The sequence below is a fragment of the Phyllobates terribilis genome, unplaced genomic scaffold, assembly GCF_046119375.1.
Source record: "Phyllobates terribilis strain yellow unplaced genomic scaffold, ASM4611937v1 Scaffold_5__5_contigs__length_657084704, whole genome shotgun sequence".
NCBI classification, from domain to species: Eukaryota; Metazoa; Chordata; class Amphibia; order Anura; family Dendrobatidae; genus Phyllobates; species Phyllobates terribilis.
In genome coordinates, this window is record NW_027362765.1 from 71,183,964 (window position 1) to 71,328,142 (window position 144,179).

At 44.9% G+C, this 144,179-nt stretch overlaps 2 protein-coding genes across 2 annotated transcripts; one reads left to right on the forward strand and one right to left on the reverse strand.

Annotated features, from left to right (window-relative positions):
• Positions 1-3,385: 3,385 nt before the first annotated feature.
• On the forward strand, positions 3,386-92,539 carry LOC141271462 (uncharacterized). The gene is given in 27 exon segments (XM_073681533.1): positions 3,386-3,568; positions 3,698-3,877; positions 3,961-4,084; positions 4,168-4,280; positions 5,387-5,477; positions 10,584-11,183; positions 12,972-13,149; positions 20,187-20,425; positions 22,600-22,955; positions 23,434-23,674; positions 43,008-43,318; positions 54,223-54,253; positions 54,256-54,350; positions 54,478-54,657; positions 54,739-54,862; positions 54,946-55,043; positions 57,777-57,867; positions 66,031-67,453; positions 76,399-76,666; positions 77,103-77,345; positions 77,481-77,703; positions 77,916-78,163; positions 78,955-79,128; positions 79,212-79,335; positions 79,413-79,510; positions 79,640-79,730; positions 89,091-92,539. Coding segments are annotated over 27 exon segments (7,380 nt in total). The 3' UTR covers positions 90,344-92,539.
• On the reverse strand, positions 32,423-53,945 carry LOC141270750 (uncharacterized). Its single transcript, XM_073680858.1, has 7 exons — positions 53,797-53,945; positions 53,440-53,588; positions 53,131-53,310; positions 52,925-53,048; positions 52,744-52,841; positions 51,442-51,532; positions 32,423-37,121 (listed from the first exon to the last, which is right to left on the reverse strand). Exons 2-7 carry the CDS (start codon positions 53,515-53,517, stop codon positions 36,253-36,255), a joined length of 1,440 nt encoding a protein of 479 aa, XP_073536959.1. The 5' UTR covers positions 53,518-53,588; positions 53,797-53,945; the 3' UTR covers positions 32,423-36,252.
• Positions 92,540-144,179: the final 51,640 nt, after the last annotated feature.

Here is a 144,179-nt window from a genome sequence, read left to right on the forward strand (position 1 = left end):
GGCAGCAGAATGTATGGGCTCCTGTCAGGTATATATTATTGGAGGCAGGAGAATGTATGGGCTCCTGTCAGGTATATATTATTGGAGGCAGCAGAATGTATGGGCTCCTGTCAGGTATATATTATTGTTGGCAGGAGAATCTATGGGCTCCTGTCAGGTATATATTATTGGAGGCAGGAGAATCTATGGGCTCCTGTCAGGTATATATTATTGGAGGCAGGAGAATCTTTGGGCTCCTGTCAGGTATATATTATTGGAGGCAGGAGAATGTATGGGCTTCTGTCAGGTATATATTATTGGAGTCAGCAGAATGTATGGGCTCCTGTCAGGTATATATTATTGGAGGCAGGAGAATGTATGGGCTCCTGTCAGGTATATATTATTGGAGGCAGGAGAATGTATGGGCTCCTGTCAGGTATGTATAATTGGAAGCTGCAGAATGTATGGGCTCCTGTCAGGTATATATTATTGGAGGCCGGAGAATGTATGGGCTCCTGTCAGGTATATATTATTGGAGGCAGGAGAATGTATGGGCTCCTGTCAGGTATATATTATTGGAGGCAGGAGAATCTATGGGCTCCTGTCAGGTATATATTATTGGAGGCAGCAGAATGTATGGGCTTCTGTCAGGTATATATTATTGGAGGCAGCAGAATCTATGGGCTACTGTCAGGTATATATTATTGGAGGCAGCAGAATGTATGGGCTCCTGTCAGGTATATATTATTGGCGGCAGCAGAATGTATGGGCTCCTTCCAGGTCCTGACTACAGCCCATACATTCTAGCTGGCTCACTAGTGAAGACGCTAGATTGTATGGGCTGAAGTCAGGACCTGGAAGGAGCCAATACATTCTAGGCTCAGCCCACACTAGATATATGACTGCTCTGTGCTTATAGGACCTGTGATGATGTCATAGTCATGTGATCAGTTACATGGAGGACAGGGCTCAGGGGCCTCAAACTCATCATCATCACAGGTCCTAAGTACAGAACAGCCATATATCCAGTGTGCGGCTCTGCAGGTGGAGGTATGTGGAGATTCCCCATTACTATTAACCCCCTCAGTGCTGAGTCTGTGATAAATCTCTGTATGTGACTATAATGTGATTGTGTGTTATACCGGGGGCAGGAAGGGGCCATGACTGGATGTAGTGATCATGTGAAGCCGGTAACAGCTCCGGAGATTTCTTACATTATTATTATGTATTTATATAGAGCCATTGATTCCATGTTGCTGTACATAAGGCGGGGTTACATACCAAATTTCTCTTACAGTAAACATACTAACAATAATAGACTGGTACAGTGGGAAGAGGACCCTGCCCTTGCGGGCTTACATTATACAGGATGATGGGGAAGGAGACAGTAGGTTGAAGGGTTGCAGTAGCTCTGGTGTTGTTGGGGGTGGCAGCAAGCAAGGTCATGGCAGGCTGTAAGCTTGTTTGAAGTGATGGGTTTTCAGGTTCCGTCTGAAGGATCCAAGTGTGGCGGATAATCGAACGTGTTGAGGTACAGAATTCCATAGGATGGGGGATATTCGGGAGAAGTCTTGGAGGTGATTGGGTGAGGAACGAATAAGTGTGGAGGAGAGAAGGAAGTCTTGGAAGGACCGGAGATTACGTGAGGGAATATATCGGGAGATTAGTTCGGAGATGTACAGAGGAGAGAGGTTATGGATGGCTTTGTAGGTCAGTGTTAGTAGTTTGAAGTGGATACTCTGGGCAATTGGGAGCCAGGGAAGGGATTTGCAAAGGGGTGGTAGCAGTGGAGTAATGAGGCGAGAGATGAGCCAGTCGCGCAGCAGAGTTAAGGATGGACTGGAGGGGTGCGAGAGTGTTAGCAGGTAGACCACAGAGGAGGATGTTGCAGTAGTCGAGGCGGGAGATGATGAGGGCATGCACAAGCAGTTTAGTAGATTGAGGGTTGAGGAAAGGACGGATTCTGGAAATATTTTTGAGCTGGAGGCGACAGGAGGTGGTGAGAGCTTGGATGTGGGGTTTGAAGGACAGGGCAGAGTCAAGGGTCACTCCGAGGCAGCGGATTTCCGGTACTGGAGAAAGTGTTGTCATTTATTGTGATAGAAAAATCAGGTGGGAAAGATGAGCAAGATGAGGGAAAGATGATGAGTTCAGTTTTGTCCACATTAAGCTTGAGAAGAAGGAGGATATGGCTGATAGACATGCTGGAATTCTGGACAGCAGAGAGGTGACATCTGGGCCAGAGAGGTAGATCTGGGTGTCATCAGCGTACAGATGATATTGGAAGCCATGGTATTTTATGAGCTGTCCCAGGCCAAGGGTATAGATTGAGAAGAGTAGGGGTCCTAGGACAGAGCCTTGAGGGACTCCAACAGGGAAGGGGCGGGATGAGGAGGTAGCGTGGGAGTGCGAGACTCTAAATGTGCGGTTTGAAATGTATGAGGTATCCAAGATAGGGCAAGGTCTTTGACGCCAAAGGAAGACAGGATCTGTAGTAGCAGGCAGTGGTCAAATGTGTCGAAGGCCGAGGACAGGTTAAGAAGAAAAAGTACAGAGAATTGTCTGTTAGCTTTTGCTGTAAGTCATTAGTAATTTTGGTAAGGGTAGTTTCGGTGGAATGGTAGGGGCGGAAGCCAGATTGTCGGTTGTCGAAGAGAGAGTTAGATGAGAAGTGAGAGGAAAGTTCAGTGTGAACGTGTTGCTCAAAGAGTTTGGAGGCAAATGGGAGGAGCGATATTTGGGTGGTAGCTGGACAAGGCGGTTGGGTCGAGGGATGGCTTTTTGAGGATGGGCGTGATTGTGGCATGTTTGAAGGCAGCGGGGAAGGTACCTGATGTTAGTGATTGGTTGAAGAGATGGGTTAGGGCTGGGATGAGTGTGGTGGTGAGGTTGTGGAGGAGTTGGGATGGGGTCAAGTGCACAAGTAGTGAGGTGTGATTTGGAGAGGAGATGAGTGAGGTCTCACTCGCGATGTTGGAAAGGGAGGTTATGGGGGAAGGGCAATGGTCTGGGAAACAAAGGGGTTGTGGTGGTCGGAAAGTAAAGACTTGCTGTGTTTGGTCAATTTTGTTTTTGAAGTGTGGCAAACTCCTCAGCAGAGGTGACGGAGGTCGGAGGGGGCAGTGGAGGGCAGAGGAGAGCGATAAAAGTGTTGAATAACTGGGGTTGTAGGATAAGGAAGACTTGAGGGTTGTGAAGTAGGTCTGTTTAACAGAGGGGAGGGCTGATTTGAATGCGAGTGTTGCTTGTTTGAATGCAGTGAAGTCATCTTGCGAATGTGTTTTCTTTCAACGCCGCTCCGCAACCCTGGATGCTTGCCGAAGCTGTTTAGTGTGGTTGTTGTGCCAGGGTTGCCTATTGACTCGTCGCGCTCTGCCATGCATAAGAGGGGTGACATGGGATCTTTATGATGTTATATCATCATCTTCTCCCCATTCAGGTCCCTACAATATCGGATCCTTTCAGTGGAGATATTTTGTTTAAGAGAATTTTCCTGATTGATCCATCAAGGATGGATAGGGACAGGGACAAGATGGTGGAGAGGATAGTACACCTCACTCTAGAGATCCTCTTCCGGCTTACTGGAGAGGTGAGAGATTCTGATGACGTCACATTACATCATTCTTATCTATGGGAATAACAGATGGACAGAACTGGAGAGGTGAGGACTCTGGAAATGTCTGTAGTGAGATTTATTAATGTGTCTCTCCATAACCAGGATTACACAGTAGTGAAGAAGACCTCTAGTGAGCGCTGCCAGGCCCCTGTGCCTGAGGGATGGGGAAAACCCCTGAGCCCAATCACGGGGTCTCCACCTCACCCCCTAATACATGAGGACATCCATGACCAGAAGATCCTAGAACTCACCTACAAGATGATTGAGCTGCTGACTGGAGAGGTGACACTGCTGGGAATGCTGGGACATTATACAGTAACGCTGTGAAGGGATCGGAGGGATGACGGTATCCTTGTATGTGTCAGGTTCCTTTTAGGTGTCAGGATGTCACCGTCTATTTCTCCATGGAAGAGTGGGAGTACTTAGAAGGACACAAAGATCTGTACAAGGACTTCATGATGGAGGTTCCCCAGTCCCTCACATCACCAGGTAATAGACAGGACTAAATACACACGACCTATAATTATCTGTATGTAAAGAATGAATTCAGTCCCTGTATGTGTTTCCTACAGATCTATCCAGTAAGAGGACAACACCAGAGAGATGTCCCCGTCCTCTTCTTCAACAGGACTGTAAACAAGAAGATCCCGATGTTCCTCAGGATGATCAAGTAGATGGAGAGAAGGTGTAATTAGATCTCCCCTATGATGTGTAGAAGGCTGTGAAGGTCTTGTGTTCAGTCTTGTTTTATCCACCAGTATTATGCACTGAAAGGACAATGTTTTAGAGATATGGGCCCTCTCCAAATTGGAGTTTCCATGTGTGAAATTAAGCCAATGACCCCGGAGTGCAGCATAACATCTACTGAATACATTTTTTTATGAATCAGTTTTCAGTGTGAATCAACAATGAATGAATCTATAATCAAGGTCATTGATATTAGAGCAGCCACGATCAGTATTTAAAAACTGTCCACATTGTTCGAGAATTATATGAAGAATCGTTCTAATTAGCAGTTATTTCCTAGTAAAACAAATTACAGCTGATTACAATGCTGGTGAATGACCCATTAAGCTGTCCGAAAGCAAGTATAGCCCATTATAACCCATATATGTTATCCTTTACTAACAGATGGGCTGTAATGGTAGAAGACCAGTTATACTGGCAATGTTTTCTTTGGAAAACAGTAAAGTAAAAACTGAATCATGGAGAAGTGTAAAAACTTTACCTGGTCAGAAAAATCCAGATTTCTGAGGCACCATGTGGAGGAGAGGGGCAGAATTTGTAACAAACCTCATTAATCTATTAACCCTTACTGTCATGTTGGGGGAGGCGGAGTAACAGTCCGAGGAATGTTTTTTTGGGACATCCTGGCCTGTCTGATACCTGTGAATTGATGTTTGGGCACAAGATCTTACTTAATTATTGTTGTCAGCCAGGTTCATCCCTTCATGCCAGATGTTTAACCTGTGGTTGAAGGATAATTCACCATGTTAGAAGGGTCATGTAGCCATGGATTACTTCCTGGAACAAGACAGCAAGTTGTTTTTTGCTTCCTTAATATTCAGTCTCCAGATTGTAATCCTATAGAGCATCTCTTGGACATGGTAGAACATGGAAAATGCTGGTTAGAATTAGCAGCCAACAGGTTGGGTTTATACAGGAGATCTGCAGCTACTGTATGTACTAACTGCTGCTGTGTCTTGTTTGGTCGTCATGTTCGTTTATGATCTTTACTCTTCTTCTTACAACTTCTCCACCTATCTGTGACTATTGCAACATTTGTTTCAGGGTAAAGATCTGCCCCATATTAATACTACAGAGACATATGTGAGGGGTGATGAGTGGTGTAAAGAGGAGATTCCTACAGATAACCAAACAGGTGAGTAGTGACCACTAAATGCCGAGAAATCACAGATTCTACTCAGTCACTGGCTGCTATAATTATGTGGTGAATTTTTTATGGTCTGTTACACTAAGTTTTTGATGTGGATTATACTCTCAGACTAATTTAATTCAGAAATGTAAAAACAAATGTGTCAAAATGAATTGCCACTTTCTTCAACATAGAAAAAAAATGCAGGGTTGATCTCTGTACATTCTGTGCTGAACATGTGATTGCTGCAGAGACGCACTGATCACTACTTAGATTAGATATTGGCTGCAGTGGTTACATGTCTCTCTAACTGGAAAAGAAAGTATGAAGATCAACAGGGTAACTCAGCAGATTTGAAAGAGGAGTGTCAGAGTATCGGTAAGTTGAGATTTCTTTTTTTTAGTACTTGTAACAAACCCAGGTAGTCTAAAGTTAAATCCTAGTTATACAGGTTCTGATTAGATCACCTGGCTAGCCCTGCAAGTAACCAAGCTAGCTGTTCACCTTAGGCAGTCAGCTCAGGGAAGCTGACCAGACTGGACGTGTTTTGGAGTTGAAGAAGCTGAGATAGGACAGAATCCCTCTCTGAGAAGATACTGCACAGGCAGAGTGCAGAGAACTGCAGGTATCAGTGGTTGCTATTTACAATAGCTGTTTTGTTTGACGGAGCTGGGGCTAGCTCTGCTGTGTATGAGTAGCAAGGGTCTGTTCTGTTTAGTTAGTGCCTGGACAAGGCTAGGGATTTATATTCATGAGTTTGTTTTGGTGCTGTGCATCCTATGGAAAGCAGTAAAAACTGTGTGTGTTTGGACTAAAGCTGCATTGCCAATGTGAACGATACCTAAGGCATAATGCCTAATCCCTACAATTGGTAGATATAATGCTGGTGCGAAGTCCCAGAGAGCACAGTAGTGATGAGCGAGCATGCTCTTTACTCGAGATTTACGAGCATGCTCGGGTGTTTTCTGAGTATCTTTGGCGTGCTCGAATGTTATGTTTGAGTCACTCCGTGTGCATGATTTGCGACTGTTTGACAGCTTTAATACGTGAGGAATGCTTGTTTGTTAGGCATTCCTCACATGTATTAAAGATGTCAAACAGTTGAAAATCATGCACACACAGTGACTCAAACATAACATTTAAGCACGCCACAAATTCTCGGCAAGCACCCGAGCAGGGTTAACAGAACACGCTCACTCCTCACTAGTGCACAGGCAATTGCAGTGTAAAAATTGAATGTCATCGGTAAAGGCAGCTACAGCATTGTGAACGCAGTCTGAAAGCAAGGAGGGGCTTGGTAAGCAATTAGTCCAGCAAAGGCAAACCCAACAGGAGACTAATAAGCTCCTGACCCATCAGTTTCAACAGCAGGAGTTGCGGGAGCAGTTACAGCAGGTTCAGCAGCAGCAGATGGCTCTCCTGGCAGATACTGTCCGGGCCAGGGAGATAGCACCACCCGCCAGCCAAAGTGAAGGTATCTGGGTGAGGCAAACGGTACAGGAGGTCTTACAGAAAGTTACTCTGGAGGATGACATCGAGGCTTTACTGACTGTATTTCAGAGGGTGGCAGACAAAGGGAACCTGCCCCCAGAGTAATGGGCAGAGGTCCTAGCTCTGTATTTTACTGGGGAAAGCATAGTACGACCTTGCCCTGCCGGATGCCAAGGATTATGACAAGCAGAGGGGGGAGATTATGGTACACTTGGGTTTCACCCTGGTAGTCCGGGCACAACGGGTGCAACTCTGGTACTACTAAAGGGACAAACCTCCCCCGATCCCAGATGTTCGACCTGTTACATCTGGTGCAAAAATGTCTGCAGCCTGAGACCTACTCTCCAGCACAGATGGTAGAAAGAGTGGTAGTGGACCGATTTATCCACTCACTACCTAAATCCGTGCAAAGCTGGGTTGCCCAAGGAGAGTCCCATAATGTAGATGACCTTGTGAGCCTCGTGGAAAGATACATGGCCATGGAAAACTCTCTAAGCAATCAAGGAAGCCTATGGTCACATTTCAGGGAGACCCAAAGAAGGGACCCCATGCCAGGTCTGTTCGGTGCACAAAGACCAAAGAGGGGTCAGAGCCGGGTTCAAAGGTTACATCTCGTACCATTATCTGTTGGAGCTGTCAGTGTCATGCCTCGGATTTCAATCCGGCAGTCCTGTGCTTTTCTGTCAGTGTCACTGTTCGCTGAGCCACAGGAGATCTTGTGCTGATTACCTTTTACCTTTCTTCCACTCCTTTCTAACAGCAGGTGTTTTCCATTTGCCTACTAGTCTGTCCTATCACACTGCAGGTGCTTCTATTTAAACCTCATTCCTGCTTCTGTTCTCTTGCTGTTTAGGCAGGTTAGGTCTGAACTGCCATCTTCTAGTCTGTGGTTAGGATTATCTCTGCACCCGCAGGCACCACTAGGGACTGTGGATTCAAGATACCTTGTCTGTACAGGAACCAGCAGGGTTAGTTGCAGTTTTTATGGCATAACAGTCGAGTCACGGGTCATATATCAGCCATTTGTCCCTTGACATCAGAGCCGATGGACTGCGGCGTAAGCCGGCGCTCCTCCTATGTCGCCTACCCTGCCTACAGTGCGGTACCTCATCCTAACAAAGGGTCTCAGTAATGTCAGGCGACTGTGAGCGGTTTCCAAGTGACGGGACTTCTTGACTCAGGGAGTTTGGTAACCTTGGCAAGGGCCACACTTCCACATGTTCTAGTTTCTGGGAAGGGGGTGAGGGTAAGGTGTATCCATGGAGATGCCAAGAATTATCCCATTGCCCTGGTCAACATACGCACAGACTGTTGTTCCATGTCGAACCAAGTGGGAGTGCTCAATGAGCTATTGCATGCTATTGTTGTCCGTCAAGATTTTTTTGTGCTGGGACTTATGGGTTAAAGCTGTAGCAGCCAATAGTCCAGAATGTCGTCAGGAATCGGCTACGGTAACAAGGCACATGATGTAAATGGTGAATTTACGTTCACTGTTCTGGTTACAAAGGAGGATGAGGAACCATCCCTTAAAGCTAATATATCTGACCTGGAGGAGTCCCAGGACAGCTTTTGGACTCACCAGCTCAGACAGAGATTTAACAGTAAAAGATACTCTGGAAAATGTAAATGAGGGTCGGGAGCCGATAGTTGGTTTCCACAAGGGGCTGTGCATAATGATTGTTGTGTCGTGGGAGAAAAACTTAAGGACAGGTAAAAGAGCACCCCCTCCAGGTCCAAGAGGAAAAATCCAGGGGGTATAATTGGTCGGCTCGAGTGAGACAATTTAAGCCTGGGGATCGGATACTTGTGTTAGTGTTCACAGTGCAAGTTCCTTACCCAGTGGCAGGGGCCCTATAGGTTTACAATCTATGAGGAAACAGGGAAGACTCAAAAGGTAAATGGTAAAAAGTGCTTGCAAAGTATGGTCCAGCCATCAATATAATAAACAGGGTACTCAAATAACCCTGCATGAACCAGTCACCAGCCAGTATTTGTACAAGTACAGATACAGAGCTCAATTAAATACATGGAGGCTGTGTAAACAGATGCTATGAGGGAACAGATTTAGAAGAAAAGTTTGGAAGGGCAAAATGGGAATAGTTACATAAGTGGGGTGAGGTGATAGGCTAGTCTAAAAAAGTGTGTTTTTAGGGCACACTTAAAACTGTTGGGAATTAATTGAATTGTCCTGTGAAATGCATTCCAGAGACTTGGCGCAGCTCGTGAGAAGTCTTGGAGATGGGAGAGGGGGGTTCAAGTTATTGAGGATATTCTTTTTAGGTCATTAGTGGAATGGAGTGCACCGAAAGGATGGTAGACAAAGATGAGAGAGGAGATGTAGGGTGGTGCAGAACTGTGGAGAGCTTTGTGGGTGAAGGAGAGAAGTTTATATTGGACTCTGTAGCGGATGGGCAACCAGTGCAATGACTGGCATAGGGTAGAGGCATCATTGTAGCAGTTGGAGAGGAATATGATCCTTCTGCTGCATTCAGGATGGATTGGAGAGGGGAGAGTTTAGTGTATTTAGTAAGACGGAGACCACTTAGTAGAGAGTTGCAATAGTACAGACGATAAGGAATAAGAGCATAAGAATTTTTGCAGAGGCAAAAGTATTGAAAGGTCAAATTCTAGAGAGATTTTTGAGGTGTGGGTGACATGAGTGAGCGAGTGATGGGGTGTAGCGAGTAAAGGAAAGATCTGAGTCAAATATAACCCCAAGATAACAGGCATACTGCTGGGGATTAATGGTAGAACCACACACGATTCCATAAAACTATAATAAATTAAATTCCAGATCATATTTTTTAAGATGAAGTCTGAGTTATTGCATTTCTTCACCATTCAATCTCCATAGACCCAATATTTATCTCTAGAGGACAGAGTTTCAACTTTGCTTTGGTAATTAATCAGCTTAGAATATCATTCAGAAGACAGATAATGGACCTGAGTTGTCCAAAGTCTTATGAAACTTTATTGTTAAAATATCTTGAAGGGAATGTATCACTCTTGGACAGGAGTAGACTGCTCCCCTGCCTCCTGACTTCCTGCTTGCAAGGAGGTGGGGCACTACTGCATGATTGACAATTTGGACCATCATCATCATGCCGCTACAGTCCCAAACTGTGAATTTACTGATACTGAATAGATTAGAGAGCTGGAGGCTACTGCCCATGAAGAACAGGCTATGATTATGAAAGCCTAAAGAAGCTAAGGTCTGGCTATGCATTACATTTGCAGAAAACTGATCTAACCCATTCAGGTCAATGGGTTTATGAAAAAATGGACCTTATACAGATGTCATCCACGTGTTATCTGTGTTCTTTCCTTTGGTCCTTTTTTACTGTTTAACGGGTACAAGAGACATTATTTTTTTATACAAGGAAGAAAAATGTCACACTGATGGTAAAAACGAATACTTTGACTAAACACTGATGTAAATGTGATCTAAACCACTGATGAAAATTGGTCTGTTTTTTTTGCATACTAGAAAAATCAAAAATCAATGGCGTGAGAAGAGCTTAGTTGCTTTTTACTACAATTTTAAAAATATTAGAATTTTTATCTATAATATAATTAATAATATCATTTCTAGGCAATGTTAATAAAAAATAATGAAATCAGTTTTATTATTGGCAGGTGACTGTAACAGGAGCACAGAGGGACATCTGATATTTTCAGATTTTGCAGCAGATGATCATGGTATAACACCAGATACTTATGAAGAACATGCTATTGCCGCAGATATACCTCCAGATCTTTTCAGCAAAAATCTATCATCTGATTATTTTCAACAGTTCTTATCTTTTGATTCATCACAGACTGCTAAGCCAAATGAACGTAAGATAAATGATGGTGATCATCAAAGACCTCAGAAATGGGAGAAGCCATTTTCATGTTCCGAATGTGGGAAACGTTTTATACAGAAATCAGATTTTGTTAGACATCAGAGAATTCACACAGGGGAGAAGCCATTTTCATGTTTGGAATGTGGGAAATGTTTTACAGATCAATCAAATTTTGTCAGACATCAAAGAATTCACACAGGAGACAAGCCATTTTTATGTTCCGATTGTGGGAAATGTTTTACACAGAAATCACATCTTCTTAGACATCAAAAAACTCACAAACAGGAGAAGCCATATTCATGTTCAGAATGTGGGAAATGTTTTACAGAGAAATCAGATCTTGTTAAACATCAGAAAAGGCACTTGTTCCGAATGTGAAAAATGTTTTAGAAACAAATAAATCGTTGTACGTCAGAGAATTCATACGGGAGAAGCCACTTCATGTTCCAATTGGTGAAAATGTTTTACACAGAAATCACGTCTTGTTATACATCACAGAACTCACAAATGTGAGAAGTCGTTTACTTGTTCAGAAGGTGGGAAATATTTTAGACAGAAATCACATCTTCTTAAACATCAAAGAAATCACACAAATTATTAGTTGTTTCTTTTTATTTTAACCCCTACCCGTAAAAGCCCGTTTTCACCTTCCTGACCAGGCCATATTTTTTTTTTTAATTCAGATCAGCATCATTTTATGTGGTAATAACTCTGGAATGCATCAACAAATCCCAGTGATTCTGAGAATGTTTTTCGTGACCCATTGCACTTTATGTCATTAGTAAATTTAAGCCAATAAGATTTCAGTTTTTTATGAAAATATAAAAAATTTGCCAAATTTAGAACAATTTACAATTTGAAAACTTTGTCATTTTATGCCCTTAAACCAGATACCTTATTTTTTGGACCATAAGACGCACCCCAAATTTTGGGGTAGAAAATAGGAAAAAAAATATTTTTTATAACATGGGGGTCTGTCTTATAATCTGAATAGGTACGGTATCTTACCTGCGGGTGGTGGAACGGGGGTCACAAGAGGCAGGGTCCTTCAGGAAGCCTGCGGAAGTGGAGGAATGCTGCGGATCCTTGGTGCGAGAAGGCGGTGCTGCAGCAGCGGGGAGTTACGGTGGTGGTGGAGCAGAATCACAGGGCCCTCCGTTCCCTCCCTCAGGAACCCTGCAGCGGAAGAGGTGTGAGGCTGGCTGTGAGGCAAAGAGGCGTGCACTGCTTTCCAGTAGCAGTGGCCATCTTGCTGAAGCTTTGATCTACAGGAAAATGGCCGCAAAGATCCCATTCTGCGCATGCGCCGGCTCAAGCGGCCATTTTCCTGTAGATCGCGACTCAGGAAGATGGCCGCGGCCACCGGAAAGCAGCGCACGCCGCTCTGCCTCACCACCAACAGCCAGACACTGGCCCTGCAGCATCTCTCCTCTTCTGCTGCCACCACCGGGTTCCTGAGGGAGGCAACAGAAGGCCCTGCGATCCCACTCCACCACCACCACAACTATCCAGTAAGCTTACATTCAGACCATAAGACTCACCTCCCAAATTTGGGGGAAAAAAGTGAGTCTTATGGTCCGAAAAATACAGTAGTTTATAAAAATATCAAAAATGTGGCAAATTTTGAATAATTTACAATTTGAAAACTTTGCAATTTTATGCCCTTAAACCAAATAGTTATACCACATAGTTAATAAATAACATTTTTCAAATGTCTACTTTACACCATCTTTATGCTTGAAATTACTTTTTTTTGTTAGATTGTTTGAAGGGTTAAAATTTTACCAGCAATTTTACATTTTTTCAATTAAATTTACGAAACCTATATTTTTAGGAACCAGTTCACTTTTCAAGTCTTTTTGAGGGTCCTGTGTGTCAGAAAACCCACAAACAATACCCCATTTTAAAATCTACACAGTCTATTCAAAAGCGCAATTTGAAAGTTTGTTAACTCTTTATGTGCCTCACAGGAATTAATGCAACCTCGAAGAAAGAAATTCATTATTTTTACTAAAATGACACTTTAGCCCCCAATTTTAAATTTTCTCAAGAATATAAGGACATTACCCTATATGTGGTGTGGTATAGCGACAAGTTCGGCTGTATGCGGAGGTAAAACACGGGATACTGTCTCTTTAAATATTTGGGTTCGTTTATTCAGCAGGCATAAACTGCCCTCAAGTCCATAACGAAAACACAGCCCATTCGGCCAAAGAGACAAAAGAAAATGCAAAACTCGCTGCACAGTCCGTATTTCGGCCAAGGTCTGGCCTCTCTGGATTAGGCACACACAGGTCCAGCACAGAACGTACTAGCTCCTTCCTGGAGCAAAGTTTTCCCAGGTACTGAACACCTCTGAGTGTCAGGGCTTGCTATTTAAAGCCCAGACACTCCCCTTTCGTTATCCACTAAAAACATTCCCTTGTAACTGTGGTTCTATTAGCATTTTCTGCACTGAGTGTGCAGGAGAACTTACATGTTTTCACATCACTGAGCTTAAGAGTCTCAGCGACACATACCTCCCTTCTGACACACTACCAGTGACTTTGTCACATATCCCCCCCCTCTGCCCAAAGCCGGGGGTTTTGGCACCTTCACTCACTAGACAGGGAAGTCTGGACAGGGCATCGGCATTAGCATGCAGTTTCCCGGACTTGTGCTCTACCAAAAAACTAAAGTCCTGGAGGGCCAGGAACCATCCTGTCACCCGGGCATTTTTCCCCATCCGTTCCCTCATCCATCTCAGGGGGGCATGGTCTGAGACCAGTCTGAATTTGCGGCCCAACAGATAGTACCTAAGGGTATCAACCGCCCACTTGACAGCCAGGCACTCCTTTTCCACGATTGCATAATTCTTTTTGCAGGCCGAGAGTTTTCTGCTCAAGCACAGAATGGGATGTTCCTCCCCATTTACCTCCCATTTACTCTTTCTGGAAGTCAGGTGTTATCAAGAGCGGCTGGTTGCAAATGGCGCGTTTCAGCTCCTGGAACGCTGTCTCTGCTTCAGTGGACCACTTTGCCATCGTCGTCTTCGTACGTTGAAGTAGGTCGGTTAGAGGTGCTGCCATTGTGGCGAAATTTGGGATAAACCGCCGATAGTACCGCACAATACCCAGAGAGGCCTGTACCTGTTTCTTGGAGGCCGGTTGTGGGCAATTCTGGATGGCCTCCACCTTGTTCATTTGCGGTTTTATTTCGCCCATTCCAACCACATAGCCCAAGTATTTTGCCTCTTTCTTTCCTATGGCGCATTTTCTTAAGTTTATGGTAAACCCGGCGTTTCTCAATGCATCCAGTACTGCCTGGACCTTCTGCAGGTGGGTTCCCCAATCTGGGCTGAAAATCACGGTCGTCGAAGTAAGCGGCAGCGTATTTTTTATGTGAGCCCAGAATCTGGTCCTTGGCCCTCTGGAAGATAGCTGGGGCTCCCTGTAGCCCGAACGGCATAGTGGTATACTGAAAACACCCATCGGGTGTGGAGAAGGCCGTTTTCTCCTTGGCCCCTGGGGCCAGGTGAATCTGCCAGTATCCTTTTGTTAGGTCCAGGGTAGTGATGTACCTGGCTGGCCCCAGCCTCTCAATAAGCTCATCGACCTGGGGCATTGGGTAGGCATAGTACTTGGACACGTTGTTTAGGTTCCTATAATCATTACAGAACCGCCATTCTCCGTCCGGCTTAGGCACAAGAACAATCGGGCTGGACCAGCCGCTCTTACGTTCCTCGATAACGCCCAGGCTCAACATTGTCCTCACCTCCTTGGACATCACCACACGGCGGGCTTCGGGAATTCGATATGGCCATTGGTTAACCTGTACATGCGGTTCCGTCAGGATCTCATGCTCCACAACTTGCGTACATCCGGGCAACTCTGAGAACAGGTCTCAGTTTCTCTACAAGAGTTCTCGTCACTGTTGTTTCTGGGCCAGTGACAGTGTCTCTGCCACTGTAACGTCCTCGACCCTGGCTTCAGGATTTGCCCCTAGGGATGAAGCTTCCACCGGTTCCCTGTCTGGCCACGGCTTCAGTAAGTTGATGTGGTAGATCTGGTATGGCTTCCTTCTACCCGGCTGGTGGACCTTGTAGTTGACTTCACTCAACTTCTCAACTACTTTGTACAGTCCTTGCCACTTAGCCAGGAACTTACTCTCGACCGTGGGTACCAACACCAACACCCAATCTCCAGGGCTGAATTGTCTCAGCCTTGGGGCCCGATTGTAGACCCTCGCCTGGGCTTCCTGTGACTGTAAAAGACTCTCATTCACGATTGGCATAACCCTTTCGATCCGGTCCTGCATTTGGGCCACATGCTCGATGACACTCCGGTGGGGTGTAACCTCTGCTTCCCAGGTCTCCTTTGCTATGTCCAGAAGTCCCTGAGGGTGTCGTCCGTATAGCAGTTCAAACGATGAGAACCCTGTAGAGCCCTGAGGAACTTCCCTAATGGAGAACAGCAGGTACGGCAGCAGGCAATCCCAGTCTCATCCATCCTTCTAAACAGCTTCCCTTAACATCGACTTTAAGGTCTTGTTGAACCGTTCTGCCAGTCCGTCCGTCTGCGGGTGGTATACCGACGTTCGGAGTTGTGTAATTTGGAGGGCCTTACACAATTCTCTCATCATCTTCGACATGAACAGAGTTCCCTGGTCCGTCAGGATCTCCTTTGACAGACCTGTCCGGGAGAAAATATGAACCAGCTCTCTGGCGATACTTCTGGCGGAGGAATTTCTTAATTGTACTGCCTCCCGATATCGCGTAGCATAGTCCAATATATAATAACCAGAATGTATTGGTGTCCCCGGGCAGACTTCACCAGGGGCCCGACAAGGTCCATGGCGATCTGGTCAAATGGGACCTCTATGAGAGGTAACGGCACTAGGGGTCTCCGGAAATGGGACACGGGAGCCGTTAACTGACAGGTGGGACATGACCGGCAGTAGTTCACAATCTCCCGGTGAAATCCAGGCCAGTAGAACCTTTTAAGGACCCGCTCCCGAGTCTTATCTACACCTAGATGCCCACCCAAGATGTGAGAATGGGCTAATCCTAACACTCTACGCCTATAGGGTCCCAGCACAACCAACTGCTCTATTACCTCCCCTTTTGAGTTAGTGACCCTATAAAGAAGCTCCCCATTGAGTGCAAAATATTTGAACTTGGTGTCAGCCCCTGGCTCCTGAGCAACCCCATCGATCACAGACACATTGTTAAAGGCAAATTTCAAGGTGAGATCCTGCATCTGCGCAGTCCCAAAGTTCCCTTCAGACACCCTCAAGTCTGGTACCTCCTCTTCCGGGGTCACCACCTCGTCTTCGTCCCCCGCAAGGACACACAGGGGAAAGTCATCTGCCTCTGACTGCGATGGTGATGCAACATAGGGTGACCGGCTCTCGGTTGAGACACTTGGCACCCCAGCTTTCCCCCACAAGTCCCAGAACAGACTGAAGTCCCACCCTATTATCACCGGGTGGAGCAGATTCCTAACCACGCCCACCTCATGGGACTCGGCACCACAGTCAGTATGTATTGTCACTCTGGCAATAGGGCAATCCTTTGCGTCTCCGTGAATGCACCGCACAGCCATGTTTTTCCTGGGGATCAACTGGTGTGGGAGCGTGGCCATTATGAGAGTTCCCTGAGTCCAGGAGTCCTGCCACCAGTACCCCATTAACAGTCACCGGACAGGACTGTGGCCCCTCACCGGGCTGATCGTCCACACTGCAGTCGGGGTAGGCAAAGTAGGAACAGTGACATCCCAGGCTACAGTCCATCTGAGCAGAGAGCAGCGGGCAGCTACATGGCCTGAGCCGTGACACTGCCAACAAATAATTTCTCCCGAGGGGACTTTGGGCACCACCTCCCACACCCCTTTGGATCTTGGACGCGCCACCCCATTTTGGACCTCCGCCCCCGACTGGGACCCCCAATATGGAGTGGGCTGCCTTCCCACGGAACCCTCGATCAGTTCATCAGCATTCCGGGGATCGCCCTGGGCAACCCAAGTCTGTACCAGCCTTGGTAAGGAGTGCACGAACCGATCCATCACTACTCGCTCTATGATCTGCGCCGGGGTAGAAGATTCTGGTTGCAGCCGTTTTTGCACAAGGTACAACAGGTCACACATTGGTGGTTTCTCGTGTTGATACACCCAGCGGTGGACGCGCTGTGCCCTGACAGTCATTGTTACCCCCAAGCATGCCAAAATTTCAGTTTTTAATTTTGCATATTCTCTGGCGTCCTGCAAGGCCAAGTCATTATATGCTTTCTGGGGCTCCCCCGTCAAGTATGGCCCCAACATCTCTGCCCATTGCTCTGGCAGCAGCTTCTCCATCTCGGCGACCCTCTCGAACACCATCAGAAAAGCTTCTACGTCATCACCCGGAGTTATTTTCTCCAGCGCTCCCCTCACTGCCTTTTGGACAGAAAAGTGGTCCACTGACCTTGTCGTTGGAGCTGTTGCCGAGCCACGGATCGCCACTGCAAGCAAATCGATCTGCTGCTGCTGTTGTCGGCACTGGTCCTGGTGGGCCTGCTGCTGGAGCTGGAGCTGCTGCATAAGCAGTTTGGTGGTCTCCTGTTGTGCCATCTGCTGTTGCTGTAGCATCTGCTGGTGCTGTGTTTGTTGCTCTTGGTGCTGCGCCTGCTACAAATGTTTAAGGAGGTCCTCCATCTTGTTTGCCGTCACTTGCTGGCTCACAGCCGACTTCATCCAGGACATGCAGGTTTTCCTGTGACAGTCACATGTGTTCACTGGGGCTGTTGCCCGCAATTCTAACACCATTTGTGGTATAGCGACAAGCTCGGCTGTATGCGGAGGTAAAACACGGGATACAGTATCTTTAAATGTTTGGGCTAGTTCATTCAGCATGCATAAACTACCCTCGAGTCCATAACGAAAACACAGCCCATTCGGCTAAAGAGACAAAACAAAACTTGCTGCACAGTCCGTATTTTGGCCAAGGTTTGGCCACTCTGGATTAGGCACACTCAGGTTCAGCACAGCATGTGCTAGCTCCTTCCTGGAGCAAAGGTTCTCCAGGTACTGAACACCTCTGAGTGTTAGGGCTGGCTATTTAAAGCCCAGACAGTCCCCTGATTGGGAGGCAGGGTGGATAACGACCCACCCTGCACTTTCCTTATCCACTAAAAACATTCCCTTGTAACTGTGGTTCTGTTAACTATCTCTGCACCGAGTGTGCAGGAGAACTCGCATGTTTTCACATCACTGAGCTTAAGAGTCTCAGCGACACATACCTCCCTTCTGACACACTACCAGTGACTTTGTCACAGTGGTCAGAAACTATCATTTGAGCACATAGCAGGACTTGGAAGGGAAGGAGCTTTATTTAAGCTAAATTTGGTTGGAGTAGATTGTGGATGCCATGTCAGATTAGAAGAGTCCCAATTGTGCCAAAACAGCAGAAATTCCTCACAAGTGACCCCATTTTGGAAACTGCAACTTTCAAGGAATTTATAAATAGGGCAGATGACCACTGTGAACCTACTGGTGCTTCACAGAATTTTATAATATTGGGTTGTGAAAATTATATATTAATTTATTTTTCACGAAAATGTTGCTTATGTCCAAGATTTCACATTTTCACAAGGGTAACGAGAAATTGCAGACTAGATTGCAGGGTCGATTTTCTCCTGAGTAGACCAATACCCATATTTGGTTGGAAACCACTGTTTTAGAACATGGCATGGCTGGAAAGGAGCACTATTTGACTTTTGGAACGCAATATTTGTAAGAACAGATTGCAGACACCATGTTGCATTTGGAGAGCCAGTGAGATGTCACAACATGAGAAACCTCCTATAAGTGACCTCATTTTGGAATGTTCATGCCTCAAGGAATTTATCTAGGGGTGTAGTGACCAACAGATGATTTGCTGAATTTTGTAACATTGGGCCGTAAAAATGAAAGATTACGATTTTTACACAAAAACTTTGCTTTGACTCAAAATTAACCATTTCTCCCTAGTACGCTGATACCCAATATGTGGTTGGAATCTACTGTTTCGGCAAATAGAGGAGCTCAGAATGGAAGGAGCACTATTTGATTTTTTTGGAATGCAAATTTTGCTGAAATAGATTGTAGATGCCATGTCACATTTGCAGAGCCTCGAAGATGCCAAAACAGAAAAACAAAAAAAGGGACACCATTTTGGAAACTACGCTCTATATAGAATTCATATAAGGATGTGGTGAGCATCTTGAACTTAATGGTGGTTTAAAGAATTTTATTTATTAGCAAAGCAAACCAGAAACAGTGACGATTCGGTCGAAAGAACTTTCTTCAGACAGATTGCAAAAAGTGGAATAAAAAAAGTGGAATAAAATGCGATCAAAAAGATTGCGTTGTAAATGTATTCCTGAATTGTTGGTTTTAGTTTATTCTACCTCCCAAAAATCAAAATAGAAAGCAGTGGGGGAGCGTGGCGATGCTGAGGAGCTGAGAGGACGCAAGAAATCTGATCTCCCGCTGTCTGGCTCATAATCCTATACTCACCGAACCCTGATTTTCATTTCTATGCCCTGCAGCACAGCTCCGAAGAAGCGGGGAGCGGCTGGCCTTCTGAGGAGCTGCTACGGGGAGGGCTCCGGTCCGGTGCACTCTGTGGACATCGGCAGAGTAAACTCTCTGAGGAGCGGCGGCCATCTTGAGGGCTCTGCACATGGCGCAGCTCACAGGCGCCACTGAAAATATATGCTGGCAGTCTGTCTCCCTCTGAAAGGCCTGAGGAGCGACGGACTTCTGGAGAGGTGCAGCGGTTAGTGTACCGGACAACCCAGTCCCGCTGCCTGTCTAGGGGCTATTGGAATATCTGAAGGAGGGAAACACAGCAGCCACATCCTAACTCTGCAAGGGGAAGCATAAGCCCTGGGGCATGAGACACTCAGCCTATATTTAGTTCCTTGCATTTATATATGGGACACAGAGTGACTTAAACAATATACAAAGCAATCAGAAGCCACTATTTCCTTCAACTTTTATTATTGGAACTTAAAGGTTTTCTACTGAAACCGGCATATAATTTATAAAAGATATTACTGAGGCACCGCTGCAGTAAAGACACCAGGTGGCAGCATTGTCCAGACACTAACCTCTACATAATAAATCTGCATAATATCCCACTGGAGTAAACATAATACAATATATTCTGCCTATAACGTTACAAAATGAGCCGAGGGAAAAACTCTAGTATAGCAGATAAATTGAAAGACTTTGCCATAGGGGACCCCCAGGAAAACTCTCGAGGAAAAGGCATGTATCTGATGAGGAGGAGGGGGAGAGAGACACGAAGAAATGACTTTGAAGCAAGTTGCTGACCAACTTTTAGAAGCTATATCCACTTGCAAGAACTCTCTGACCGGAAGGATAGAGGAGGTTCATTCAGATGTGGGCCTACTCCGCCAAGACATGCAAACTATGAAGAAACGTGTCACTGAGGCTGAGACAAGGGTATCAGAACTGGAAGATAAACTGCCACCTATTGTTAATAAGTTGACCAAAGTGGCTGGATCCATAAACGCCTGGTGCCAAAAAGCTGATGACCAAGAAAATCGAATGCAAAGAAATAATATACGAATTATTGGTCTACCAGAACTAACAGAGGGTCAGCATCCTGAAATCTATTTGGAAAATTGGCTTAAATCTACCCTAGGAGATGAATACTCCCCGGTCGTTGCTGTGGAAAGGGCCCACGGAGTTCCAGCAAACCCCCACCCCTCCTGGGGCCCCTCCTAGACCCCTTCTTGCTAGACTGTTGAATTCTAAGGACAGGACAGAGATACTGTCCTGAGATTAGCAAGACATAAAGGCTCTATTAAATATAACAATTCTACAATTTCTATTTTCCCTGATTTTTCTGTGGAACTACAAAAAACAGAGAACCCAGTTTATGGATGTAAAGAAGAAACTTAAAGACAAAGGGATTATGCAATGGTTTATCCTGCTCGTCTCCGAATTGTTTCTGGAAACTCTACTACTTTCTTTGCTACCCCGGAGGAAGCGTTGGAGTGGCCCCAATTGCACCCAGAGCCTGGAAAAGGGTGACCGACACCCTTTGGGCTGCCATTCCTATATTGAATATTGGGTTTGATGTGATTTGATACACCTTTTTCATATGCGGGAGTTCAGACTTTGCATCGTCAAAGACAACATAATACCTCACACTGGGATCAGTGAAGGTATTCCCTGAAAGGAAGCGTCATAAGAAAAGTTTAAGTTTACTTTTTGTTTTGGTTGTGTCTAGGGTTGTTGTTTACAAGTTGAATGCTGTCAAAGTGCTCAGTCCTGTTTGCTTTGTCTCCATGCAATATAATTTGTTGGGACCTATAGGGGCGATAGATCAACCTGGTGAGCCCCACAAATATATAAATTGGGTGGAAATGATTCTATACGTCAAATGGGAAATAATGAATATGAGCAGTAATAGTGTAAAGGCCTTTTGTTTCTACCCCTCATATTTATTCCCATCTTCTTATATTAGGTAAATGGCGTCGCATCTGAAATGTATGTCATGGAATATAAGAGGTCTTAAATCCCCTAAGAAGAGGGTTAAAGTATTCTCGCAAATCAAAAATTACCAGCCACATATCCTGGCTTTAGTCGAAACACACCTCACTAGAGATTCAGCTAGGTGGCTAAATAAACCCTGGGTGCAATGGTCGATACACTCTTACTATTCAAGAGGAGTTTCGTTTTTAATCCACAAGGCCATTAGTTGGGAGGTTAGGGAGGCCCGCAGAGATTCAGAGGGAAGATTTGTTTTTATAAATGCTATAATTGACTCCAGAGAGTATGTAATACTATGTATATATAACCCACCTCCTGCTAATCTAATTATTGTCCAAAAGGCAGTAAGCTTTGCACTAAATCACCCGGATGCTCAGGTCTTGAGTATGGGGGATTTCAACCTGATTATGGACGAAAATTTAGATAGATTGAGAATTGGTGACAACACCAGAACGACAATAACACCATCTCCTAATTTGTTTTCAACTTATATGGAGAGTATTGGTTAGATAGACTTGTGGAGATTACATCACCCCGGAACTAAAGAATACACATGTCACTCCTCAACCAAATCTACGATTAGATTATATTTTCAGTTCTAGTAATACAGCAACTTGGGTAGATAGCATTGAACATGGGGTAAGAGGGATCACAGACCATAGTCCGGTGATACCTGTACTAACACTTAAATTTGACCAGGTATGAGACAGACCCACGTGGAAACTTAATCCCTTTTGGTTAAAATTAATTGGTCCTGATGATAGAATACCGGATCAAATAGACTGTTTCGTGGAAGTACATCCGTTGCCAAGGAACACTAAGATTTTTTGGGATACATTGAAGGCATACCTTAGACGATGCCTCTCCTCCACTATTTCTTACATCAAGAGAAAGACTGCACAGGTTGATACCGAGTTTGAACATAGGTTAAAGGAAACTGAACAGTCTTATGTTTCAGACCCGTCTGATGAGAATAGAGTAAACTGGCTACACTCATATAGATTGTATACACAAAACGTTGACACTAAATCTAAACGTAAACTATTCTTCACTAGACGATCATATTTTGAATTGGGGAACCAATTAAGTAAGTTGTTGGCCTTTATGGTCTGCAAACATAAAGACTCTAGTGCTACTCTTAGGTTTCGAACATTAGGGGGCCAGATAGTCACTGCGGCAGACTATATTCTAAGTGGCTTTCATAACTTTTATAAATTATTATATAAATCCCAAATGCCCATAATAAATTAGAATATCTCTCTTATTTGGCAGATCTTTATTTTCCCAAATTAAGTGTCACACAACAATCCCTTTTAGATGCAGATATCACTTTAGAGGAAATAAATGAGGCCCTGGCAGATATGGCTTTGGGTAAAGCTTCGGGCCCTGATGGCCTACCGCTAGAACTCTACCATAGATACCAAAAGGGCTTGATGCAGCACCTTTTAGAGACTTTCTCAGAGGCGATGCAAAGTGGTTCCTTGCCTGAATCCTTTTATGATGCCAATATTATTGTCCTAAAAAAGGAGGGGAAAGATCCTCTGGAGTGTGGATCATATCGCCCTATTTCACTATTAAATGTGGATTACAAAATTCTTACAAAAATTCTAGCCATGAGACTTAATAAGGTGATACTATCGGTTGTCCACCCAGACCATACAGGCTTTATGCCAGGAAAAAATACTTCTATTAACATTAGAAGGGTACAATCAATAACTCAATATAGCTCTCTGATACCGGGAAATGATTGGGCCTTGGCTTCACTGGATGCGGCCAAGGCTTTTGACTCGCTGGAGTGGCCGTTTTTATTTGCTTGCCTAGAGAAATTTGGTTTTGGCCCTAAATTTCGGGCCTGGATTCAAATATTGTACGCGGCCCCCAAAGCTAAGATGGTGATAAATAATATATCCTCCACATCTTTTTCATTGGAAAGGGGAACCCGTCAGGGATGCCCTTTGCCTCTGGCTCTATTCGCTCTGGCAATTGAAGCATTAGCAATAAGAATATGATCATCTGAGGATATCAGTGGAATTACAATTGCAGACAGAACTGATAAAATTGGTTTATAGTTTATATGTAGATGACATGATAATTTTTATGGACAAGGTTAAAGATACTCTCCCATATGTTATATCTACTGTTGATAAATTTAGTGAATATTCGGGTCTCTTTATAAATTGGGATAAGTCTTCTCTTATGTCTCTGTCGCCTGCGCCGAATGCTGATTTGGGAACGTTATCCCCTTTACCTGTAGTGTCATGTTTAAAATACTTGGGAATTATGATTGTTAGAAATGATAGAGAGGACCTCTCGAGTAATACTCTCACTTTACTAGAATACGCTAAATGTAAATTTTCCTTGTGGGGGAGATTACCGCTATCAGTGTCAGGAAGGATTAACTTAATTAAGATGATCTTACTCCCTAAATTTAACTATATATTACAACATAGTGCAGTACCGGTCCCTAAAAATTCTTAACATCTCTTAACTCTTTGATGTCCACATTTATTTGGGGGACCTCCAGACCTAAACTCAGGTTATCTACCCTTCAAAGGTCTAAAGATATGGGAGGATCAGCTCTGCCTGACTTCCATCTATATTATTTAGCAGGTCAACTAAAAGCGATCCGTAGTTGTATGCCTGACTCCCAGTTACCGAATTCTGAGAACCACTTGGCACACGCTTTAGGCACAGGTTGTTTATTGGGTTTCTTAGAATTGAATAAATCTACTGCCATTAAGTTGTTACCCCTACATAGATTGGCGAGAACGGTAAGGAAACAGGCAAAGAAAAGAATTGACTTTACCCATGTTATAGCTGAAATGCCTATATGGGGGAATACGTATTTTGCGACATTAGTGGAACATCCATCTGCCCCCTTTTGGATAGCTAGTGGGGTCTATTTGTTAAGAGATATTTATGAAAGGTCTATATTGATGTAATTTGAACAGGTGCAAAATAAATTTAGAATTCCAAGATCTCAATTCTTCAGGTACCTCCAACTTAGAAATGGGCTCAGATCTCACTTACAAAATCTAGAAATAAATCAAACTATTTCCTCATTTCCCTTAATAGGAATACTTAAATCTCAAGATCCACAAGGTCTTTTATCTAGCTTGTATACATACTTGCTATCAACAGGCTTACATCGGAACCCTTTACCAGCAAAAAATAAGTGGAGACTTCTAATTCCAAATATGGGGGAGGAGGAATGGGAAGAAGTTTTGTCTCCCCTTCCGTCAATAATACTGTAAGTTGATTCAGCTATATATTATTCATCAGTCATACCTCGCACCCCTCAGACTATATCAAATGGGGCGTTCCTCTAATTCAGAATGTTTACGATGTCATACCATAGATACTGACTTTGTTCATTTAATTTGGGACTGGTCCATTATTAGGTCCTTCTGGCAGGAAGTTACCTCATTACTATCCTCTTTAGTATCCATCCCAATTCCATGTGATCCACTGATTTGCCTTTTTGGGGTAATGGAGGATGATGCCTGGGATCATTATATTAAGATTTTTCTGAGAGAAACCTTATTTTTGGCCAGGAAATTGTTAGCACTGAGATGGATGGGCAATACACAGCCAACATTGTGATCTTGGATCGCATTGATTAACTCTATCATCCCATTCGAAAAGATAGTATACCAAAACAGAGGTTGTCCATTAAAATTCTCTAAAATATGGGACTATTGGAATTCTTTGTGTCTCTACTTAGGCAAAGGGTTTGAGCTGGGAGAGTAAATTTGAAAGGGGTGTGAGAATAAATAGAAAACCACGAGTTATAAGTGACAAATGTTGCTTATAGGGGCAGGCATTTAGGTCCATATACATTACGATGAAAGTCAATCTGAGCATGGAAAGGATAAAGACAGCACAAGTTTGATAAGTTGTGGTTGAGGGTTCAAAGTTTGGATTGTATCCTAATTAGGTAAATACCCTTTTTTTTTCTCCCTTTTAAATAAATCCAGAAGACGACATCCACATGCTCTTAAATGCTTACATGACTATGTCGGCCGATATATGGAAAACTTATAGCTCTCAAAATATGGCGATGCAACTAGTTTTTGGAAAAAGAAAAGCGTTTTTTAGTGTGTGACAGCAGCCAAACATAAAACCCCGATATAAATCTGGTATCGCTGTAGTCGCACCAACCTGAAAATAAAGTCGTCTAATCACTTAGACCACATAAGGAGCGCTTCACCTGCTGTTGATTTGTTCATTCTGCCTCCCAAAGATTGCAGTATGGCTCGGCTCACATTTATCCTGCGCTCTGCGCTGGCATTGGGGTTTCCATGTAAATCTCTGAAATACGTGATTCATACACAACCCCCGGTGTAAGATTCCCTGTAACAACGCAGATGGAGACACCGTTGACACCGTCTCGCCTTTGATCCCACTGTGTCCGTCTTTTTATTAGGCATGCATAAAAGTGCCACAGTTTTGTGAATCTCTGAAAAAAAGGACACCAATAAACAGAGGCCAGACGGAGTCCAGAGTAACTCTGCTGCCACATTATACTGAATGGATCCCTCGTGGGTTTCATCTGAATTACGTCACAGATTTAAATGGAAGCCCCGATATCAGTGCTCAGCGTAGAGCACAGTAAAAATGGGAACATTTTACACAACATTTTGGATCACAATAAAAGCTTTGACTCAATCCATAGAAAAGCAAGTCCCCACTCAGGTCCGTCATCTGTTAATGGAAATATAGGGGATTTCCACGTTACTAGTAGCACAAAGGCTCTGGAAAAGCAAAATGGCCTTTGCCCGCCAAAAGAAATTTAGAAAATTCTGTGCTCACAAGTACAAATGACAAACCTCCGAAATGTGCTAGATAGAGCCGCAGTGTGGAGATACATCTAGGTGTCAGAGGTCTGTTTTAGTGACGATGGGTCCCGCACAACTTTCAAAGAGAGTATAAGGTAATACACCCCTGTTGGATGATCTATATGTAAGGAAAGTACCTGTTTTGGGCATTCTCTTCCCCACCCCCCTCCCCCCCTAGTTCTTGTTTTTTTTTTACTTTATGTAACTATGCTTGGAATGTACATTCTGCTATTTACCATCTTATAACAACCTTGTCATGTATATTTCAAGCCACATTCGCATTTATCAATGTATAAAAGCATTATTTTCGATAAAAACGAAGTTTTAAAAAAAAAGACAAACTTCCCTTTTGATCCCCACAGTGTACATAAACCGCAGTTAGCGTCCACATGTTTGGCATTTCTGTAGCGATGAAAGCCTGCCTAATTTATGGGTGCATGTCTCCAGAAGCACGAGCTGGGCACAACATACTGGTCACTACAACGGCAGTTTGCAATTTTCACTCAGCCACATCCGTTGCTGCTTGTTTCTGGAAAACACCCATGTAGTTAAAATCCTCAACACACCTGTAGATAAATTTCCAAAGGGGTATAATTTACAAAATGGTGAGGGATTCTGCTCTTCTAGAACTTAGGGTCTCTGTACAGTATATAGAGTCTACGTACCATTCTAGGAAAATCTGTGCGCCAGGAGGCAAATAGCGCTCCGTACCCCCCGAGTCTCACCGTGTGGCTAAGCAGTACTGTACAGCCACATATGGGGTATTTCTAGATTCAGCAAAAATTGTATGACAAATTTTGGTGCCATTTTTACCCATTTCCCAGTGTGAGAATGTACAATCTGAGGCTACCACAAAACTTTGGTGGTAAAAATGTATATATTATTCACCGCCCAATGGTGTCAAATTCTGTGAGGCACATGTGGTGTTAACATGCTCACTGCACCCCTAGATTAATTCATTGAGATGTGTAGTTTCTAAAATGGGTCTCTTATGGGGAGTTCTGCTGTTCTGGCACCCTAAGGGCTCTGCCAATGTGACATGGCACCATCAAACCAGCCCAGCAAAATTTAGAACTCCAATATGGCGCTTCTTCCTTTCTGATATTTGCACTGTGCCTTAAAAGTAGTTTTTGACCACATATGGGTTATCGGCGTACTCAGGAGAAATTGCACAACAAATTTTGGGGTCCATTTTCTCATGCTATCCTTGTGAAAATTAAAATATTGGAGGCTAAAACAACATTATTGTGGGAAAAATATATTTTTTCATTTTTACAGATCCACGTTGTAAGATTCTGTGAAGCACCTGTGTCTTCAAGTTTCTCACCACACATCTAAATAAATTCCTTGAGGGGTCTAGTTTACAAAATGGGGTCACTTGTGGGGGTGTTCAACTGTTTAGGCACATCAGGGGCTCTCCAAACGTGATATGACACCCACAGACCATTCCATCGAAGTCTGCGTTCCAAAATTACACTGTTTCGTTTCCGAGCCCTGCAGTGCGCCCAAACAATAGTTTTCCCCCACCTAATGGGTATTTGCATGCTTAGGAGAAATTGTTTGACAAATTTTGGGGTCCATTTTCTCCTGTTACTCCTTTAAAAATAAAAAGCACTTGGGGGTTCAAGGTGCTCACCACACATCTAGATAAGTTCCCTGAGGGGTCTAGTTTCCAAAATGGTGTAATTTGTGGGGGGTTTCCACTGTTTGGGCACATCAGGGGATCCCCAGATGGGACATGGCGTCTGCTAATTATTCAAGCAAATTTTACATTCAAAAAGTTAAATGGTGCTCCTTCCCTTCCGAGCCCTGCCATGTGCCCAAACAGTGGTTTTCCCCCACATATGGGGTATCGGTTTACTAAGGAGAAATTGCAAAAAGTATTGTGCAATTTCTCCTGTTACCCTTTTGAAAACACAAAATTTGAGGCTGAAAAACATTTTTGTGGAAAAAATGTAAAAATTTTATTTTTACGGCTCAATGTAATAAACTTCTGTGAAGCACTTGGGGGCTCAAGGTGCTCACCACACATCTAGATAAGATCTCAGGAGAAATTGCACAACAAATTTTGGGGCCTATTTTTCCTGTTACGCAAATAAAAAAAAATGTAGGTCTAAAGTAAAATTTTTGTGAAAAAAAGTTAAATATTCATTGTTTTCTTCCACCTTCCAAAAATTCCTATGAAGCACCTGAAGGGTTAATAAACTTCTTGAATGTGGTTTTGAGCACCTTGAGGGGTGCAGTTTTTAGAATGGTGTCACTTTTGGGTATTTTCTGTCATAAAGGCCCCTCAAAGTCACTTCAAATGTGATGTGGTCTCTAAAAAATGGTTTTGTGAATTTTGTTGGAAAAATTAGAAATCGCTGGTCAACTTTTAACCCTTTTAACTTCCTAAAAAAAAAAATGTTAAAAAAACCTGTTGGTTACAAAATTGTGCCGATGTAAAGTAGAAATGTGGGAAATGTTATTTATTAACTATTTTGTGTGACATATCTGATATAAGGGCATGAAATTTTCACAATTTTTACCAAATTTCTGATTTTTTCACAAATAAATGTCAGTCATATCAAATAAATTTTACCACTATCATGAGGTACAATATGTCACAAAAATAATCTAAGAATCAGTGGGATATGTTGAAGTGTTCCAGAGTTATTACCTCATAAAATGACACAGGTCAGAAAAGTAAAAATTGGCCTGGTCATTAACGTGCAAACAGCCTTCTGGGGTAAAGGGGTTAAACACACAGGTGATTCATGGAAATGTGTAGCATTGGGCTGTGGAAATTAAAAAAAAAAATTTGTCCACTAAAATGTTTTAGTCCCAAGTTTTTAATTTTCAAAGGGCTAATAGGAGAAACCGGACCACATAATTTGTTAAACAATTATTCCTGAGTATGCCAATACCCCATATGTGGTTGGAAACTACTTTTCAGCCACAATTCAAAGCTGAGAAGGGAATGAACACCATATTGAAGAGCAGATTTTGTTGGTTTGTAAATGTCACTTTGTCAGAACTCTAAGGTGCCAGAACAGTAGAACCTTCCCATAAGTGACCCCATTTTACAAACTACACCCTTCAATGAATTCATGTAGGGGTGTACCACAGGTGTTTTACAGATTTTTATACCATTAGGCGGTGAAGAAAAGATAATTAAATTGTTTCCACTGAAATATTGTTTTAGCCCCATATTTTTCATTTCACAAGGGAAATAGATAAAAATGGCCCCCTAGTTTGTTACACAATATCTCCTGAACATGGCAATACCACATATGTGGCTGTGAAATGCTGGTTAGCCACATAACAGGGCATGGTAGGGAATGGCTTGCAGATTTTCCTGCAATAGTTTGCAGACTCCATTTACAGAACTCTTAAGTGGTAGTACAGTAGAAACCCCTCAAGTGACAACATTTTGGAAATTTTACTCCTTTGGGAATTCATCTACAGGTGTATAACACCCCTTTACGACGTGATACGTAATAGTACGCACCACGTCGTAACCTCCGATTCAGCGCGGCTCCGGCGGTGAGCCTGCACTAACCCGGGCACATGTCAGCTGATTTATACAGCTGACATGTGCCCGCAACAGCCAAAGGTGGAACTGCGATCCACCCGCTGCTGTTAACTGGTTAAATGTCGCTGTCAATCTCTGACCGCGGCATTTAACAGCGCCGCGCCGGAAGCGCGTCACTTACCCCGCCCATCGGTGACCACGTCACATGATCACGGGTCACCGATGGGCTGGCATGACAACCCGAGGTCTGCAGCAGACTCCTGTGGTTATCATGGCCAGATTGCTATGAGCGCCGCCCAGTGGCAAGTAAGCAAATATGCTACATACAGGCGATCTGATCATCGCCTGTGTGTAACAGAAACGATCAGATAAGTGCTGCTTCTAGTCTCCTATGGAGACCACTGAAGCAAGCAGAAAGTAAAAAAAAAAGTTTTTAAAATAATTAAAAAAAATATATAAAAGTTTAAATCACTCCCCTTTCGCCCCATTCAAAATAAAACAATGAAAAAACACACATATTTGGTATTGCCGCATTCAGAATCGCCTGATCTATCAATATAAAAGAAGAATTAATCCGAACAGTAAACGGTGTAGCAAGAAAAAAATTCCAAACGCCAGAACTATGTTTTTTTGGTCGCCGCAGCATTGCAATAAAATGCAATAATGGGTGATCAAAACATCGGATCGACCCCAAAATGGTATCAATAAAAATGTCAGCCCTCAGATCCCAAAAAATGGAGACACTACGGGTCTCGAAAAATGGTGCCATTTTTTTTTTTTTTAGCAAACTTTGGATTTTTTGTTCAACACTTATATAAAAAAGAGCCTATACATGTTTGGTGTCTACAAACTCGTAATGACCTGGAGAATAATAATGGCAGGTCAGTTTTAGCATTCAGTGAACGTAGTAAAAATAAAAACAAAAAAAAACTTTGGAATTGCACTTTTTTTTGCACTTGGATTTTTTCCTGTTTTCCAGCACACGATATGGTAAAACCAGTGATGTTGTTCAAAAGTACAACTCGTCCCGCAAAAAATAAGCCCTCACACGGCCATATCGACCAAAAATTAAAAAAGTTATGGCTCTCAGAACAAGAGCAGAAAACGAAAACGGAAAATGCTCCGGTCATTAAGAGGCTAACAATTTTGACTCCATGCGTGGTTTTCAGAAACAAACATGTAGTGGACGTTGCAGAGTGAAAATGTAAATATGCCATTGTAGTGCCCAATAAATTGTAGTGCCCGGTACGTTGTAGTGTGCGTACATTTGTACATTGTGCCCAGCTCTTGCTTCTGGAGACATACACCCTGTAAATTAAGTGGGCTCTCCTCACTACAGTAATGACAAACATGTAGACGCTAACTGCTCTTTAGGCACACTGTGGGGATCAGAAGGGAGGGGAGCATTTGGATTTGGGAGTGCAGATTTAGCTATATTTCTTTTGGGGAGCCATGATACTTTTCCAGAGCCTTTGTACTACCAATAATGTGGACACCACTCATATTTCCTTTAACAGATGACGGACCCAAGCATGGACTTCTTTTTTCTGGGTTGAGTTTAAGCTTTTCTTGGTTGCCTTCTGGGGCACATAATATTTTGGATCACTTTTAATGCTCAATTCACATTTATCCAGTGCTCTATGCTGAGCACTTACATTGGGGTTTTCATCTATATCTTTGAAAAACGTGATTCAGATAGAACCCCGACAGATCCATTCACTATAATGATGCAAGCAAAGTTACTGTGAACCATGTCTGGACAGTGGTGTTTGTCTTTACAGTGATGTACAAAACTGTGTTCGACCGCGCTTTTATACGTTCCAAAAAAGCAATAGGTCAAAGTCCAGATTGAGTGCAAAATGACTCCATCTGCCTCATTACAGGGAATCTTTCATTGGGCGTTTCATCTGAATTTCAGAGATTTACACGGAAACCCCGGTGTAAGCGCTCAGTGTAGAGGGCAGGATAAATGTGAGCCAAGCCTTTGTGAGGCAGAATGAAAATATCAGCAGCAGGTCAAGAAGTGCTTTTATTTTTTTTTTTACACCATTCTGTGAAAACACATCTTTATTCTTAGGGTCGGTACGACTACAGCGGTACTAGATTTTTATAATTTTTTTATGTTTTGCTGCTATCAGATGCTAAAAATGAAAAATGCTTTTTTATAAAATAACCTTTTTCTGCCACCATATTCTGAGAACTATAACATTTTTATTTTTACTGTCACACACTAAATTTTTTTTTACAAAAAATAATTTTTTTGCATCACCATATTTTCAAAGCTGTCATTTTTCTATTTTTCTGCCAACAGAGTCACATGAGGGTTTTTCTTTGGGTCAGTACGATTACAATGATACCACATTTATGTAGTTTTGTTTTTAGATTTTGCTGCCTTTACACAATAAAAACTATTGAAAAAAAATTGATTTACATTGTCATATTCTGAGAAATATAGCTTTTTTTCTGTTCACGGAGCTGACTGGGAGTGTGTTTTTTTGTGGGACAAGATGATTTTTTAATGGATACCATTTTTGTTTACATATGACTTTTTGATTGCATTTTATGCCATTTTTGTTTGTTGGTATAATGAAAAAACATAGTTTTTGAAATATTTTTTATTTGTTTAGTATTCAGTATAGGGCATTAAATAGGACAGATTTATAGATCAGTTCACAATGGACATGGCAATACCAAATATGTGTACTTTTTTTGTTTTGTCTCTCTGCTATAGAGTGTTAACTCTTATGGTCAGCAGGGTCCTCTCTCTCTATTATAGTGTGTAATCTTTTATGGTAAGCGGGTCCTCTTTTTCTCTACTGTAGAGTGTAAGCTCTTATGGTGAGCAGGGTCCTTGCTCTCTTCTGTAGAGTATAACCTTTTATGGTAAGCGGGTCCTCTTTCTCTCTACTGTAGAGTACATGCTCTTATGGTCCGCAGGGTCCTCTCTCTCTCTTCTGTAGAGTATAAACTCTTATGGTAAGCAGGTCCTCTTTCTCTCTACTGTAGAGTGTATAATCTTATGGTCAGCAGGGTCTTCTCTCTCTTCTGTAGACTATAACCCCTTATAGTAAGCGGAGTTTTCTCTCTGTATTGTAGAGTGTATTCTCTTATGGTCAGCAGGGTCCTCTCTTCTGTAAAGTATAAGATCTCATGGTAAGCGGGTCCTCTTTCTCTCTACTGTAGAGTTTAAGCTCTTATGGTCAGCTGGGTCCTCTCTCTATTGTAGAGTGTAAGCACTTATGGTCTGCAGGGTCTTCTGTAGAGTGTAAGCTTTTATTGTCAGCAGGGTCCTCTCTCTCTTTCTCATGTAGTGTGTAAGCGCTTAAGGTAAGCAGGTTCCTCTCTCTCTTCTGTAGAGTATAACCGCTTATGGTCAGCAAGGTCCTCTCTCTATTGTAGAGTGTAAGCTCTTATGGTCTGCAGGGTCCTCTCTTCTGTAGAGTGTAAGCTTTTATTGTCAGCAGGGTCCTCTCTCTCTTTCTCATGTAGTGTGTAAGCTCTTAAAGTCAGCAGGGTCCTCTCTCTCTTTCTCCTGTAGAATGTAAGCTCTTATGGTCAGCAGGGTTCTCTGTCTCTACTGTAGAGTATAAGCTCTTTTGGTCAGCCGGGCCCTCTCTCTACTGTAGAGCGTGAGCTCTTATTTTCTGCAGGGTTCTCTCTCTCCTCGTAATTTTCAAGCAATTACAAGCTTTCAAGTATTGATATTCGCAAGTATTTATTTGCTGCAAATCAAATTTTTTGGAAATATTCTGCAAAGTCAGCGAATTTAAGTTTCAAAAGATCCACTCATCTCTTGTTCTGATAAAATATTTTAACATCTAAAAAATAATGAAATAAAGATCTAAACACTAGCATATAAGCTTTAAAAGCAGATGTTTAATAATGATTGATAACAGGTTTTAAAGTTTTCCTAAGCCTCTCACTTCCATCTGATCTGACATCAGACATGGACTCAGCTTGTCTCATCTAATTAATAGGATACTGATAATATAATGAGACATGCTGGGCACTGTCCTGATCACGTATACAGACACTGGACAATCCATTTAACATGCATTTATACTGTATTTTTAAATATAATATTTTATACATGATATGTAGGTGTTATTTTGATTCTATTACTTTATAATACAATCCCAATTAAAAAAAAAGTTGGGATGTAAAATGTAAAGAAAGCAAGAATGCAACGATTTGGAAATCTCTTAACCATATTTTAATTTTCCATTTAGTTTGGAAAAAAATAACTCATTTAGAAATTGATAGCAGTAACACATCTCAAAAAAAAATTGGGAACAGAGTTGGTAAAAAGCTTTAAACACAAGTGGTACTAATAAAAAAAACCGCTGGAGGGCCAATTTTCAACTAAGTCACATGACTGTATATAAAAAGAGCATGTTAGAGAGGCAGAGTCTCCCAGAAGCAAAGATAGTCAGAGTTCACCACTCTGTGATCAACTTCACCTAAAAATTGTGGCGCAATTTCAGAAAAATTTTTCTCAACATAAAATTGGAAAGACTTTGAATATACCACCATCTACAGTAGATAATATCATCAAAAGAGTCAGAGATACAGGAGAAATCCATGTGCAAAAGAGGCAATGCTGAGGGTCAATACTGGATGCTCATGATCTACTGGCCCTCAGGCGGCATTGCATTAAAAACAGGAATTATTCGGTCATGTAGGTCACTGCATGGGCTCAGGAATACTTCTAGAAATCATTGTTTGTGAAAACAGTTCGCCGTGCAATCCACAAATACAAGTTAAAGCTCTTTCATGCAAAGAAGTCATATATCAACACAAACAGAAATGCTGCCATCTTCTCTGGGCCAAAGCTCATTTAAAAAGGACTGAAGCAAAATGGAAAACTGTTCTGCAGTCAGATGAGTCAAAATGTGAAATTCTTTGTGGAAACCTTGGACCCAGTGTCCTGAGGACTCAGGAGGAGAGGGACCATCCAGCTTGTTATCAGCACACAGTGCCTACATCTCTGATGGCATGGGGTTACATTATTGCCTATGGCATGAGCAGATTGCACATCCTAAAAGATGCCATCAATGCTGAGCATTGTGTAGAGGTTTAAAACAACATATGCTCCATCCAGACGTCTATTTCAAGGAAGACTTTGTATATTTCAACAAGTCAATACTAAACCACATACTACCTCCATCATAACAGCATAGCTTAGCAAAAGAAGAGTTCTGGGGATGAACCGGCTGCCTGCAGTGCACACCTTTCACCAATAGAAAACATTTGGTGTGTTAGAAATGAAAAATCTGGGAAAGAAGACCCAAAGCTGAGGATCAGCGTGAATCGTACATCAGACAAGAACGGGACAACATTCCTCTCCCAAAACTCCAGCAATTCATCTCCTCACATCCCAGATCTCTACAGAATGTCGTAAAAAGAAAAGGGGATGCTACACAATGATAGATATGGCCCGGGCACAACTTTTTTGAGATGTGTTGCTACAATTAATTTCTAAATTAGTTAATTATTTCAAATGAAATGGAAAAATGTCCAACATTCAACTGCTGATATGTATTCTATGTTCTGTTGTGAATAAAATATGGCTATAAGATATTTCCAAATCATTGCATGCTTGTTTTCTTTACAATTTATACAGCGTCCTAACTTTTTGAGAATTTGGGTTCTAGATGTTTATTGATAAGTGCTTACAGTTCATAATAATCAGTTAGTTCTGTAAATCACACATAGCCAAAGTATGTCCCTCAGACTAAAACAGTCAAAGGTCTGGAAATCAATTTTAATAAGCAGCAGTGTTTCAGCAGTTCTTGGACTCAGTGACCTCCTGAGCTGCACAGACATAACCCTTAGACACAGATCACGTGCACACAACACGTTACACACAGTGTGTCTGTCTGCCGTTTCTCTTAATATACACACCTATCTGATGGAGCTAAATGTAGTGTATGCGTCTATCTGCCCGCACTCCCTACAATGTACATGCTTGTCTCCCAGCCATGTCATCTCAGTAACAAGAAGTTTGGCTCTCCATTGTCCTACTTGTAAATAAACTCTACCAAAGGATCCGGATTCAGGTCCATGGTATGCAAGGATGTGAATAAGTTGATGCCTCATTATTTGGCCAAATATCATCCAGCCCAAGGTGTGCTTGTGGAAAACAATGGGGATCATTCTGTTCCAGAAGCATGTTTTCGGCCATGTCAAAAGATATTTGTACCTCATTCATATGTGACGTGACCCTACTATGGATCCATGAAAGTTGAAAAATGCTTAACCAATATGTATTACCAATATAATTGATAAGTGCTACTGATAATGCATGTTACAATAAAGTTTACTAAAACATTTATTCTAACCATTATCAACTAATCCAAACCAATAATTCAGTGCTGTTTATAAAACGAGAAAACCTAGCAGAATTAAGTGCAACCAGTTGATTCAGCCCTTCACAACAGTCCAATTTTCTCATGGCCCATTGGGAAAATTGTCCATTTGCTCGAATATACTTTCCCTCTCTTGTGTAAATGTGACACTTTACTTTCCCCTTTACTACAATTTATCAATAAAACAAATAAAACTAAAAAGAAACTACTTCCCTTTGTGAAGTCTTTGATGGTTAAGAAGATGTGATTTCTGTCCGAAACATTTTCCACATTCTGAACAAGTAAATGGCTTCTCAAATTTGTGAGCTCTCTGATGTGTAACAAGATGTGATTTCTGAGTAAAACATTTCCCACAATCGGAACATAAAAATGGCTTCTCCCCTGTGTGAATTCTCTGATGAGTAATCAGATGTGATCTTTTTATAAAACATTTCTCACATTCTGAACATGAAATATCTTTCTGTCCCGAGTGCCCTTTCTGATGTCTAACAAGATCTGATTTCTCTGTAAAGCATTTCCCGCATTCTAAACATGAAAATGGCTTCTCCCCTGTGTGAGTTCTCTGATGTGCAGCAAGTTGTGATTTATTTGTAAAACATTTCCCACATTCTGAACATAAAAATGGCTTCTCCCCTGTGTGAATTCTTTGATGTTTAAGAAAATCTGATTTGTTAGTAAAATATTTCCCACATTCTGTACATAAAAATGGCTTCTCCCCTGTGTGAATTCTTTGATGTCTGACAAAATTTGATTTATCTGTAAAACATTTCCCACATTCTAGACATGAAAATGGCTTCTCCCCTGTGTGAATTCTCTTATGTCTAATAAGATCTGATTTCTGTGTAAAACATTTCCCACATTCGGAACATGAATATGGCTTCTCCCCTGTCTGAGATCTTTGATGTTCACCATCACCTTTGTTATTTTTATTTGACTTAACAGTTTGTGATGAATCAGAAGATAATAACTGTTGAAAAGATGACAGATGTTTGCTGTTAAGTCCTGGAGGACCATGATCATGTACTTCAAAATCTGAAAATATCAGATGTCCCTCTGAGCTCCGGGTGTTCTCATCTGCCAAGAATAAAAGTAATTTTATTATTTTTCAAGAGCAATGCCTGGAAATTATATTATTAAATATATTATTATGTATCAACCTTTTTACACAAATTTTAGTAAAAATCAACTAAGATATAATTTTTATTGTACGCAAGAAACAGATCGATTTTCATCAGTGTTTGGACAAAGTGTCAATTGTTAACATCAGTGTGGCATTCATCTTTCTTGTATGAATAAAAAAATGAAATCAAGTCTTCTTGCTCCTGTTAAACAGTAAAAAAATGGACAGAACACAGATAACACGTGGATGCCATCTGTGTACTGTCTATTTTGTTTCATGGCCCCATTGATTTGAATGGGTAAGTTTTATCCAGAACTCCAAAAAAGCTTGGACATGCGAACGGCCCCGTAGACTAGGAGCAGGTATGTGTTCTATCCGTGAAAACATGGATGTAGATGTAAAATGCATGAGGCCTTAGTCAGCTTTCACTCTCCTCATTCATTGGGAAAGCGCGGGTTGGATGCTGGGTGTGACGCGCGGGGTAACCCCGCCCACAGCCCAGCATCCACCGTGGAACGTAGCACTGAGTAACGCCCGGCTGCAGCCGGAACTTGACGTGTCATCAGTGGATGCCAAAGGCGGCTGATGCCTGTGAGCGTCCAGTGATAGCGCCGCTCACAAGCAATACATACATCTAAAGGTCGTTTTTCATATCCAACGTCTTCATTGATTTATGTTACCAGACAATGTGAACTGAGGTCTAAGATGGCAGACATACAAGAAACAGAGGCATGTTCACACTAGCAAAAAAGAAGCAAGACAAAAATATATCTCATACCCTACCATAATTATATATAAATGTAAAGCAAAGTTGCATAATAAATATAGGGTACTTAGTGAACTATTTTTGATCAAAAAAAGTATACAAGCCGTCCCACCAGCGGCAAGGTGACCCTAAATTGGGACGGTACCTATACTGCCTATATTAAAAACCTTACTGTATATCAAAGTTGAAATAATGCATATAAAAGGGTAGACAAATAGGACCGGGTCCCAACTCCAGACCAGGTTTTTAATATAGGCAGTATAGGTACCGTCCCAATTTAGGGTCACCTTGCCGCTGGTGGGACGGCTTGTATACTTTTTTTGATCAAAAATAATTTATATATAATTATGGTAGGGTATGAGATATATTTTTGTCTTGCTTCTTTTTTGCTATTGATTTATGTTGTAGTGAGCCTGCCACCAGCCTTTTCTAGGTACATTTTTTAACAGTGGAGAATCATAAGTCCATGCTTCTAGGTGATGTCCATCTCACCACTGCAGTTTGCAATAAACCAATGAAGCAAGAACTATTTAAATAGCTCAACACAACTAATATAACAAGTGGTTTCTCCAAGTTCAAAACAAAATGTCTCTTTTAGGGACTCCTGCAGCCTCAGATTTATTTCTAGCAAACATTTTTAGTGCTTATTAAAGCAACATTTGGCTGTTATAACCTGCTGTAAAGGTGATGTGCAGCCAGACACCAGCTTCTTGTAGCTTCTGCAATAATAGCCCATTCTTCATGGTCAATGGCCTCTAGCTCACTAACCTGTTTGCAGCATCAGAGAATGCACAATTTGGGCCTACAGCGCCATGATGCTTTTAGTTTGAACTGTTAAACTGTATTGCCTGACCCTTTGGCAAGCAGGAAGTTGAGGCCAGAGGAGCAGACTGCTACTGCCAAAGACTAAGGTTTGCAAGCTAAGACTTCTCATCCTCCAGTTATTGTTCATGATCATCAGAAATTTTATATTTAACAGATTATTGTTTTGACCAGTATTAAGTTCAATAGATAGGCTGCAGACCAGCGAAAAGGTTCTGTAATTCTGACCTCTGAAAGAAGATGTTCCATTCTTAATATCCTTTCATAATATCCTCCATATATTCAATTCTTAATATCCTCTCCTCTAGCCTAAACCCTTGTAAACATATATGTATTGTAATGTGTGTTAATATACTCACTGATTGATATGTTCTCTGGTTTCCACCATGGCTCAGGTCCTCTTATGGGTCACAAGACGGCTATTCCGACTTGCATGTGACCTGGAAGTCACTTTTAGGCCATGTTCACACATTCAGCATTTGGTAAGTATTTTACACCAGTATTTGCCAAAATCAGGAGTTGAACAATCAGAGGAAAAGTATAATAGAAATAGCTGCATAGGTTCACATTGTAAAATTGACTTCTGGCTCACATATAAAACCCTAATGTGATCCGACAAGTCGGAATATCCATCACATGACCCAGAAAAGGACTAGAGTAGCGCTGGTAGTTTGGGAGGACGTCGATCAGCGCGTATATTACTGCATGTACGCTACACTACATATACATTCACACAGGTTTAGGTAATTAGAAGTTTGGTGGGAGTGATTCTTTAAGGGTCTTGGTCCACAGGGTCTATGAGCATTCCAATGTTTTTTTGGGTTTGCTAATTCTCACTTTCTGATTATCCCCTCTTTTCATCTTTGGTGACCCGCATCAACGCAGTAACCAAGAAAATGTTCAACTCTAAGAACTGGACTCCTTAGGCTGAAGCAGCTTATCTTAGCTTAAAACAGGTATGTATCTCTGCTTAAGTTTTCCATCAGCCTGAGCCTGATCCCTTTACGCCTTTCTGCTTGGAAGTAAACACACTAATAGTGTGGGGCTCTTCTGCCTTAAGGAAATATAACAAAAAAATTTAAACTGATGATATGAGCAGCACGGGGGCTTAGTAGTTAGCACTGCAGCTGGGGTCCTGGGTTCAAAACCCACCAAGGACAACATCTGCAAGGAGTTTGTATGTTCTCCCCGTGTTTGCATGAGTTTCCTCCGGGTTCTTCGGTTTCCTCCCACACTACAAAGACATACTGATAGGGAATTTAGATTGAGAGTCCCAATGGGGACAATAATGTCTGTAAAGCGCTGTGGAATTAATGGCGCTATATAAGTGAGTAAAATAAATAAATAAAAATTCTTCCCATGAGTTTTTATCTGCAATGTGAAGAATTCCAGCATTGGTGACTCAGACCTGCTTGTTATCATACTGGCTTGGGAGAAATGGAGACTTCTATGGTAAGGGCTCATCACCAAGGCAAGCCTATACAGACCATATCTGCTCATCGCTTGAATCCTCAGCAAGTTTGCAAGTTCTTCTTGTTCTCATACTTTGATCTTTACCTAAATTTTTGCCTTGTAGACAAGAATGTTAAAACTGCCCAATCTCGTCCTTTTGAAAATACTGACCACTCTACTGATCCTCTTTTCATCATTGTCCCTAGCTGTGTTCTCCCAGTGACTCCAGGTCACATCTGTGACATCCCTCCTAGAAAGAACTTAATTTAAAGAGTAACCGTTACTTCAATTTTTATTTCATAAATCAATATAAAAGTAAGGGACTTTACAATATATCTTATCAGAGAAATCTGTTTCTTTCTCCTCTTTTACTCATCTTTCACTTCTCAATTCATAACATTGAATCGTTGAAAAAGCCAAGGCGAAGCATGCTTTGGAGTCCCGGGGTCCTTACTCCTTGGTATCTTTCACGACACATATGGTACGTTACCATTGACATCATTGCTCTTGTATTGAGATGTATTGGAATGTTGATTGGTGTAATAGCCACTAGATTATGAGTGAGTGTGAGCTTATTTTCTCTCGTCCTGCAACATGTTATTATAATTTACCTATTATTTCTCCAATCCCCTCCACGACAGCACACCTGGAGGTTGCCTCCCCATCCTAATTAGGGACAGGAAAACAAGAGGTTAAATAGCCCCTCCCCGCTACCATCCCCAGTGTTTTCCTCTCCCTATGGGATGAAGAGGTTTCCTAGGGTGGCTGCGGCCGGCGAGCAGGGCGTTATTAAATTTACCTGTGCCGGGCTGCAGGAAGTGATCAACTCCGGCCTTCCTTTCCTGGCAGATCCCGTTCCCTCTGGTGCGGGACCCCATCACTCGCCTGCGCCTACAGGTATAGCTGAGTGGGGTTTGGGGGCTGGGGGCCTCCTGTAGCTCCCCAGCCGGAGTCTCCTCTGTCCTCCATGGCAGCGTTCTCGCGCGCATGCAGGATGCGCCGGAAGTCAGGTATTCGGCCTGCGGGACGTCACTTCTGGTTGCGTTCCACCGTGGAACGCATGGGGCCGCGGCGGGAAATTCAAACTGAAAACCGCGATTTTGCCCAGGAATGGAGGATCTTTCACTGAATAGGTAGAAATTTGCCGCTGGATCTCGGTCTCCTCTATAAAAGACCCAGATGAGAAGACACCATTAAGGTAGGACAGAATATTCTGCTGCTATGGAGGGTGTTATTTCAAAGCCTGCGTCTGCAGAGCCCAGTGCTAACCCGGCCCCTGTAAGTACTTAGGGGCAAGGTTGTTCCCCACTCTCTTTTGAGCAGGATCCCAAAATGTATTTTAAATCTCCCCTTTTTAAATTTTAGGGAGACAAGGATACTGCCCCGAGAGTGGGAGAAAATGCTACAATTTGCTTATGTGCCATTTGTAGGAAAAAGCTTACTTCAGGGTATAAGAAACCCCTATTCCAGAAAAGCACTAACAGCATTGTGAAGGAGGAACAGCCTTCCCTTATGGAAGAAGTCAGGGGAATTGTTCGGCAGGAAATACAATCCTCCCTAGTCTCCTTCTCGCAGTCGTTCTCACAAGCCAGATCTGAGGGTCCATCTCCACCGAAAAAGAGAAAGTATACGGTTAGGGATACCTCTGATTCAGAAGAATTGGGATCCATGGAGGAACCTGAGGAAGGGGTCCTAAGTGAAGATCATGAGGAGGATAAGAAATATTACTTTCCTGCCGAAAATATGGAATAATTGTTGTCGCAGATGAGAGACACTATGTAGGTGGCAGAAGAAAACCCGTACAGTTCAGGACGAGATGTTTGGGAGTCTGAAATCCAAGAAGAAGTTAGTGTTCCCGGTGCATGACAACATTCGGAGTCTAATAATGGATGAATGGGAGTCACCTGAAAAAAGGCTTAGTGTTATAGGAGAAATTAAGGATAGATTCCCTCTGGATGAAAATATGGCTAAGCTATGGACGGAAATTAAGTGGCAAGGGTAGCGAAGAAAACAACCCTTCCCTTTGAAGACTCGTCCCAGCTGAAGGATCCTATGGATAGGAAGATGGACAGTCTGCTAAGGAAGACATGGGAAACATAGGCGGCTTCACTGAAGACGAATATCGCTTCGATTTGTGTAGCTCGTTCCATGTTTCTCTGGCTACAACGACTAGAGGAACATCTCTGGAAAAGTACTCCTCGGGAGGACCTCCTGGCATCTCTTCCTTTTCTGCAAAAGGCCACTGGATTCCTAGCTGATGCCTCAGCGGAGTCTGTCAAGATTGCGGCAAGATCGGCGGCCTTATCTAATTCCACAAGAAGAGCTCTATGGTTGAAGATGTGGAATGGGGAAACGCATCAAAGTCTAAGCTTTGTTCCATCCCGTTTAAAGGAGAGTATATGTTTGGAGCAGTCTTGGACGAGCCGCTGGAGAAAGCATCCGACAAGAAGAAGTCTCTGCCAGAGCTGAAGATTTCAAGAAACTTCAGGAAGAGACCATTTCTTCCTCCTCAGCAGCAACAGCAGCAAGCATTTCAGTATAGAGGCAAGGGTAAAACCTGTCGCTGGAGTTACTCAAAAGGGGGAAGAGGAAAAAATATCTAGGCAAGAAAGACAATGACGCCAAGAAGGTAGGAGGCAGGATTGCAAGCTTCCTTCCACAGTGGCAGCTAATATCTTCAGACAGGAAGATCCTGGACATGGTGGCGGTAGGAGCCGAAATAGACTTTGCTACCTACCCTCCAAGAATGGTAGAAGTAACTTCTTTACTGGTGCAAGATTACACAAGTTCCTAATGACAGGTCTTCAGAATCTGCAAAACTCGGGAGTTATATCATCAGTGCCTCGCATGGAACAAGGAGAAGGTCATGATTCTCGAGTGTTTCTGTTGAAAAAGGTTTCAGGTTCCTACAGGATAATCCTCAATCTAAAACATCACAACCAATATGTGAAATACAGAAGGTTCAAGATGGAGTCGATAAGGTCCACGATTCCGTTGATTGGGAAAGGATTTGTCATGGCAACAATAGACCTGCAAGAGGCATACTACCATGTGCCAATTCACCCAGCCTACAGGAAATTTCTCAGATTTGCCTTAAATCAGAACCAAAAGGTACTTCATTTTCAATTCAATGTACTCCCCTTCGGAATCTCGTTGGCACCCCGTCTGTTTACAAAGATCATGGCAGAGGTGGTAGGTTGTCTAACAAGACGGAATATCAGCATCGTCCCTTATTTAGACGATTTTTTAGTGATGGCTCCCTCAGTTTCAAGTTTGGAAAGAGACCTTCAGATGACCCTCCAGATTCTGGAATCATTGGGATGGCTGATAAATTACAAGAAGTCAGATCTGATTCCCTCCACCAGGAAGACTTTCTTGGGAATTCTCCTGGATTCTCAGCAGCAAGCCTCTTTTCTGACAAAAGAAAAACAAATTCAGTTAAGGTCGAAAGTTTATGCACTGAAGAACCGGAGCAGAGTTTCAATAAGATTCGCCATGTCTGTCCTCGGGACCATGACCTCATGTATTCAAGCGGCACCTTGGGGTCAAGCGCATTCAAGGGTCCTTCAAAACTACATCCTTTCCTGTTGGGACAGATCTTCAAGTTCCCTCACCAGCAGGACTCATCTGCCAGAGAAGGTAAAGCATCTTTAAGGTGGTGGCTCTCTCCAGGAAATCTGGAGAAAGGTTCGGCATGGATTCAACTTCCCTTGTTATCGACAATCAATAAAATGAATCGCACAAAAATATCAAAATGCCCATGTGTCTGCATAAACAGCAAAAACCTATAATATAACACATAGACTGATAATATATAAAATGTAACATTTATTATTGATATATTAAAAACAATAAAAGATACATACATATAATAAGGGAAAGGAAACAACACAAACAAAGGTCGCCGGGATTGACAGCTACAGTACATATAAGAATATTCGCCAATGAATCAAATTCAATCACATGCTGCAAATATATAAAAGATCCGCACTGCAAGTAATCATGTGAGATTTACATAAAGTACAAAGTGTTAATAGATAAACTCACAGTACAGAACAATCAATAAAGCAGCAGAGTGTATGAGTATGGTAAAACGGAATATAGAGTAAGTAAGGATGACAGAGCTGTACTGACCCGTAAGACCTGAATCCAACGCGCGTTTCGCCTGGGCTTTAACGAGGATTTGATTCATTGGCGAATATTCTTATATGTACTATAGCTGTCAATCCCAGCGACCTTTGTTTGTGTTGTTTCCTTTCCCTTATTATATTTATGTATCTTTTATTGTTTTTAATATATCAATAATAAATGTTACATTTTATATATTATCAGTCTATGTGTTATATTATAGGGGTTTTTTTTCCCTTGTTATCGGTCAAGACAGACGCAAGCAAAAGGGGATAGGGAGCAGTAGTCTCCCACGTGGCCTTTCAAGGAGTCTGGTCACAAGAAATAGCAGAACAATCCTCAAACCTAAGAGAACTGAAAGCGGTGGAGGAAACCCTATGGGCGGCCAATTCTCTACTTCAGGGGTCACATGTCAGCGTCTACTCGGACAATATGACAACTGTAGCCCACTTAAGACATCAGGGAAGTACAAAAAACAGGAGATTGCAAATGATCTGAGAAAGGATCTTCCACTGGGCGGAGCATCATCTACTATCCTTGTCGGCTCTGCACCTGAGGGGCTCCAACAACTATCAGGCAGATCTGTTGAGCAGGAAAGACATTCATCCAGGGAAGTGGAGTCTGAACTCAAAGATATTTCAGATGATTGTACAAAAGTGGGGATACCCAGATGTGGATCTGTTTGTGAACCAGAAAAATGCAAAAGTAAGAGCCTTTTTCTCCTTGGACCCCGAGGATTCAGCAACAGGGATAGATGCATTCGCTCACCCTTGGGAAGTCGGGCTTGCTTATGCTTTTCCCCCGATTCCGTTAATACCAAGGACCTTACAAAAAATCAGGTCGAAAAGAGTCAAGACGATTCTAATAGCCCCAATGTGGCCAAAAAGAGCATGGTTTGGAACACTGAGCAAGTCTAAAAATGGAGTATCCGTTGATGCTTTCTCAAATCCACGATCTGCTGCATCAGGGCCAGATCTACCATCCGGCCCCTCAAAATCTGTCTCTAACGGCTTGGCTTCTGAGACCGCCCTCTTAAGAGCCAGAGGCTTCTCAGTAGAGGTGATCCATACACTGCAGAAAAGCAGAAAACAGGTCACGAATTCCATCTATGAAAAAGTCTGGAAAGCTTTCAAATTATGGTATGAACCTCGTCTATTAGATCCCTTTCGGCCTGACATGGCCAGAATCTTGGATTTCCTACAGAACGGTCTGTCTAAAGGATTGAGACCAAACACACTTAAGGTCCAAGTCTTGGCATTAAGCTCCTATTTTGATACTGATTTGGCCCAGAACAGATGGATTTAGAGGTTCATGACAGCTGCTTCTCGGATAAATCCAACAAGAGCTAAAATAGTTCCACCTTGGGATCTCAACATCGTTCTTAGAGGCCTAGCTATGCATCCTTTCGAGCCAATAGCCGAGGCACATATAGACAAATTGTCTTGGAAAGCGGCATTGCTTATAGCTCTGACTACAGCCAGGAGAGTGGGTGAAATCCAAGCCCTGTCTATCAGAGAACCTTATTGTCGTATTTTGGAGCACAGGATCATCCTCCAGTTGGAACCTTCTTTTCTTCCCAAGGTGTCATCTAATTTTCATATGTCTCAATCCCATTATTCTTCCGTCTTTCTGTCAAAATCCATCAAATAGCAAGGAAGAAGAATTCCACGCATTGGACGTAAGAAGGACTATAATCCACTACTTGAGTGAGAATGAAACTTGGAGGAAGGATCAGAACTTATTTGTTCAATATGGAGGCCCCAATAAAGGGAAGAAAATTGCAAAAAATACGCTAGCAAATTGGATTAAGAAAGCAATTTGTGAAACATACATAGTTCAATATTTGCCTCCTCCGGAATCCTTGAAAGCTCATTCTACTAGAGCTATGTCGGTCTCTTGGGCTGAAAAGGCTAGCGCATCCATCGAGCAGATTTGCAGGGCAGCTACGTGGTCATCTGTCCATACCTTTGCTAAACATTATAAATTAGATGTAATGTCAAATAGAGATTTAGCATTTGGAAGGAAAGTCCTTCAGGCCGTTGTCCCTCCCTTAAATTCATTCTTTGGTATTACTCCAGGTGTGCTGTCGTGGAGGGGATTGAAGAAAATAGAATTAGACTTACCGGTAATTTGGTTTCTAAGACCCTCCACGACAGCACGGGTAATTCCCGCCCTTTCCTTGTTGATGGAAAAATCCTCAGTGTTAATAAAATATTTAGAGCATTCATACTGTGTGGTCCTTTGAAAACACTGGGGATGGTAGCGGGGAGGGGCTATTTAACCTCTTGTTTTCCTGTCCCTAATTAGGATGGGGAGGCAACCTTCAGGTGTGCTGTCGTGGAGGGTCATAGAAACAGAATTACCGGTAAGTCTAATTCTATTTTTGTAGTCTCATGCAATACCATGTTCTAAATGTACAACTAATTGTCCCCTTATCTTTTTAAGAATTTCATATATTAAGAAAAAATATATTTATATTAATTCCTGAGTGGTTATTCAAATTTTTTTGTAGGTTTTTATTGTTTGTAATAACCACAAAAACTCGATATTTGTGATTCTGTATTCGCTCATGCCACCTGCATCTTAAAAACATCTCCAGAATCTGACCGTTTTCTCACCTTTGAAACTGCAAAAATTGTTATTGTCGCTCTTTTCCATTCTCATTTAGACTACTGCAACTCTCTACTGATCGGTCTCCCTCTTAAAAAACTTTCTCCTCTCCAATCTGTCCTGAATGTGGCAGCTAGGGTCGTATTTTTGTCCAGCCTCTACACTGATGCCTCCATTTTGTGCCAGTTGTTGCACTAGTTGCCAACTCGCTACAGAATACAATATAAACTTATCTCTCTCACCCACAAAGCTCTTCACAGTTCAGCACCACCATACATTTCCTTGCTCATCTCCGTCTACTACCCTACCTGTGCCCTCCATTTTGCAACTGATCTAAGACTAACATTCTCCATAATCCAAATCCCACATCTCCGTTTCCAAGACTTCTCTCATGCTGTGCCTGTTTTCTGGAATGCATTACCCCAGATGATTCGACAAATACCTAGCCCCCATATTTTTTAAGCGTGCTTTAAAAGCACATATCTTTAGACGCCTATTACCTCACTTCACTAATCTAACTCTCCCCTGTTCCTTCATTCTAAATTTTCCTCAGAATCTGGTCCCTCCTACTCATCTCTCTCCACATCCTCTATGGACCCAATAGCACATGGTAACTGTGTAGTGAGCTGGCCGGCTCTGGCTGTTCTGTGATAATTGATATAGAGCCTGTTACAGAAGTGATTACACAGGATGATGTTGCCACCTTGTGGCCAGAGGTTGCACCTGCGCAGGGTGTGATGACAGAGAAAAAGACTGAGCCTCCTGTGTCCCGCCCTAGAGCGTCACGTGACCAAAGTGAGAAGCAGGAAAAAGTGCGCGAAGAGTCTGCTGTGGTCTGTGAAAAGAGCCAGGACGGTGTGCAGGCCCTCGTGTGTGGTGCAGGAGAGACTCTCAACGTGATTTCTTCTATCTAACACCATATCCTCGGAGCCTTCCCCAGCTTCTGCACTGCTGAAGGATTCAGCTGTTACACTCCCTGCTACTGGAGTGTGGACTACATAAGGGGACCCACCAGAGCTTCTATTCGGATCAGAGAGACTGTAAGCGGGAGCTCTGGCGAGAGGCCGAAGTATCCCTTCCTTTCTTTCCGCGAATTCTGCTGTTCCTGTTTTTTTTTTTCCGTCTGGGACGCCCTCCTGCAAAGACAGACAGGCCTGCGACAGGGGACACATCCTTCTGGAGTAAAGGACTGGTAACGTGTGAGTAGGGACAGTGAGGGTCAGCTTATAAGTACACGTTATTGCTGTGAACATTTACGGTTGTCATTTATTGTTTTTCTTTGCTGTGTTAAAAATGTATACGAGTAAAGATACGGTTATCAAGATAGAGTCTGTGTGTGGGGATCTTGCTGGGACAGATCATAGATACCAATGCGCGGCCTTGCCCGCGGTCACTTCAACTGCACTTAGACAGATCCTGGCTGATGACTGGATCATGCAGCTGTATATGAAAACCCCTATTTATTACATTGATGGCTGCACCATACATGACGAGCGCGTTCTACCTATTGTGCCCCCTATTTACTTATAGATTGTAGGTTGCGAGCAGGACCGTCACTCCTCCTGTAACTGCTGAACGATGTGTTACTTTGTATCATCTTTATTGTTGGTACATGTCCCCGCTTAATTGTAAAGTGCTGCGGAATATGTTGATGTTATAGAAATAAAATTGTTATTAAAATAATTATTATAGGATTATATTAATTCAGAAGAAGTAAAATCTGTATTTATTGAAGACAGATTTTCCCATTTATTGAGATACAAGATAACAAATGCCTACAAATATCTGAAGGGTCGTCTCTGTGTAGAAGGATCATCCTTATTCTCATTTGTGTAGTATCGGCGTCTCTGCCCCCTGACAGGCAGAGACGTCGTCCCTCTTACCGCCGCGCTCCCCGCCCCGCGTACTCCAGCGCTTCTGCTGCTGCTGGCGCGCGCAGCTTCCCGGGCATTGTGCTTAGGGCGCGCGCTCCCTCCCTCTTAAAGGGGCCGTGCGCGCTGTCCTAAGGAGTCCCCGGCCAATGGCCGGAGGACCTCTCATATAAAAGGCACCTCCTCCAAAATGGAGCTGCCCATGCAAGGTTGTAGCTTTGTGTGTTAAACTCTGCTTAAGCCCTCAGGTCCCACTGCTAGCCTGACTACCAGTCCAGCCCGCCAGCCTGACTACCAGTCCAGCCCACCAGCCAGACTACAAGTCCAGCCCGCCAGCCTGACTACAAGTCCGGCCCGCCGGCCTGACTACAAGTCCGGCCCGCCGGCCTGACTACAAGTCCAGTCCGCCGGCCTGACTACAAGTCCGATCCGCCGGCCTGACTACAAGTCCGATCCGCCGGCCTGACTACAAGTCCGGTCCGCCGGCCTGACTACAAGTCCGGTCCGCCGGCCTGACTACAAGTCCTGTCCGCCAGCCTGACTACAAGTCCAGTCCGCCAGCCTGACTACAAGTCCAGTCCGCCAGCTTGTCTACTCTCCAGCCCGACAGTCTGTCTACAGTCCAGTCCGCCAGTCTGTTTATGGGCCCTGCCCGCCTGCTTACCTGGAAGCACCTGCCCATTACCTGCCGTGCCTGCCAGCTCGCTTACCTGGAAGCACCTGCCCGTTACCTGCCGTGCCTACCAGCCCGCTTACCTGGAAGCACCTGCCTGTTACCTGCCGTACCTGCCAGCCCGCTTACCTAGAAGCACCTGCCTGTTACCTGCCGTGCCTACCAGCCAGTCTACCTGGAGGCTCCTGCTTGTTACCTGCCGTGTCTGCCAGTCCGTCTGCCCGGATCACCCGTCAGCCTGCCTGCCGTGCTCATCTGCTGTACCGGTCAGTCCCTGCCTTCTGACCCGTGGGAGTCACCTGCTCTCATACAAGGTCGGTCCCAGAGTAGCACCTGGTCCCTCTGCTCAGTCCTTCCCTGGTCACGTAGTCAACTGAGCCGCCGTACGACCTTGGTCGGTCCGAGTTGATACCTAGTTACGCCCCTCTGGTCCCTCCTTGCACCGCAGCGCAGAGGTTCCACCACCCAGATCTGTAACAATTTGCACATGGAAACACAAGAAGCAATGGAATGAAACTGAAATGGAGAAGATACAGGTTTAGATATTAGAAAAAAGTTTTTGACAGTGAGGGTGATCAATGAGTGGAACAGGCGGCAAGAGAGGTGGTGAGTTCTCCTTCAATGGAAGTCTTCAACCAGAGGCTGGACAGACTTCTGTCTGAGATGATTTAGTGAATCCTGTATTGAGCAGGGGGTTGGACACGATGGCCATGGAGGTCCCTTCCAACATTAACATTTTATGATTCTATGACAATTGGTGCTTTTAAAACTGTAAAAAGGGGGAGCAAGAGGCAGAAACAGACATTCTGTTGCATGTTCTCCTGAATCCATAGTTACAGTTCTCCACAGAACATTATAAGCACCAGTAGCATCTCTTATCTGAGTTCTGAGTAAAGGGAGAGGGAAAACAGTTTTTCTGTAAATTGAGAACATTGAGAGTGAATGACCAGTCCGGAAGTAGAAAGAAGCAAACTTCTGATATATGATATATTACAAAGTTTCTTATTTTCATGCACACTACTGATTTATGAAAATATATAAAAAATGACGGCTACTCTTTAACAGGATGAAAGCATATTCTATTCTGGGGACATTTCTCCAACTTGGCTGACACCTACTAAATCACAAATGTTTATTGCTTCTCGTGCCTGTTCCTGATTCTCTATGGACATCAACATACCATATATAACAATTTATGCAGCTCATTCGACCATCGAGTTATTTGGGTGAGTGCGAACAGATTTTCCAAAATGTAGGATCAAGATTTAGACTTGCGCCTTGCGAATTATAGCTGATCAATTTAGAGTTCTTTCCAGCCTATCACCCTCGGTCCAGCGGCCAAGGTGAACGAGTCATTGAGTTTCGGCCTGGAGACAAGGGCTGACTCTACTTAAGACATATCAAGCAGGTGCACGCGCTGGTCGACAAGAAGTGCAGCCTAACATCTTTTGCAGATTTTCAATTCTTTTTATGTCTCTCTTATTTTTCTAAAATTTCCTGTGTTACCTATTACTCCTCTTCTGGTCCTGATGCTAAATTTGTGGTTAATTAACTTGAACCATCCAGCATGCATTAAAATATTAGAATAAACAATTACCTTACGCTCATTTTTCAAAGCCTTCCCAGCTGCCACGTTGATTTCTGTACCTCCTCTTCCGGCCAGACAGTGATGTGACCACTGCAGCCAATCTATGATCACAGCAGTAACGTCTGTGCTCTGGCCACTTATTGGCTGCAGCAATCACATGTCTGCAAGACAAGAACAGAACGTAGGACGAAAACAAAAGCCATTTTAACTTGGTTAACTGATAGTTTGGCATTTCCGCATGAAATTTGCCTTCCAGTATAATCCACACCCAAAAAAATTGTGTACTGTAAAAAAATGATGACATAATTGTACCATACAGTGAGTGTAATCTGTGACTTCCCTGCATTTAGTGGTCACTACTCACCTGTGCGGTTATCTGTAGGAATCTCTTCTTTACACAGCTCATCACCCCTCACATATGGCTCTGTATTATTAATATGGGGCAGATCTTCACCCTGAAACAAAGATTGTGAAAGGCACAGGCAGATGAAGATGTTTGAGAAGATCCAGACAACATCGTCTATGATCAAATTTATCCTGTCATCTCCGCCAGATATAAAACATACACTGAATGGCCATCTTTTATGAGAGATGCCCATATACTAGTGCGATAAACCTCCTTTGGCCTTCAGAATACAGAACATTGTCATGTCTTCTATTCTTATAGGTGTAGATCGTTCTTCAGGAATATTGGCCCATGCTGACAGGATAGCTTTGTGCAGTTATCACAACTTAGATGGCGGTCCTGACATGTGCTGAACCTCGTCCCACACATGCTGTATAAAATGAACGCTTGGGAACTGTGAAGGTCGGGAAAGCAAGAAAAACTTTGCTTTTGCATTTGTAGAATAAATTCATGACTATACGAACCTAATAGCAAGGTGCGCTTTCCTTCTGCCATAAAGGGGTGAATTTGGTTAACTTACATGTAAGAAAGCCCTAATGTCTAAATGTACAGGTATCAGAGGACACAGTATGTGCCAAAAAAACATTCCCTGCACCATTACTCCATCTCTACCAGCCTGACAGTAAAGGTTGATAGATTAATGATATTTGTTTGACTCTCTCCTCCATATGGTGCCTCAGAAATCTGGATTTATCCAACCAGGCAAAGTTTTTACATTACTTAGTGATCTGATTTTTGCGATTTTTTTTTATACAAGTCATGCTTTACTGTTTCCCTCAGACAACAGTAGGACTAGAACTGGTCTTCTACCCTTATAGTTCATCTGCTGCTAAATTAATAATGTATTGTACATTCTAACACCTTAATCAATCATTCAGCACATTGTAATCAACTGTAATTTGCTTCACTGCAGAACGTAAGTTCATTAGAATTATTCTTCAAATCTTTCTAGGACAACTTGGACAATTTTTTAAATACTGGTCCTCGCTGCTCTAGAAAAGATGACCTCGTTTATGTTGTTGATTAACATTCAATACTGTTCCATGGAAAATGTATTCACTAGATTTTATACTGCACTCCAGGGTCACTGGTCTAATCTCATACATTAAGGCTCCAATTGGTGAAACACAGGTGCCTCTAATAAATTGTCAATTGTCTGTTCAGTATTAATACCGGTGGATAAAACAAGACTGAACACAAGACCTTCTCAGCCTTCTACACATCATAGGGAAGATTTCATGACACCTTCTCTCCATCTACCTGATGATCCTGAGGAACATCGGGATCTTCTTCTTTACAGTCCTGTGGAAGAAGAGGAAGGGGACATCTCTCTGGTGTTGCCCTCTTACTGGATAGATCTGTAGGAAACACATACAGGGACTGAATTCATTCTTTACATCCAGATAATTATAGGCCGTGTGTATTTAGTCCTGTCTATTACCTGGTGATGTGAGGGGCTGGGGAACCTCCATCATGACGTCCTTGTACAGATCTTTGTGTCCTTCTAAATACTCCCACTCCTCCATGGAGAAATAGATGGTGACATCCTGACACCTTATAGGAACCTGACACATACAATGATACCGTCATCCCCCGTTCCCTTCATAGCGTTACTGTATAATGTCCCAGCATTCCCAGCAGTGTCACCTCTCCAGTCAGCAGCTCAATCATCTTGTAGGTGAGTTCTAGGATCTTCTGGTCATTGATGTTCCCATGTATCAGGGGGTGAGGTGGAGGCCCCGTGATTGGGCTCAGGGGTCTTCCCCCTCCCTCAGACACAGGGTCCTGACAGCGCTCACTAGAGGTCTTCTTCACTACTGTGTAATCCTGGTTATGGAGAGACATATTAATAAATCTCACTACAGACATTTCCAGAGTCCTCACCTCTCCAGTTCTGTCCATCTGTTATTCCCATAGATAAGAATGATGTAATGTGACGTCATCAGAATCTCTCACCTCTCCAGTAAGCCGGAAGAGGATCTCTAGGGTGAGGTGTAATATCCTCTCCGCCATCTTGTCCCTGTCCCTATCCATCCTTGATGGTCAATCAGGAGAATTCTCTTATATAGAAGATCTCCACTGAGAGGATCCGATATTGTAGGGACCTGAATGGGGAGAAGATGACGATGTAACATCATAAAGATCCCATGTAAGAAATCTCCGGAGCTGTTACCGGCTTCACATGATCACTACATCCAGTCATGGCCCCGTCCTGCCCCCGGTATAACACACAATCACATTATAGTCACATACAGGGATTTATCACAGGCTCAGCACTGAGGGGGTTAATAGTAATGGGGAATCTCCACATACCTCCACCTGCAGAGCCGCACACTGGATATATGTAGATTACAACTGCTGCCTCTTAACATGGGAAAAATCTCCTCATTTACAGCATACCCAAGGATGGCTCCTCCCACACAAGAGTCTGGTCACATGGGTATGACATCATCACAGGTCCTGTGCACACAGAACAGCCATATATCCAGTGTGCGGCTCTGCAGGTGGAGGTATGTGGAGATCCCCCATTACTATTAACCCCCTCAGTGCTGAGCCTGTGATAAATCCCTGTATGTGACTATAGTGTGATTGTGTGTTATACCGGGGGCAGGACGGGGCCATGACTGGATGTAGTGATCATGTGAAGCCGGTAACAGCTCCGGAGATTTCTTACACGGGATGTTTATGATGTTACATCGTCATCTTCTCCCCATTCAGGTCCCTACAATATCAGATCCTCTCAGTGGAGATATTCTATATAAGAGAATTTTCCTGATTGACCATCAAGGATGGATAGGAACAGGGACAAGATGGTGGAGAGGATATTACACCTCACCCTAGAGATCCTCTTCCGGCTTACTGGAGAGGTGAGAGATTCTGATGACGTCACATTACATCATTCTTATCTATGGGAATAACAGATGGACAGAACTGGAGAGGTGAGGACTCTGGAAATGTCGAGTGAGATTTATTAATGTGTCTCTCCATAACCAGGATTACACAGTAGTGAAGAAGACCTCTAGTGAGCGCTGTCAGGACCCTGTGTCTGAGGGAGGGAGAAGACCCCTGCGCCCAATCACGGAACCTCCACCTCACCCCCTGATACATGAGGACATCAATGACCAGAAGATCCTAGAACTCACCTACAAGATGATTGAGCTGCTGACTGGAGAGGTGACACTGCTGGGAATGCTGGGACATTATACAGTAATGCTATGAATGGATTGGGGATGACGGTATCATTGTATGTGTCAGGTTCCTATAAGGTGTCAGGATGTCACGGTCTATTTCTCCATGGAGGAGTGGGAGTATTTAGAAGGACACAAAGATCTGTACAAGGACATCATGATGGAGGTTCCCCAGCCCCTCACATCACCAGGTAATAGACAGGACTAAATACACACGGCCTATAATTATCTGTATGTAAAGAATGAATTCAGTCCCTGTATGTGTTTCCTCCAGTTCCATCCAGTGAGAGGACAACACCAGAGAGATGTCCCCGTCCTCTTCTTCCACAGGACTGTAAACAAGAAGATCCTGATGTTCCTCGGGATCATCAGGTAGATGGAGAGAAGGTGCCATGAGATCTCCCCTATGATGTGTAGACGGCTGTGCAGGGCTTGTGTTCAGTCTTGTTTTATCCACCGGTATTAACACTGAACAGACCATTTATTAGAGGCATTAAAGGGGTTGTCCACTACTTTTACATTGATGCCCTATCCATAGGATAGGGCATCAATGTATGATCGACCAGGGTTCTGCACGCGGCACCCCCACCGATCAGCTGCTATCGGTGCCAGTGGCAGCGGTCGCCGGCCGAAAGTCCTTACCTGCAGTTCCTGGTCATCTAACTGTAGTGGCCGGGAGGCGGATGTGCAGTTACAAGCGCCCTGCGGATAGGGCATCAATGTAAAAGTAGTGGACAACTTCTTTAATGTATCAGATTAGATCAGTGAACCTGGAGTACAGTATAAAATCTATTGAATACATTTTCCATGGATCAGTATTGAACGTGAATCAACAATGAATGAATCCATAAATGAGGTCATTGATTCTAGAGCAGCGAGGACCAGTATTTAAAAAATTGTCCACCTTGTTCGAATAGGATATGAAGAATAATTCTAATGAACATACGTTCTGCAGTGAAGCAAATTACAGTTGATTACAATGTGGTGAATGATTGATTAAGGTGTTGGAACGTAGAATACATTATCCTTTAGCAGCAGATGGGCTATAAGGGTAGAAGACCAGTTCTAGTGCTAGTGTTGTCTGAGGGGAACACTAAAACAAAACTTGTATGAAAAATCGCAAAATTCCAAGATCATTGAATGATGTAAAAACTTTGCCTGGTTGGATGAATCCAGAATTCTGAGGCATCATATGGAGAAGAGGGTCAGAATTTATACACAATATCATTAATCGATCAACCCTTACTCTCAGATTGGTAGAGATGGAGTAATGGTGCAGGGAATGTTTCCTTGGCATATTATGTGTACTCTATTACCTATACGACAGTAGACAGTAGGGCTTTCTTACATGTAGTTAACCAAATTCATCCCTTTATGGCAGAAGGACAGTGCACCTTGCTATGAGGTTCGTATAGTCATGAATTTATAGTATAGTCATTTATTCACAGTTCCCAAATGTTAATCCTATACAGCATGTGTGTCACGCACAGTGTGGGAAAGACTAAGTGCAACACGAAGAGATGAGGGGAAGGAAGCCCAGACACTAGGGAAAGGGGGAGTGGAGACCCCTAGACAGATCTAATAACACTCTGCCTACCCTACCGTCCCTATATTGGTTCCACACCAATCGCCAAACAGGAAACCTAAGCCCTATATATCCCTAGACCGAGACCCTGGCTAGGGAGGGGGGATGAGCACTGGTCAGTCCCCACTATAAACTAAAGACAACAAGGGAGACAAACAAGGGGAAAGAAACTTAGCTTGAGCAGACTCCAGAGAGATAACACCAGACGGCCTCCAAGGCACCCAGAGAGGGAGTAAGCTGACTGGTAAAGCTCCAAGCCTTCACAAGGGAACAAGTGTATATGTCACGCCAGGTGTTAGTGCAACACAGAGGGAAAAGGGGAACGGAGCCCAGACACAAGGGAAAGGGGGAAGTGGAGACCTCCTAGTCTGGTCTAGTGTCACCCTGTCTCAACTACCGTCCCTATATTGCCTCTCCAGCAATTGCTGCACGCGTGCCTTGGCCTACCTTCCTTGGCGTATGACTACGGCTAGGGATGGAAGGAGATGAGCACTAGTCAACCTCCACTAAACACTATAGACAGTAAGGGAAGACAAAACAGGGGGAAATTGCTTAGCTTTAGATGACTCCAAATATGCACACGGCCTCAAGCTCCAGAGAGGACCAAGTACTGCTCCTGCTAAGCCTCACAAGTAGAAATGAATATAGCTGGCAACTCCCTCTCAGACACACCAGGTATTTATACACCCAGGTCAGAGAGCTAATTAGCAACAGGGAGGTAGCCGCTCGGTCCTAAAGACAGCCTCTTATCTAAGAAGCTGTCTGCAATGCCAAACGTAGAGATCTCCTGCAACCAACTGCAGGGCGACTGTCTGTCACCTCTGACACACCCATGACAGTATATCACCGCCGACTCCCAGAAGCAGATTGAGAGTTTATAAACACGTGGTTCAAGGTGTGTCAATCAGAGCAGGAGGGAGGTTGCTGCTGGGTCCAAAAGTCTGAAGGATTAAGACGGCGTCTGCAATGCCAAATGCAAAGACCTTCTGCAGTCAGATGCAGAGCGGCTGTCTGTTGCATCTGACACACCCGTGACAATGTGTGGGACGAGGTAGAATGGGTTGTTCAGAACATGTCAGGACCTCCCATCTAATTTGTGATGATTGAACCAAGCTATCCTGTCAGCATGGGCCAATATTCCTGAAGAACGATTTACACCTATCAGAATAGATGACATGGCAAAGTTCTGGGATTTGAAGGCCAAAGGAGATTTAACCTGCTAGTATATGGGCGTCTCTAATAAGGTGGCCATTCAGTGTATGTTTTACATCTGGTGGAGATGACAGGATAAAGCTGATCCTAGTGTCTGGATCTTCTCACAATTTTGTGGTTATGGAGACTGCTGGGTAGAATTAGGAGCCGACATGTTGGATTTATACCGGAGACCTGCAGCTACTATACATGATAACTATTGATGTCGTCATTTGTGGTCGTCATGTTTGTTTATGATCTTTCTGTTCTTCTAAATCATTTCACACGACTTCTCCGTCTGTCTGTGACTTTTACAATATTTCTTTCAGGGTGAAGATCTGCCCCATATTAATACTACAGAGACATATGTGAGGTGTGATGAGCGGTGTAAAGAGGAGATTCCTACAGATAACCGCGCAGGTGAGTAGTGACCACTAAATGCAGAGATGTCATAGACTCTACTCAGTCATTGACCTCTACAATTAGCCTTTGAAATTTTAGTGCATGTTCGCAAAGATCATTTATTATGAATTTAACGCTTAAATAAAAAAGGGATTTTTTTTACACTGTTTTGCAGTCGACTTTCCTCGTCTAAGCTGCTGCCGAGACAGTAGTCCTGTATTAACTGCCATTAACACCGGACACTGTACTCAGTGGGTGTCTCTAAATATACTATTGAAGCATGTTGGTGTCGGTGACCTCTGACATGTAAGGCATTTCCGGTCAGCCGCAGGTTAAACTGATATGTACAAGAGAATTTTCTCAGCCTAAAAACTGTAATACAATTTTTCTTTCCAACCATACAAACACGTCTATATATCTCTATATGCCAGTACATTATAAGATAAAATAAAGATACAAAACAATTTCAATAAACCTGGACATAGTTTGTGTCTCTGTAATTGGAACAACCTGTACAATACAGTGAGCACATTACTTAAGGTGATAAGTAAATGTCATGAATAAAAATGGTGCAATTGTTTTTAAAAGAAGCACTCCTCCCATCAAAGTTTTTATCCTCTTAGTACAGTGCAAAAAACATATGATATAGCACTGTGTACTTATAATTGTTCATTTTGCCTTTCTACCCAGTTAATTCTTCTCTTTTCTCTTCTCTATGTAGAAACAGGAAGTCTCGTGTCCCTGCATTTATCATTCCTCTCTTCAACTTCTGACCCACTCCCCCCCCCACTATAGACTTTTGCAATGATTCATGACCTGTGCAGAGAAAATTGATCTCCTCTTTCTACATAGAACATAGAAGGATTCAGCTAGTCAGTTTTTAATGAAAAACAGAAGAATTAGCTCCTTAGAAGGGCAAAATTAGCAATTGTAAGTACACAGTGCCGTATAATATGATGCCTGCATTATATTAAGAGGATAAAAATTTTGATGGGAGTCCTGCCGACTACGCCAAATGTAACAGGGCTCAGGGTGGTTCTCGTCTTCTGCATCCCGGCCCGCTACAGAAAAATGGGATTTTGTTTTAGTGTGTGTCTGTGTTGCCATTTTACTGTAATGGACACATCCCAGCTTTACTCTGCCACTTGTTGCTTGGTTCTGGTTTCCAATGAACCCAGGATAAATAAACCACACCAGTCCATAAAAGCAAATTCTATTTTACTAACAGTTAGTTTTGCACACGTTGAATAGTAGGAGATGCAGATGTCGTTATCCTTGGTTCAATACAGTGGCACACTGGCATGTTCAGCGTCACGGTTGGTATATAGCAGAGTGAGACTGTGACCTTTATCATTTCTGTATATAGCGCCACTTGAAGCTGTGCCTTTCTCAGTGACCACTATCCTTCTTTTCACTTCTTGGGACGCTCCTCTGGCTGTCACCTTACTGAGTGTGCCCCCAACCTTGCTGACTCTGTCTCATCTCAGACCCGCAATTTCCAAGGCCTGGCCGACACTGAACCATTCCCCAGAGACCCTTAGGGACTGTAATAAAGTTTCTGGTTTTACAATCCTCCCCGACTCGCCCGTTAAACAGTAGACGGCTGCCACCAATGGGTTTCTCTCTGCTTTCTGTTTCCTTCGCCACACCACACACCCGGTGATGATCACCTATTTTCTGAGGTTGTCCTTAGTACTTTCTTCCTATCTCTTATAAAAAAAAAACACAATACATTTTCATACATATAAAATGTCAGAAGTTGTCAGAGAGATGGAATACCATCATATACACCCTCACTCTTCCCCCTTCTTTAATGATGGTCCTCACCGACCATCCAGCACCTATAAGAAGGGTTAGTGCATGCATAATAAAACACACCAAAACGAGCAGAACTGAAGTCTTGATCTAGATGTCTTCCCTTGGATGGAAGTCTTCACAGGACACCCGACCCTTCTCAGTTAAGGGCCCCAGAAGAACAGATATCACAGTCCCACACAATGTCCACAATTCTTAAAAACGTACTTAACCCGGTCCTTCTTGGTAAGGTCCCCTGAACACGTAAAAGAGTCCATAAAAATTACAGTCCCTTTTTGCTGAGGACATCAGACCCTCACAAGTGTGCCAGCACCTGCAGTCCAGCAGAAAAAGGCGCAACAAAACAAAAATAAAAGATTTTGCCCACTTGGCTATTACAGGCCCACCTGGCAAGTGGGTATCTCAAACAGTCTCTCTGATTCCTTTAGGAAAAGCAGGCCTTCTGGCCAAAAAGATTCCAACAGTCCTTTTCAAAAATAACAATGGCGAGAAGCCTTAAATTTGGGTCCATCTGGTCTCTAACTCAGAAAAATTTTCTTCAACACAGCTTAGCAGCCAACTTGAAAAAACTAAAAGATGTACTTATGACCTACTTTCTCCTCACTGTCCCTCAGAGCACTTCTTTTTCACCTTCATGAATTTCTCCCAGATGGTTGGAGAGGGTGGCCTCTTCCACTTCCAAGGCTTGGATACTTGACTGGGCCTGGATCTTCTGCCCCAAATAATGGTGCACCACAACTCATGTGCATAGGCCCATAGCTGGTAACCTGAGTTGTGTTGGTTTGGCGCCAGACGTATCGTTTACCTTGGTGGCCAAAACGTTCAATTTTGGGTTCATCTGACCACAGCATCTTCCTCCATACATTTGGGGAGTCTTCCACATGTCTTTTGGCAAAGTCAAAACAGGCTTTACAATTTTTGTTTGTAAGTAAAGGCTTTTTTTCTGCCACTCTTCCATAAAGGCCACCTCTATGGAGTGTACGGCTTATTGAGGTCTTATGGACAGATGCTCCAGTTTCTGCTTAGAAATTTTGCACCTCATTCAGGGTTACCTTAGGTTTCTGTGCTGCTTCTCTAATTAATGTCCTCCTTGCCCGGGCTGAGAGTTTTGGTGGGCGGCCGTATCTTTGCAGGTTTGTTGTGGTACCATGTTCTTTCCATTTGATGATGATGGATTTGATAATGCTTTGGGGGATCATCAGAGATTGGGATATTTTTTAGAACCCAACCCTGACTTGTATTTCTCAAACTTTGTCCCTTATTTGTTTGGGGATCTCCTTGGTCTTCATGGTGTTGTTTGGTCAGTGGTGCTTCTTGCTTAATGGTGTTACAGCCTCTGTGGCCTTTTAGAAAAGGTAAAATGTATATACTGACAGACCATGTGACATTTAGATTGCACACAGGTGGACTTCCTTTCACTAAGCATGTGACTTATGAAGGTAATTTCTTGCACCAGAAATGTTTAGGGGCTTCATAGCAAAAGGGCTGAATACATATGCACATGCCAATTTTTAGTTATTTGATCCCATAAATTAAATTTATGCTTCACACACAAATGGGGTTACAAAAATATTTAAACACAGGTTGTAATGTAACAAAATAGTTAAAAAGCCAAGAGGTGGTGAGGGGGGGGTGAATACTATCGCAAGACACTGTATATACACAAAAATGGTATACAGACGTTCCCCTGTCTATTCGGTGCAATCAGGCAAATATAGTCAGATAAATTAGCCCAAGGGATGGTCACACATTTTTCTTAGGAGCGTTTGTGTCCTCACTCGGAGCTACTATCCGAATTTTCATAAAACTGCATTCAGATATCCCCCTGTAGGGTGTGTTCAGTTTGATAAGACTGGGTTCAAATCAGCTTGTGAAAAATCACGAGTGTCATGTTTGCAAATTGCAGAATTATTTGGCTCTATGTGCAGTTCTATGTTTGCTTCATGGGTGGTTGCAAGAGAAACCTGAAGCAGGGTAGTGTATATTGATTTTTTTTTCCTTCTGATCCATCAGACACCATTTTCTTTATGGCACAGAACTCCACAGTGTGAATATGTGCACAGCTGATAACAAGCGGTGAGGGGAGGGGAGAGGATGATACACAGATCTGGCAGTGTGTGGGTGTGGTTATAGTAAACAGCATTAGAAAGTGAAGCATAGAAGCATAGTGGGGCTGAGCTTGTGCCGTGCTGGTACATGAGAAATCAAAACATACCATGTGACCAGCGCTGGATAAATGCCCCCAGAGGAAAGAGTTTTAACATAAAAAAGGTGAAAAATGGCTGAATGCAAACCCCTTCCCCAGATAAGTGAAACTTTAAAAACTGTAGAAAGTCACATATGTGGTTACTGATTTTTCAAGCACAGACCAATCATTAGCCTTTAAACTAGGTGATCGTAAACCATTGCTTGCAGAGGACACTGCTGCAAATTATTTTTCAGGTTACTCAGTGTTCCTTTAATTATGATGGAAGCCAAAGTTTTCATTGGCTTCCATTATGGATAAAAAAGTATAAATGATTTGTTCTGCTTTCTAATATCCTTTGCAGAAAACCACTAAAAAATACATAGCTGTACACTTGCTCCAAATCCATGGCTTGTTTGTACATGACCATACTTCTCCACCCATGTGTCCTGCTCTGTGCTAGACTGTATGTAGCTGTCGGAGGATGTGAGATGGACACCTAATAGCACTGACTTACAGGCACGTTTCATGAGTCTGCATTGAACATGTTATTGGAAACGTTTGGTGACATGTACTGTGAATCCTAAGCCCACGGAGAAGACGGCTTTAACAAAGAAGTGAAAAATTTGAAAAGGTGTATTAGGATTAAAGACTTGTGTAGCTGAGTGTACAGTGAATCTTAACCCCTTCATGACTTTGAGATTTTCCGTTCTTGCGTTTCCGTTTTTTGCTCTCTTTCTTTCCAGAGCCATATTGACCATAACTTTCTCGGTCAATATGGCCATGTGAGGCCTTGTTTTTTACAGGATGAGTTGTACTTTTGAACGCCACCATTGGTTTTACCATATCGTGTACTGGAAAATGGGAGAAAAATTAAAAGTGCGGTGAATTTAAAAAAAAAGTGCAATTCCACAATTTTTGTTTTTTTTACCATGTTCACTAAATGCTAAAACATTATGAATCTCTGGGTCATTACGAGTTTGCAGATATCAACCACGTATAGGTTCTTTTTTAAGTGGTGAAAAAAAATCCAGCTTGTTAAAAAAAAAAAAAATGACGCCATTTTCAGAGGCCTGTAGCATCTCAATTTTTCAGGATTTAAGGCTGAGTGAGAGCTTACTTTTTGTGTGCTGAGCTGATGTTTTTATTGATACGATTTTGGGATACATGTGCGATGTTTTGATGGCCTGTTATTGCAATGTTGCTGTGACTATGAAACGTAATTCTGCTGTTTTGATTTTTTTTCTCGTTACGCCGTTTACCATTCGGATTAATTCTTTTTATATTTTGTTAGATTGGGCGTTTCTGAACGCAGCGATACCAAATATGTGTTTTGTTTTGTTTTGTTTTTTATTTTGAATGGGGCAAAAGAAAGGTGATGTGAACTTTTATATTTTTTCATTTTTTTAATATTTTTAAAAACATTTTTTACACTTTTTACTTGCTTCAATAGTCTCCTGAAGAGACTTTAAGGTGCGATCATCTGATCGCCTGTACTACAGGGCTTCAGTCCTGCTATGTGTAGCAGAATTGATCATCTGCTGGCCACAGGGGCGGCACTGATAGCAGATCAGCAATGACAACCATAAGGGTCTCCTGCAGACCCCGGATTGTGATCCCATCAGCGCCGCACGATCATGTGACAGGGGCGCCGATGGGCGGGTCTTATGATGCGCTTCCAGTAAGCACAAGTTTAATGCCGTTGTCAGAGATTGACAGTGGTTATTTAATTAGATAGCAGCCACGGGTGGATCGCGATTCCACCCGCGGCTGTTAGGGACACATGACAGGTGATAAGATCAGTTGTCGTGTGCCTGAGAACATGGGGGCTCAGCACCATAGCCTGCATGGAATGCAGGGATACCTATTCATCATAGGTCGTGAAGGGGTAAATAAGCATACATCACCATTTAGTGGCCAGAGCTTGTAGGAACAGGAACAAAAAGAGAACACGCAGGAACAATAAAATAGGCGTGGGTTGACGGAGAGGAACCAAAAGAGAAGGACACAAGGTCATGTGATAACTGTGTCGCAGCTAAGAATTATAAAAGGTCCAGGGGAGCAGAAAAGGGTAGGAGTCGATGGCTAACCTGCATGAGGACAGACAAATGGAAATAGCTGGCTTATAGCCGCAACTACCAGCACGGGCTAGACCAGTGAAATGAAGCCTCAGTCTTGAGTGAGGAAGAGGGATCTGAGGGAGAGTGCCAACCAGAGGGATCGAGATGACCTGAGAGAGGGAGCCAATCAGAGGATTCAAGAGAGAGGGAGATCCGAACAGAGGAATCAAGGAAGTGAGATCAGAAGGATCGAGGCGACCCGAGAGAGGGAGCCGATCAGAGAAATAGAGAGAGAGACGATCAGAGGAATCGAGAGAAACAGGGAACCAATCAGAGAAACTCAGACGACTGCGGTGTAAATTGTGGTACAGAGGGGACTTGGGGGTCGCACAGGAAACGGAGGCGGTAGGTATAAACGTCATCACTAAAGCAACTAGTCAAGGGACTTGTAGCTTCACAGAGTAGTTCCACTGACTCCCGTTAGGGCCTGTACTGAGATCGTTATTGCCTATGTATAGACTAAGCAACGACGGTGAAGAGTACGAGACTGACTATGACACACTATAGACCAGGGTACGAGGACCAAGACGTCATTAACCATCATTATTGTTTGTTGCCTTGTAAGATAGAGGTTTTCATTGTTAGATTTGTTATAGCAACTCCCACTCCTAAAAAGGGGTAGGTATTTCCATTGTAAAATACTTCACTGCATTTGTCAGTTCTTCTTAATTCTGTATCCTAATCACCTAAACCGTTGTGTTAGATTGATAAATAATTTTTGGTTAAGTTACCATTGTGTCTTCATCTTCTGCACCATTGCATCCACGCACCAGTTTACAAGGGGACAACCTATTGGACTAAAATCATAGTTTAGTCTCTGCTTCATTGTCTACTGTATTTTTTTTTTTTAAATCAGGTAAATTTTTATTCATTTAGAGAAAAAAATTATGAAATACAACTGTAGCATAACAATTTTCCATTTTCTTATAGCATAAAGAACCCCACCTTCAACCCCCCTCCCTTTTAACAGACCGCAATAATCCCTCATCGTTATATAAGATATGGTCCAATATCACACAAAACATCCTATAACCTTTCAATACATTTCGTAGTGTATTCACTTGAATCTTCCCTTCAATAGCATTAATCACACCTTCCATGGTGCCCATAGGTTGTCACTAAGTTTGGCATTTTTCCTTTTTAAATACATTTTCTCGTCTATCCGTACCACATAATCCACCTGCCTTATATACTCTTGTCTAGAGGGAGGTTCCATTCGCACCCAATACCTAGCTATTACCTTTCTAGCTGCATATAAAAATCTGGCAATTGCCAATTTTGCAATATCATTCCCCACAAGTTCCTCCACATATCCCAACAGGCAAACCATTGGATTTCTAGGAATTATACAGTGATAACGCCCTTCAATTAGGGCAACTACTTCAGACCAATAGCTTGCAAGTTTTGAGCAACTCCACATAACATGTAGTATACCGGCAGCATCTGACCCACATCTCGGGCAATCCGAGGTCTCCTGTATTCCTATTCTGAACAAAAAATCAGGCGACCTATATGCTCTGTGAATAAGAAGTAGTTGGGACATTCTGGCGGGTTCACTTAGAGACAGCTTTGGGATATATTCTAATATGGATTCCCATTTGTCATCCTCAATGGTACCAACATCTGCCTCCCACCTTCCCTTAGCCAAAACAGGGTAATTCAGTAAAAAGGTGTGAAGCAGATCCGCATACACCGTAGATATAACACCTGTTGTACATCCCCCCATACAAATATAATCAATAACGATATCCCTTTGAACAGATAGGTTCTTAATTTTTCCCTTGTTTAAAAAACACATGTTTAACCTGTGTATACTGATAGCTGTGTCCATCCGATAAGTGAAATTCCTCTTTCAGCGTCTCTAGGGTTTTGATATTTTGGTTATCCATCAGTTGGTAGATATATTGTATACCTTTTGCCACCCATCCTCTATTGTCTACTGTATTAGTTGATAATTGAATTAAAATTTGTATGGAAACTTAAAAAATATTGTTATATCAATATTAATATACTTTCAAGTCTATGTTACTGAAATAAAATAATAACTTTTCTTCTGTGCAGATGACTGTACCAGGAGCTCAGAGGGACATCTTTTATTTTCCGATTTTACAGGAGATGATAATGCTATTACGCCAGAAAAATGTGAAGAGCATGGAAATATCCCAGATATACGTCCAGCCCGTCTCAGAAAAAATCTGTCATTGGATCCTTTTTTTCAAAAAGTCTTTTCTTCTGCTTCATCAAAGACCAATACGCAGAATAAAAGTCGCAGAACAGCTGTTAAACATAAAATAGCTCACACACAGGAGAAACCATTTTCATGTTCAGAATGTGGGGAATGTTTTACACAAAAAACACATCTTGTTACACATCAAAGAAGTCACAAAAAGATGAAAACATTTTCATGCTCTGAATGTAGAAAATGTTTTAAAAAGAAATCTGTTTTAGTGGAGCATCAGAGAATGCACACAGGGGAGAAGCCATTTTCATGTTCAGAATGTGAAAAATGTTTTAGTCGGAAAACAAATCTTGTTGCACATCAGAGATTTCACACAGGGGTGAAGCCATTTTCATGTTCAGAATGTGGAAAAAGTTATATGGAGAAATCCAGACTTGTTACACATCAGAGAATTCACACAGGGGAAAAGCCATTTTCATGTTCAGAATGTGGGAAATGCTATATTTGGAAAGCTAATCTTGCTGCCCATCAGAAAATTCACATGAAGGAGAAGTCATTTTCATGTTTGGAATGTGGGAAATGTTTTAATTGGAAAGCTAATCTTGTTACACATCAAAAAAACCACACAGGGGAGAAGCCATTTTCATGTTCAGAGTGTGGGAAATGTTTTAATCGGAAAACACATCTTGTTTTACATCTGAGAAGTCATACAGGGGAGAAGCCATTTTCATGTACAGAATGTGGGGAATGTTTTACAACTAAATTATCTCTTGTTAGACATCAGAGAATTCACACAGGGGAGAAGCCTTTTTCTTGTTCCGAATGTGGTCAATTTTTTAAGCTGAAATCGGACTTAGTTGCACATCACAGAAATCACACAGGGGAGAAGCCATATTTATGTTCTAATTGTGGGAAATTTTTTAAGGAGAAATCAAATTTAGTTGTACATCAGAGAATTCACACAGGAGAGAAGCCATATTTATGTTCTAATTGTGGGAAATGTTTTAAACAGAAATCACATTTAGTTGCACATCAGAGAATTCACACAGGGGAAAGGCCATATTCATGTTCTAAATGTGGGAAATTTTTTAAAACGAAATCTGTTTTAGTTGTACATCAGCGAATTCACACCGGGGAGAAGCCATACTCTTGTTCAGAGTGTGGGAAATGTTTTAAGGAAAAATCAATTCTTGTTAAACATCAGAGAATTCACACAAGGGAGAAGCCATTTTCATGTTCAAATTGTGGGAAATGTTTTAATCGGAAACCAAATCTTATTGCACATCAGAGAATACACACAGGGAAGTAGCCATTTTCTTTTTTTTTTAATGATTTTATTAACAATATGTTACAAGAAAAACTGCAAGTTTTAGTAAAGTAATGTCACAATCTAGAAGAGAAAGGGTAAACAATATACAGTCCATTGAAATAGTATTCATACCTTGTTTACAAATTTAAATGTATTTTTGGGGGATTTTATTTGGTATACCAACACAAAGTAGCAAGTATTTGTAAAATGTAAAGAAAATGATGCATGGTTTTCTAATTATTTTAAAATATAAATATGAAAATTGTGATGTGCGTAGTCTGATACCCTTAAATAAAATCCTGAGTGATCACATCATTAGTAAATTGAGTCCACCTGTGTGTAATTTATTCTTAGTATAACTTTAGATTTGCTGTGAATGCCTCACAAATTTGTTCAAGAACATTAGGGATCAAACCGCATCATGAAAACAAAGGAATATACTAGACAGGTCAGGGATAAAGTTGTGGAGAAGACTAGAGCTGAGCTAGGCTATAAAAAATAGCTCATGCTTTGAACATCTCACAGAGCACTGTTCAATACATCATACAAAAATAGAAGCACTATGGCACAATTGCAAACCTACCAAGACATGGCTGTCCACGTAAACTGACATCCCAAGCAAGGAGAGTACTGATTAGAGAAGCAGCCAAGAAGCCCATGGTCACCCTGGAGGAGCAGCAGAGATCCACAGCTCAGTTGGGAGAATCTGTCCATAACACAAATGTAGTTGTATACTCCACAAATCTGGGCTTTATGGAAGAATTGGCAATAAGAAAGCAATAAGATGATCCATTTGCAGTTTGGAAAAAGCCATGTAGGGGACACAGTGAGTAAGTGGAAGAAGGTGATTTGGTCAATGTGACCAAAGTAGACCTTTTTGGAATAAATGCAAAATGCTATGAGTGGCGGAACAGTGATATTGCATATCACCCTGAAAACGCCATTCCCACTGTCACACGTGGTGGCAGCATCATGCTGTGGGGAGGTTTTTCTTCAGGGACAAGGCCCTGGTCAGAGTTGATTGGAAGATGGATGGAGCTAAATATAGGGAAATCCTGCAGGAAAACCTGTTAGAGGCTGCAATAGACTTAAGGCTGGGGTGTAGTTTCACCTTCCAGAAGGACAATGACCCTAAACATACTGCCAGAGCTTCAATGGATGGTATAGATCAAAGCATATTCATGTGTGTGAATGGCCCAGGCACAGTCCAGACCTAAATCCCATTGAGAATCTGTGGCTAGACTTGCTGATCACAGACACCTCCATTCAACCTTGCTGAGCTACAGCTAGTTTGCAAAGAAGGATGGGCAAAAATTTCAGCCTCTAGATGTACAAAGTTGGTAGAGACAGACCCCATAAGACTTGCAGCAAAAGATGGTCATACTAAGTCTTGACTCAGGTGGAGATGAATACAAAAGCATGTCAGAATTTTTAGGTTTATATTTTTAAAATAATTTGAAAACCATGTATCATTTACTCTACACTTCACAAATACTTGCTACTTTGTGTTGAAATATCACATAAAATACATTTACGTTTGTGGGTGTAACGTGAAAAAAGGAGGAAAAGCTCACGGGGTATGACTACTTTTTCAAGGTATAGTGGATGACTAAATGATTATTAGAAAATGTATACAATTATCTATGACAATTTGCGATTGAAAAGCAATTAGTATGTAGAGACTACACCTATATATGAACCATATATATCCAGTAGCATGTAGAAGTTTGGGCACCCCTGGTCAAAATTACTGATATTGTGAACAGTTAAGCAAGTTGAAGATGAAATGATCTCTAAAAGACCTAAAGTTAAAGATGACAGATTTCCTTTGTATTTTAAATATATATTTTTTCATCTATTCCAAAATTGTAATTTTGAAGATATAAATGCCACTGTAAAATATTTAACGTTTATATATACTGTAATGTAACTCCAGCTAAAAAGGGTTGTCTAGTACTGCTCTCTTCTGGCTTTATTTTACACTGGCCATGGAGAAACAATGCTATATTGGATCAAGACAGTTGGCAACCATCCAGTGACCAGCTTCTCTCATCTAATTAATCGGATGTCTTATTAATTTGACCAGACATGGGGTCATAGAGCAAATGTCCGAATAGGGTGTCACCCAAAAGTAAAAAAAAAATATTCGGTCATGGAAGCGCTTGTCTTATTTTTATTATTATAGCACCATTTATTCTATGCCGCTTTACATGTGAAAAGGGGTATACATAATAAAAAACACAAGTACAGTAATCTTGAACAGTACAAGGCACCAACTGGTACATGAGGAGAGAGGACCCTGCACACGAGGGCTCACAATCTACAAGGGATGGGTGAGGATACAGTAGGTGAGGATAGAGCTGGTCGTGCAGCAGTATGGTGGAGCGAGGGTTACTGCAGGTTGTAGGCTTGTCGGAAGAGGTGGGTCTTCAGGTTCCTTTTGAAGGCTTCCATGGTAGGCGAGAGTCTGATTTGTTTTGGTAGAAAGTTCCAGAGTAGGGGGGAAGCACGAATGGAATCTTGTATGTGGCTGTGGGAGAGGAGATTGTTTGTATGCGTCTGCCATGATGTGCATGTTTGCTTTTGCATTTCCTTGTGTAGTGGGTGTGTATGTGCATGTCTGTGTGTTTGCATGTGTACATGTGTGTGCATGCGTTGTTGTATACATGTTTGTGCGTGACTGTGCACGCGCATGTGTCTGTGTGTGTGTGCATGTCTGCGTGTGTTTACATGTGCATTTCTGTGTATATATGTGCATATCTGAGTGTGCATTTCTGTGTGCTTATTTGCGTGTGTCTGTGCATGACTGCATTTGCATTTCTGTGTGTATGTACACATATGTGTGCGCGTGTCTGCACGTGTATGTGTGCTTGCCTGCGCTGCGTGTGTATGTGTGCCTGTCTGCATTTCTGTGTGTGCACACGGGCACGTGCATGTGTATATGTGCCTATCTGCACACATATATGTGTGCATGTGTTTATGCGCACTTCTGCATGTCTGTGTGTGTCTGTCTTTATGCGTGTGTGTCTTTATGCGCACATGTCTGCTTTCTCTTCCGAAGATTTATTATAATCGGGTAGAAATTTTAGAAGATGGCATGGGGAAAATGTGTGAAGAAACAGGATAGTGAATGGGTGAGGGTACTGAATGGGGAAGGAGGATTTATGAGGAGACAATATGGAGAGTGGTGGGGGTGTGAGGAGACAGTATGGAGGGAGAAAAATGTGAGGGGGACACAGAACAGAGACTAGGTAGTGAGGGGGAAGGTATAGAGATGCTGCAGTATGGGGGGAACAGTGTGAGGGCACAGCAAGGAGGGAACAGTATGCTGAGGAGGGGGAGTGTGATGAAGGGGCACAGTATAGAGACTGGGCAGTATAGGGGGATGCAGTGTCAGAGGACAGTCTGAAGAGGGGATCCAGTATAGAAAAGAGAGGACAGTGTGGAGGGCATGTACCATAAGAGGGGTAGAGTGTGGGGGTCCTATTTTGTGCAGGGAATATAGTGAGGGACACTTATTAATTCAGGGGTTCAGCGTAGGGCAGATATTTTTATTCTGGAGCATTATAATGAGACTGCTATCTTTAAGGGCATCGTGTGGGGATGTGCTGCAGAAGACCGGAGAAGATGGAAGTCTGCAGAGACGAGCTGTGGATGAGAAAAGCCATCATGGCGTCTGGTAAAGATGGAGACAAAAAGAAAGAGACCGACTCTTAATCAGGACAATGTCCTCTATCAGATACCTGGTTGTAAATGTTTATTTGTGATGCTGCCTGCATCTCATCAGTACTGTGGTTCCTGTATGGTCCACAGTCTGATGATGACAGATAACAACTCCCAGTATCTCCATTTTTAAGGACATACTGGAAGTTGTAGGTTCATATTATACAAAGGTATATGGGGGTGACTTGACATTGCAATTGATATACCATGTACTGATGGTAGTTCAGGTGATGTGTTTGTGCGCGTCTGCATGTTTGTGCGCTGTCTGCGTGCTTGTGCGCTGTCTTCGTGCTTGTGAGCTGTCTGCATATCTCTGTGTATCTGGAATAATATGTATTTTTGTACAATGCGTGTATGTAATAGGGCATTGTGGTGTGTAATAATATTGCTTGGGACACATTTACTAAATCTATTAGGTCTCTTTCACATGTGTTAGGGAATTCCATTTATCTTTCAACATTTAGGAACAGACAAGTGAAATTTGCTAACCTTGTCATAACGGTCACCTTAGGGATGTGCTTTTATGGAGCGAGATCAGGAGCTGAGCCTTCTCCACACCAGGCAGATGTCGGCTGTGATGCATAGCCGGCGTCTGCCTGTAACAGCAGTGATCAGAGCTCGCCTTGATTGCAGGCTTTAAGTATTTAAATGCCCTTGTCAATCACTGACATTGGCATTACATTGCACAATGGCCGGTGCATGCACTAAGCTGCTCCCATCAGCCCCCTGTGATGCAGTTGTAGGTTGCTGATGGGTTGCCATGTGTTGCTGCCATGTTAGTCGTTCAATGAAGCCCGGCCTAAGGTTGTCACAATCAAGGTGCCGAGATGTTATTACAGCACACTCACTTTGTAGTTAGCGGTGACAGTAATGTCTCCCTCCTTGCACCGACCCTATGACAGGAAGCGAGTTGAGGCACGGAGAATAAAAAGTAATTTTCTCCCTGTAGCCAACACTTTCCATTAAGCCGTCTAACCAGGCTTTAAACCCTATTTACCTGCAGATTACCTTTATATTTACAGATAAATAGTGCTGCACAAGGTGACAAGTTACCATTAAAGGGACTCTGTCAGTTCAGAATGACTGTTCAAGGGAAGTCCCGCCGCTCGGTGCTTCAGGGCGCGGCCTATCATTTATATACACCTTCACACTTGCTTGTTTTCGCTCAATGTCCACCTCCCTCTAATTTGATTGACAGCTCTGGCTTCATAGAGCCAGAGAAGGATGGAGATAGATGGAAACCAAGCAATTGGGAAGGTGCATATAAATGATTGGCCGCCATGATGCATCAAGCGCCTGTATTTGGTTTGAACAATCATTCTGTGCTGACAGAATCCCTTTAAGGCTAAAGCCCCACTATCAGTATTTGGTCAGTATTTTTCCTCAGCATTTGTAAGCCAAAACCAGGAGTGGGTGATAAATGCAGAATTGGTGACTTGTTTCTATTATACCTTTTCTCTGATTGTTCCTCACCTGGTTTTGACTTAAAATACTGAGGAAAAATACTGACTGAATACTGACCAAATACTGATAGTGGGGCCGTAGCCTAAAGAGAAGTCCAGTACTCTTGAAAGATTTCACTCTGACTCATAACATTGTATATAACGCACCTGGCATTATACAGTGGGGAAAATAAGTATTTGATACACTGTCGATTTTGTAAGTTTTCCTACCTACAAAGAATGAAGAGGTCTGCCATTTCTATCGTAGATACACTTCAACTGGGAGAGACAGAATCTAAAAATAAAATCCAGAAAATCACATTGTAGGATTTTGACATAATTAATTTGCATTTTAACCCCTTTACTCCCAAGGGTGGTTTGCACGTTAATGACCGGGACAATTTTTACAAATCTGACCAGTGTCACTTTATGAGGTAATAACTCTGGAACGCTTCACCGGATCCCGCTAATTCTGAGATTGTTTTTTCGTGACATATTGTACTTCATGATAGTGGTAAAATTTCTTTGATATCTCTTGCGTTTTTTTGTAAAAAAAACGGAAATTTGGTGAAAATTTAGCAATTTTCAAAATTTGAATTTTTATGCCCTTAAATCAGAGAGATATGTCACACAAAATAGTTAATAAATAACATTTCCCACATGTCTATTTTACGTCAGCACAATTTTGGAACCATAATTTTTTTTTATTAGGGAGCTATAAGGATTAAAATTTGACCAGCGATTTCTCATTTTTCCAACAAAATTTACAAAACTATTTTTTTAGGGACCACATCACATTTGAAGTGACTTTGAGGGGCCTTTATGACAGAAAATATCAAAAGTGACACCATTCTAAAAACTGCACCCCTCAAGGTGCTCAAAAACACATTCACAAAGTCTATTAACCCTTCAGGTGCTTCACAGGAATTTTCGGAATGGGGAAGAAAAAAATGAACATTTAACTTTTTTCACAAAAATGTTACTTTAGACGCAATTTTTTTTATTTTTGCAGGGGTAACAGGAAAAAATGGACCCCAAAATTTGTTATTCAATTTCCCCTGAGCACACAGATACCCCATGCGTGGGGAAAAAACACTGGGCGCACGGCAGGGCTCAGAAGGGAAGGAGCGCCATTTGACTTTTTGAATATAAAATTTGCTTCAATAATTAGCGGACGCCATGTTGCATTTGGAGAGCCCCTGATGTGCCTAAACAGTGGAAACCCCCCACAAGTGACACCATTTTGGAAACTAGACCCCTCGGGATTTTATCAAGGAGTATAGTGTACATTTTGAACCCAGATGTACGACAGAGTTTGATGCAAACTCAAGTAGTGAGCACTTGCGCTCAACAGTGGTCGCCATATAGTCATAATTTTTTTTTCTTTACTTTTAAAAAAATCCTAACCCTAGCCCAACCCTAAACCCAACCCCAACCCTAAACCCAACCCTAGCCCAACCCTAAACTCAACCCTAGCCCAACCCTAACCCTATCCCAGCCTAACCCTACCACAACCCGAATCCTAGAGTTTATTTTTTACGCCGTTCCTCGTGTGGTGTAAGTGATTTAGTGACGACTTTATTCTTCGGGTCGGTGCGATTACAGCGATACCAGATTCATATCGGGTTTTTATGATTGACAGCTGTCACACACTAAAAGACGCTTTTCTTTTGTTGCAAAGACTAGTTTTTGCATCGCCATATTTTGAGAGCTATAATTTTTACATATTTTGGCCGACAGAGTCATGTGACGGCTTATTTTTTGCAGGACAAGTTGACGTTTTTTATTGGCACCATTTTTGAGCATGTGACATTTTTTGATCGCTTTCTATTCCGATTTTTGGGAGGCAGAATAAACAAAAAACAGCAATTCCGGAATTGTTTTTTTTTTTTTTTTTTTATGCCATTCCGCGTGTGGTAAAATTGATAAGGTAGCTTTATTCTTCGGGTCAGTACGTTTACAGTGGTACCGCATTTATATCTTTTTTTATGTTTTGGTGCTTTTACACAATAAAAACTATTTTCTAGAAAAAAAAATTTTTGCATTGTTTTATTCTGAGAGCTATAACTTTTTTATTTTTCGGCTGATGGGGCTGTATGGTGGCTTGTTTTTTGCGGGACAAGATGACGTTTTCAGCGGTACAATTTTTATTTACATTCGTCTTTTTGATCGCGTGTTATTCCATTTTTTGTTTGGCGATATTCTGATAAAACATTGTTTTTTGCTTCGTTTTTTTTTATTTTTTACCGTGTTCACTAAAGGGGTTAACTAGTGGCACAGTTTTATAGGTCAGGTTGTTCCGGACAAGGCGATACAAAATATGTGTACTTTTATTGGTTTATTTTTCTTTTCATAATAAATAAATATAATGGGTACAATATATTTGTATTTTTGGGGGATAATTTTTTTCATTTTTTTTAAATATTTGTTTTCATTTTTTTTTTTTCACTTTCTTACCTTTATTTTACTTTTACACATTGTCCCACTATGGGACTTTCACTTTTTGCAGCCTGATCGGCTGCATAGCATAGAGAGCAGCAGCTCCCTATGCTATGCAGCCTGTCAGCGCTGCACACAGGGGAGACATTACTTTGGTCATGCACTCCGCATGACCGAAGTAATTTCTTGCCTTCTGGTGACCCAGATGTCATGATGACATTAGGTCGTCATGACAACATCCGTGAGCCGCCGCAGACATCGCTGGAGGCCGGAGAGGAGGTGAATACCGGCGCTTACCTCCCCCCCTTGACCCCGAAATGATGCGATCGATTTTGATCGCAGCATTGCGGGGGTTAATGTTCTGGGACCGCTCCCTGCACATAGCATCGGGTGTCAGCTGTGACAATCAGCTGTCACCCAGTGGCGATCTCTCCACACCGCTTGTGTGCAGACGTGATCGCATTATGCGTAATAGTACGTAGCTAGTCCATAAATCCCAGGGCATAGCTACGTACTATTACTGACGTCGTCGGAAAGGGGTTAATTATTAATTTGCATGAAATAAGTATTTGATACAATAGAAAAGCAGAACTTAATATATGGTCCAGAAACCTTTGTTACAATTACAGAGGTCAGATGTTTCCTGTAACTCTTGACCAGGTTTGCACACTCTGCAGCTGGGATTTTGGCCCATTCCTCCATAGAGATGTTTTCCAGATTTTTAAGTTTTCGGGGCTGTCGCTGGCCAAGTCCAGGGCTGTGGAGTCGGTAAGCCAAACCTGCGACTCCGACTCCTCAATTTCCCTTACACTGACTCCAACTCCGACATATATTGCTTATATTTAAGTGAAAAATGTATTGTAGTACAATGTGAACATCAGACATTTAATCATGTTTATGATACAACAATCAAGATATTTAGATAGAATATAATATATATTTATTGAAATACTCTCTCTGGTGAAGACGGCAGAAGACAAGACAGAGGAGGGGAGATTGCCCCCTGCAGTCTGGAGCCAGTGCAGGACGGGAGCACTGCAGCATACAGGTGAGTTTTGATAGGTGCGTGCCCTGCTTCTAGGGGGGGGGGGGGGCCCTCGCTGGCTACGGCCATGATTCACACACAGCGTTTTTGCGGATCCGTTTTTTGCAGTAAAATGCAGTGTCTCTGGGCATCCCAGCAAAGTCAATGGGTTTCAAGATATGCCATTCAGACACATCGTTTTGTGAGGATCCGTTTTTGGAATAAATAACCTTACCTAGCCCCGTTCCCATGACACGATGTTCCTGTCTGTGCTATGCTAGGACTGAGGTTCCCCGAATCTGGCGTAATCTAGTGGCATCATTGCACCTGTTGGTCCGGATACTCAGACTCACAGGGTGAATGGCAGAAGCCTGTTTATTCCGGGCGAGTGCAGACAACAGGGTGTGGAAACATACAGACACTGGCCCACTGTAAGGTTTCACTGCCATAGTCTAAGGAGAGAAGATGCTCCTGAGGAAGCTCGGCCGGGCTCATTGAAGACCTTACGGAAGACCTCTAGAAAGGACTGGAGGCCTTCTGGGATGGCCTGTTTGTGTGAATCAAGGACGAGCTGGCTGGTGGTGATATACCCACCTCACTGGATGACCTAATGTCTCTGGCAACACAGATAGACATCAGGTTTCAGGAGCATTCCAAGGGGGTGAACCGCAAGAGAAGACCTGTACGCCTGGCTCCTATCTTTCAAAAACCGGTCATGCAGCAAGCCTCAGCTCCGGCACCATCCCCTGAGTCCATGCAGGTAGACCAGGTGAAGATGACCAAGCATCGTCAGGAGGTCCGCCGGGCCGAGGGAAAGTGCTTCTATTGTGGCAGTCCTGAGCATGAAATCCGCTCCTGCCTGAAATGCCGGAGCCTAGGGTTTGTTGGAGAGGTCACCCTGGGCGAAATCGCTCTTCTCCATCACTGACTCTGTCAGCGTCCGTGTCCTGTGGCAGCATCCATTTTCTCAAGTCGGCCTACCTGGACTCCGATTCCGCAGGTAATCTCATTCAATAGGTCATTGTGGAACGATATCACATTCCGATCCAACGTCTTCCGGATACGTTGGTGGTTTCTTCAGTGGACGGAAAACCTATTTCCGAAACCATCCTATTCATGTCCGAGACTGGAAGTCGAGTAGGAATGCTACATTCGGAGAAGATTAATCTCTATGTGCTGTTGGGGCTGTCTCACCCTCTGCTTCTAAGTCTGCCATGGCTGCAAGAACATGAATCAATCTTGGATCGGAGATCCAGAGAAGTACTTCGTTGGAGTCAGGAGTGCCATGAGAGATGATTTGTTCCCATTTGTCCTGCTCAACCTCCAGCTTCTCCATCTAATTTACCTGGCTTGTTTGCTACATAATGGACGTTCGCTGATGTCTTTGATAAAAAGGAGGCGGAGACTCTACCACCTCATAAGCCGCATGACTGTCCTATCGACCTTCTACCAGGTGTTTCCCTCCTTGAGGCCAAATCTATCCCCGGTCGCAGGCTGAGACCTGTGGCATGTCGGAGTATATTGAAGAAAATCTTCTCGGGTTTTATCCAGAAGTCTTCTTCCCTGGTTGGAGCAGGTTTCTTCTTTGTGAAGAAAAAGGACAGTTCTCTGCAATCCTGTATCTATTACAGGGGTCTTAACCAAATTACGATCAAGGATAAATATCCTCTGCTCTCATTTCTGAGTTGTTTGATCGTCTTAAACGTTCCAGAGTTTTCACGAAGCTCGACCTTTGGAGGGCATACAACCTGATCAGAATACGCCAAGGAGATTAATGGGAGACGGGCTTTAATACCCGAGATGGCCATTATGAGTCCCCTGCCCCTGCAGTCTTTCAAGAGCTGGTGAATGACATATCCCGGGACCTTATCTACACGTGTGTGGTAGTATACGTGGACGATATCTTGGTGTTTTCTCCTGATCTGCCTTCACACCAAAGGGATGTTCGCCAGGTCATGCGGAAATTAAGGAAGAACCATCTGTACGTCAAATATGAAAAGTTTGTCTTCGAGCAGACCTCTCTTCCGTTTCTTGGGGACATCATCTCTGAGAACGGCCTGAAAGTGGATCCCAAGAAGGTATCCCTCATCTTGAAGTGGCCCCGTACAGCACTCCAGCGGTTTCTCAGATTTGCAAACTATTACTGCCAGTTTATACCACATTTCTCCTCTCGGACTGCTCCTATCTCCACACTGACCCGCATGGTGGCCAACCCTAAGCTTGACCTCATCCAGCACCATGACAACCAGCACAGCAGAGTCCTGCAGACACTAAGGCCCCTGATCATGTGACCCCTGACTCCTCCCCTCCTGTGACCTCATCACAGGTCCTGTAAGCACAGAACAGCCATATATGTGGTGGCGCTCTGCAGGTGGAGGTATGTGGAGATCCCCCATTACTATTAACCCCCTCAGTGCTGAGCCTGTGATAAATCTCTGTATGTGACTATAATGTGATTGTGTGTTATACCGGGGGCAGGACAGGGCCATGACTGGATGTAGTGATCATGTGAAGCCGGTAACAGCTCCGGAGATTTCTTACATGGGATCTTTATGATGTTATATCGTCATCTTCTCCCCATTCAGGTCCCTACAATATCGGATCCTCTCAGTGGAGATCTTCTATATAAGAGAATTTTCCTGATTGACCATCAAGGATGGATAGGGACAGGGACAAGATGGCGGAGAGGATATTACCCCTCACCCTAGAGATCCTCTTCCGGCTTACTGGAGAGGTGAGAGATTCTGATGACGTCACATTACATCATTCTTATCTATGGGAATAACAGATGGACAGAACTTGAGAGGTGAGGACTCTGGAAATGTCTGTAGTGAGATTTATTAATGTGTTTCTCCATAACCAGGATTACACAGTAGTGAAGAAGACCTCTAGTGAGCGCTGTCAGGCCCCTGTGTCTGAGGGATGGGGAAGACCCCTGAGCCCAATCATGGGACCTCCACCTCACCCCCTGATACATGAGGACATCAATGACCAGAAGATCCTGGAACTCACCTACAAGATGATTGAGCTGCTGACTGGAGAGGTGACATTGCTGGGGATGCTGGGACATTATACAGTAATGCTATGAAGGGATCGGGGGGATGATGGTATCATTGTATGTGTCAGGTTCCTATAAGGTGCCAAGATGTCACCGTCTATTTCTCCATGGAGGAGTGGGAGTATATAGAAGAACACAAAGATCTGTACAAGGACGTCATGATGGAGGTTCCCCAGCCCCTCACATCACCAGGTAATAGAGAGGACTAAATACACAATAATTATCTGTACATAAAGAATGAATTCAATCCCTGTATGTGTTTCCTCCAGTTCCATCCTGTAAGAGGACAACACCAGAGAGATGTCCCCGTCCTCTTCTTCCACAGGACTGTAAAGAAGAAGATCCCGATGTTCCTCAGGATCATCAGGTAGATGGAGAGAAGGTGTCATGAAATCAACAGATTTATGCAGGAGACCCAATTTATGATAATTTTTGTTCTTAGATATAATTTCATGTGACTTCTCCATCTGTCTGTAACTTTTACACTTTGTTTCAGGGTGAAGATCTGCCCCATATTAATACTACAGAGACATATGTGAGGGGTGATGAGCAGTGTAAAGGGAAGATTCCTACAGATAACCACACAGGTGAGTAGTGACCACTAAATGCCGAGAAGTGACCGATTCTGCTCAGTCACTGGCCGCGAGAATTAGCTGTTGAATTTTTTAGTGCATGTTCACAAAGAACCTTTAATATGGATTTAATGCTTAAATAAAAAGGGACTTTTTTAAACTATTTTGTACACTTGGCTTTCTGCTTCTGAGCTGTTGCAAAGAAAGTACTGTATTTAATGCCCTGTCGAACACAGGACACTGTGCTCAGTGGATGTCTCTAAATATATCTTTGAAGCATGTTAGTTTTGTGACTTCTGATATGTAAAGCACAAACATTGCCAGCCACAGGCTTCACTGTTGTGTACAAGAGAAAATAGAGCAATTGTTTTTTTAGCTAATCAGTTTTTATGGTAAAAAAAACAGATCATGCAGAACTTTGTTTTCTATTCTAAAAATGGACACATGATTGAACCTAGATGGAGCATATCATGGCTGCCACCAGGAATTTCGGAGTCCCATACTAACAAAATTTTCTGGCCTTCTTGAGACTCCGCCCAGGCTAAACCCCAGCTCCGCCTCCACCCAGCTCAGGCTCCATCCCTCGAACCTTCCACAGTCCCACCACCTACTCTTGGAAAAATTCCACTTCTGCACCACGTCCTCACCAATCACACATTAACAGTTCCCATCGAACACCATATCACAAATATACGGTAGCCAGCAGATTTTGTTTTGGCCAAAAGATTTTTTTAAGCCGCCACCACGACAAGGTAGACTCTTTTGGCCGAGCCCTACTCTACTCTAACCTATTAAACATTTTTTATAATTCCTAATACTCTTTTTAGGTATATTTTTATTTATTTTTCTTTAAAGAAATGTGTCACATACATTTTTTAAATTGACCAATAATATAACATACAAGGGACAAATACCGTCACATCATGACCAGACCACATATTACCACCACATAGTTACCAAATAATACCACATACAAGGAACAAATACCATCACACCATGACCAGACCACATATTACCACCACATAGTGACCGAATACTACAATACTGATCATTAATAAAAAAAACCTCAATACTAATATTACCATAAGTGCCATTATACACAGGAGCTCTGTACAGAGTATACAGTGTAAGTGTACAGGTAACACACTAACTCACCTTTTATGTCTGTAGTTGAAGTCCTTCATCTTCGCTTTTCCTCTTCATCCAGCGCAGACCGCCATCACTTCTTCCAGCCAGGACTCGTCTCTGCATAAATTGACACAGTTATCTACAGCACCTCTTCCAGAGCACATTTCCCAGTTTTTCCCCAACGTCTACACTACACCAGATGAAGAAAAAAAAGCGACATAGTGTCACTCTGCACAGTAACAGGGACCGCCCCCTCACTGAAAACAGTATCCTCAAAAATAAAATACATCACAGCAGTAATAATAGCCATAATTAGCACCTACAGTAATAATGTCCCACAACCTGCCCCCCATGTCTCCATTCTGCCCATATGTCTCCATCCTGCCCCCTTTTGTCTCCATCCTGCCCCATGTCTCCATTCTGCCCCCATGTCTCCATTCTGCCCCCATGTCTCCATTCTTTCTCCATGTCGTCTCCATTCTTTCTCCATGTCGTCTCCATTTTTCCTCCATGTCGTCTCCATTCTGCCTCCATGTCGTCTCCATTCTGCCTCCATGTCTCCATTCTGCCCCCATGTCTCCATTCTGCCTCCCCATGTCTCCATTCTGCCCCCATGTCTCCATTCTGCCCCATGTTTCCATTCTTCCCCCATTTGTCTCCATCCTGCCCACATTTATCTCCATCCTGCTCCATGTCTCCATTTTGCCGCCCATATCTTCATTTTGCCCCATGTCTCCATTTTGCCCCCAATGTCTCCATCCTGCCTCCTTGTCTCTCCATCCTACCCCCATGTCTCTCCATCCTACCCCCATGTCTCTCCATTCTACCCCAATGTCTTTCAGTTCTACCCCCATGTCTCTCCATTCAGCCCCCATGTCTCTCCATTCTGCCTCAATGTCTCTCCATTCTGCCCCCATGTCTCTCCATTCTGCCCCAATGTCTTTCCATTCTGCTCCCATGTCTCTCCATCATGCCCCCATGTCTCTCCATTCTGCCCCAATGTCTTTCCATCCTGCCCCCATGTCTCTCCATTCTGCCCCCAATGTCTCTCCATTCTGCCCAATGTCTCTCCATTCTGCTCCCATGTCTCTCCATTCTGCTCCCATGACTCTCCATTCTGCCCCCATCTCTCCATTCTGCCCCAATGTCTCTCCATTCTGCCCCCAATGTCTCCATTCTGCCCCCAATGTCTCCATTCTGCCCCCATGTCTCTCCATTCTGCCCCCATGTCTCTCCATTCTGCCCCCATGTTTCTCCATTCTGCCTCCATGTCTCTCCATTCTGCCTCAATGTCTCTCCATTCTGCCCCCATGTCTCTCCATCCTGCCCCCATGTCTCTCCATTCTGCCCCCAATGTCTCTCCATTCTGCCCAATGTCTCTCCATTCTGCTCCCATGTCTCTCCATTCTGCTCCCATGACTCTCCATTCTGCCCCATCTCTCCATTCTGCCCCAATGTCTCTCCATTCTGCCCCCAATGTCTCCATTCTGCCCCCAATGTCTCCATTCTGCCCCCATGTCTCTCCATTCTGCCCCCATGTCTCTCCATTCTGCCCCCATGTCTCTCCATTCTGCCCCCATGTCTCTCCATTCTGTCCCCATGTTTCTCCATTCTGCCCCCATGTCTCTCCATTCTGCCTCCATGACTCTCCATTCTGCCCCCATTTCTCTCCATTCTGCCCACATGTCTCTCCATTCTGACCCCATGTTTCTCCATCCTGCTCCCATGTCTCTCCATCCTGCTCCCATGTATCTCCATTTTGCCCCCATAGTGCGGCTTTGCAAAAAAAAAGTAAAAAAAAAAAAAAAATTCTCCTTACCTTGCCACGGTCCAGCTGCGTCCGGCTGTCCCATCATCCATGGCACGGTCGCTGGAGCATGAAAGTGACGTCATGCGCCGGCGACATGGCCGGTGACGTCAGTTGCTAGCCTGTGATTGGCTGGCGGCTGTTAACTATTGCTGTGCGGGTCCGATCCGGGCCCCCTCTGCCAGTAAGGGCAATAATGCCCTGAAGGTGGCCCTGTAGCCTATAATAATGATTGGGGCATCTCTGCTTTCAGTTGCATCAGCTGTTTTAATAGATCAGTTTTGGATATTAAGTCTTTTCTCATAAAAATGTAAGTGTAAATACACCCTAAAGCTGTCCACCAAAAAAAGGAGGCTTGACTGTTTTTGATACCATTTTGGATTTCTGTGAAAAAAATGTAGAGCACTGAGATGCCATCTGTGTGTTATCTGAAAGCTGACCCTATTTCTCTGAGCAGTTAATATGAGAAACTTTCAAAAACCTGATACATATTGTTCTTCCATATAAGAAAAAATGGACACCGTAGATTATAAAACTGACCAAAAATAAATCCACCACATAGTTTTTTTGATTATACATGAATAACTAATGTGTGATTGAGGGCTAAGGCCATGTTCACATTCTGAAGTGCTGTGCGCAGTGCACTCTGTCTGATGGTTAGATCTTTATACACAAAAATGGTGTATAAACGTTCCTCTGGCATGTCCATTCAGACACAATAGTCCATGGGATGGCTCCATTTTTGTTTTTTTACGCCACAGAACTCCACCATGTGAATACTGTATGTGAACAGCTGATCAAAGGTGGTGAGGTGGAGGATGACAGAGAAATCTTATGCCTTTCTGGCAGTGTGTGGGTGAGGTTATGGTAAACAGCCCTAGAAAATTGAGAAGGGAGGAGCTGAGCTTGTATTGTGCTAGTTCATGAGAAAGCAAAACATACTATGTGACCAGCGCTGGGGAAATGTCCCTCAAGGAAAATGTATGAACATAAGAGGTGAAAAAACGGCTCAGTGCAAAAAAACAAACAAACCCCAGATCAGTGAAATTTTATTAACTTACAGAAACTGATTTTTCATGGAAAAATAGATTACTAGTCTTTAACCCCTTCACGAACTTAGACATATCCATACGTCCAGTTTGGGAAGTACTTCCCGACCCTGGATGTATGGATATGGCCTGGCGATTTGGTGCACAGCTTTTCCTATTAGCCCTTATGAAAAATAAATATTTGGGGCTAAAACAACATTTTAATGGTAAAAATGTAATTATTTTTTCTTCACCGGCAATGTTATAAATTTTTGTGAGGCCCATGTGGTGTCAACATGCTCACTGTACCTCTAGATGAATTCATTGAGAGGTGTAGTTTGTAAAATGACTTCACTTATGGGGGGTTTCTGCTGTTCTGGCACCTCAGGGGCTCTGCCAATGTGACATGGCACCCTTCAACCATTTCAGCAAAATCTGAACTCCAATATAGCGCTTCTTCATTTTTGTGGGAAATATTTGTTTTTTTTATTTTCACGGCTCAACTTTATGCATTTCTGTGAAGCAACTGGGGGTTCAAAGTGCTCACCACAGATCTAGATACATTTCTTGAGGGGTCTAGTTTACAAAGTGGGGTCACTTGTTGGGGGTTTCGATTCCAGCAAATTTTGTGTGGAAAAAGTCAAACGGTGCTCCTTCCATTCTGAGCCCTGCCATGCGCACATGTTGTGTATCGGCGTGCTCAGGAGAAATTGCACAACAAATTTTGGGGTCCATTTTCTCCTGTTACTCTTGTGAAAATAAAAAAATTAGGTCTAAAGTAAATTTTTGTGAAAAAGTTTAGATGTTCATTTTTTCCTTCTACATTGCTTCAGTTCCTGTAAAGCACCTCAAAGGTTAATAAACTTCTTTAATGTGGTTTTGAGCATATTGAGGGATGCAATTTTTAGAATGGTGTCACTTGTGGGTATTTTCTGTCATATAGACCCCTCAAAATCTCATCAAATGTGGTCCGTAAAAAAATGATTTTGTTGGAAAAATGAGCAATCGCTGGTCAAATTTTAATCCTTCTAACTTCCTAACAAAACGAAATTATGTTTCAAAAATTTTGCTGATCTAAAGTAGATATGTGGGATATGTTATTTACAAGTATTATCTATTTTGTGTGACATAGCTCTCCTGGTTTAAGGGCATAAGAATTAAAAGTTTAAAATTGCAAAATTTTCCAAATTTTTGCGAAATTTTCAATTTTTTTCACAAATAAGCGCTAGTCATATCGAACAAATTTTACCAATATCATGAAGTACAATATGTCACAAAAATATTCTCAGAATCACTGGGATATGTTGAAGCATTCCAGAGTTATTACCACATAAAGTGACACTGGTCAGAATTGTAAAATTTAGCCTGGTCATGAAGGTGAAAACCGGCTTGAAAGGTGAAGGGGTTAAACTAGGTAGTCTTAAACCATGGCTTACAGAGGACATTGCTGCAAATTATTGCTTCCATATTCGTGATGGAAGTCATTGTTTTCTTTGGTTTCCATTATGGATAAAAAAGTATAATACACTTGTTCTCCTTTCTTATATCCTCTGCATAGAACCATTAAAAAAATTCAAAACTCTACACTTGCTCCAAAGTCATGGATTACATTTTTATACATATTTTCAAAAGTTGTCAGGTTTAGTTATGAAATGAGCAATTTCCTAATTATTTTGACCTCCTGAATATAAATCTGACAATTAAAATTTTTAGTTGACTCTTGTTTCTATGATATCAAAGAGTTTTCCTTTTACTGCTACATATACCGTATTTTTCAGATTGTAAATGTCACGGGTGTGTCAGACAGTTGCTCTGGAGCCGGCTGTAGAAGGTCACTGCGCTTGGCATTGCAGACGCCTTCTTGATTCCTTCATCTCTGTAGTAGTTATATCCTTCTTCCTTTAAGACCCAGCAGTGACCTCCACCTTCTGCTGCTGATTGGCTCACGATTTCTGGGTTGTTAAACAGCCATTAAATAGTCTCAGTTTCTCGAGAAAATCGCCAGTGATAGTTCTATGTACCTCTTTGTAGTCTTGGAGCACTAGCAGTCGGCTAGTTTCTTCTGCCCTTGGAGGACAGTTGGCATTATATCTCTGGTGTCTGCTCAAGCTTAGTGTATCCCCTTTGTTTGTCTACCTTGTTGTCTTTAGTTTGAAGTGAGGCTTGACTAGTGCTCACCCTGTCCCCTCCATATCTAGGGCCAAGCTCTAGGGACATTCAGGGCTTAGGTTCCTACTCGTCGATAGGTGTGGAACCTTTATAGTGACAATAGGGTAGGCAGGGTGATATTAGCTCTGCCTAGGGGTTTCCACTCCCCCTTTCCCTAGTATTTGGGCTTCCTCCCCCTCTTCCCTTCGTGTTCCACTTTGTCTTTCTTTCACCTTGCGTGACAATAAAAGGTACTTTTTTTCTCCAAATTTGGGAGGAAAATGGATGTGCGTTTTATAATCTGAAATGAGCTTACCAGGAGGCTCCTGCAGTGGAGCAAGGTCACAGAAGGCAGGGTTGCTGCTTCAAAAGGTCAGCGGCGGCAGGAGCAGGGGGATGCTGCGAGCCCTGGGTGGGCTTCAGGAAAATGGCCGCTAGAAGCGGCTCATGGGCAGTGACCCTGCCTCCTGTGACCCTGCTCCACTGCAGCCACCTCCCTCTCACCCCCCTAGGTAAGCCACCATTAAGACGGATTATAAGATGCACCACCAGTTTATTTAAAAAAAAAAATTTCCTATTTTCCACCCCAAAATTTGGGATGCATCTTATAATCCGCAAAATACAGTAATTAATGCATAAAAGTTTCAGTACTTTTAAACATTATTATTTTGGAAATATAAAGATGCAGAATATTTTGTTATGCCAATTTTCTGATATTTAGTTAGACGAAACTCAGCAACAATTCAAATAATTAAATCATGTCTAAACACTATTGCGAATTATAAACAGTTATAGAAATTGCTCTACAAAATGGGGTTCTCATTCAGTAACAACTCTTTTTTGCCTGTTTCTTGTACCCCTGCATTGGACCATCTCTTACAATTGTCCAACAGGAATCTGCAAGCATTGATGGATTCCATTTTCCTTGATATCTTTTCTCCATAGCTGCATTATCTTGGTGAAATCTCTCACAGTGCTGATTGCTCTGCAGTTTAGAGGAAAAAGGTCTAGATGCGAATGTAAGAAATGAATCTTTAAGGACATGTTACAGCCAGGATCCCAATGTGTTTTTTTGAGGAGATCTTCCACCAACTCTTCATAGTTATCTCTGCTCTTTCCCAAAAAATGAGTTACCACTAATGTGAATGCTACTCATGTAGCCTTTTCCTTGCCCTGTAACAAACGGAGAAACTTTTCATCTTGAAGAAACTTAAGAATCTGAGGTCCAATAAAGATTCCTTACTTTATTTTTGCTTCACTCAACCTTGGAAATTCATCAATGAGATGCTTGAATGTTTTTCCATTTTTATTCATTACCTTTACAAAGTTCTTCATTAGGCCCAACTTGTTATGCAATGGTGGTAACAAAATCTTATGCGAATCAACAAGTGCTGGATGCAGGACATTTTTACTCCCTGGCTGAAGTGAATGTCAGAGAGGCCAGTCTCTTTTATTGTAGCTATATACTTTTGCAAGACTATCCCACTAACACCGAAAGCAGCAGTACTTTGTGTATCCATCCTGGAGGCCATGTAAGAGGACAGACACCTTTAAGTCACCACAGAGGGGCCACAAATGTTGGTCATAGTTCAGGCACCTCAATAGCTGTTTCATGTTGTCATAGGTTTATTTCATGTGGACTGCATAACCAACTGGAATTGAAGGTAGTTATTGCCATTATGCAGCAAGATGGCTTTTAGGCTTGTTTTGGACGAAGCGATGGAGAGCCTCCTTTCCTCTGGATTATGACTTATCTTCAGAGCTTCTATAAAATTGCACAAGATCACTTTCCTTGAAGAAGTATTGGACAAGATCTTTATCATGGTTGCTGAACAAAGAAATCCAAACATCACCCGCTAGGAGATTCCACTGCTGTAGACGGGAACCTAAGAGCTCAGTCTTACTCTTGGGCAGATCAAAATCTCTAACAAGATCATTCAGTTAACTTTGTGTTATAAGGTGTGGTTCGGTTGAGGTTGCTAACAGAAAGTCTGGGTCGTGAGAGGAAGATGCTTCATGTCACCAAGCTCCTTCTTCTTCCTCACTTGACTCCACTGAAAATGTTTCTGGTGCTTTTGGTACCGGCAGTTCTTCTGTATGTGGTGCTGCGTGTATTGCAGATGGAATGTTTGGATACTGTAAAGTCCACTTCTTCTACCTTGTATGTCCTTTCCTAATGAAGGAGGGGCACCATGCAGAAATAGCTATTGGTAGTGTAATCTGTTGGTTCTCTCCAGATCATTAGGACTGCAAAAGGCATAGATTGCCTCTTCCCACGCAACTGCTGGGTAAGTTGTAATGCACATCTATTGCAGCAGATTTGTGGAGCCCAACTCTTGCCCTGATTTCATATTCTGCAGTCAAAATATAAGTTGTAGGCTTTCCTTATCATGTTAGTAAAATTTCCCCTGTGACGCAAAAGTGAATTCTCCATATATGTAGCAAAAACTATCCACTTTGTTAATGTAAGAAGGAGGCATATCGGAAAAAAACACATATAGAAACATGTCAATATGCTAAGAAACTAAGCTAAGAAATCCTAAAACGGTATACTTTACACAGAGAGCATTTAACACAGTAGGTGATGCAACTGGAATTAGGATTGTCATCGGAGCTGAGTTAGCATTTTTTTATTGTTCACTCTAATGTAATAGATGATGTAATAGACTAGCTACTAACAATGCAATAATGATGATGAAATAATAGACGCAATTTTTCTATAAGCATGCATGAAAAGTGTTATGTGTAATTATAACCTCCTCTGGGTCTTGAAAATTAGCTAATAAGCAAATTTAAGCACCAGATTCATTTTCAGCACCACAAAATTAGTTGAGTTCAACTGTTTTCGCTTGGATGTAGAACATTCTTATTTGTACATGACCATACTGCTTCTTCACTGTGCCCTGCTCTGTGCTAGACTGTGTGTAGCTGTCAGGTAGGGTATAGGATGGACACCTAATAGCACTGACTTAGTCATTTTCATGAGTCTCCATTGAACATGTAACTGGAAATGTTTAGTGACATGTTCAGTGAAACATAAACCTACGAAGACGATGGCCTTAACAAAGAAGTGAAAAATAGAAAATGCACCACCTATTGGACTAAAATAATACCTTAATCACTGCTTTATAGTCTACAGTATTAGTTAATAGTTGAATTCCAATCTGTATGGAAATTTCATAAGAAAATATTGTCATATAAATATTAATATACTTTCAATGCAATGTTAGTGAAATATAATAAAACCAGGTTTATTCTTGGCAGATGACTGTACGAGGAGGTCAAAGCGACATCTGACAATTTCAGATTACACGGGTGATGATAATGGTATCACACCAGATAAAGGTGAAGAGCCTGGCATTATCCCAGATATACCTCCAGCCCTTCTCAGAAGAAATCTATCTGCTCCTTGTCAACAGGTCCTTTCTTCTGCATCATCAAAGACCAATATGGAGAATAAAAGTCAAAGAAGAGCTGTTCAACGTCAAATAGCTCACACAGAGGAGAAACAATTTTCATGTTTAGAATGTGGGGAATGTTTTACACAGAAATCACATTTTGTTAAACATCGAAGAAGTCACAAAAAGGAGAAGACATTTTCATGCTCTGAATGTGGGAGATTATTTAAAAAGAAATCTGTTTTAGTTGTACATCAGAGAATTCACACAGGGGAGAAGCCATTTTCATGTTCAAAATGTGGGAAATGTTTTACAGGGAAATCAACTCTTGTTAGGCATCAGAGAATACACACAGGGGCGAAGCCATTTTCATGTTCAGAATGTGGGAAATCTTTTAGTCGGAAAACAAATCTTGTTACACATCAAAGAATTCACACAGGAGAGAAGCCATTTTCATGTTCAGAGTGTGGAAAAAGTTATATCACGAAATACCTACTTGTAGTACATCAGAGAAGTCACACAGGGGAGAAGCCATTTTCATGTTCAGAATGTGGGAAATGTTTTAAAAAGAAACAATATCTTGTTTCACATCAGAGAATTCATACAGGCGAGAAGCCATATTCATGTTCAAACTGTGAGAAATGTTTTACTAACACATCAGATTTTTTTAAACATCAGAGAATTCACACAGGGGAGAAACCATTTTCATGTTCAGAATGTGGTAAATTTTTTCAACGGAAACAAGGTTTAGTTGTACATCAACAAATTCACACAGGGGAGAAACCATATTTATGTTCTATTTGTGGTAAATTTTTTAATCAGAAATGGGTTTTAGATGCACATCAGAGAATTCATAGAGGGGAGAAACCATTTTCATGTTCAGAATGTAAGAAATGTTTTAAAATGAAATCATGTCTTGTAAAACATCAGAGAATTCACACAGGGGAGAAACCATTTTCATGTTCAGAATGTGAGAAATGTTTTAATGAGAAATCAGCTCTTGTTAGACATCAGAGAACTCACACAGGGGAGAAGCCATTTTCATGTTCAAATTGTGGGAAATGTTTTAATCAAAAACCAAATCTGATTAGACACCAGGTAACACACACAGCAAAGTAGCCATATATAAAATAATTAAATTAAAATCTGGCTTTATTTTACACTGGCCATGGAGAGACACTGCAATCTTTGATCACGACAGTTGGCAACCATCCAACGCCCAACTTCTCTCATATAATAATAATCATTTTTATTTATATAGCGCCAACGTATTCCGCAGCGCTTTACAATTAAGCGGGGACATGTGCGGCACCCCTGAGGGTTCGGTCGCCACAGAGGTACTGCATCTCACCCAGAGGTGCGGTATCTCACTTTCAGGTAAGGAAAGAGTACAGCTCAGGACCCTAACACCTGGATCCAACACATACCCGCAGCGGGGGTAGGGAGAGATTGCTCCTAAGGGAGAGCACAGTTCCGAGTTCCTAGCTGGCGGGCAGGGGCAATGTAGTGGATGTGGGTGGAGAAGCAGCTTAGGGGAGCACATGACAGGGAGAGTATAAATAGGGAGCCATCTTAGAAAGAGCAAGCCAGTCTGAGGAGAAGTGGAAGGAGCAGAGGCTCTGTAGGAGCTTTGCTCCAGAGGCGGGCCTAGTCAGGAGGCCCGAGCCTGAGAGGAAAGAGAAGCAAGGAGGAGAGGGAGCAGGAAAGGATCCAGGAACAAGAAGCGAAGGGACCCTAGGGGTACGGGCCGTGCAGAAAGACACCCGTACGCCCGCTGCTACCAGGAGGTAGAGGGGTCAGGCCAGATAAGGGGAACTGGTCCCTCAACTAGTGGAGAACTGCAAGGCTGAACTAGAAACCGGAGGCTGTAGCACTTTATGTACTGTAAGCCAAAAGTCCACACCAGTCTCGCCGAGAAGGTAGCCACATAGGACCCAGGGGACGGAACAGACGTCGCCCGCCAAGGCCCGAGGGTACCGGATTGGAGTCACTAGGTGTGAGGTGCAGGGAGAAGGCCAGAGAAAGGAAACACAGAAGAGGGTCCTGTTAAGTACTCCGGAACTACCTGGGGGTCGACTGAACCCCTCACTGAGTGAACACAGGACGACGTGGGAAGTTGTGATCTGCAGAGATAACTTGGAATGAAACAACTGTGAGTAAAGACCCTGGGACTACATCACACTGACTCCGTGTTTATTACTGACTCCCTGCACAACAACCACCATCATCCACACACACTGCCCTGAAGCTAACTCTTCCTGTGGGGAGTTATACCACCTTTGCTGCCAAACCATCAGCTTCAGAGGACTGTTCCGCAGCGGCGGCCTCCATTAGCCGCATTCCACAGGTGGCGTAGTCGGACATTATAAAAACCTATACATATCATTCCCCTTGGATTGACAGCCCTGGGTCACGGTCCAGGTCACAGCCACAGTGACTACAACCCCCAGCATCTACCGACCCGGCACCGGGTACCCCACGGCCCAGGGGGCGCGTCACATGTACAGACAATAAATTCAATACAAGGTAAGACAGTTTAAACAGTTACATTAGGAGTGAGGGTCCTGCTCGTAAGCTTACAATCTACAAGGACATAGGGGGACACAATAGGTGAAAAGTGCTTGTTATTTCAGGACTAGCAATTATAATAAATAGGGATCTTCATATAAAGCTGTATGATCCGATCATCAGCCAGTATGTTTAAGTGCAATTATCAAGTATCGAGTGCAGTTATCATGTGCAAGGAGGGTGTAGAGACAGATCAATAGTAGGGAACAGATTAATAATCTTTAGAGGAAGGGAACAGGGGAAAGTTAGTTTACTGAGTTGAGGTGGTAGGCTTGTTTAAAGAGATGGGTTTTTAAAGCACGCTTGAAGACGTTGGCGCAAGGTATTGGTCGGATCGTCTGGGGAAGTGCATTCCAGAGAACTGGCGCAGCACGAGAGAAGCCTTGGAGATGGAGGTGCGAGGTTCGGATTATGGGGGATGCTAATATAATTAATTGGATGTTCTATTTTTTTTTCTTTAATGTATCATTTTCAATAACAATTTTGAAAGCCATACAAGGAACATAAGCATACAGTTACACATCCAGTACATAGACTGGGAAAACATCTGACTGGTAGGTTGTTTAAAATAAATATAATGAAGAAATAAAACATAACGAAACCATAAAAGAAGGTTGGAGAGTAAGGGGAATAATTATCTAATGTTAATTCATAGACCGTTTAATCAATTTAGCAACAAAACTTACAGTATGTATCTAAACAAAGCAGCCCTAAGTTACCACTAAGAACTTATAGTAAATACCATGAGGTCGTAGCAAATGGTTGTACAACTTTTTTTCCTTTGCTTCAGGGAAACAAATTTTATAATAAATTGTTTCTATTTTTGTAAAAATTTACCAGTCTGCATTTGTCTGATCAACATCTCTTCTTTCTAGGTCCATAAAATGTTTTAACTGTTATTTTAATTCTTAAAATATAGGCACCGAGGGGTCCAAAGAATGTTTGAAGAGTAATCTTTTAGCTAATATTAGCAAGGTATGAATAAGAAAAGGGGGATTTTTGGATCGACTAGATGTAAAGTCTGGTTCAGTCTAAAATTGCAGGAGGACTATAAATGGAGATAAAGTGATATTTAGATTCCAAAGGGTATTCGTGATATTTGAAACTAGTTTCCAAAAGGAGGCTGTATAAGGGCTTGACCATAAATCGTGACAAAGATCTGACTCGGTCAAATTGCATTTAGGGTAGTCAGTCAATCTATCAGAGAGGGGATCTCTTTTTGGTAAGTTGAACTCATAAATAGCCCCATGTATGATTTTGAGTTGTGGCTCCAGGTTTCGTTTATATTTTTTTCTGGAAATAGACCAACCTGACCTTATTTTGTAGGGAATCTCTACATCTTACAGTTGCTGTTTCCAGTATTTCAAAAAGGTGTATGGATGCATTACTAATAGGTTATCATTCATCATAGAGTACAGGGTAGATATTGAAAATGTAGTGAGTGAGACATCATGCAAGTTGGACATAAAACTAAGTCTGATTTGTTCGAATTGTAACCGTTGATAGGAATGAAGGTCAAAGCTCTCCAAACATTCCTTTCTCGTCAACCATCTAGATCAGGGGTCTCAAACACGCGGCCCACGGGCCGCATGCGGCCCTTCAGGCTGCTTCATGCGGTCCGCAGGCACCATAGACCCCGATCGCGGCCCGGTCCAAGAGCTGCCGGCAGATGCGCTTCAGTTCAGTGTATTGCCGTGCAGAGACCGTCTCTGCACAGCAATACCAGTGCCAGCCGCCGGCCTATCAGAGGCCAGCAGCTGACATCTGCATCCCTGCGCAGCGTCTTATGACGTCACTGACACGCGCAGATGTCAGCTGCTGGCCTCTGATAGGCCGGCGGCTGGCACTGGTATTGCTGTGCAGAGAGCCGGTCTCTGCGCGGCAATACACTGAACTGACGCGCAGCTGCCGGCAGCTCCTTGACCGGGCCGCGATTGGGGTCTATGGTGCCTGCGGGCCACAGGTGTAGAAAGGACGCCGAGGGAACGGAGGACAGGTGAGAAGAATCTTTTTTTTTCTCTTGTATGTGTAGAACGGCACAAGGGACAGTCCTCCAAGAAGGGGACCAGGCTGGGGACAGTCCTCCAAGATGGGGACCAGGCTGGGGACAGTCTTCCAAGATGGGGACCAGGCTGGGGACAGTCCTCCAAGATGGGGACCAGGCTGGGGCAGTCCTACAAGATGGGGACCAGGCTGGGGACAGTCCTCCAAGATGGGGACCAGGTTGGGGACAGTCCTCCAAGATGGGGACCAGGTTGGGGACAGTCCTCCAAGATGGGGACCAGGCTGAGGACAGTCCTAAAAGATGGGGACCAGGCTGGGGACAGTCCTCCAAGATGGGGACCAGGCTGGGGACAGTCCACCAAGATGGGGACCAGGCTGGGGACTGTCCTAAAAGATGGGGACCAGGCTGGGGACTGTCCTAAAAGATGGGGACCAAGCTGGGGACAGTCCTAAAAGATGGGGACCAGGCTGGGGACAGTCCTCCAAGATGGGGACCAGGCTGGGGACAGTCCTAAAAGATGGGGACCAGGCTGGGGACAGTCCTAAAAGATGGGGACCAGGCTGGGGACAGTCCTCCAAGATGGGGACCAGGCTGGGGACAGTCCTAAAAGATGGGGACCAGGCTGGGGACAGTCCTAAAAGATGGGGACCAGGCTGGGGACAGTCCTCCAAGATGGGGACCAGGCTGGGAACAGTCCTCCAAGATGGGGACCAGGCTGGGGACAGTCCTAAAAGATGGGGACCAGGCTGGGGACAGTCCTAAAAGATAGAGACCGGTATGTGACATTACGACAAGATGGGGACAAAGATGGGGGACATTACAAGATGCAGACCAGGGTGGGGCACATTACTTCAAGATTTTGGCAGAAAAACTTCAAAATAAAGCATGAAAAAATATTTTGCCACTAAAAATGCTGCTTTGTATCTAAACTAAAGTAAACAAAAAAAGTGCATGTTTTATTATCGCCGCATCCATAACGACCCAAGCTATAAAAAATAAAACAGCAAAAATGTTCAAAAGGTGTATAGAAAAAAAAATGGTATCACTAAAAATGTCACTTTGTCCTGCAAAGAATGCGGCCCCCCAAATTAAATTTTTTTCCGTGTGCGGCCCATATATCCAGCCGAGTTTGAGACCCCTTGTAGCAGGAGGCAGGGACGCTGTTCCCCTCACCTCTCCGCTCCGTGCCCGGCGTCTTCCTCCCGCTCTGCTGGCAGCGCGCGCTGCTTCCCGGCCACGGTGCTTAGGGCGCGCGCACGCTCCCCCTCTCTTAAAGGGGCCGCGCGCGCCGTCCTAAGGAGTCCCCGGCCAATGGCCGGAGGACTTCACCATATATAAGGCACCTCCTCCAAAATGGAGGTGCCCGAGCAATGTTGTTGCAAAGCCTTTCAACTCTGCTTCAGCCCTCAGGTCCCGTTACTAGTTACCTGCCAGATTCCTGCCTGTTACCTGCCAGTTACCTGCCAGTCACCTGCCAGTTTCCTGCTTGATACCTGCCTGATATCCGCTTACCTGCCTGCAAGCCTGCGTTCCGACAGTCTGCCCTCCGACACCTGTCAGTCTGTCTATGGACCAGCCTGCCCGCTCACCTGGGAGCGCTCACCTGCTACCTGCCTGCTAGCCTACCTGGAGGCTCTGCCGTCACTTGCCGTGACCACCTGCCTGTCCAGAGACTCTTGCCCGCTCACCTGGGAGCGCTCACCTGCTACCTGTCTGCTAGCCTACCTGGAGGCTCTGCCGTCACTTGCCGTGACCACCTGCCTGTCCAGAAACTCTTGCCCGCTCACCTGGGAGCGTCCATCTGCTACCTGTCTGCTAGTCTACCTGGAGGTTCTGCCGTCACTTGCCGTGACCACCTGCCTGTCCAGAGACTCTTGCCCGCTCACCTGGGAGCGTCCACCTGCTACCTGTCTGCAAGTCTACCTGGAGGTTCTGCCGTCACTTGCCGTGACCACCTGCCTGTCCAGAGACTCTCGCCCGCTCACCTGGGAGCACTCACCAGCCACCTACCTGCTAGCCTATCAAGAGACTGTCCCCGTCACTTGCCGTGACCTCCTGCCCTTCTACCCAGAGACTGTCCCTGTCACTTGCCGTGACCTCCTGCCCTTCTGCTTAGAGACTGTCCCTGTCACTTGCCGTGACTACTTGCCCTTCTACCCAGAGACTGTCCCTGTCACTTGCCGTGACTACCTGCCCGCCTTCCCTGGGAGCCACCCGCTTCCTTACAAGGACTGCCCCCTTGTATAGTTGCTCAGAGGTTCCACCTCCCAGACCCGTTACAGTTTGCTCGGGACATGGAACCCGGTGGCACCCAAGCTCCCTCGCTCTCGGACCTATGTCATGAACTTTCCCGTCAGAGGTCCCAACAGGAGTCCATCCTAAGTCACCTGCGTGGTGTTAACTCCCGCCTGGACACATTGACTACCTCTTCGGGAGCTGCCTCCACTCGCACACTTACTACCCCGGCACCGCCGCAGCCCATCAACACCATGACATCTCTTCCCGGTCCCCGCCTCTCCGCCCCTCCACGTTTTGGCGGAGATCCCAGCCAGGCACGGGGCTTCATTAACCAGTGCACTCTGCACTTCGAACTGTTGACACACCAGTTTTCCACCGACCGAGCCAGAGTAGCCTTCATCATGTCCCATCTCACGGGAGAGGCACTGGCTTGGCTAAATCCTCTATGGGAGAGAGGAGACCCCCTGGTGTCCAACCTGCCAGCCTTTCTCACGGCCTTCCGGAAAGTCTTCGACGAACCAGGACGGAAGACCTCATCCGCATCATCTCTGCTACGCCTCCGTCAAGGAAATCTCACCGTGGGCCAATATGCCATACGGTTCCGTACCCTTGCTTCGGAGCTGGCCTGGGATAACGACGCCCTGGTGTCTGTCTTTTGGGAGGGTCTGTCCGGCCGTGTTAAAGATGAACTCGCCGGTCGGGACATTCCTACCACTCTCGACGACTTAATAACACTTGCCACCCGGATAGACATCCGGTTCCAGGAGCGCGCCAAAGAGGCCACCCGTGAGAGGAGGTTTCCACGTCTAGCCCCTACCTTCCAGAAACCTGTCACTTCTCCCGTTACTCCCCAGGCGCACTCACCTGAGCCTATGCAGGTCGACCAGACCAAGATGGTCAAAACCCGTCAAGAGTTACGCCGAGCCGAGGGGAGCTGCTTCTACTGTGGCAGTAAGGAGCACCGGATTCGTTCCTGCCCGGAGAGGTCGGGAAACGCCTGTGTCTAGGATCGCTCAGAGAGGTCGTCCTAAACAAGAGTAAACCCTCTCCATCTCTGTTGCTGTCGGTCTCTATCATCTGCGGGGAGAACCGTTATTTTGAACTAGCCCAACTTGACTCTGGAGCAGCCGGAAATCTCATTTCTCAGTCCCTGGTAGAGAAATACCGCATTCCCACCAAATCTGTAGCTGTACCCTTATCTGTCGCTGCCGTGGATGGGGGCCTCTTACCACATCCCATCCAACTCATCACCGAATCCATAACCCTGCAGGTGGGAATGCTGCACTCAGAGAGCATCTTCTTTCATGTTCTGCCTGGACTCTCTCACGTCCTCTTACTATGCCTACCTTGGCTTCAGAGACATGCACCCGTGCTTGATTGACAGACCCGAGAAGTCCTTCGCTGGGGACAGGACTGCCATAAGACTTGTTTAGTTCCCGTCCATCCTGTCCGTCCTTCTCCTACTCCAGCCAATCTACCTGGTCTTCCGGCTCCTTATTGGTCTTATGCGGACGTCTTTAATAAAAAGGAGGCAGAGACATTACCCCCTCATAGACCATACGACTGCCCAATCGACCTGATGCCCGGCGCTACTCCTCCCCGTGGGCGCATTTACCCTTTGTCCGCTGCTGAGACCCGATCCATGTCAGAATATATTGAGGAGAATCTGGCCCGGGGATTCATCCGGAAATCTACTTCCCCGGCGGGAGCAGGCTTCTTCTTCATCAAAAAGAAGGACGGCTCACTCCGTCCCTGTATAGACTATAGAGGCCTTAACCAGATCACGGTGAAGAATAAATACCCCCTTCCGCTCTTTCCGGAATTATTTGACCGTCTGAGGGGGGCTAGAATCTTCACCAAGCTGGACCTCCGTGGGGCGTATAACCTGGTCCGTATCCGTCAGGGGGATGAATGGAAGACGGCATTCAACACCCGGGACGGCCACTATGAATACCTGGTAATGCCCTTCGGTCTCTGTAACGCTCCCGCCGTCTTTCAAGAGTTGGTCAATGACATCTTCCGGGACCTTCTCTACTCCTGCGTAGTGGTGTACCTGGACGACATCTTGGTCTTCTCTCCGGATCTTCTCACTCACCGGAGGGATGTTCGTCAGGTTCTGCTCAGGCTCAGGCAGAACCACCTCTACGCTAAATATGAGAAGTGCCTCTTTGAGCAGACCTCGCTTCCGTTTCTGGGCTACATAATCTCTCAGACCGGCCTACGAATGGATCCTGAGAAACTGTCTGCCATCCAGAAGTGGCCCCGACCAGAGGGGTTGAAAGCTATTCAGCGGTTCCTGGGTTTCGCCAACTACTACTGCCTCTTCATACCGCACTTCTCTTCCCGGACTGCCCCAATCTCTGCGCTCACCCGTAAGGGCACTAATCCCAGAGAATGGCCGCCCGAAGCAGAGGAAGCCTTTCTTTCCTTAAAACAGGCTTTCTCTTCCGCACCGGTGCTGCATCGTACGGACGGCAACAAACAATTCTTCCTGGAAGTTGACGCCTCCTCCTCTGGAGCTGGAGCGGTACTTACCCAAAAGTCGCCTTCCGGAAGAATGGTAACTTGCGGCTTCTTCTCCAAACTCTTCTCCCCTTCTGAGCGCAATTATTCTATAGGAGATCGAGAATTATTGGCCATTAAGCTGGCACTGGAGGAGTGGCGTTACCTGCTCAAGGGGGCTCTTCACCCGGTAATAATTTACACGGACCACAAGAACTTGGCTTACCTCCAGAGCGCCCAGAGACTTAACCCGCGCCAAGCCCGTTGGTCCTTGTTTTTTGCCCGCTTTGATTTCGTTCTTCATTTTCGCCCGGCAGACAAAAACATCAAAGCTGACGCCTTGTCCCGATCATTCCTGGTGTCTGATCTAGAGGAGGAACCGAAGCACATCATTGATCCCGCCAGAGTAATGCAAGTGGCTCCCGTGAATCTAAATAGTCTCCCTCCCGTAAGACGTTCAGTACCTGATCGGAAGAAGGTCCTACTCTGGGGTCACTCGTCTAAGCTAGCTGGCCACGCCGGTCAGAAAAAGACCCTCCAGCTTATTACCCGGCATTACTGGTGGCCTACCCTGCACAAGGATGTAATAGACTTTGTTTCAGCCTGTGTGTCCTGCGCCCGCAACAAAGTTCCGAGACACCTGCCAGCCGGTCGCCTGCTTCCTCTTCCAGTACCTGCTGCCCCGTGGCAGCATATAGCTATGGACTTTATAACGGATCTCCCTGTCTCTGCCGGTTGTACGGTCATTTGGGTGGTCGCTGACCGCTTTTCCAAGATGGCGCACTTCATTCCCCTGCCGGGTCTCCCGTCTGCACCCGAACTGGCTAAAGACTTTATCCTCCACATCTTCCGTCTCCATGGCCTGCCCCTCCACATCGTGTCGGATCGTGGGGTTCAGTTCACCTCACGCTTCTGGAGAGCTACATGTAAGCTGCTTGACGTCACCCTGGACTTCTCCTCCGCTTACCACCCACAGTCCAATGGTCAAGTGGAGCGGATCAATCAGATCCTGACCAGTTACCTCCGGCACTTCGTTAATGCCCACCATTCGGACTGGGTGGATCTCCTACCATGGGCCGAATTCTCTTACAATAATCACGAGGGCAAATCTTCCTCCAAATCTCCGTTTTTTGTAGTCTTTGGTCAGCATCCTCGGATCCCATTTCCCGTCTCCACCTCAGTGGACAATCCGGCTGCGGAATCTCTCGTTAGCGAATTCTCCTCCATTTGGGAGAGTACACGATCCGCACTCCTTCAGTCGTCCGAGCGGATGAAAAAACACGCTGACAAAAAACGCCTAGATCCTCCACAATTCCATCCTGGAGATAAAGTCTGGCTCTCGTCCAAGTATGTCCTGCTCAAGATTCCCTCCTACAAGTTAGGGCCTCGGTTCATCGGCCCACTGGAAGTTATCAAACAAATCAATCCGGTGGCCTATAAATTGAAACTCGCGGCCAACTTACGGATCCCTAACTCCTTCCATGTATCTCTCCTCAAACCCGTGGTACTTAACTCTTTTTCCAAGTCAACAGGTACGCCCCCTACTCCGGTTTCCTGAGAACGAGTTTGAGGTAGAGAACATTCTGGCCACCAAAAGGGTAAGAGGAAAAACCTTTTTTCTGGTAGATTGGAAGGGGTTTGGTCCTGAGGAGAGAACGTGGGAGCCCCAGGAGAACATCCATGCCCCTCTCATCCTTGATAAATTTCTCTCTGGCCTAAAAAAGGGGGGGCCTAAAGGGGGGGGTACTGTAGCGTCGGCGTCCCTGCCTCCTGCTAGGCAGGGACGCTGTTCCCCTCACCTCTCCGCTCCGTGCCCGGCGTCTTCCTCCCGCTCTGCTGGCAGCGCTCGCTGCTTCCCGGCCACGGTGCTTAGGGCGCGCGCGCGCTCCCCCTCTCTTAAAGGGGCCGCGCACGCCGTCTTAAGGAGTCCCCGGCCAATGGCCGGAGGACTTCACCATATATAAGGCACCTCCTCCAAAATGGAGGTGCCCGAGCAATGTTGTTGCAAAGCCTTTCAACTCTGCTTCAGCCCTCAGGTCCCGTTACCAGTTACCTGCCAGATTCCTGCCTGTTACCTGCCAGATTCCTGCCTGTTACCTGCCAGTCACCTGCCAGTTTCCTGCTTGATACCTGCCTGATATCCGCTTACCTGCCTGCAAGCCTGCGGTCCGACAGTCTGCCCTCCGACACCTGTCAGTCTGTCTATGGACCAGCCTGCTCGCTCACCTGGGAGCGCTCACCTGCTACCTGCCTGCTAGCCTACCTGGAGGCTCTGCCGTCACTTGCCGTGACCACCTGCCTGTCCAGAGACTCTTGCCCGCTCACCTGGGAGCGCTCACCTGCTACCTGTCTGCTAGCCTACCTGGAGGCTCTGCCGTCACTTGCCGTGACCACCTGCCTGTCCAGAGACTCTTGCCCGCTCACCTGGGAGCGCTCACCTGCTACCTGTCTGCTAGCCTACCTGGAGGCTCTGCCGTCACTTGCCGTGACCACCAGCCTGTCCAGAGACTCTTGCCCGCTCACCTGGGAGCGTCCATCTGCTACCTGTCTGCTAGTCTACCTGGAGGTTCTGCCGTCACTTGCCGTGACCACCTGCCTGTCCAGAGACTCTTGCCCGCTCACCTGGGAGCGTCTACCTGCTACCTGTCTGCTAGTCTACCTGGAGGTTCTGCCGTCACTTGCCGTGACCACCTGCCTGTCCAGAGACTCTCGCCCGCTCACCTGGGAGCACTCACCAGCCACCTGCCTGCTAGCCTATCAAGAGACTGTCCCCGTCACTTGCCGTGACCTCCTGGCCTTCTACCCAGAGACTGTCCCTGTCACTTGCCGTGACTACCTGCCCTTCTGCCCAGAGACTGTCCCTGTCACTTGCTGTGACTACCTTCCCTTCTACCCAGAGACTGTCCCTGTCACTTGCCGTGACTACCTGCCCGCCTTCCCTGGGAGCCACCCGCTTCCTTACAAGGACTGTCCCCTTGTATAGTTGCTCAGAGGTTCCACCTCCCAGACCCGTTACACCCCTGACCTAGATTCTGTGTGATGCAGCAGGTGTGAGACATTAGTTATACCGGCCATGCGCCAGGCTGTAAAAAGCTTGTTTTCCATACCCTGTGGGTTGTATTGCAGCGCGGCGTGGGGCTGTAGCCGCGGGAGAGGCATTCCTCTCCCTTTACACCCCAGCATACTACATGAAAGTATGGATCCTGGTTGGGTATGTGGACTTGTTGTGAGAGCATCTCGCCCATGCAGGCGGCCTGCAGCTGGTGGTGTAGACTTGCCAGGACCATAGGTTCCACAATTCAATAAAGGAGACTGCCGTTCAAAAATAGTCTTTAACGAACGGTAACTTGGTAAGGATTATATAGAAGGGATAGCGGGTACAAAGTCTTATGGACGTTTCCTTTACAGCATGAAGCATTCTCATTCACGCAGTATCCTTCTTCTGTGGTCTACTCCCGGGCTAGTGAGGAACACTACTCGCCCTACTTCGTCACAATCCAATGCCACAATCTTGATCAGCAAGTCTATTCGCTCAGCGCTTCCGCGTCCTGTTTCTTCAGTTACTCAACTGGATCTACCGCTTGGGACCCCCACTAGTCCCACAAACTCAGTCCTGTTTAGGTCTGTTACCTTTGGCGTATTCAAGCTCGGGGGTTTGTGATTTTGTGTCCTATCCAAGGACCTTTTTCCAGAAGGCCAGTCTTGTCAGTTCCTTCAGGATATTACAACCCCTGTCTTTAGTCTCCTCTCACTCCGGATCGCCCTTAAGGCAGCCCTGCTCACTTTGCACTTTGAACTAACTAACTCACAGGAAGCAGTCACTTCCCTTAACACTAATCCCTTACCACTATGGACTAGTCCCAAACATTAACTCTATCCTATCTTACCCTGCACTACCTATACAGCAGTCAATTACCTTATACTATCACATCCTACATTATACATTACAATACACATGATATAAACAAAGACACCTATCATAATACACATTACACATGACGCGATTGGTATCTTCAGGGGTAGAAACGTGACAGTATTGTCCACCACCTTTACAGTTCCATAAAGGAAAATGTTTAGAAATTCTATAGGAAAGACCATACTTTTTCCTGACCATTTTCAGGTTGAAATTGTGTCTTTGAAAAAATCATTGAACACTTTGTTTCAGGAGTCAGGGATGTGAGACGAGAGTGTAGGATTGCTGTTAAGTTTATGGGATAGGCAAAATCATATTGAAGGCCATAATCCCAGTAAGTGTGTCTTCTATGAAACCAAGATATTATGTACTGCAAAAGGCATGCTAAATTATAATTTCTTACACTCGGGAGATTAATGCCGTCATCATCTTTGGATGCCATAAGCTTGGCCAGACTGACTCTAGGGTGTTTTCACCTCCATAGAAAATTAATAAATGCTTTTTTTAAGAAACACTCCCATCAAAGTTTTTAACCTCTTAACATATTGCAGGAATCATATTATATAACATTGTGTACTGCTCATTTTACCTTTCTACCCAGTAAATTATTTTCTTTTCTCTGCTCTATTCAGAAACAGGAAGTCTCTTGTCCCTGCATTTATCATTCCCCTCTTCAACTGCTGACCCTGCCAGGGACTTTTGCATTGACTTAGGCTATGTGCCCACGATGCAGAAATGAAGCAGAAAATTTCTGCAGCATTTCTGCATCTCCCTGGCAGAAAAAACGCATGCAGATTGTGCATGCGTTTTTCCTGCAGAATACATGCGGATTCACATGCGTTTCCGCATGCAGATTGACAAGCGCTTTCCAGGCGATAGCATCACTTGGAAAGTGCTTGACAACTAGGTCACACTGTATAAATCCATGCAAACGGCATGGATTTATACAGTGTGAACCGTAAAAATTAAAACAAATAAAGCTATACTCACCCCCGATGCCCGGCGTGGCTGCAGCGCTCGTTCCTGTCTGGTTCCCGGCTGCCGGCATATCACGAGACAGAGCAGTGAAGGGCCTGCGGTCACATGACGGTGACGTCACCGCAGGTCCTCAAACGATGCCGGCATTCAGAGAGAAGCCGCCGAACAGGTGAATATAACTTTATTTATTATTTTATTCTTTTTTTACAGGTACAATGGTACCCAGGTCTGGATGAGAGTCTCCTCTCCTCCAGAACTGGGTACCATCCGCACATAGAGACGCATAGAAGCCGCTTGTAAAAATGTACAGTCGCCGTTTCTGTGCGTCTCAATGCAAGTCAATGGCGGGAGTTCCGCTGCACTTCCACAAAATTAAATGACATGCTGCAGATTTTTGTACGCAGCATAAACGCTGCGGAAAAATCCGCAGCATGTGCATAGAACATGCGGAATCCCCTTGGGGAGCATGGGGTGCGGATTACCTAGTGTTTCACAAGCGTTTATGCTGCGGAAATTCCGCAGCATAAACGCTTGAAAAACGCTACGTGGGCACCCAACCTTATGAGCAGGGTCCTCAATCTCCATGACCACGACTCCGACTCCCTCATACATGGCTCATGTTTAAGTGATAAATTTACTGTAGCACAGATACATCTCAGCTAAAAGTCTAGACCCTTAGATAAGGAATAGGACAGACATTTATAGCACATTTCATAACTTTCCCAAATTCTTATGAAAAAAATATTCCCCACAAATTACCCAATTTATTATGTATTTTAGGAGTTGGAGTTGGCTCATTTCATACCAACTCCGACTCCACCAAAATGTACACCGACTCCACAGCCCTGCTTATGAATCATACAGGGAAAATTGACCACCTGTTTCTACTTAGAAGAATTCAGCTAGTCAGTTTTCAATCATATGATGTGATAGACCTAATGGAAAAGAGAAGAATCAACTGCGTAGAATGGGCAGAAGGCCAAAATGAGCAATTGTATTTACACATTGCCATATGAAATGATGATTGCAATATATTAAGGGGATCATTTTTTTTTATGGGAGTGCTTATTTAAGCTTTTTATTGTCAGTATATTTGAGTAGTAGAGGAAGGGTTTGCAACTGGTACATTAACTTAGCTACATTCATCATCCTGATAAGGTGGGCTCGGCCCAATAAAGATAAAAGAAGGTCATGCCACTTTCACAGCTGACCAATAGATTTATTTATTAAAGGGGGGGCGGCATATTAGGAGAGGATAGTAGGCGTCTGATTTTAATTCCCAGGTAAGTAATGTGTAGCGGCGTGATGGGTATACCTCCAAAGGAGACCTTGTGAAATATATTTTCCCTTTCTTTGTTAAAGGAAGAATTTCACATTTATTAATGTTAATTTTGAATCCAGAGTAAGATCTGAAGTCAGATGGAAGGGAAATTACTTGGGGTTAGACCTAAAAAAGGATTATGTCATCAGCAAAAAAATCTGCCTGAATTTTTTTTGGTATATCAGAATGCCACTAAGAGTTTTAGGGTCAGATAGGATACGTATCAACGGTTTTATGGCTAATTTGAATAAGAGTGGGGATAAAGGGCAGCCTTCTCGCGTACCCTTTTCTAGGGAAAAATATTTAAAAAGAAAGCCCAGAGTATACACATTTTTACGAATGTAAGTAAAAAAGGGACCAGAAAGTGACATCTTTGTTAGTATTTTATAAAGCCAATCCCATATCACTTTATCGATGTTTATGAGGGCTGGAGTCCTTTTTGCATCAGTGAAAGAATGAACTTTGTCTGGCCTTAAAGGCTGCATGGCCACGATCAGCAAGATCAGCGTTTTGGATGCAGCGCATTTGCACTGCGTCCAAAATGCTCCGTTCTTCTTTACAGGCACAGTGGGTAGTATTTATAGAAATCCCATGCCCACTGTGCTTCTATTTAACGCTGCGTAAACTCACCTGTGGTGCGGGTTTACGAGCCGCAGCATGTCAATTTCTGTAACAGAGACGCTGCTGATTTTGACCAATTTAATGTCATTACATGTGGTGGGTTTGCATGTACTGACAAACAAGTGCGGCAATTAGAACGCAGCTTTTTGGACGCAGCGAAAATACGCCGCTATTCCTGATGGTAGGGACGTACCCTTATAAAACCGGATTGGGAGGACGATATAAGATTGGGGATGACGGAGGCCAGTCTATCAGCCATATGTTTGTGTCTTAGTTAGGGAAATGAGTCTGTATGAGCTATAGGATACGGGATCTTTCCCTGCTTCTAATATTATTTTGATATGTGTCACATTAGTTGATGGGAAAAGAGGATCACTGTTTAATACTTTGTTAAATACTCTTGTAGAGGCAAAATATCAGCAACAAGTATTTTAGAAAACTCGCTAGTGTAGCCATCATGTCCCAGAGCTTTGTCTTTTTAGGTTTTAAACTGTATTTATAATTTTCTCTAATGTGATTGGTTTATTAAGAATGGCTTTTTGTTCTTCAGAAAATATGGGCATGTGAACGTTGTCCAAAAGCGAGGGAAAATTACCTTGTTTCGGATCCTCATAAAAGGTAATTTTATAAAATGAACCAAGAATGCTATTGATTAATTTGAGGGTTGGTTTCCGTCTCTCCCTTCAAGGTCTTTAACTCGAAAATGTCTTGGGATTTTCTGATACCCCTAGCTAAATTAGCCATCATTCTTCCCACCTTATTACCAAACCTATAAAAGTGTATTTCACTTTTCATCAGCTAAAATTTCTCATGCATATCTGCATAAAGATTAAATTCATCTTGTATAAGTGACCAAGCTTCCTTGTTTGCAGGAGAACGGTGTAGTATACTGTATGTTTAGTGTTAGTATGCTTCAGATCATAAGTTAATTCTTTGAATCTCTCAAGAGTAGCTCCTTTATGAGACATTATTTTTCCATGCAGAACTGCTTTTGCTGTTTCCCATAACAGTGAGGGGTTATCAGCATGGCCCTTATTATATGAAATAAACTCCAACCACCATCCCTTGAGTAAGAAAGCAAAGGAATCATCACGAGAAATATAATTGGGAAATCTCTACAAAAAGTCGGAGTCTTTAGGGTGTGAGCTTGACATCTCCATGATCACTGGAGCATGGTCTGAAATGATTGTTATTAATTTTGACAGTAACCACCCTAGATAAAAGTGATTATAGAAAGTGGACGGAGATGACCATGTGGCCTCCTTACTTATTTTTACAATGGGCACGTCCTCTCTTTCTGCCCAGGATGCTGCCATGGCTCTTGTAGAGTGGGCCTTCAGGTTGTCAGGAGGATCTTTGCCTAAACCCGTATAGGCCATCCTGATGGCTTCCCTGATCCACCATGATAGGGTGCCTTTTGAGACCTTTGTCCCTTTCCCGAAGCCCTGAAAGGAGACAAATAGAGCACTATCCTTCCTCCATAAGCTTGTGGACGCTAAACAGTGTATAAGGCATCTCCTAACATCCATGGTATGAAATTTTTCCTCCTTGCTATTTTTTGGTTTAGGGCAGAAGGATGGTAGGGCTATCTCCTGAGACATGTGGAATTTGGATACGATTTTAGGTAAGAAAGCAGGGTCTGGTCTCAAAACTACTCTATCAGGGAAGTAGTCACATATAAAATACTTTATTAACCCCTTTACCCCCTAAGTTGTTTGCACGTTAATGACGAGGCCAATTTTTACAATTCTGACCACTGTCACTTTATGAGGTAATTACTCTGGAACGCTTCAAGGATCCCACTGATTCTGAGATTGTTTTTTCGTGACATATTGTACTTCATGATAATAATAAAAACATCACAGTAAAAGATAATGCCTTACCAACACCAAGTCAGATTGCTAATGCACTGCAGGATGCAGCAAGCCTCCATGATAAAGGCAGCACATGTGCAGGATACTGATGCAGACAGCCACTCACTACCCTACCAATTCATGGAGGGGGTGGCTGTGTAGTATTATACATGCACACCAATAGAATTTGCTTAGGGCGCCAGTCACACAGATATGACTTGGTGTTGGTAAGGCATTATATTTTACTGTGATGTTTTTTGAAATGATGTCCAATGTTAGCCATCTTAAATGTTCAGTGTTAGGACTCGCAAGTATGAGGACCCTTGATGTTGGGTTGCGAGCTTGTGTATTTTGGCCAAAATATCGACCAATACTTCATGTGGTGTATTTATCTTATACACTATTTTTCATGTTTTTTGCACATTTTTATGCAGGATGCGGCCAGGCCTCTTCACTGTTGGCAGGGTGAATTGGGGCGTCTGTCCTGTGGGGGTGCACGTATATAGTGCTGGGCAACCCGCCTGATCTAATAGTATTGGCGTCAATAGGCTGCAAGCCAGACACTGTGCATCACACATATCTGTATGACTGGCGCCCTAAACAAATTCTATTGGTGTGCATGTACAGTACAGACCAAAAGTTTGGACACACCTTCTCATTTAAATATTTTTCTGTATTTTCATGACTTTGAAAATTGTACATTCACATTGAAGGCATCAAAACTATGAATTAACACATGTGGAATTATATACTTAACAAAAAAGTGTGAAACAACTGAAAATATGTCTTATATTCTAGGTTCTTCAAAGTAGCCACCTTTTGCTTTGATGACTGTTTTGCACACTCTTGGCATTCTCTTGATGAGCTTCAAAGGTGGCTACTTTGAAGAACCTAGAATATAAGACATATTTTCAGTTGTTTCACACTTTTTTGTTAAGTATATAATTCCACATGTGTTAATTTATAGTTTTGATGCCTTTAGTGTAAATGTACAATTTTCATAGTCATGAAAATACAGAAAAATCTTTAAATGAGGTGTGTCCAAACTTTTGGTCTGTACTGTATAATACTACACAGCCACCCCCTCCATGAATTGGTAGGTTAGTGAGTGGCTGTCTGCATCAGTATCCTGCACATGTGCTGCCCCCGCCTTTATTATGGAGGCTTGCTGCATCCTGCAGTGCATTAGCAATCTGACTTGGTGTTGGTAAGGCATTATCTTTTATTGTGATGTTTTTTGAAATGATGTCCAATGTTAGCCTACTTCATGATAATAGTAAATTTTCTTCGATATCACTTGCGTTTATTTGTGAAAAAAACGGAATTTTGGTGAAAATTTTTTTTTGAAAATTTTGCAAATTTGGAAATTTTTAATTTTCATGCCCTTAAATCAGAGAGATATGTAACACTAAATAGTTAATAAATAATATTTCCCACATGTCTACTTTACATCAGCACAATTTTGGAACCAAAATTTTTTTTTTGTTAGGTAGCTATAAGGGTTAAAAATTGACCCGCGATTTCTCATTTTTACAACAAAATTTACAAAACCCATTTTTTTAGGGACCACATCACATTTGAAGTAACTTTGAGGGGCCTTTATGACAGAAAATACCGAAAAGTGAAACCATTCTAAAAACTGCACCCCTCAAGGTGCTCAAAACCACATTCAATAAGTTTATTAACCCTTCAGGTGCTTCACAGGAATTTTTGGAATGTGGAAGTAAAAAATGAACTTTTAACTTTTTTCACAAAAATGTTACTTTAGACCCCATTTTTTTATTTTCGCAAGGGTATCATTAAAAAATGGACCCCAAAAATTTTTGTGCAATTCCTCCTGAGCACGCTGCTACCCCATATGTGGGGGAAAACCACTATTTGGGGGCACGGCAGAGTTCGGAAGGGAAGGAGTGCCATTTTATTTTTTGAATGTAAAATTTGCTTAAATAATTAGCGGACGCCATGTTGCGTTTGGGAAGCCCATGATGTGCCCAAACAGTGGAAACCCCCCACAAGTGACACCATTTTGGAAACTAAACCCCTCAGGGAACTTATCTAGATGTGTGGTGAGCACCCTGAACCCCCAGGTGCTTCAAAGAAGTATATAACATTGAGCCGTAAAAATAAAATTTTCACTTTTTTCCCAAAAAAATGTTTTTCAGCCCCCAATTTTGCATTTTCATAAGGGTAACAGGAGAAATTGCACCATACCATTTGTTGTGCAATTTCTCCTGAGTAAGCAGATACCCCATATGTGGGAGAAAACCACTGTTTGGGCGCACGGCAGGGTTCGGAAGGGAAGGAGCGCCATTTGACTTTTTGAATCTAAAATTTGCTTGAATAATTAGCGGACGCCATGTTGCGTTTGGAGAGCCCCTGATGTGCCTAAACAGTGGAAACCCCCCACAGGTGACACAATCTTGGAAACTAGACCCCTCAGGGAACTTATCTAGATGTGTTGTGAGCACCCTGAACCCCCAGGTGCTTCACAGAAGTTTATAACATGGCGCCGTGAAAATAAAAAAATCAAACTTTTCCCATAAAAATAATGTTTTAGCCCCAAATTGTTTTGGCGCACGGCAGGCTTCAGAAAGGAAGGAGCACTGTGTGACTTATTGAAGGCAAAATTGTCTGGAATCGAGAGCGGACACCATGTCGCATTTGGAGAGCCCCTGATGCGCCTAAATAGTGGAAACCGCCCACAAGTCACACCATTTTGGAAACTAGACCCCTCAGGGAACTGATCTAGATGTGTGGTGAGCACCTTGAACCCCCAGGTGCTTCGCAGAAGTTTAGAACATTGAGCCGTAAAAATAAAGTTTTCACATTTTTCCAACAAAAAATGTTTTTCAGCCTCCAATTTTGCATTTTCATAAGGGTAACAGGAGAAATTGTAAGCTGATACCCCATATGTGGGGGAAAACCACTGTTTTGGCACACAGAAGGGAAGGAGCGCCATTTGACTTTTTGAATGTAAAATTTGCTTGAATAATTAGCGGACGCCATGTTGCTTTTGGAGAGCCCCTGACTCACCTAAACAGTGGAAACCGCCCAGAAGTAACTCCATTTTGGAAACTAGAGCTCTCAAGGATTTTATCAAGGGGTATAGTGAACATTTTGAACGCAGAGGTACGACACAGAATTTGATAACATTAGGTCATCATATTGAATAGGTTGTCATTAGTCTTGAACGCAAGTGCTCGCTACTTGAGTTTGCATTGTGTACTCGGGTATGCACAAAGTATCGCGGGTGCTCAAGTGACATGTTCGAGTCCCCGCCCCGCATGTTTCACAGTTATTAGACACCCAAAAAAAAGCATGCGGGGATCGCTCGTGCATGGCAGGCAATCCCCGGGAGTTTTTTTTTTTGCTGTATAACAGCTGCAAAACATATGGGGCGAAGACTCGAGCACCCGCGATACTCGGTGCATACCCGAGCACCGGATGCAAACTCAAGTAGCGAGCACTTGTGCTCAACACTATTTGCCATATTGTCATTTTATTTTCCCAAACCCAACACCAACACAACCCTAACCCCAATCCTAATACAACCTCAACCCTAGCACAACCCCAACCATAACCCTAGCCCTTGCCCAACCCTAACCCTAGCCCAACCCTAACCCTAGAGTTTATTTTTTACGCCGTTCCTTGTGCGGTACAATTGATTAGATGACTTTAGTCTTCGGGTCGGTGCGATTACAGCGATACCAGATTCATATCTTTTTTTATGACTGACAGCTGTCACACACTAAAAGACGCTGTTTTTTGCAAAGACTAGTTTTTGCATCGCCATATTTTGAGAGCTATAATTTTTCCAAATTTTGGCCGACAGTCATATGATGGCTTGTATTTTTGCAGGACAAGTTAACATTTTTATTGGTACCATTTTCGGCCACGTGACATTTTTTGATCGCTTTCTATTCCAATTTTTGGGAGGCAGAATAAACGAAAACCAACAATTCCAGAATTGTTTTTTTTTTTGTTTTTTTTATGCTGTTCCGCGTGTGGTAAAATTGATAAGGTAGCTTTATTCTTCGGGGCAGTACGTTTACAGCGGTACCACATTTATATATTTTTTATGTTTTGGCGCTTTTACACAATAAAAACTATTTTATAGAAAAAATAATTTTTTTGTATCGCTTTATTCTGAAACCTATAACTTTTTTATTTTTTTTGGCTGATGGAGCTGTATGGCAGCTTTTTTTTTGCCGGACAAGATGACGTTTTCAGCGGTACCATTTTTATTTGCATTCGTCTTTTTGAGCACGTTTTATTCTATTTTTTGTTTGTTTTGATGATAAAGCATCGTTTTTTGCTTAGTTTTTTTTTTTTTTTTTACCGTGTTCACTAAAGGGGTTTACTAAGTGGGACAGTTTTATAGGTCAGGTCGTTCCGGATGCGGTGATACCAAATATGTGTACTTTTATTGTGTTTTTTTTTTTTTTTTCATTTTAGCATAAATAAATATTATGGGTACACTATATTTTTATTTTTTGGGGATTATTTTTTTAATTTTCTTTTTAAATATTTTTACAAATTTTTTTTTTCACTTTCTGGCACTTTTTTTTACTTTTACACTTTGTGCCACTATGGGACTTTCACTTTTTGCAGTCTGATCTCCTGTATAGCACAGGATTGCTGCAGCAGCTCCCTATGCTATGCAGCCTGTCAGTGCTGCACAGGGAGAAGTTACTTTGGTCATGCACTGCGCATGACCAAAGTAACTTCCTGCTGTCTGGTGACCCGGATGTTGTCATGAGAACATCGGGTCACCATGACAACATCCGGGTGCCGCCGCAAACAGCGCGGGACACCGGCAGAGGAGGTAAGTATCGGCGCTTACCTCCCCTTGCCCCCGCAATGCTGCGATCGACTTCGACGTATCTGCGCCCTGGGCCTTTTAAATATTTTTACAAATTTTTTTTTTCACTTTCTGGCACTTTTTTTTACTTTTACACTTTGTGCCACTATGGGACTTTCACTTTTTGCAGTCTGATCTCCTGTATAGCACAGGATTGCTGCAGCAGCTCCCTATGCTATGCAGCCTGTCAGTGCTGCACAGGGAGAAGTTACTTTGGTCATGCACTGCGCATGACCAAAGTAACTTCCTGCTGTCTGGTGACCCGGATGTTGTCATGAGAACATCGGGTCACCATGACAACATCCGGGTGCCGCCGCAAACAGCGCGGGACACCGGCAGAGGAGGTAAGTATCGGCGCTTACCTCCCCTTGCCCCCGCAATGCTGCGATCGACTTCGACGTATCTGCGCCCTGGGCCTTTTGGGACAGATATGATGTCGATCGCAGCATTACAGGAGTAAACGCTGTTTAATTACCTGCTCACCGGCGTCCCGCACTGTCTCTGCCGGGTCCCAGTGGTTGTCATGACAACATCCGGGTCACCAGACAGTAGGAAGTTACTTTGATTACAGGGATGGTGCTACATCTCTATGCTATACAGGTGAGGGGGGAACGAAGGACTGCAAATGATGGAGTGAGGGGGATTGCAAATGATAGGGGGAGGGGGACTGCAAATGATGGAGTGAGAGGGGAAGGGTGACTGCAAATGATGGAATGAGGAGGGATGGGAGACTGCAATTGATGAAGTGAGGGGGGGGCAGCTAATGATGAAGTGAAGGGGCGAGGGGGACTGCAAATGATGACGTGAGGGGGGTACTGCAAATGATGAAGTGAGGGGGGACTGCAAATGATGAGGTACAGACTGGTGGCGTTGAGGTTGCAGAAGTGTAACTGAATTGGCGGAAAGAGTATGGGTGCTAACTAATTTATATATTAGGTGGGGAAAGTGGCTATTTATAGTTAGTGGAGGCGCAGTAGTGGATTACAATTTATATTTGGAATGGTGGGTTGCATAATAACTAATGATATATTAATGGTGGGTGCATGTCTGTAGTCAGCTGAGTAGAAGGGGGAAAAAGTGGGGAATGTGCTCTAGATAACTGTGTTATTTTATGCAGAGACGAGTGATGGCGGTCTGCGCTGGATGAAGAAGAAAAGCGAAGATGAAGGACTTCAACTAGAGATGTCACTGGTGAGTCAGTTTGTTACCTGTACACTTACACGATACACTATATATAGAGCTCCCATGTATAATGTCACTGGTGATCCCAGCCTGTATTACCTGTACAGTATATACTATATACAGAGCTCCGATGTATAATATCACTGATGTTCACTGTATTGCCTGTACAGTATATACTATATACAGAGCTCCCGTGTATAATGTCACTGGTGATCCCTGTATTACCTGTACACTGACACTATACACTATATACAGTGCTCCCGTGTATAATATCACTAGTGTTTACTGTATTACCTGTACAGTATATACTATATACAGAGCTCCTGTGTATAATGTCACTGGTGATCCCTGAATTACCTGTACACTGACACTATATACAGAGCTCCCGTGTATAATGACACTTATGGTAATATTAGTATTGTGTTTTTTATTAATGATCATTATCGTAATATTCGATCACTATGTGATCTGATGATTGTGTGGCGGTATTTTTTCCTTGTATGTGGTATTATTCAGTTACTATGTAGTGGTAATATGTGTTCTGGTCATGGTGTGGCGGTATTTGTTCCTTGTATGTGGTGTTATTCAGTTACTATGTAGTGGTAATATGTGGTCTGGTCATGGTGTGGCGTTATTTCTTCCTTGTATGTGGTATTATTCTTTCATTATGTGGTGGCAATATGTGGTCCAGCCATAGTGTGATGGTATTTCTCTCTTGTATGTGATATTATTGGTCATTTTAAAAAAAATGTATGTGACATATTCCCTTAAAGAAACATAAATTAAAATATACCTAAAAAGAGTATTGGATATTTTAACAAATATTTAATAGGTTAGAGGCCTGGCCAGAAAAGTCTCCTTGTCGTGGTGGCAGTTTAAAAAATCTTTTGGCCAAAACAAAAGCTGCTGGCTATGTATGTGATCTGGTGTTCACTTGGAACTGTTAGTGTGTGATTGGTGAGGACGTGGTGCGGAAAGTGGAGTTTTTCCAAGAGTTAGGGGTGGGAATGTGGAAGTTTCGAGGTGTGGAGGCGGAGATGAGGTGGAGGCGGAGCTGGGGTGGAGCCTGGGTGGAGTCTCCAGGGGGCCCGAAAATTTTGCCAGTATGAGGCCCTGAAATTCCTGGTGGCAGCCCTCTCTCCACCATTGATATGTCTTAGTTCTGTAAGTGTGAGCTGTGAAGATAAACAACAATATCACCACCTAGTGGCTGATGAAGATAATGCAACTGTTCTTAAAGATCTTTTAGCCCCTTCCCGACAAAGCCAATTTTTACTTTCCTGACCAGGCAAAATTTTTCAAATCAGACCAGTGTCACTTTATGGAGGTAATAACTTTGGAACGCATCAACATTTGCAAGTGATTCTGAGATTGTATTTTTGGGACACATTGTACTTTATATTAGTGATAAATTTAGGTCGATATGATTTGCGTTTATTTATGAAAATATCTAAAATTTGACAAATTTTGATAAATTTGCAATTTTGAAACTTTACATTTTACATGTGTTTACATGCCCTTAAAACACAGTCATACCGCACAAAATAGTTAATAAGTAACATTTACCACATGTCTACTTTACATCAGCATGATTCTTGAAATGACTTTATTTTTGTTAGGAAGTTAGAAGGGTTAAAAGTTTAGAAGCAATTTTTCATTTTTTTTAATGGGATTTACAAGACCTCTTCACTCTTGAAGTGACTTTAAGGGGCTTACATGTTAGAAAACTTGGAAACAAGACCTCATTTTAACCCCTAAATGACCTTACGATTTTCCATTTTTACGTTTTCATTTTTTGCTCCCCTTCTTCCCAGAGCCATAACTTTTTTATTTTACGGTCAATATGGCCATGTGAGGGCTTGTTTTCTGTACTTTTGAATGACATCACTGGTTTTACCATATCTTGTACTGGAAAACAGAAAAAAAAATCCAAGTGCGGTGAAATTGCAAAAAAATGCAATTCCACAGTTTTTTTTTCTTTTTTTTTTAGCACGTTCAATGAATGCCAAAACTGAGCTACCATTATTATTCTCCAGGTCATTACGAGTTCGTAGACACCAAACATGTATAGGTTCTATATTTTAGTAAAAAATCCAAAGTTTGCTAAAAAAAAAGGTGCCATTTTCTGAGACTCGTAGCGTCTCCGTTTTTCGGGATCTGGGGCTAGGTGAGGGCTTATTTTTTGCGTGCTGAGCTGACGTTTTTATTGATACCATTTTGTGGTAGATCTGATATTTTGATCGCCCGTTATTGCATTTTATTGCAATGTTGCGACAACCAAAAAAACGTTATTCTGGCGTTTAGAATTTTTTTCTCGTTACGCCGTTTACAGATCGGATTAATTCTTTTTTATATTGATAGATCAGGCGATAATCAATACAGCGATACCAAATATGTGTATGCGTTGTTTTTTTTTAAATTATTTTATTTTGAATGGGGCGAAAGGGGGGTGATTTAATTTTATATATATATATTTGTTTATATTTTAAAAAACTTTTTTTTACTTTTTGCTTGCTTCAATAGTTTCCATAGGAGACTAGAAGCAGCACTTATCTGATTGTTTCTGTTACACACAGGTGATGAGCAAATCACCTCTGTGTAGCAGAAATGCTCACTTGCTATGAGTGCGACCACTGGGCGGCGCTCATTGCAATCTGGACATGACAACCACAGAGGTCTGCTGCAGACCCCGGGTTGTCATGCCAACCCATCGGTGACCCGCGATCATGTGACGGGATCACCAATGGGCAGGGCTTATGCCGCACTTCCGGTGCGGCATGTTAAATGCCGTTGTCAGAGATTGACAGCGGCATTTAACTGGTTAACAGCCGCAGGTGGATCGCGATTCCACCTGCGGCTGTTGCAGGCACCTGTCAGCTGTATAAATCAGCTGAAAAGTGCCCAGTTCAGTGCGGGCTCAGCGCCGGAGCCCCTGCTGAACCGGAGGTGATAATCTGGGGCGTACTATTATGCCCCAGGTCATAAAGGGGTTAAAATATGCACCCCTCATAGTATTGAAACTCGCATTCAAGGAGTTTGTTAACCCTTTTGGGACTTCACAGGAATTAATGCAAACTGGAAGAAAGTAATTAAAAATTACTTTTTTCTTTTTTTACTAAAATGTCGCTTTAACCCTAAATTTTTTATTTTCACAAGGGTAAAACGAAAAAGGGTTTGCACAGTTTGTTGTGCAATTTCTCCTGAGTACATAGATACCTCATATGTGGAGGAAAACTACTGTTTGGGTAAACTGAATGAGACAAGCACCAATTGACTTTTGCAGTACAATTTTTGCAAGAATAGATTGCTCGCACCATGTCACATTGGCCGAGCCCCTGAGGTGCCAGAATAGCAGAACCCCCTAAAGGTGACCTCATTTAACAAACTACACCTCTCAATGAATCCATCTAAGGATGTAGTGATCATATTGACATCACTGGAGAGTTGCAAAATTTTATACCATTGGGCAGTGAAGAAATAATGACATTTACCACTAAAATGTTGTTTTATCTATAGATTTTACATTTTCACACAGAGAAATGGGTAAAAAATGCACCAAAATGTATTACACAATTTCTGCTAGACATTGCAATACCCCATATGTGGCTGTACAGTACTGCTCAGCCACACGATGAGACTCTGGAGGGACGGAGTGCTATTTGAGTCTTGGAGCACAGATTTTCCGAGAATAATTTGCAGACTCCATATACAGAGACCCTAAGTGCTAAATGAGCAGAAACTTCCCTCAAGTGACCCCACATTGGAATTTACACCCTTTTGGGAATTCATATACGGATGTAGATACGATTTTGACTGCATGGGAGTTTTCCAGAAACTAAAATTTATTGGAAGTTGAAAGTGAAAATTGCAAATCTGCCAGTGTAGTGCCCGTACCTTGTAGTGCCCGTACATTGCATTGCCCAATACAATATACCCAACTCGTGCATCTAGAGACATGTACTCCGTAAATTAGTCAGGCTTTCATTGCTACAGAAATGCCAAACATGTGGATGCTAAATGTGTTTAGGCACACTGTGGGGCTCAGAAGGGAGGGGGGAATTTTGATTTGGGAGCACAGAATTCGCTGGATTTCTTTTGTGGGGTGAGGAGTCACAGCACTTTTCCAGAGCCTTTGTACTATCAACAACGTGGAATCCCCTTATATTTCCATTAACAGATGACGGACCTGAGTGGGGACATGTTTTTTGTGAATTTCGTCAAAGCTTTTATTGGTGGCCTTTTGGGTACATAACACTTTGGATCAGATCACATTTATCCTATGCTCTACACTGAGCACTTCCATCGGGGTTTCCATCTAAATCTCCAAGTGACGTGATTCAGGTGAAACTCCTGGAGAATCCATTCACTATAATGAGGCAGCAGAGTTACTCTGGACTCTGTCTGACCTCTGGCCAGGGGTGTTCTTCTTTTCAGAAGTGCACAAAACTGTGGCTGGCGGCAGTTTTATGCATGCCTAAAAAGATGGACACTGCCGGTTCATAGGCCAGACAGCATCCACAGTGCCTGCATCTACCTCATTATAGGGAATCTTCCGCCGGGGGTTCTGTCTGAATCACGTATTTCAGAGATTTACACTGAAACCCCAGTGTAAGCGCTCAGCATAGAGTGCAGAATAAATGTGAGCCGAACCTTTACTGTTTATCTTTGGAAGGCAGAATGAACAAATCAGCAGCAGGTGAAGAATTGATTTTATTTATTTTTTATGCCGTTCCTCATGCGGTATAAGTGATTAGACGACTTTATTCTTCAGGTCGGTGCGATTACAGCGATACTAGATTTATATATTTTTCTTATGTTTGGCTGCTGTCACACACTAAAAGATGCTCTTTATTGCATCGCCATAATTTGAGAGCTATACATTTCCTTTATTTCTGCTAACAGAGTTATGTGAGGGCTTATTTTTTGCGATGAGTTGATGTTTTTATTGGTGCCATTTTCAGCCACATAACATTTTAGATCGCTTTCTATTCCAATTTTTGGGAGGCAGAATGAACCAGAACCAGCAATTCAGGATTTTTTTTTTATTCCTCATGCGGTAAAATTGATAAGGCAGCTTTATTCTTCAGGTCAGTACGATTACAGCAATGCCACATTTATATCAGTTTTTTATGTTTTGACGCATTTGCACAATAAAAGCAATGTCAAAGACAAAAAAATGTTTTTTCATCGCTATATTCTGAAAGCTATAGCTTTTTTATTTTTTTTACAGTGTTCACTGTAGGGGCAATAACAAATATGTGTACTTTTTTTTTGTTTATATCTGTTTTTACCCTTTTTACTGGTGTAATATTGTTTGACGATTTATTTTGTTCTTTATTTTGCGTTTTTTTTATATATATTTTATAAACAAATTATCTTTTTTTTTTTACTTTTATACTTAGTCCCTCTATGGGACTTAAACTTTTACTTCTCTGATGACTGGTCTCATGCATTGCAATACACACACACGTGGTCAAAATTGTTGGTACCCCTCGTTTAATGAAAGAAAGACCCACAATGGTCACAGAAATAACTTGAATCTGACAAAAGTAACAATAAATTAAAAATCTTTGAAAATGAACAAATGAAAGTCAGGCATTGCTTTTCAACCCAGCTTCCACAGAATTAAAAAAAAAAAATAAACTCATGAAATAGGCCTGGACAGAAATGATGGCACTCTTAACTTAATATTTTGTTGACCAACCTTTTGAGGCAATCACTGCAATCAAATGATTCCTGTAACTGTCAATGAGGCTTCTGCACCTCTCGACAGGTATTTTGGCCCACTCCTCATGAGCAAACTGCTCCAGTTGTCTCGTGTTTGGGGGTTACCTTTTCCAGACGGCATGTTTCAGCTCTTTCCAAAGATGCTCAATAGGATTTAGGTCAGGGCTCATAGAAGACCACTTCAGAATAGTCCAATGTTTTCCTCTTAGCCATTAATGGGGTTTTTTAGCTGGGTGTTTTGGGTCATTATCCTGTTGCAAGACCCATGACCTGCGACTGAGACCAAGTTTTCTGACACTGGGCAGCGCATTTCTCTCTACAATCCCTTGATAGTCTTGAAATTTCATTGTACCCTGCACAGATTCAAGACTCCCTGTGCTAGATGAAGCAAAGCAGCCCCAGAAGATAGTTACTTTTTATGGTTATGCTGGGTAGTTCCTATCCATCCACTATGGATTTCCGGGGCAGAGAGGTTTCCTGGCGTATTCGTGCTCAGAATGTTTTTTCCAGTGACACACCGCAGATGCAGGACTGAGTTCAAAAGGTGGCTCTTAAAAACACCTTCTCACATCTATTTAATCGTCGGACACGGATATGGTTGAACAAGGCATCGCTTGAGAATTACTTGACCAAGGGCTTAATCCCCCGTGGGCTACGGGTGCAGGTATTCCCATCTTTTCCTGTTGAAGATGAAAATTTGCGATTACTTTGGGAAGCTGCCTGTAGAACCTGGTCCGCTACTTTTATGGAAATTTTGGTGGAGATTAATGGCAAAACCCTAGATGAGCTGGGTGTTGAAATCGAGGAAATTCGGAGGAAATTACAAACGGAATGGTCCAAGGAGGAAATGGAGGATTTTAAAAAAGAGATCGAAAAAAGCTGTGTGGAATGGGAAAATCAGACAACGATCGATACTATCTCCGGTGCAACAAACGTCGGGCTGACCAATACTGCAGGTATAATGGGAGTGTGGCACCCCAGGGGTCTGGTTGCCACAGTAATAGAAATATTATGTCTGGGAGCAGGTGGGAGGTTTCTCTGGTCAGGAGCCCTAAGCATGCAACACTGCCCGCCCAGACCTGGGAGGGGAGGAATCTGCCCTTATAAACTGGGTCTGGGGCGGGATTAGGACAGTCAGAGCCTGGAGAGGGAAAGTGACAGCAGGAGCTCTGTAGGAGCAGGAGTGAGAGCCAGGGGCTGGAAGCCAGATAGCTCACCCTGGCTGGAGACACTAATACCGGACACGGAGTCCGAGGCTGTGGGGACATCCAGGTCCAGCAGCAGAATCCAACCGGCAGGGGATTCCAGGTCCTCTGGCCATAGAAGCCCGGAGGCACGGTCACAAGCAAGGGACCAGCACCGCCGTCATGGAGCGGAGGCTAACAGAAGGCCCCAAGTCACCGGCCATACGGGTGAGCACCACACGGTATACTCAGGGACGTGGGCTACTTCTACCCGCATACAGCAAGGTAGCCAGGAAAGAGTGCAGATAGACGGGGAGGCCTACAACTCCACCTGGCCAGGGGAGATCCTGCTTGCTCACAGACTGACCAGGCCCCTACTGCTAACCAGTACTCCCGGGAGGGTCTGCCTTATAACACCAGTAAAGACCCTGAACTGCACTGCACGGACTCTGAGTTATTCCTGCTGCGCTCGTGCACCATCACTCCCATCATCCACACTAACTGCCCGGAGGCTGTACTCCTCCCGTGGGGAGTCATCCCATTCTTAGCTGCACACATAACACCGGCCTCAGCGGTCTGCCTTGCAGCGGCGGTCCCCACTGACCGCAATCCAAGGGTGGCGTAGTCGGACAATCATAATTCTATTAAGACTGCCACTGGTTTGACCACCCTGAGCCATGGGACCGGGTCGCCGCCACGGAGACTACAACCCCCCAGAGACCTGGTTCTGGGTAACCCACACACGTGCGCAAACGTGGCCCAGGGGGCGCGTCAACTTTGGCATAGTCGGCAGGATTCAGACCAACCCGCCCCAATGGGTATTGCGTGCCTGAAAAAGACTTTTTGCACTTACCTGAGAGAAGTTTCCCGTCGTCCGGAGCCGTTTCCCGCCATCGGACGCCATCTTGGGTCGTTTCCCGCCGTCTTCTGCCGTCTTCCCGCCATCCGCAGCTGCTTCCCGCCATCGGACGCCATCTTCAGGACGCCGCACGGGAAGAAGAGGGGCGTGGACGCCGAAAGCGCGTGAGATCCGAAGCTCCGCCCCACGCTCCGACGCTGCGTAAGGTCCTGGAAGGGAGGAAGAGCGACGCTGATGTCACAGGAGCGCGACGCAAGGTCCTCAACCCCGACGATCGACTGCGGAGCCGCGGCCTACGGAAGAAGAGCATTGCAAGGTAGGCCACGGTCCACTAGGGGGGAAGGAGGATGTCGGACACCGAGGGGAGCTCCACCGCCACACCGGCCGCCAGCGCAACCGCAGCTGCGGTCATGCCATTCACCATGCCCTATATCCCGGGGGCAACCTGGCTACCCCAGTACTCAGGGGAGTCACATACCCTAAGTGACTTTAGGGAAAGACTGGATAGCCTCTTCCAGGTATACCCCCTCACGGAAGAGCAAAAAGTGAGCATCCTGGTGGCCCAGTTAATCGGGGCAGCCCAAAGGGAGGTAAAGTCCTGGCCACCTAGGAAGAAGAGGACTGTCAGAGAGATACTAGCCCGTCTGAAAGACACATTTGACACCCGGACCTCAGCTGAAATAAAACTCAGATTTTACGGGTGCAAACAAAGGGCACATGAAAGTATAAGAGACTATGCTCTAAACCTACAAGAGGCCCTGAGAGCCATTAAGCAGGCAGACCCTGACAGCGTGGGGAATGAAGACAAGCTGTTGACCGAACAATTTATTGAGGGTCTACTGTGCAATGCCCACCGAACCCAGTTGCGGGCAATGGCCTTACAGGACCCTGACCTGGACTTTGCCCAGTTCAAGGACAGAGCCATCCGGGTGCTCCGAGAACCGGCACCAGGTGGCGCTGTGACCCACAGGCGCCCTGCTATCACTTATCACCAGGACGCGGCGCCCTTGTCTGCAGGGCCTGTGGGAGCTGATGCGCAGGCTTTGAACAATAACCCGGCTACGGACCTGCACCATCAGGTCCAAGAGCTGACTAAGAGCGTTGCCGCGCTAACCAGAACTGTGCAGTCTTTACAGGTCTCTTCTCCAGGAAAGATCCAGCTGGCATCCGGACCGGAGGACGTCCCGTGGCGCCGACTGAGGAGGACCCCACCGGCCAGAGGAAGACCCAGCGACAGATACAACGAGGACGGACGACCCATCTGCCGCCACTGCAATCAACCCGGACACATGGCAAGGTACTGTCATTTAAACGGGCACAACCTGGGGTAGAGGGCCAACCCCCAGGCCTAAAATCATCAGGCCCATCGAACTGGCGTGACAAATACGTAGGGGGACGTCCGGTCTTGCCTGTGGTACTGGATGGCATTCCTATGAGTGCCCTACTAGACACTGGGTCACAGGTGACTACCATCCCGTACGTGCTCTTCAAGCGGTACTGTAATGACTCGGACATAACCCGCTACCCAGATGACGACCTGAGCATTATAGCCAGCAATGGTCAGCCCGTGCCCCAGATAGGATTTAGAGAGGTGACCATCAAGATCGGTAAAGTTGAACTGCCGGCACAAGGACTGACCATTGTGGACATTGACCGTCGCGAGAGTCACCCAAAGATAACCTTAGGTACTAACGTAATTGAAAACTGTCTTGCAGAGGTGATTCTTATTTTGCAACAGGTTGCCAAGAACGCCAGTTCCAGCCAGCAGCGTGTCCTCCAAAAAGAGATCCGGGCACTGATGAAACGGCAACAGGTGGAACTATCTGGTGGTGAGATAGGTAGCGTGAGAATGTGTGACCCGTTCCCTATTGCCATGCCCCCGAAAAGTGAGATGATGATTTGGTGCCGGGCAGCTATTGGTCTAAGGGGTAGAGACTACCAAGCAATGGTAGAACCCGTCTACTCAGACAGTAGGCCCACCATTTTGACAGCACGGGGGGTGGTCGATGTACGCCATGGGAGGGTGCCCGTCCGCATCATAAATATCGGGGAGAGGGAAGTATACCTGCCCCGGTATGCCACGCTAGCCAAATTATTCACCATCAACCTGAACTCTGTACAGGCCATGGAACCCTTGTCTCCATCTCAACCAGAGGAAGGTAACGGCTCTAAGAAACCAATGGAGGACTGGTGTCAGCAACTGCATTTGGGTACTGACTCCACTCCCTCACACCAAAAACAGGGAGTCTATCGGGTGGTTCAAGAGTACGAGAGAGTGTTTAGTAAACACCCGCTGGACTTCGGGTGAGTAAAGGGGGTAGAACATCACATCCCCACGGGAGACCATCCTCCCATAAAGGAGAGATACCGACCCGTACCCCCTGCACACTATCAACACGCCAAGGGGATGCTAAAAGACATGAAGGAGGCTGGGGTAATTAGGGACAGCTGTAGCCCCTGGGCAGCTCCACTAGTCCTAGTGAAAAAGAAAGACAACACCATGAGAATGTGTGTAGACTACAGGAAGGTCAACTGTATCACACACAAAGATGCGTACCCATTACCAAGGATAGAAGAATCCTTAGCTGCATTAAAATCTGCTAACTTCTTCTCTACTTTGGATCTCACTAGCGGGTACTGGCAGGTTCCTGTAGCAGAGGCGGACCGGGAGAAGACCGCATTCACCACCCCGATGGGACTCAGCGAATTTAACTGTATGCCGTTCGGGCTCTGCAACGCACCAGGAACCTTCCAACGGTTGATGGAATGCTGTCTGGGACACCGGAACTTCGAGACGGTCCTATTATACCTGGACGATGTCATCGTCTATTCCAAGACCTATGAGGACCATCTGGAACACCTGGCAGAAGTGTTTGAAGCCCTGGCGAACTATGGCCTAAAGGTAAAACCCTCAAAGTGTCATCTACTGAAGCCAAAGGTACAGTACCTGGGACACGTGGTGAGTGCTGACGGAGTGGCCCCCGACCCTGACAAGATCACCGTGATTAAGGACTGGCCAAGACCATCCAGCATAAAGGAAGTGCGGCAGTTCCTCGGGTTGGTAGGCTACTACCGAAGATTCATTCCCGGTTTTACCAAGAAGGCAGCTCCTATGCAGGACCTCCTGATAGGCCAGTCCAGGAAAGCCAAAAACCAGAAGCCACCCTTCAAATGGGAAAAGCTAGAAGAGGAGTCCTTCCGCCAGCTGAAGATGGCCCTCACGGGGGATGAAATCCTGGCGTACCCTGATTACAGCCAGCCCTTTATCCTCCACACGGATGCAAGCAACATCGGGCTAGGAGCCGTACTGTCCCAGATCCAGCAGAGGAGAGAACGGGTAATTGCTTACGCCAGCCGAAAACTGCGACCCACGGAAAGAAACCCTGAGAATTACAGCTCGTTCAAGCTAGAGTTCCTGGCAGTGGTGTGGGCGGTAACCGAACGTTTTAAGCATTACCTTGCCTCTTCCAGGTTCACCGTGTACACTGACAACAACCCGTTGACACACCTGGACACTGCAAGACTGGGTGCCCTAGAGCAGAGATGGATGGCCCGCCTGTCCAATTATGAGTTCACGATCAAATACCGGGCAGGATGCTCCAATACCAATGCGGACGCCCTGTCCAGGATGCCAAACCTACCGGACGGAGGGGAAGATCCAGAAGAACTGGCAGAGGTCGAACTCCCTGCGTTCCACCGTCATGGGATTACCCAGTATTCCCACCGTGTGAGGGGCCAGCGATCCTCTACGTTCAACCCCTTACCCCACTACAACTGGGCGGAGACGCAAGACAGTGACCCCGCAGTCCGTCTGGTGAAGGAGATGCTGACCCAGGCTGACGCCCGCCTGGACCCAGACGCTCTGGAAGAGACCAAGCAACTGTGGACGGAGAAAAGCAGACTGTTTCTCTATAAGGAGAAGTTGTGCCGCAGAATGGTCAATTCCCGGACACATGAACTGATCTGGCAGGTTGTGGTACCAAGACGGGACGCAGCTATGGTGCTGGAGGCCTACCACAATGGGGCAGGGCACTTCGGATGGAAGAAGCTGGAGTTCCTGCTGCGTGAACGGTTCTACTGGATAGGCATGAGAGGAGCCATTGAGAGATGGTGTAGAGACTGTGGCCCGTGCAATCTAAGAAGAAGGGACTGTGCCAGCCAGAGGACTCCCCTGCAGCCCATCCTCACCAGGCAGCCGCTGGAACTGGTCACTCTGGACCATGTTAAACTGGCTCCAAGCAGAAGCGGGTATGTCTACGCCCTAACCATCGTGGATCACTACTCCCGGTTCCTGGTGGTGGTCCCTGTCAAAGACTTGATGGCTCAGATAGCAGCCAGAGCCTTCCAGCTGCACTTCTGCCACCCACACGGGTACCCGGACCAAGTGCTGACGGACCAAGGACCAGCCTTAGAAGCGGAGGTCTTCCAGGAGTTCTGCAACCTGTATGGCTGCAAGAAGATAAGAACAACGCCCTATCACCCCCAAACCAATGGACTCTGCGAGAAGATGAACCAGGTGGTGATAGATCTGCTAAAAACATTGCCCCTGGAAGAACGCAGTCTGTGGCCTGAGAAACTGCCCGATCTGGTGGACCTGTATAACCACATCCCGGTAGGTTCCACCAACTGTACCCCGGCTTACCTAATGCGAGCAAGACCTGGTAAGCTGCCTGTTGACCTGGATATGGGAGTCCTGACACCTGAGGACACCTCGCCAGAGGCAGACTGGGATACAGAACGGCAGCAGCAGTATCGGAAAGTACAGGAGAGCGTCGAGCGAAGTCTCTGTCAATCAAGAGAAAGGCAGGAGAGGACTTATAACCAACATGCTCCTGCTGTTCCCCTGGTACCTGGAGAGCAGGTCTTGAAAAGAAAGAGACGGCTTCACAAGTTGGACGACCAGTGGGAGAAGGACCCGTACACCGTACTGCCCTCAAGCCATGAGAACCCTAAGGTCTGTGTCATCAGTAAGGATGGAGGAGAGACCACAGCCACTGTCTCCAGAGACCACCTGAAAAAGTACCCCGAGAAGTTGCAAAGCACGGATGAAGATCAGGAAGACCCTCAACCCGTAGAGGAAAAGGAAGAAATGATCAGCACCGTACTCGGAGACTTTCCCCGGTCCTGGACACAAGTAAACAACGCTATCGTGGTGCCCGTCCTCACCTTTCTCCAGCCAGCCCCTCAAGTGCCTACAGAAGACCAGGTAGAGCTGGAAGAGCAGCCGGCCCAGGAGGCAGAAGAATCCATACCAGCAGCCCAGGAGAATCAACCCTCTGCTAGTAGTGAGCCTGCCGTGCCCCTAGTGAGCCAAAGAGTGCGCAGACAGCTGCCCAGCTTACCTATAACATCCCCTACACCCTGTAGTGCAGAACCAGTTAGTGAGCTCCGTAGGTCCACTGGAGTCACTAGAGGTCAGATGCCCGCTCGCTGGAGAATATAAAGTAATGCACTGTAAATTTACCTGTTTCTTGAAAATGTTTATGGTTTTTGTTGTTGCCTGTTATTAATTATTGTAATGCACACGCCCGGGCTGAGCGGCGTGTGCGTGTGATTCCACTGGACCGTGCCGGAGAGTGAATGCCTGGAGGGGCGTAACTAGGTATTCACCCGATCCGACCAGGGTCGCACGACGGCATACGACGCCAGTGCGCCAAGGAGAAACCGAGCAGAGGGACCAGGTGCTACTCCAAGACAGACCCCGGACATGGCTGTTGAACCACACAGGGGAATACAGGAACAGACTGGTTAGGCTGGCACACAGACTGGTGGGTATAGGCAGGCACGACTGGTATGCAGGCAGGCGGGTATGCAGGCAGGGGGGTACAGGCAAGCACGGCTAGAGTGCAGACAGGGAGGCACTAGCAGGTAGGAACACAGGCGAGATAGGACCCAGTACACACTGGGACTCAGGAACAGAACCACAGATGTGGCGGACAAACACAGCAGTGTGAGGCCACCCAGAGAGGCGAGCGAGAGCAGGGCAGGACGAGACCGCCTAGAGCGGCGAGCGAGAGCAGAGCAGGACGAGGCCGCCTGGAGCGGCGAGCAAGAGCAGAGCAGGACAAGGCCGCCCGGAGCGGCGAGCAAGAGCAGAGCAGGACAAGGCCGCCTGGAGCAGCGAGCAAGAGCAGAGCAGGACAAGGCCGCCCGGAGCGGCGAGCAAGAGCAGAGCAGGACAAGGCCGCCTGGAGCGGCGAGCAAAGGGTCAGAGCTGAGCGAGACTGCCGGAGCAGTGAGCAAGGAGTCAGAGCAGAGCGAGACTGCCGGGGCAGTGAGCAAAGGAGTCAGAGCAGAGCGAGACTGCCGGAGCAGTAAGCAAAGGCAGAGCAGGCTAGAACCGCCGGAGCGGTGAGCAAAGGCAGAGCAGGCTAGAACCGCCGGAGCGGTGAGCAAAGGCAGAGCAGGCTAGAACCGCCGGAGCGGTGAGCAAAGGCAGAGCAGGCTAGAACCGCCGGAGCGGTGAGCAAAGGCAGAGCAGGCTAGAACCGCCGGAGCGGTGAGCAAAGGCAGAGCAGGCTAGAACCGCCGGAGCGGTGAGCAAAGGCAGAGCAGGCTAGAACCGCCGGAGCGGTGAGCAAAGGCAGAGCAGGCTAGAACCGCCAGAGCGGTGAGCAAAGGCAGAGCAGGCTAGAACCGCCGGAGCGGTGAGCAAAGGCAGAGCAGGCTAGAACCGCCGGAGCGGTGAGCAAAGGCAGAGCAGGCTAGAACCGCCGGAGCGGTGAGCAAAGGCAGAGCAGGCTAGAACCGCCGGAGCGGTGAGCAAAGGCAGAGCAGGCTAGAACCGCCGGAGCGGTGAGCAAAGGCAGAGCAGGCTAGAACCGCCGGAGCGGTGAGCAAAGGCAGAGCAGGCTAGAACCGCCGGAGCGGTGAGCAAAGGCAGAGCAGGCTGGAACCGCCGGAGCGGTGAGCAAGGCAGAGCAGGGGGGACAGGGCTCTGTTCACAGGGAACAGACAGGAAGGGAAAGGCAGAACCAGATACCCACAGGGTACTTGCTGTGAAGTAGCGAGTGGACCACAAACTCACAAACGGGAGTACAGTGACAACGAGCAGGAGTTAGGTACGAGTTCAGACTCTGCAGAAAAAGGAAAGGTACGGACATAGAGAAACACGAGAAAACAGGCTAGAAGAGAATACAGACAAGAACAGACACAGTAGCAAGATACAGGAGCGGGTCTAGGAATGCAGCCCCTAGAAGGCGGGAGGAACAGGCCAGGAGCGTGTTCAGACAGGACAGACTAGATACAGGAGCGGGTCTAGGAATGCTGCCCCTAGAAGGCGGGAGGAACAGGCTAGGAGCGTGTTCAGACAGGACAGACAAGATACAGGAGCGGGTCTAGGTATGCGGCCCCTAGAAGGCGAGACGAACAGGCAAGGAGCGTGTTCAGACAGGCCTGGAAATACAGCCTCCAGGATAGGCAGACAAGAGAACACAGAAGGGGACCTGGCACATTCAGAGTGAAAGACCACACTGAATGAAACACAATGCTCAGGCATGGGTTAATTGGAGCAGCTGGTTTAAATATCAGGTGACAGACAGCAATAGGCTGAGGACGCACAAGGGGTGTGCCTGCAGCAGGTACAAAAAGCAGGAAGTGATCGGGCGCCGCCCTTAAGCAGCAGAAAGAGAAGCAAACAGACAGCATGGAGGGAAGCCAGAGAGACATTCTGGATTGGAGATCAAGTGCGCGCTCTTGCACAGTGGGAGATGGACCACTATGCAAGGACGCCGCCAGGTATGTTACAATTATGTTTCTCAGTTACCCTGCAGATTTCTATGGACTAACAGGTTATGGACGCTGGATAACCGGAACAATTCTTGTAGATAGTTGCACCTTGGTGCCTCTTGCGAAGACGGCCGCGGTAGAGAAAACCTGTCTGGCGTGGCCTCCTTGCGGCCCAAAGTAGCTAGCTTCAGCCTTGCAGCCACGCCCAGGGCCAACGCAAGGGGTTTGCTTTGGACAGGTCTCCTACCTCGCTTAAGACTTCACCTTGGGTGATATGGACACCCGGTTATGGACACGCCGTGACCTCTACAGACTAAAGCTACTTGTATATATGTTATTGTATTATTGTTTATACCCTGCATTTGTCTTTCTTTAAAAATGTGTCTAGTCCCGGAGTACTAAAATTTACTAGGGGGGAATGTGGCACCCCAGGGGTCTGGTTGCCACAGTAATAGAAATATTATGTCTGTGAGCAGGTGGGAGGTTTCTCTGGTCAGGAGCCCTAAGCATGCAACACTGCCCGCCCAGACCTGGGAGGGGAGGAATCTGCCCTTATAAACTGGGTCTGGGGCGGGATTAGGACAGTCAGAGCCTGGAGAGGGAAAGTGACAGCAGGAGCTCTGTAGGAGCAGGAGTGAGAGCCAGGGGCTGGAAGCCAGATAGCTCGCCCTGGCTGGAGACACTAATACCGGACACGGAGTCCGAGGCTGTGGGGACATCCAGGTCCAGCAGCAGAATCCAACCGGCAGGGGATTCCAGGTCCTCTGGCCATAGAAGCCCGGAGGCACGGTCACAAGCAAGGGACCAGCACCGCCGTCATGGAGCGGAGGCTAACAGAAGGCCCCAAGTCACCGGCCATACGGGTGAGCACCACACGGTATACTCAGGGACGTGGACTACTTCTACCCGCATACAGCAAGGTAGCCAGGAAAGAGTGCAGATAGACGGGGAGGCCTACAACTCCACCTGGCCAGGGGAGATCCTGCTTGCTCACAGACTGACCAGGCCCCTACTGCTAACCAATACTCCCGGGAGGGTCTGCCTTATAACACCAGTAAAGACCCTGAACTGCACTGCACGGACTCTGAGTTATTCCTGCTGCGCTCGTGCACCATCACTCCCATCATCCACACTAACTGCCCTGAGGCTGTACTCCTCCCGTGGGGAGTCATCCCATTCTTAGCTGCACACATAACACCGGCCTCAGTGGTCTGCCTTGCAGCGGCGGTCCCCACTGACCGCAATCCACGGGTGGCGTAGTCGGACAATCATAATTCTATTAAGACTGCCACTGGTTTGACCACCCTGAGCCACGGGACCAGGTCGCCGCCACGGAGACTACAACCCCCCAGAGACCTGGTTCCGGGTAACCCACACACATGCGCAAACGCGGCCCAGGGGACGCGTCAGGAGGAGATGCCAGGAAATGTCCGGGGGTAATCAACATAAGACCTCTTTGAAGGTAATCAATCTTTCGGACGTTGCATTATCAAGTGATCAAATCTTTATATTAATCCGTGGTCTCTCTTTCTCTCCATCATCTAGCTTTAATAGATTTGCAGCTGTCAAGGACTTACAGTTTTTCGCTAGAAAATTGATTCTCAGTAAGCTGTATTTTAATAAATCTAAAGATCCTGTATTGTCTACACCGACTGAAATGGAGGCCTTGAGGATACTGGAGGAATTGGAGGAGGAGTCATCCAATATTGGCAGAGGTACATATCCACAACAGCTTCTTCCAAAATCTAAGAAGTTTCCACAAATATCATTATTCCCTGAAGTCGACTTGTTTGTACGAATGGTCACACAGGATCTCGAAAAGGTACCAGAAACTATTAAATGCGATAATCTTAACAAACAAGAAAGATTGGCCTTGAGAGACCTTGAATCCCTTAAAGGAGTGGTTATTAAACCATCCGATAAGGGAGGCAATGTGGTCATTTGGCCGACGGCCATGTATGAGAAGGAGATGTATAGGCTACTCAGGAATAATGACTGTTATCGTAAGTTGACTTTCAACCCATTGTCTAAATTCAAGATTGAACTGCATGAATTATTATCGGATGCAGTTGAAAGACGGATCATCACCACGAAACAAATGGAAGGCCTTTGGATCGACGAACCAACAGTGGCAGGGATTTACCTCCTCCCGAAAATCCATAAGGATCCTCTTACACCACCAGGTAGGCCTATTGTATCGGGAATAAATAACATCTGCGATCCCCTATGCAAGTTAATAGATCATTATCTGAGACCGATGGCTGAGATACTTCCATCATACCTTAAAGATACGAACTATGTGCTGAGAAAATTGGACAACATTCAACTTCAGCCAAATATGTGTTTAGTTATATGTGACGTGGAGTCACTGACTCGCCCCCTTGGCCGCGTGGGGAGCCCAGAACCGGGCCTTTTGTGGGAATGCTGGGGGTTGTAGTCACCGTGGCGGCGACCCGGTCCCGTGGCTCAGGGTGGTCAAACCAGTGGCAGTCTTTATAGGGTTTTTATGGTTTAATGTCCGACTACGCCACCCGTGGATCGTGGTCAAGGTGTACCGCCGCTGCGAGGCAGACCGCTGAGGCTGGTGTTGTGTGCGCAGCAGAGAATGGGATAACTCCCCACGGGAGGAGTATAGCCTCAGGGCAGTGAGTGTAGATGATGGGAGTGATGGTGCACAGGCGTCCCAGTACTAGTAGTGCTGACGCGGTGAGAAAGCACAGAGACAAGGTGTTGCAGTTCAGGTTCTTTACTCACAGTTCTCATCCAGGTCACTTGTGCACAGATAGGACCGCCCGAGCCGTGCTGCGTCCACCAGGCAGGGGGCTCGATCAACCCCCAGGCAATTCCGGAGTGTGGCACAGGACTCCCTTCTATCCTTTCGTCAGCTGTGCCCCACCAGTGACACTACTTCTGTCCAGCTGCCTCGGGCCTTCTCCTGGGAGGACTGGGTGTCCACTTCCCTGACCCTATGTGGTGTGCCTTTCTAGTAGGTGTAGTGAGGGGTCGCACCAGTAAATAGTCACGACCGCCGGTCCTTGGTTAAGGATTAGTCACCTCCACCAACTTGGGATCCGGTACCCTGTTCTGCCAACCCGTCACCCGCAATCTCCTGGGTCCTTAGGGTTCCTTCTGCCTTCGTGTCTCTGGGCCTCTCTTGAATTCTGTTCCTTTCTGTTCCCTTCTTCTGGCTCCGGCCTTCACCCTAGGCCTGCCTCGTGGAGCTTGGCCCAGACTGAGCCACAGCTCCCTGTCAGCCCTCTCTGGCTGAGCTCCTTCTCTCACTCCTCCTGTCTGAACTTCTCCTCTCTTCCAGTGCTGGCTGGGTCTCACAGGCTAGGCCCGCCTCCGGAGCAGAGCTCCACAGAGGCCCTGCTCTGTCACTTCCTCTCTCAGACTGAACACTGTTCTAAGATGGTGCCCACCTTATATACCTCCCTCTCTGTGTCTGAGCCCAGGTGACTTGCAACCAATGGGCTCCTACCTATGCCCAGAAACCCAACCCCTATCTGCTCCTACATCACTGGGTTTTCCTCCCCCCTCCCCACTCCAGCCAGGAACATGTTCTGTCGTGCCTGCATTACTGTACTAATGGGAGCACCGTTGAGCTTTCCCCCGGAAATGGGGTGTGTGTGATGCATGCAGCTAACTGAGTCCCGGTCCACACACCATCCTTACCCGGGAGTGGGATATCACATCTCTGGTTGAGGTGCAATACCTCTGTAGCGACCGAACCCCCCGGGGCGCTACATTCCCCCCCGGTAAACCACAGCACGTCCTCGGGCTGGAAAAGAGCAAAGACAATTCAAAAACATGCAAAACTTTTTCAAAACTTTTCACATTAGAAACCGGCCGGCATTATTCAACTTTCCTTTATGGGAAACACTTTCTCTTTACTAGACATTATACTGCACTTTTAATATTACTGGAACTCTTTTGTCATATAACATTTTCTAGCAGCATATAAAACTATTCAGTATATCAAACTTTTTCAGGTAAAACATTTTAGTAAATTCTCTTCTTCACTGGCCACTGTGCAACTTGCGACCAGGTGTCCATTTTTCTATTAGGGGAATGGCTGCTCTCAGTCCCCAGCCAGGTAACTTAGGGGATGGGGCAATTTTTATCAGTTCTGTATCAGTCCCAACGGGGACCACACTCTCAGTGGAAACAGTCCCACAACAGTTCTTATACCCTGACGGGTAACTATATACACTGACGCTTTTCCGCTTTACTGTAAGCGATGTCCTCCATATGCGCCTTGCTCCTCATGGTGGTGATCTTCAGACCCGTCCGGGTCCTGTGAAGTGTGACTCTCTGGGCACACCCGGTGGATGTTTAGGGCATACCAGCCCCTTGCGCCGCGGGCAGTGGGCCTTGCGGCGGGGCCTGGAGAGGGCCGCTGTTGATGACGCCCGGGATCGGCGGCTCCACCAGGGGGCCCGGGAGCAGGCTGACGCTGGCAGCGTCCAGGACAGGGAGACTCCTCTTACCTGCTCCCGCGACCGCTCCTGCGTCACGCGTCTTCTCCTGGCACTGGTCGGGACCCGCGACGGCTGGGGCACTGCCGATGCTGGGCAGCTTAGTCTGCTGCCGGTCCGCCATCTTGCTCTCCGTTCCTGATGTCTTCCTCCCCCCCCGGTTAACCGTGGCCTACCTTCCGGCGATCCTCTTCTGTAGGCCGCGGCTCCACTCGCTATGGTCTGCGTTGAGGACCTGGCGTCGCGCGCTGCTGACGTCAGCGCTCGCTGGGCTCCTTCCAGGACCTTGTGCGGCGTCAAAGCGTGGGGCGGGGCTTTGGACTTCGCGCGTTTTTGACGTCCACGCCCCTCTTCTTCCCGCGCGTCGTCCTGAAGATGGCGTCCGATGGCGGGAAAACGGCTGAAGATGGCGGGAAACGACTGAAGATGGCAGGAGACGGCTCCGGATGGTGGGAAAGTTCCCTCAGGTAAGTGCAAAGTCTTTTCCAGGCACGCAATACCCGTTTGTGGCGGGTTGGTCACGATCCTGCCGACTACGCCAAAAGTTGACTCGCCCCCTGGGCCGCGTGGGGAACCCGGAACCGGGCCTTTTGTGGGAATGCTGGGGGTTGTAGTCACTGTGGCGGCGACCCGGTCCCGTGGCTCAGGGTGGTCAAACGAGTGGCAGTCTTTATAGGGTTTTTATGGTTTAATGTCCGACTACGCCACCCGTGGATCGCGGTCAAGGTGTACCGCCACTGCGAGGCAGACCGCTGAGGCTGGTGTTGTGTGCGCAGCAGAGAATGGGATAACTCCCCACGGGAGGAGTATAGCCTCAGGGCAGTAAGTGTAGATGATGGGAGTGATGGTGCACGGGCGTCCCAGTACTAGTAGTGCTGACGCGGTGAGAAAGCACAGAGACAAGGTGTTGCAGTTCAGGTTCTTTACTCACAGTTCTCATCCAGGTCACTTGTGCACAGATAGGACCGCCCGAGCCGTGCTGCGTCCACCAGGCAGGGGGCTCGATCAACCCCCAGGCAATTCCGGAGTGTGGCACAGGACTCCCTTCTATCCTTTCGTCAGCCGTGCCCCACCAGTGACACTACTTCTGTCCAGCTGCCTCGGGCCTTCTCCTGGGAGGACTGGGTGTCCACTTCCCTGACCCTATGTGGTGTGCCTTTCTAGTAGGTGTAGTGAGGGGTCGCACCAGTAAATAGTCACGACCGCCGGTCCTTGGTTAAGGATTAGTCACCTCCACCAACTTGGGATCCGGTACCCTGTTCTGCCAACCCGTCACCCGCAATCTCCTGGGTCCTTAGGGTTCCTTCTGCCTTCGTGTCTCTGGGCCTCTCTTGGTGTTCTGTTCCTTTCTGTTCCCTTCTTCTGGCTCCGGCCTTCACCCTAGGCCTGCCTCGTGGAGCTGGGCCCAGACTGAGCCACAGTTCCCTGTCAGCCCTCTCTGGCTGAGCTCCTTCTCTCACTCCTCCTGTCTGAACTTCTCCTCTCCTACAGTGCTGGCTGGGCCTCACAGGCTAGGCCCGCCTCCGGAGCAGAGCTCCACAGAGGCCCTGCTCTGTCACTTCCTCTCTCAGACTGAACACTGTTCTAAGATGGTGCCCACCTTATATACCTCCCTCTCTGTGTCTGAGCCCAGGTGACTTGCAACCAATGGGCTCCTACCTATGCCCAGAAACCCAACCCCTATCTGCTCCTACATCACTGGGTTTTCCTCCCCCCTCCCCACTCCAGCCAGGAACATGTTCTGTCGTGCCTGCATTACTGTACTAATGGGAGCACCGTTGAGCTGTCCCCCGGAAATGGGGTGTGTGTGATGCATGCAGCTAACTGAGTCCCGGTCCATACACCATCCTTACCCGGGAGTGGGATATCACACCTCTGGCTGAGGTGCAATACCTCTGTAGCGACCGAACCCCCGGGGCGCTACATCACTATACACATCCATCCAACATAGAGATGGCATTGAGGCTGTGCGTTTTTTCTTAAGCTCCAGTGGATGGGATAGTGATATGTGCACGTTTTTATTTGCCTCTCTGAATTTTGTATTAACACACAATTTTTTCATGTTTCTGGATGCACTCTACCTACATCTCCAGGGCACAGCAATGGGGGCGTCTGGTGCAACCTCATATGCTAACCTGTTCCTGGGGTTGTGGGAGAGGAGCATTTTCCAGACTAGTCCCCCTACTTTAGCCAATCGGGTGGTAACATGGTGGCGGTACATCGATGATGTACTCTTGATTTGGCAGGGCTCACAAGATGAATTGAGTTCTTTTTTTAATGACATCAACAGAAATGACCTAAACATCAAGCTAACCTATAAAAGTAGTAGAGACTGCATTGAATTTCTTGATATTCTGATACAGGTAGATCATCATGGGAATGTTGAGACAGACTTATTCCAGAAGAGTACCTCTGCCAATACCCTCCTCCATGCTTCATCACAACATCCGAAACATTTGGTAAATAACATACCGATTGGACAATTTCTAAGGGCAAGAAGGATATGTTCCAATACTTCTCTCTTTGAAAAACAAGCAGATGATTTGTACAGACGTTTTAAGGATCGGGGATATGGGAAGAAGTCTATCTGCAGAGCCTAGGCAAGAGCCTGTCACAGTGAAAGAAGTGATCTTTTAAAGAACAAACCATGTACAACTATATTGGACCCAAAGGTACGTTGTGTATTTGACTACAACTCCCACAGTGAGGATGTCTATACAATTATGCAGAAACATTGCATATAGAAGAGCTAGAAATCTCTGTGATCATCTTGTTCACAGTTATCATAAGGGACCTGGGACAGGTTTTATTTTCGGCTCAAAGGGCCCAAAATGGGGATGTTCACCATGTAATAAATGTGTAGCCTGTAAAAATGTTGACACTGCGGAATATTTTCTTGATTCCAATGATATGAGATACACGTACAATATTAATTGTACTAACAAAGCAGTCATCTATCATGCTACGTGCCCGTGTTGCCTGATATACATAGGGATGACAACACGTGAATTCAGGAGGCGAATTCGTGAACATGTCCTAGACAATGAGGGGGCTACACAAGTGGAGGATTTATCCCTGCTGAAGTCAATTCCACGTCACTTCAAAGTGACTCACAATTGTGATCCAACGTGATTAATATTCAAGGGCATTGACCGAGTCTTTGTGAGTCCTAGAGGGGGAAATTGGAAGAAATTATTGGCCCAAAAAGAAACAAGATGGATTTATAAATTGAACACGATCTCCCCTCATGAACTCAATGACCATAACAGCTTTGTACCTTTCCTTTAGTGATCCCACATCTCTGTGTGTATCTGTGCATCTGATTATTCCTCTTTTTGGTCTCCACCTTTTGAACTGAGTCCTAGTAGTGCTGGTTTTAATCATGTTTTTTATTATTTTTTTTATTTCTGTTTGTTGTTTGTTATTTATGTTGTACTAATTATTTCTCTTTTTTTAGATGGTCCTGGTCTTCATTTGAGCCTGTATGCGATGGATTCCATTCGCTACTTGTTTGATTGGCCCCCGGATAATCCGTGACAGCTATATTTAATATAGTTTTTTTCAATAAGATGCCGGTCTCGGTTAATGTATCTCTATAGCACATCTTTTACACTTATGTTTATATACACTGCTCAAAAAAATAAAGGGAACACTTAAACAACAGAATATAACTCCAAGTAAATCAAACTTCTGTGAAATCAAACTGTCCACTTAGGAAACAACCCTGATTGACAATCAATTTCACATGCTGTTGTGCAAATGGAATAGACAATAGATGGAAATTATTGGCAATTATCAAGACACCCTCAATAAAGGAGTGGTTCTGCAGGTGGGGACCACAGACCACATCTCAGTACCAATGCTTTCTGGCTGATGTTTTGGTCACTTTTGAATGTTGGTTGTGCTTTCACACTCGTGGTAGCATGAGACGGTCTCTACAACCCACAGAAGTTGCTCAGGTAGTGCAGCTCATCCAGGATGGCACATCAATGCGAGTTGTGGCAAGAAGGTTTGCTGTGTCTGTCAGCGTAGTGTCCAGAGGCTGGAGGTGCTACCAGGAGACAGGCCAGTACACCAGGAGACATGAAGGGGTCCGTAGGAGGGCAACAACCCAGCAGCAGGACCGCTACCTCCACCTTTGTGCAAGGAGGAACAGGAGGAGCACTGCCAGAGCCCTGAAAAATGGCCTCCAGTAGGCCACAAATGTGCATGTGTCTGCACAAACGGTTAGAAACCGACTCCATGAGGGTGGTATGAGGGCCCGACGTCCACAGATGGGGGTTGTGCTCACAGCCCAACACCGTGCAGGACGCTTGGCATTTGCCACAGAACACCAGGATTGGCAAAGTCCCCATTGGCGCCCTGTCCTCTTCACAGATGAAAGCAGGTTCCCACATATGTGACCGACGTAACAAGTCTGGAGACGACGTGGAGAGCGATCTGCTGCCTGCAACATCCTTCAGCATGACCGGTTTGGCAGTGGGTCAGTAATGGTGTGGGGTGGCATTTCTTTGGAGGGCCGCACGGCCCTCCATGTGCTCGCCAGTGGTAGCCTGACTGCCATTAGGTACCGAGATGAGATCCTCAGACCCCTTGTGAGACCATATGCTGGTGCGGTTGGCCCTGGGTTCCTCCTAATGCAGGACAATGCCAGACCTCATGTGGCTGGAGTGTGTCAGCAGTTCCTGCAAGATGAAGGCATTGAAGCTATGGACTGGCCCGCCCGTTCCCCAGACCTGAATCCAACTGAGCACATCTGGGACATCATGTCTCGCTCCATCCACCAACGTTACGTCGCACCACAGACTGTCCAGGAGTTGGCAGATGCTTTAGTCCAGGTCTGTGAGGAGATCCCACAGGAGACCATCCGCAACCTCATCAGGAGCATGCCCAGGCGTTGTAGGGAGGTCATACAGGCACGTGGAGGCCACACACAATACTGAGCCTCATTTTGACTTGTTTTAAGGACATTTCATCAAAGTTGGATCAGCCTGCAGTGTGTTTTTCCACTTTAATTTTGGGGGTGACTCCAAATCCAGGCCTCCATTGGTTAATAAATTTGATTTCCATTGATGATTTTTGTGTGATTTTGTTATCAGCACATTCAACTCAGTACAGAACACAGTATTCAATGAGAATATTTCATTCATTCAGTTCTAGGATGTGTTATTTGAGTGTTCCCTTTATTTTTTTTGACAGTGTATATATATATATATATATAAATATATATATATATATATATATATATATATATATATACAGTACAGACCAAAAGTTTGGACACACCTCATTTAAAGATTTTTCTGTATTTTCATGACTATGAAAATTGTACATTCACACTGAAGGCATCAAAACTATGAATTAACACATGTGGAATTATATACTTAACAAAAAAGTGTGAAACAACTTAAAATATGTCTTATATTCTAGGTTCTTCAAAGTAGCCACCTTTTGCTTTGATGACCGCTTTGCACACTCTTGGCATTCTCTTGATGAGCTTCAAGAGGTAGTCACCGGAAATGGTTTTCACTTCACAGGTGTGCCCTGTCAGGTTTAATAAGTGGAATTTCTTGCCTTATAAATGGGGTTGGGACCATCCGTTGTGTTGTGCAGAAGTCAGGTGGATACACAGCTAATAGTCCTACTGAATAGACTGTTAGAATTTGTATTATGGCAAGAAAAAAGCAGCTAAGTAAACGCATTTTTATTGGTATATGGTCTCCCATGCTGGTATGTGCTGCCGCCCTCCATGTATTTGTGCTGCCCCCACCATCTTATCCTGGTATGCATGGCAGCCCTCACCCCCAATCCTGGTATGCATGGCAGCCCTCACCCCCAATCCTGGTATGCATTGCACCCCTCACCCCCAATCCTGGTATGCATGGCACCCCTCGCCCCCAATCCTTATATGCATGGCACCCCACACCCCCAATCCTGGTATGCATGGCACCCCTAACCCCCAATCCTGGTATGCGTGGCACCCCTCACCCCCAATCCTGGTATGCGTGGCACCCCTCATCCCCAATCCTGGTATGCGTGGCACCCCTCATCCCCAATCCTGGTATGCATGGCTCCTTCATCCCTAATCCTGGTATGCATGGCTCCTTCATCCCCAATCCTGGTATGTATGGTAGCCCTCATCCCCAATCCTGTTATGCATGGCTCCTTCATCCCCAATCCTGATATGTATGGTAGCCCTCATCCCCAATCCTGGTATGTTTGGCACCCCTCATCCCCAATCCTTGTATGCATGGCTCCCTCATCCCCAATCCTGGTATGCATAGTAGCCCTCATCCCTATCCTGGTATGTATGATACCCCTCATCCTGGTATGCATGGCACCCCTCATCCCAATTCTGGTATGTATGGTACCCCTCTTCCTGGTATGCATGGCACCCCTCACCCCCAATCCTGGTATGCATGGCACCCCTCACCTCCAATCCTGGTATGCATGGCACCCCACACCCCCTCCTGGTATGCATGGCACCCCTCACCACCAATCCTGGTATGCATGGCACCCCTCACCACCAATCCTGGTAGGCGTGGCACCCCTCATCCCCAATCCTGGTATGCGTGGTACCCCTCATCCCCAATCCTGGTATGCGTGGCACCCCTCATCCCCAATCCTGGTATGCGTGGCACCCCTCATACCCAATCCTGGTATGCATGGCACCCCTCATCCCCAATCCTGGTATGCGTGGCACCCATCATCCCCAATCCTAGTATGCATGGCACCCCTCATCCCCAATGCTGGTATGCATGGCACCCCTCATCCCCAATCCTGGTATGCATGGCACCCTCATCCCCAATCCTGGTATGCATGACTCCCTCATCCCCAATCCTGGTATGCATTGCTCCTTTATCCCCAATCCTGGTATGTATGGTAGCCCTCATCCCCAATCCTGGTATGCATGGCTCCCTCATCCCCAATCCTGGTATGCATGGCTCCTTCATCCCCAATCCTGGTATGTATGGTAGCCCTCATCCCCAATCCTGGTATGTTTGGCACCCCTCATCCCCAATCCTGGTATGCATGGCTCCCTCATCCCCAATCCTGGTATGCATAGTAGCCCTCATCCCTATCCTGGTATGTATGATACCCCTCATCCTGGTATGCATGGCACCCCTCATCCCAATTCTGGTATGTATGGTACCCCTCATCCTGGTATGCATGGCACCCCTAACCTCCAATCCTGGTATGCATGGCACCCCTCACCCCCAATCCTGGTATGCATGGCACCCCTCATCCCCAATCCTGGTATGTATGGCCTCCTCATCCCAGAAACTTGATTTGCATGACACCCAATCCCTCCATCCTAGTATGCATGGCACCCCTCATCCCTATTCTGTTATGCATGGTCCCCCTCAATCCTGGTATACATGGTCCCTTCACCCTAATCCTGTTATGCATGGTCCCCTCACCCCCCAATAATGGTATGCATGGCACCCCTCACCCCCAATCCTGGTTTCATTGCACCCCTCACCCCAATCCTGGTATGCATGGCACCCCTCACCCCCAATCCTGGTATGCGTGGCACCCCTCACCCCCAATCCTGGTATGCGTGGCACCCCTCATCCCCAATCCTGGTATGCGTGGTACCCCTCATCCCCAATCCTGGTATGCGTGGCACCCCTCATCCCCAATCCTGGTATGCGTGGCACCCCTCATCCCCAATCCTGGTATGCATGGCTCCCTCATCCCCAATCCTGGTATGCATAGTAGCCCTCATCCCTAACCTGGTATGTATGGCACCCCTCATCCCAATTCTGGTAGGCATGGCACCCCTCACCCCCAATCCTGGTATGCATGGCACCCCTCACCCCCAATCTTGGTATGCGTGGCACCCCTCATCCCCAATCCTGGTATGCGTGGTACCCCTCATCCCCAATTCTGGTATGCATGGCACCCCTCATCCCCAATCCTGGTATGCATGGCACCCCTCATCCCCAATCCTGGTATGCATGGCACCCCTCATCCCCAATCCTGGTATGCATGGCACCCCTCATCTCCAATCCTGGTATGCATGGCACCCCTCACCCCCAATCCTGGTATGCGTGGCACCCCTCATCCCCAATCCTGGGGAAACAGAGAAGAAGCAGGGCTGGACCTGGCAACTTCAGAGTCAAGGAGCACACTGAATGATAGTGTTGCTCAGGCACCTCCTACTGGGTGGAGGGGGTTTAAATATCCAGAGACTCATAGCAATAGGCTGGAGACGCATTAGGGGTGCGCCCACAGCAGCTATAAGAATCAGGAAGTAACCGGGCCGCCGCCCTAAACAGTCAGTCAAGAGACAAGCACATGTAGCGCCCCGAGGGTTTGGTCGCTACAGAGGTATTGCATCTCATCCAGAGGTGTGATATCTCACTTCCAGGTAAGGATGGAGTGTGGCTCAGGACCCTAACACCCACATGCACTACACTACATTTCCGGGGGACAGGGCGACAATGCTCCTGGGTGTGAGCACAACTGCCCCTGTCCCTGGCTGGAGTGGGGGGAGGGAACACCTAGAAAGGGGGAACCTGGTAGTGTGTGGGTGGGGAGAGTAGATCCCGGGTGCATTGTATAGGGGAGTATATATGGTGGGCACCATCTTAGAGTCAGTGTAGAAAGTAGGAGAGAGAGAGAGAGAGAGAGAGAGAGAGAGAGAAGGAGGCTGGGAGCAGAGGATCTGCATGGGCTCTGCTCCGCAGGTAGGCCAAGTCTTAAGGCCTGGGCCTGGAGGAGAAGAAAGGAGAGGAGAGGAATGGAGGAGGCTCCAGGAGTGGAGTGAAGGGACCCCAGGGGTGCGGACCGGCCAGCTGCCACCGCACGCCCGCCGCTACCAGAGTAGGGGGGTCAGGCCAAGAAAGGGAACCGGATCCCTCATCTAGTGGAGGAGAGCAACTACCCTCAGCTAGTAACCGGAGGCCGTGGCATTGTACGTGTACGGCCCCTCACTACACCCGTTAGGAAGGCACCATATAGGACCCAGGGAAACGGAACATACGTTTGCCCGCCAAGGCCCGAGGCAGCTGGACAGAAACGTGGTCAATTGTGGGGTACGACAGGCCAGAGAAAGGACACATGCAGGGGGTCCTGAAAAGCATTCCAAAGGTACCTGGGTCTTGGCCGAGCCCCTCACCTGGTGAGCACAGCACGACGAGGGCAGCCATTACCTGCAGAAGTGGCTTGGAGTGTAAAACTGTGAGTAAAGACCCTGGACTGCATCACTGGACTCTGAGTCATTACTGTTGCTCCCGCGCACCATCATCCCCACCATCTGCACTCACTGCCCTGAGGCTATACTTCTCCCGTGGGGAGTTATACTACCCTCTGCTGCGCACACAACATCAGCCTCAGCGGTCTGCCCCGCAGCGGCGGTTCTCAGTGACTGCAATCCACGGGTGGCGTAGTCGGACATTTAAACATTACAAAATCAAGTAAACAGGTCCGCCACTGGTTTGACCGCCCTGAGCCACGGGACCGGGTCGCCGCCACGGAGACTACAACCCCCAGCATTACACAGAGACCCGGCTCCGGGTATTCCCTCACACACGGCCCCGAGGGCGCGTCACACACAGCATGAACTGGAGCAAGATTTGCAGGCTGGACTGACAGGTAAGATTGCGGTCTTGCATAGTGGGAGGTGGTGCACTATGCAAGCACGCCGCCAGGGATGTTACAATATAGTTACTTTTTATGGTTATGCTGGGTAGTTCCTATAGGAGTCTTCCTATCCGTATATGCGGCTCCACTTGGATATTGTGCACAAAATAGCTACTTACCCATATTTACCCATATTCATGTTCAGATGGAACTACTCTATGCATTTATGTATCTATATATATTATCTTTCCACATGTGGTTTGGCAATTATGTTTCTAATGCTACTTAACCATTTTAATATGTTAAGTTCTATCATACTATATATTTGATGTTGTACATTTACCTGCTAGAGTTATATAAATGATATTGGTTACTCCATACATTATTTAGGTCCAGGTGCTCCACCTTTCTGTCATCTGTGGTGTGCCTTGTTTTTATCTTGTGTACTTTTGTCTTTTATATATTTTCAATAAAGATTTGGCAATTTTTAACTCCGGCCATGTAGTTGATAATTGCTTTCTGTATATTGGCGTTGTTGATTCTTAATTGGGCCCTAACAACTTATTGGGGTTTATCTTATGTTCTCTGACATGTCCTGGCTCGTTACCTCTCTGAGTTATAAACTCGAGGTCGTACTGCTAGGTGTCCTTTCCCAGGACCCATCTCCGGTGCATCACTCTGTCCTGTCGCTTCTCCTTTCTTTACTCCGGATGTAACTATCCACTGCCTTGGTCTTCACTAACATGACGGACACCCACGTCATGTGGCTCTGCTGACTAGTCAGACCTTAGGTCTGCTTCTGGCACACACTGGGCCCTATCTGACTTCCTGACAGGAAACTGTCTCTATCCCTGCACTTTATCCCCTCCCACTCTAGGCTAGTCACAAACATTAACCCTAAGTCTCCCTACTGACGGGCAAAATACAATATCGTCACTAATAATTCATGTCATAATACACATTAAACATCAAAGTACATTTACAACTATACACGTGTCTTCAAGGGGGAACGTGGGCAGCATGTCCACCTCCTTACATTAGAAAGGAGAGCACTTTTAAAAGTTTCACCAGGGATAAAATTTTCAACCTGGCCCTTTCTCAGACCACAGCCCTTTTCTGTCCCCTTAATGTCTGGTCAGAGAGCTCTCTGATCCTCCAGTCATCACGTGTCCTGGCAGAGCGCTCCCTTATCCTCCAGCCTCCGCGTGTCCGGGCAAAGCGCCCCCTTATCCTCCAGTCACTGCGTGACCAGGCATAGCGCTCCCTTATCCAGGAAGTTCACCGCAGCCCGCGCTATAGTGGGGAAAATAAGTATTTGATACACTGTCGATTTTGCAAGTTTTCCCACA

What these genes read in the sequence shown, in the direction of transcription:
- LOC141270750 (XM_073680858.1), bottom strand. Translation starts at nt 53,517, where the DNA reads ATGGATAGGGACAGGGACAAGATGGCGGAGAGGATATTACACCTCACC. An exon ending in CCAGCCCCTCACATCACCAG is followed by an intron (nt 52,842 to 52,924) that starts GTAATAGACAGG and finishes TGTTTCCTACAG; the next exon opens with ATCTATCCAGTAAGAGGGCA. An exon ending in ATGTTCCTCAGGATCATCAG is followed by an intron (nt 51,533 to 52,743) that starts GTAGATGGAGAG and finishes TCTTTGTTTCAG; the next exon opens with GGTGAAGATCTGCCCCATAT.